The sequence below is a fragment of the Gossypium arboreum genome, chromosome 13 (assembly GCF_025698485.1).
Source record: "Gossypium arboreum isolate Shixiya-1 chromosome 13, ASM2569848v2, whole genome shotgun sequence".
Classification (NCBI taxonomy): domain Eukaryota; kingdom Viridiplantae; phylum Streptophyta; class Magnoliopsida; order Malvales; family Malvaceae; genus Gossypium; species Gossypium arboreum.
In genome coordinates, this window is record NC_069082.1 from 1,131,444 (window position 1) to 1,274,437 (window position 142,994).

At 32.3% G+C, this 142,994-nt stretch overlaps 15 protein-coding genes across 23 annotated transcripts in view; 8 read left to right on the forward strand and 7 right to left on the reverse strand.

The window, feature by feature from the left end:
* Window positions 1-15,568: 15,568 nt before the first annotated feature.
* Window positions 15,569-17,918, reverse strand: LOC108462422 (uncharacterized). The gene is made up of 2 exons (XM_017762368.2): window positions 16,803-17,918; window positions 15,569-16,061 (listed from the first exon to the last, which is right to left on the reverse strand). Exons 1-2 carry the CDS (start codon window positions 17,916-17,918, stop codon window positions 15,726-15,728), a joined length of 1,452 nt encoding a protein of 483 aa, XP_017617857.1. The 3' UTR covers window positions 15,569-15,725.
* A 3,564-nt stretch (window positions 17,919-21,482) lies between these two features.
* Window positions 21,483-27,098, reverse strand: LOC108464430 (diphosphomevalonate decarboxylase MVD2, peroxisomal). Of its 3 annotated transcripts, none has more exons than XM_053024195.1 (11): window positions 26,965-27,098; window positions 26,349-26,648; window positions 26,064-26,262; window positions 25,897-25,960; window positions 25,747-25,810; window positions 25,539-25,619; window positions 24,347-24,433; window positions 24,055-24,212; window positions 23,873-23,921; window positions 22,176-22,300; window positions 21,483-21,983 (listed from the first exon to the last, which is right to left on the reverse strand). In XM_053024195.1, exons 1-11 carry the CDS (start codon window positions 27,010-27,012, stop codon window positions 21,770-21,772), a joined length of 1,389 nt encoding a protein of 462 aa, XP_052880155.1. In that variant the 5' UTR covers window positions 27,013-27,098; the 3' UTR covers window positions 21,483-21,769. The 3 variants fall into 3 exon arrangements, with proteins under 3 accessions (XP_052880155.1, XP_052880156.1, XP_017620218.1); XM_053024196.1 differs by having other exon boundaries at window positions 26,349-26,651; XM_017764729.2 differs by having other exon boundaries at window positions 26,349-26,654; window positions 26,965-27,094.
* A 5,596-nt stretch (window positions 27,099-32,694) lies between these two features.
* Window positions 32,695-40,040, forward strand: LOC108461194 (probable aspartyl aminopeptidase). The gene is made up of 9 exons (XM_017760942.2): window positions 32,695-32,987; window positions 33,456-33,591; window positions 33,677-33,949; window positions 34,939-35,083; window positions 36,341-36,580; window positions 37,462-37,594; window positions 38,937-39,118; window positions 39,532-39,644; window positions 39,796-40,040. The coding sequence occupies exons 1-9, from the start codon at window positions 32,762-32,764 to the stop codon at window positions 39,899-39,901; spliced, it is 1,554 nt and encodes a 517-aa protein (XP_017616431.1). The 5' UTR covers window positions 32,695-32,761; the 3' UTR covers window positions 39,902-40,040.
* Window positions 40,041-41,528: 1,488 nt separating this feature from the next.
* On the forward strand, window positions 41,529-44,665 carry LOC108464086 (peptide chain release factor PrfB3, chloroplastic). Its single transcript, XM_017764176.2, has 6 exons — window positions 41,529-41,799; window positions 42,842-43,059; window positions 43,165-43,365; window positions 43,587-43,796; window positions 43,881-44,058; window positions 44,283-44,665. Exons 1-6 carry the CDS (start codon window positions 41,637-41,639, stop codon window positions 44,570-44,572), a joined length of 1,260 nt encoding a protein of 419 aa, XP_017619665.1. The 5' UTR covers window positions 41,529-41,636; the 3' UTR covers window positions 44,573-44,665.
* A 429-nt stretch (window positions 44,666-45,094) lies between these two features.
* Window positions 45,095-47,812, reverse strand: LOC108464087 (uncharacterized). The gene is made up of 2 exons (XM_017764179.2): window positions 47,365-47,812; window positions 45,095-46,252 (listed from the first exon to the last, which is right to left on the reverse strand). Exons 1-2 carry the CDS (start codon window positions 47,456-47,458, stop codon window positions 45,435-45,437), a joined length of 912 nt encoding a protein of 303 aa, XP_017619668.1. The 5' UTR covers window positions 47,459-47,812; the 3' UTR covers window positions 45,095-45,434.
* A 12,508-nt stretch (window positions 47,813-60,320) lies between these two features.
* LOC108462421 (uncharacterized) lies at window positions 60,321-61,915 on the reverse strand. Its single transcript, XM_053024714.1, has 2 exons — window positions 61,805-61,915; window positions 60,321-61,716 (listed from the first exon to the last, which is right to left on the reverse strand). The coding sequence occupies exon 2, from the start codon at window positions 61,668-61,670 to the stop codon at window positions 60,438-60,440; it is 1,233 nt and encodes a 410-aa protein (XP_052880674.1). The 5' UTR covers window positions 61,671-61,716; window positions 61,805-61,915; the 3' UTR covers window positions 60,321-60,437.
* Window positions 61,916-63,690: 1,775 nt separating this feature from the next.
* On the forward strand, window positions 63,691-66,202 carry LOC108461403 (cyclin-dependent kinase E-1-like). Of its 4 annotated transcripts, none has more exons than XM_053024768.1 (3): window positions 63,691-63,881; window positions 63,969-64,113; window positions 64,499-66,202. In XM_053024768.1, the coding sequence occupies exon 3, from the start codon at window positions 64,527-64,529 to the stop codon at window positions 65,952-65,954; it is 1,428 nt and encodes a 475-aa protein (XP_052880728.1). In that variant the 5' UTR covers window positions 63,691-63,881; window positions 63,969-64,113; window positions 64,499-64,526; the 3' UTR covers window positions 65,955-66,202. The 4 variants fall into 4 exon arrangements, with proteins under 4 accessions (XP_052880728.1, XP_052880729.1, XP_017616737.1 ...); XM_053024769.1 differs by having other exon boundaries at window positions 64,033-64,113; XM_017761247.2 differs by having other exon boundaries at window positions 63,692-63,881; window positions 63,951-64,113.
* Window positions 66,203-67,761: 1,559 nt separating this feature from the next.
* Window positions 67,762-70,883, forward strand: LOC108461720 (protein IQ-DOMAIN 12-like). Of its 2 annotated transcripts, XM_017761643.2 has the most exons (7): window positions 67,765-68,000; window positions 68,092-68,230; window positions 68,981-69,077; window positions 69,217-69,510; window positions 69,612-69,827; window positions 69,988-70,119; window positions 70,225-70,883. In XM_017761643.2, exons 3-7 carry the CDS (start codon window positions 69,003-69,005, stop codon window positions 70,663-70,665), a joined length of 1,158 nt encoding a protein of 385 aa, XP_017617132.1. In that variant the 5' UTR covers window positions 67,765-68,000; window positions 68,092-68,230; window positions 68,981-69,002; the 3' UTR covers window positions 70,666-70,883. The 2 variants fall into 2 exon arrangements, with proteins under 2 accessions (XP_017617133.1, XP_017617132.1); XM_017761644.2 differs by lacking the exon at window positions 68,981-69,077 and having other exon boundaries at window positions 67,762-68,000.
* An 854-nt stretch (window positions 70,884-71,737) lies between these two features.
* On the forward strand, window positions 71,738-75,218 carry LOC108461425 (uncharacterized RNA-binding protein C1827.05c). Of its 2 annotated transcripts, XR_008277488.1 has the most exons (10): window positions 71,738-71,919; window positions 72,015-72,126; window positions 72,458-72,513; window positions 72,829-72,876; window positions 72,958-73,055; window positions 73,658-73,727; window positions 73,824-73,934; window positions 74,607-74,734; window positions 74,834-74,895; window positions 74,989-75,218. XR_008277488.1 is itself a non-coding variant. In XM_017761268.2 (9 exons), the coding sequence occupies exons 1-8, from the start codon at window positions 71,821-71,823 to the stop codon at window positions 74,882-74,884; spliced, it is 645 nt and encodes a 214-aa protein (XP_017616757.1). In that variant the 5' UTR covers window positions 71,738-71,820; the 3' UTR covers window positions 74,885-74,895; window positions 74,989-75,218. The 2 variants fall into 2 exon arrangements, 1 of the variants encoding a protein (XP_017616757.1); XM_017761268.2 differs by lacking the exon at window positions 74,607-74,734.
* Window positions 75,219-77,375: 2,157 nt separating this feature from the next.
* LOC108462419 (trihelix transcription factor PTL-like) lies at window positions 77,376-79,284 on the forward strand. Its single transcript, XM_053023718.1, has 2 exons — window positions 77,376-77,850; window positions 78,370-79,284. The coding sequence occupies exons 1-2, from the start codon at window positions 77,435-77,437 to the stop codon at window positions 79,076-79,078; spliced, it is 1,125 nt and encodes a 374-aa protein (XP_052879678.1). The 5' UTR covers window positions 77,376-77,434; the 3' UTR covers window positions 79,079-79,284.
* A 2,304-nt stretch (window positions 79,285-81,588) lies between these two features.
* Window positions 81,589-94,612, forward strand: LOC108463054 (LEAF RUST 10 DISEASE-RESISTANCE LOCUS RECEPTOR-LIKE PROTEIN KINASE-like 2.1). Its single transcript, XM_017762991.2, has 6 exons — window positions 81,589-81,714; window positions 82,578-82,731; window positions 82,852-82,932; window positions 90,393-90,529; window positions 91,433-92,054; window positions 93,450-94,612. Exons 1-6 carry the CDS (start codon window positions 81,589-81,591, stop codon window positions 94,493-94,495), a joined length of 2,166 nt encoding a protein of 721 aa, XP_017618480.2. The 3' UTR covers window positions 94,496-94,612.
* Window positions 94,613-97,657: 3,045 nt separating this feature from the next.
* On the reverse strand, window positions 97,658-99,258 carry LOC108462418 (E3 ubiquitin-protein ligase PUB22-like). The gene has a single exon (XM_017762366.2). It carries the CDS (start codon window positions 99,141-99,143, stop codon window positions 97,923-97,925), a length of 1,221 nt encoding a protein of 406 aa, XP_017617855.1. The 5' UTR covers window positions 99,144-99,258; the 3' UTR covers window positions 97,658-97,922.
* A 3,896-nt stretch (window positions 99,259-103,154) lies between these two features.
* LOC108462417 (ent-kaurenoic acid oxidase 1-like) lies at window positions 103,155-106,656 on the reverse strand. Its single transcript, XM_017762365.2, has 8 exons — window positions 106,424-106,656; window positions 105,398-105,875; window positions 104,730-104,993; window positions 104,202-104,291; window positions 104,004-104,082; window positions 103,793-103,899; window positions 103,525-103,646; window positions 103,155-103,316 (listed from the first exon to the last, which is right to left on the reverse strand). Exons 1-8 carry the CDS (start codon window positions 106,654-106,656, stop codon window positions 103,202-103,204), a joined length of 1,488 nt encoding a protein of 495 aa, XP_017617854.1. The 3' UTR covers window positions 103,155-103,201.
* Window positions 106,657-109,864: 3,208 nt separating this feature from the next.
* Window positions 109,865-111,202, reverse strand: LOC108463120 (uncharacterized). Of its 2 annotated transcripts, none has more exons than XM_053024345.1 (2): window positions 111,046-111,202; window positions 109,865-110,295 (listed from the first exon to the last, which is right to left on the reverse strand). In XM_053024345.1, exon 2 carries the CDS (start codon window positions 110,244-110,246, stop codon window positions 109,986-109,988), a length of 261 nt encoding a protein of 86 aa, XP_052880305.1. In that variant the 5' UTR covers window positions 110,247-110,295; window positions 111,046-111,202; the 3' UTR covers window positions 109,865-109,985. The 2 variants fall into 2 exon arrangements, with proteins under 2 accessions (XP_052880305.1, XP_017618559.1); XM_017763070.2 differs by having other exon boundaries at window positions 109,865-110,267; window positions 111,046-111,198.
* A 29,735-nt stretch (window positions 111,203-140,937) lies between these two features.
* Window positions 140,938-142,994, forward strand: part of LOC108461336 (protein NRT1/ PTR FAMILY 7.2-like) — a 3,235-nt gene continuing 1,178 nt past the window's right edge. The window contains exons 1-4 of the mRNA XM_017761155.2: window positions 140,938-141,117; window positions 141,388-141,514; window positions 142,048-142,265; window positions 142,489-142,994. The exon at window positions 142,489-142,994 is cut by the window's right edge and continues 1,178 nt beyond it. Coding sequence (XP_017616644.1) covers window positions 141,088-141,117; window positions 141,388-141,514; window positions 142,048-142,265; window positions 142,489-142,994 — 881 coding nt within the window. The 5' untranslated portion in view covers window positions 140,938-141,087. The remainder of the gene's footprint in view (window positions 141,118-141,387; window positions 141,515-142,047; window positions 142,266-142,488) is intronic.

A 142,994-nucleotide genomic window follows, 5' to 3' on the forward strand; every position in this document is an offset into this window, starting at 1 on the left:
ATGCTTAGTCATAAAGCAATTCGCCACTTAAATACCTGGCTTATTAATGATCTTAGGAAAAGAGTAGGAAAAAATGGCTGAAATCATCAGTCAGAGATTGCCATTTGCCAATAAAGAAAAAAATCAAGTAGTTCCCTTTTTGCAAATACACTTGTCATAACCATTTTTTTTTGAAAAAAAAAAACGGGAATCGACTTAGATTTTAAAAATGAAAACAAAAAAAAAAAAAAAAAACTGGAGTCGCCACCAATCCTTTTTTGATGAGGTGTGATCGGATCACCCTTGATTAATCATTTTAATAAAAGTTAAGATTTACTAAAACGATAATTTTTGGTCTACGAAAATCAGAAAATGAATTCGGGAGTCGGTTACGCACGAGGAAGGATTAGCACCCTCGATACGCCCAAAATTGGTACTTAGTTGATTAATTAGTGTCTTAGTGTCGAAAATTTGAAAACTTGAAAGAATTTAAAATACGATCCCTCTTTGTAAAGAAAATGCTCAAATGTTAAGGACCTTCTCGTCTCACAATATAAAATGTCACATCCAGTAAGTTAGGATACGACATCTTAAATTTTCGAGAATTAGGATACGACATCTTAAATTTTCGAGAACGAGCTTGCCTTTTATATAAAAATTCGTGTATTTCAAAAGGACATTCGGTTAGTTAAGGTGAACGAGGAAAGTCGAAACCCAGTAAGTTAGGGCACGTTTCCTCGAATTACCAAACATTGAACATTGCCTTGCCTTAGAAAACACGAGTGAAATTCCAAAGGGATATTCGATTATTTTGAACAAACGGGAGATTTGCAACCCAGCACGATAGGGCACTTTTCCCTAAATTGCTAAATATCGAACATTTCCTTTGTTTTTATAAGTTTTTTTTTTAGAAAATATGAATGAAACTCTAAAGAGACATTCGATTAGTTTGAGCAAACGAGAAATTGCAACCCAGCACGTTAGGGCACGATTCCATGGATTACCAAATATCAAATATCTCTTTCATTTTAATGAATCTTTTTTAAAAAAAAGAGCCTAAATGAAAATTTATATATAAATATAATACACAGTAAAACTTTAAGATAAAATTTAAAATAAGTGATATGTATATAAAGTTCAAAGTAAATAACAATAAAAGAATTTAAAATCGTTAACATATAAAAGATATATACAAAAGTTTAAAAGAAATAACATATGTAAAGTATTTAAAGTTGATAATAATATAAAATATATGTTATGTCTAATAATAATAATAATAATAATAATAATAATAATAGTAATAGCAATAATAATGTAAATATATACAAAAAGAAAATATATAATGTGACAAAATCAATATGAAATTAATTAGTTTAATAATGTGATGATAGCAATAGTAATAATATAATAATAAAGTAAAAATAATAGTAATTCATTAATAAGAATAATAATAGTATATTAATAACAATAATAGAAAATAATGACGAGATAGTAATAATAATAATGAACTCAAGAGTACTAATAGTACTAACACTAATATAAATAATAATGAAAACAACAAGAGAAATAATAACAATAACATAATAAAAATAATGATAATAATAATAGCAGTAATAATAAAATTAATAAATAAATATAATTAATCAATTTCAATAATAAAATGGCAAATTAACTAAAAAGGATTAAATTGGATTGAAAACAAAAATTCGGGGCAAATCCGAAATAAAGGTAAAGAGGATAGGACCAAATCGAACACGCGAATAATAAGGAGGGACCAAAAGCGCAAAATTATCCAAACTCCTAAACGTAGCACCTGGGCGCGGGCCAAATTGGGAAAGTACGCAAGGGAGGGGGACTAGACGCGCAAATTATCCATTTAGAGAAATCATGCGCATGAACCAAGCAAAAAAGCTGTCTATTCCTTCCCCCAATGCCACTTCCTTTTATTAACTATTAAAACCCCTTATTTTGTGCCAAAAAAATGTTTTAACCTTTATTTTAAAAAAAAGAAACCCAAATCCTTTAAAAAAACATTTTTTCCTTAAAACATTCACCCTTTTTTAGAGAAAGAAGGAAAAAAAAAAACTAAAAATTTTTTTTGAGATGCTCTCTCAACTCATGCACTCATCTTCTCCATTTCGTCAAACACTGCCTCCGCCGAAGGTCTTACACGCCATGCCTGCCGACGACACGAGCACAACTCCGGTAAGACCTCTCGTCCTCTCTTATATTCCGTTTCTCTTGAAAACAAAGGAGAAAAGAAAGCCCCATATTTACAAACGGTTCCCCCAAAATACCATCGATCCCCCCTTTTCCCTTTGGAGTTCGAAATCAACGAGGGAGGGAGGAGTTTCGGCGACGTGAGTCGGTAAGTCCCTTTCCCCTCCCTTTTTATTTTTCGTATTTATGTAAAAAAAAATAAACTTAAAATTAAATAAATAATACGAAAATCACCTTAAAACTTTAAATCTTCTGCTTTTCTATTCCAAATTTTCAGAAGAAAAACCAGAGAGCCCCCTCTTACAATGAACATAGGGCTTTTATATAGCCCAAAATCCCAAGAAAAAAAATGCAAAGAATTTCATTTTTGGTGTTTTTCTTCTGTCCTTTTTGTCTTCTTTTGCGGTATAGAGTGGTGGAGGCAAGTGGGTGTCTTGGTGGCGGATAACCTGGTAGTGGCGGGCCAAAGTGGGGCGTGGCTAGGTTCTTCTCCTCCTTTTCTTTGAAAATTGTTTAGGTTTGAAATGGGCTTAGGGTTTTAGTCTGTTGGGCTAAATTGGGTTTGGTTCAATTTTGGGTTTGTTTTTATTGGGCCCCGTGCAAAATTTGGTTCTTACAATGCCCTCTTTGCTTGTTGTTGTGTAACAAGAACAGAGCAAAGACTATAAAGGACCAATTTTGCCGGGCTAGCCGAGTCTTGAGTTCTTAATCTGCTTCTTCAATCTGTTCCCCATAAACACAGGGATGCCATATCTGCTGTTTTCAACTTGTTCCCTATAAGTATAGGGATGTCATGCTGAAATCTTCGATCTGCTTCACTGTAAGCACAGAATGTCGATCCGCTATCTTGATCTATTCCTATAAGCAGTGGATGCCAAATCTACTGTTTTCAACTTGTTCCCTATAAGCACAGGGATGCCATGCTGAAATCTTCGATCTGCTTCACTGTAAGCACAGGAATGTCAGATCTGCTACCTTCGATCTGTTTTACTGTAAGCACAGGAATGTCAGACCTGCTATCTTCAGTCTGCTTCTCTGCAACTTTAGGGAGACAAGACTTGTTTTGATCTTCTTCCGCTGAAACTTTAAGGAAATCTGATGTAACTTTTAGTCGTTCCAACGCCATTTCAGGGAGAAGAGATCTACTGAAACTTCAAGGAGATCTGCTGTGGCTTTTAGCCGCTCCAACACCATTTCAGGAAGAAGAGGTTCGCTGAAACTTCAAGGAGATCTGCTGTGGGTTTTAACCGCTCCAACGCCATTTCAGGAAGAAGAGGTTCGCTGAAACTTCAAGGAGATCTGCTGTGGCTTTTAGCCGCTCCACTGCTGTTTAGGGTTTTAGGTTCTTCGTCTTCGATCTATTTCCCTACTGCTTAGGAGGTTAAGATCTGTAAATCTTCAGCCTGTTACCCTACTGCTTGGGGGGTTAAGGCTTGTAAATTTGGCTTGTTACCCTACTGCTTAGGGGGTTAAAGCCCATCATCTTCAATCTGTTTCCCTACTGCTTAGGGGGTTAAGATCTTCATCTTCGATCTCTTTCCCTACTGCTTAGGGAGATAAGATCTGCAATTCGATCTGTTACCCTCTTGATTAGGGGTTTAAGACCCTTCGTCTTCGATCTGCTTTCTCTCGCTTAAGGGGTTAAGATCAGTAAATCTTGACTGTTACCCTACCGCTTGGGGGTTAAGGCTTGTAAATTTGGCTTGTTACCCCACCGCTAGGGGTTAAAGCCCATCATCTTCGATCTGTTTCCCTCGCTTAGGGGTTAAGATCTTCATCTTCGATCTCTTTCCCTACCGCTAGGGAGATAAGATCGCAATTGATTCTGTTACCCTACCGATTAGGGGTTTAAGACCCTTCGTCTTCGATCTGTTTCCCTCTTGCTAGGGGTTAAGATCTGTAAATCTTCAGCCTGTTACCCTACTGCTTAGGGGGTTAAGGCTTGTAAATTTGGCTTGTTACCCTACTGCTTAGGGGGTTAAAGCCCATCATCTTTGATCTGTTTTCCTACTGCTTAGGGGGTTAAGATCTGTAAATCTTCAGCCTGTTACCCTACTGCTTAGAGGTTTAAGGCTTGTAAATTCGGCTTGTTACCCTACTACTTAGGGGGTTAAAGCCCATTATCTTCGATCTGTTTCCCTACTGCTTAGGGGGATAAGATCTGCAATTTGGTCTGTTACCCTACCGATTAGGGGTTTAAGACCCTTCGTCTTCGATCTGTTTCCCTACTGCTTAGAGAGATAAGATCTGCAATTCGATCTGTTACTCTACCGATTAGAGGTTTAAGACCCTTCGTCTTCGATCTATTTCCCTACTGCTTAGGGTGATGAGATATGTAGATCTTTAGCCTGTTTCCCTACTGCTTAGGGGGTTAAGGTCTGTAAATTTGGCTTGTTACCCTACTACTTAGGGGGTTAAAGCTCATCATATTCGATCTATTTCCCTACTGCTTAGGGTGATGAGATATGTAGATCTTCAGCCTGTTTCCCTACTGCTTAGGGAAATTCGGCTTGTTACCCTACTGCTTAGGGAAATTCGGCTTGTTACCCTACTGCTTAGGGGGTTGAAGCCCATTACTTTTGATCTGTTTCCCTACTGCTTAGGGGGTAAGATCTGTAATCTTCAGTCTGCTCCACTGCGACTTCAGGGAGACGAGACTTGTAACTTCGACCTGCTCTACTGCAACTTCAGAGAGATAAGATCTGTAATTTTAGCTTTAATCTGTTCCACTGCAACTTCAGGGAAATAAGATTTGCTATCTTCAGTCTACTCTATTGCAACTTCAGGGAGATAAGACTTGTAACTTCGACCTGCTCTATTGCAACTTCAGAGAGATAAGATCTGTAATTTAGCTTCAATCTGCTCCATCGTAACCCGTGGAAATAAGATTTGCTATCTTGACCGCTCCTCGCAACTTCGGGAGATAAGACTTGTAACTTCGACCGCTCTCTCGCAACTTCAGAGAGATAAGATCTGTAATTTTAGCTTTAATCTGTTCCACTGCAACTTCAGGGAAATAAGATTTGCTATCTTTAGTCTGCTCCACTGCAACTTCAGGGAGATAAGACTTGTAACTTCGACCTGCTCTACTACAACTTTAGAGAGATAAGATCTGTAATTTTCAATCTACTCCACTGAAACTTCAAGGAAATCTGCCATGGCTTTTAGCCGTTCCAACGCCATTTCAAGGAGAAGATATTTGATTTCCAGCCTGTTACCCTACTACTTAGGGGGTTAAGGCCCATCATCTTCGATCTGTTTCCCTACTGCTTAGGGAGATAAGATCTGCAATTCGGTCTGTTACCCTACCGATTAGGGGTTTAAGACCCTTCGTCTTCGATCTGTTTCCCTACTGCTTAGGGGGTTAAGATCTGTAAATCTTCAGTCTGCTTCACTGCAACTTCAGGAAGACAAGATTCGCGGGATTTGATTTGTTCCACTGCAACTTCAGGGAGACAAGATCTGTAATTTTCAGCCTATTACCCTACTGCCTAGGGGGTTAAGGCCCTTCGTCTTCGATCTACTCCACTACTGCTTAGGGAGACAAGATCTGTAAATTTAGCCTGTTACCCTACTGCTTAGGGAGATAAGGCTTTGAATTCACCGATTCTATTGCACTGTCCTCTGAGGAACATGATCTGCAAAATCAGTTTCATGTATCTATGTTTATACCAAATAATTAGGATGCTATGATTGAAATGGATCAAATGCTCCTAACTAAATGTGATGCTTATGTCAAATAATTAGGATGCTATGATTGAAATGGATCAAATGCTCCTAACTAGATGTGTAGAAATGTCATGATCTTTTTTTTTATTTTTTATTTTTAAGGTATCATCGCTCGTTGTTCATCAGGACATTATCACTGACGTATTACGCTACCATCTTGTTCGACTGGTATTCTTGACAGAAAAGTCAGAAAAATAATCACATTTTGTTCAGCAAGCTTGCCCTGCTGTAATTTCAGAGTCCCTTCCACTGTACCTTTTGGGACATAAAGTTTGTGCCTCCTACTACAATTTCGGAGGAATAACATTTGGTTTCTTCCATCCATTCCGCTGTAACTCAAAGGCATAGGATTTGTATCATCTTCAATCAGTTTGATCTGTTACACTATTCCCTGGGTGTAATGACCAGATGTATATGAATGCAAAGTATCATTTCTTTTCTCGAGAATGACCCTCTTTTACACTTAGGTTGGCATTACTCGTCATTTGTCGAGGTTATATCACTTACAAAATGTCTTGTCTTTTGGTTCAACCAATAAAGAGTCCAAAGAGATAATATTTCCAACCCTTAGGCTTGGTGAGTTCTAAACAATAGTCCTGTTTCAGGTTCTTGTATTATTTAGAAACTTCCAGAGTAATATGCAAAACTTCTTTTGTGAAAGTGTTATTGGTCCATTAATCGTTATTTCAATACAAAATGCTTGAAAAATATCAAAACGATGGACAAGAAGGAAATTGATTGGGAGCATAGCTCGAAATGAATAAATTAATCAAAGATTGCAAATGCAATAAGAAGGAAATTAACTCAAAATGAATAAGTTAATTAATGATAGCGATGCAATAAGAAGAAAATTTATTCGGACATATCTTGAAAAAAATCAAAGATAACAAATTCAAGATGGGCAAAATGGAAGCTAGATGCCCCAGATATCGCAGCTTGAGCTTCTCTGTACCAACTTCTTGAGGACCTTTCTGAGCTCAATATGTGCTTAGGGGATCCGGAGTACTTTGTCGATACCCCAAGATGTAGCATACTTCTTCATTGTTAATTCAGGCATGGCAAGACTGCCCCAATTTGATCCAAATTTGAGCCGCCCTTTTTGGGTTTTCAACTCAAATCCCCTTTGGTCTCAAGGCGCCATTTGCTGGCTTTCGCCTTGGCCTCTCCTTTTTCTTCTCTTTTTTTTTTTGGGAAAATTTTTTGACTGAACTTGAATTCATGAGATTAGGCAGGTTCTTGCCATCCATCTCAGTTAAAATTAACGCTTCTCGAGAAAAGGCCTTCTCTACCACATAAGGTCCCTCCCAATTCGGTATCCATTTTCCTCTGAAATCCTAGGATCTTTTTTTAACACTAGGTCTCCCTCGTGCAATTCTCTGGTATGAACCTTCTTGTTATAAGTTTGCATCATTCATTTTTGGTACATTAGACCGCAACAGATAGTTTCAACCTCTTCAAATTCAACTGATCCTATCGGAATTGGATCCATTCTGCCTTATCCAACTTCAGCTCTAATAAGACTTAAAGAAAAGAAATATTATCTTTAAAACTGTTTTATCCCATAGACTAATGAAATATGTTGCCCTGGCAAAGGTCTTGGCCAATGTTCGATGAGCATAGAGGGTAAATGATGACTTCTTACGCTAATCTTTACAAGTCTCAGTTATCTTTCCATGATCCCCTCTTTTTTTTCTTTTTTTTTCTTTTCTCTCTTTTTTGGGGATTGAATGATTGGCATATGAAGCGACTCTCACCCTCTTGGCAAAGTAATTGATGCCTGCTGGAAGCTTTCGACTAGATTAGCCCAATAACCTCCATGCCCCACATAGAGCAAATTGAAAGAATGAAGGGACCCATGAATTTTCTCTCCATACATTTGGCATTTACGGCATACTGGTGCAACCTCTTTCTATGGTGGACCAGCAGAACCCAAATCTCGTGATTAGCCTGGCCATCGTAAAACCATTAGCATATGTCATTCAAAACCCTACAACATCCTCGTGTCTTAGTAGCCAGGCGTATCTTGATACGATCGTGCAAAAAATCTTTAAATTCTTGGAAGTGACCCAATGACGTCTCGCTTTGCCTTTGTGGTGATCAGACTCGACGTTTGCCTCTTTCTCTTGTCCTAGGCTTCGTCCACCGACTTTTTGTAAGAGAAGATCTTTTTCATCTTACTCTACCATCCTTAACAAATCAGGGAGTAGTCTACATCTCTGTCATCTTCAAAGTGCTGAGATCCCTTTGGGCCCATATTTCGCTCCAAAGAAGACTCGGAGTCAGTGATAGAGTTACTCACATCATTGATATCTGGGGACCCGCTGAAGGCAGGTTCCAAAGAATAAATGATTCTAAGGATGATTATTTGTATGGTATGATCATGAATGAAGTATACATGAATATTTGAAAGAAAGTCTAAAGAACAAATGAATCTAAGAACGATTATTTGTACAGTATGAAATGAAATCAAAGAATATTTACTCAAAAAGATGTATTTTATTGAAATAAAGACTTAGGACACAAGCCTATTTCACAAAAGGAGTTTAATTGCTTCTAGGCTTAAAGCAACAAGCGTGTTCTGAATATTACTCTAGATTAGCTCTAAAAATAAAGGAATCTCTTCCACAGTCCCATTGTTCAAAACACTTCCAGGTAATGCAAGGGTTTGGAAACTTTCATTCCCTGATTTCTTTTTCGGATAAGTCATTCAGATTCCCCAATATTCTTTCTAAGCTCTGTTCAAGGCATTGCAACTCTCTTGCCCCCACTTTCAAATCGTATTTACTGCATTGTCAGAGCGATTTGGTTCTGAGGAATCGTCAAACTTTACAACTCCCATTTCAATGAACCTTTCGACCAACTTTTTAAATGTAGTGCAGTCTTCGATTGAGTGTCCTGTTATGCCCGCATGGTACTCGCATTGAGCATTCTCATTATACCATTTTGGGAACGGAGGTTGCACAGGTTCTGAGTAGACCGGAGACACCACATGTACATCAAAGAGATTCTGATACAACTCCTTATATGACATCGGGATGGGTGTAAACTCGAGCCTTTCTATATTTGGCCTCGAGTTGGATTCTTGCCTTGGCTGGCCTATGTTGACCAATTTGGGGTACCCTTTGCTCATATTATTCACTTCATTTTCGTTTCTATTTGGGGTTGACCTTTTGGCGCTTTCTCTTGCATCTATCTTCCCGCTTCTGATTGCGTTTTCGATCATCTCGCCGGACATTACTATATCTGAGAAACTCATGGTAGCGCTTCCCAACATATGGGTAATGAATGGGGCTTTCAGGGTGTTGACGAAAAGCATCGTAGTTTCTTTCTCTAGAAGAGGTGGTTGGACTTGAGTCGCTACCTCTCTCCATCTTTGGGCATATTGCCTGAAGTTCTCACCTTGCTTCTTTTCCATATTCTGTAATGTAATTCTGTCGGGTGTCATGTCTTTCACGTGGCCATATTGTTTCATGAAAGCCTGTGCCAAGTCCCTCCATGAATGAATTTTGGCACGGCTTAATTGGTTGTACCATTTGGCGGCTGACCCAATCAGACTATCTTGGAAGCAATGAATTAACAATTGATTGTTATCAACGTAACCTGTCATTTTTCGGCAGAACATCGTGATGTGAGCTTCAGGACAACTAGTCCCATTATATTTTTCAAATTCGAGTCTTGAATTTCAAGGGAGTACTAAATCGGGACTAAGTGAGATCTTTGGCGTCAACCCGCGATGGTAATCAAGCATTCTCCATCACTCTAAGTTTTTCTTCCAACCACTTGTATCGAACTTCGAGTTATCTTGCCAGTTCAACCTTTACTTTTTCTATTCCTGCCATTTCGTTTATATCAGGAACTTCATGATTGGTTGGACTGTTCCTTGGATTGGAACCTGAGCCCGTCGGGTAGTTCATGGGTGCCGAGATACCAGCCTGGTGTTGTTGTGATCTGATAGCAATAGGTACATCTTGCAGACATGTTTGATCGTCTATCGGGGTGAAACCCAGAGGGTACAGAGGCTCCTCATTGTTCTCCTCAGTATTGAGCATGGGGCTTTTTCCTTTTCCTAGCCCCTTAATCAGTAATTGGAATAACTGATTCATCATGCCCCTTTGGGACTCTAACATTTGGTCCCTCATGTCTTGCTGGATCTTCGCTAGTTGCTCTTGCATTTGCAGTTGTAACTGGTCTTGCATCTCTTTTTGAAGTTGTTCCAGTCTTTCCAATCTTTGATCCATATCTTTTATCCTTTTCCGTGTACTGTAAAGATGCCTAGTTGTTTGGCTTTTGTCGGTTCCCAGGTTAACTGAAATAATTGTACCTAATTAGGTTTTTTTAGGGAAAGTCTAATGCAAATGATGCAATGCAATGCAAATGCAAATGCATGGAATGAATGCAAAAGAAAGGAATGCGTTGATTCTGAATTCAATTTCATTAGAATAACTTTTCTAGAAAACATATTTCTTTACATGAAAATAGATTACATATGCGGTATTGCCCTTCATAGTCCAAGTAAACGCTGATATTTTCTTCATGGCCGAATCTTATAAATTCTCCAAGAGATGCCTTTACTAGTTTCTTGCTGCTTAATCTGAGCCTCGATCTCTTGCTCGTTTATCTCCATGATACTCATCAAAAAGTGTCGGCTCTTGGATAATCTTCGTCGACAATTAAATCAGGTCATGTATTCCTTCGTAGACTTCGGCTTTCTCGTCATGCTCTTGGATAACTTTTGTTGGCTTGAATCTCCGTAATTACATCATGCATTCCTCCTTGGACATCAACTTTCTCTCGTTGTGTTTATTTGGACTATATTCAGGCGATCGCACTATAATCTACTTTATCAAGAAATTCGTTTCCTTATGACAAACTATTCTATTTAGGAATTGAATTTCGGATCAACACATTCTTTTCTTTGATGTAATGTAATGCAAATGCATGAACGCAAAAAAAAAGGAAGGCATTGATTCTAAATTTAATTTCATTAGAACAACTTTTCTAGAAAGCAAATTCTTTTACATAAAACGGACTACATATACGGCTTTTCTCTCGTATTCCAAGTGAAGACACCTATCTTCCTCTTCATATCCGGATCTTGTGGTCGAGTCTGACGAATTCTCCAAGAGATGTCTATATTAACTCCTTTTTGCTCGATCCAGTGCGACTCGTTGCTCACTTATTACTTGTGATACTTGTCACTCCTTTAAGAAGGTCAAGATGTGACGGCTCTCGAATAATCTTTGTCGGTTTGTCTTGAGGCAATGAAGAGAAGTCTTGTATTTCTTCACGGGCTATCAGTCTTCTTTCATGTGTTCACTTGGATCATATTTAGACAACCGTATTATAATCCACTTTATCAAAAAATTCGTTTTCTTATGACAAACTGTTCTATTTAGCAATCAAATATGAATCAACACCTCCTTCCTAGGATGATGTAATGTAATGCAATTATAAACAAAACAAAAATAAAACACGTTAGTGCAGGATAAATAAATAACAAATAAAGCAATTCGGGTGACCACTAGGGGTTCAGAGTGGCTCTACCTAGGGTGGGCTCCTAGGTCTCTCTATATGTGGTTCGGTTCTAGAGTAAAGGTACCTGAACTGGCAGATTCCTCGATCTTCACCCATTATAGGCTCATACAGACCGAGTTCAATTCAGGGGAATACGTTTCCCTATGGCTATACGGAGATGAAAATCTCACGAAGACATAGGTACGGACGTATTCCGAAAGCGATCCACTATCCTGCACGGAGGTGAAAACCTCACGAAGGAGTAGTTTCTCACTCTCACTTAGAGGGGTGTGACCATAACGGTCATGCAATGCAATATGCAAAATTATTTAAAGACTCGAACCAACATAACAGGTATTATATTGCAAATAATAGATGAAACATGATGAAAGGATCATATTTCAAAACCAAATTTTCAATTTTCGATAAAAAGACAAAAGTTAATCAGCTTGTGGCTTGACTCTCTTATTTGCATCCCCAGTGGAGTCGCCAAACTGTCATAACCATTTTTTTTGAAAAAAAAAACGGGAATCGACTTAGATTTTGAAAATGAAAAAAAAAAAAAAAACTGGAGTCGCCACCAATCCTTTTTTGATGAGGTGTGATCGGATCACCCTTGATTAATCATTTTAATAAAAGTTAAGATTTACTAAAACGATAATTTTTGGTCTCGAAAATCGAAAATGAATTGAGTCGATACGCATACGAGGAAGGATTAGCACCCTCGTCGCCCAAAATTGGTACCTAGTTGATTAATTAGTGTCTTAGTGTCGAAAATTTGAAAACTTGAAAGAATTTAAAATACGATCCCTCTTTGTAAAGAAAATGCTCAAATGTTAAGGACCTTCTCGTCTCACAATATAAAATGTCACATCCAGTAAGTTAGGATACGACATCTTAAATTTTCGAGAACGAGCTTGCCTTTTATATAAAAATTCGTGTATTTCAAAAGGACATTCGGTTAGTTAAGGTGAACGAGGAAAGTCGAAACCCAGTAAGTTAGGGCACGTTTCCTCGAATTACCAAACATTGAACATTGCCTTGCCTTAGAAAACACGAGTGAAATTCTAAAGGGATATTCGATTATTTTGAACAAACGGGAGATTTGCAACCCAGCACGATAGGGCACTTTTCCCTAAATTGCTAAATATCGAACATTTCCTTTGTTTTTATAAGTTTTTTTTTTAGAAAATATGAATGAAACTCTAAAGAGACATTCGATTAGTTTGAGCAAACGAGAAATTGCAACCCAGCACGTTAGGGCACGATTCCATGGATTGCCAAATATCAAATATCTCTTTCATTTTAATGAATTTTTTAAAAAAAGAGCCTAAATGAAAATTTATATATAAATATAATACACAAGTAAAACTTTAAGATAAAATTTAAAATAAGTGATATGTATATAAAGTTCAAAGTAAATAACAATAAAAGAATTTAAAATCGTTAACATATAAAAGATATATACAAAAGTTTAAAAGAAATAACATATGTAAAGTATTTAAAGTTGATAATAATATAAAATATATGTTATGTCTAATAATAATAATAATAATAATAATAATAATAATAATAATAATAGTAATAGCAATAATAATGTAAATATATACAAAAAGAAAATATATAATGTGACAAAATCAATATGAAATTAATTAGTTTAATAATGTGATGATAGCAATAGTAATAATATAATAATAAAGTAAAAATAATAGTAATTCATTAATAAGAATAATAATAGTATATTAATAACAATAATAGAAAATAATGACGAGATAGTAATAATAATAATGAACTCAAGAGTACTAATAGTACTAACACTAATATAAATAATAATGAAAACAACAAGAGAAATAATAACAATAACATAATAAAAATAATGATAATAATAATAATAGCAGTAATAATAAAATTAATAAATAAATATAATTAATCAATTTCAATAATAAAATGGCAAATTAACTAAAAGGATTAAATTAGATTGAAAACAAAAATTGGGCAAATCCGAAATAAAGGTAAAGAGGATAGGACCAAATCGAACACGAATAATAAGGAGGGACCAAAAGCGCAAAATTATCCAAACTCCTAAACGTAGCACCTGGGCGCGGGCCAAATTGGGAAAGTACGCAAGGGAGGGGGACTAGACGCGCAAATTATCCATTTAGAGAAATCATGCGCATGAACCAAGCAAAAAAGCTATCTATTCCTTCCCCCAATGCCACTTCCTTTTATTAACTATTAAAACCCCTTATTTTGTGCCAAAAAAACGTTTTAACCTTTATTTTAAAAAAAAGAAACCCAAATCCTTTAAAAAAAACATTTTTTCCTTAAAACATTCACTCTTTTTTAGAGAAAGAAGGAAAAAAAAAAACTAAAAATTTTTTTTGAGATGCTCTCTCAACTTATGCACTCATCTTCTCCATTTCGTCAAACACTGCCTCCGCCGAAGGTCTTACACGCCATGCCCGCCGACGACACGAGCACAACTCCGGTAAGACCTCTCGTCCTCTCTTATATTCCGTTTCTCTTGAAAACAAAGGAGAAAAGAAAGCCCCCTATTTACAAACGGTTCCCCCAAAATACCATCGATTCCCCCTTTTCCCTTTGGAGTTCGAAATCAACGAGGGAGGGAGGAGTTTCGGCGACGTGAGTCGGTAAGTCCCTTTCCCCTCCCTTTTTATTTTTCGTATTTATGTAAAAAAAAATAAACTTAAAATTAAATAAATAATACGAAAATCACCTTAAAACTTTAAATCTTCTGCTTTTCTATTCCAAATTTTCAGAAGAAAAACCAGAGAGCCCCCTCTTACAATGAACATAGGGCTTTTATATAGCCCAAAATCCCAAGAAAAAAAATACAAAGAATTTCATTTTTGGTGTTTTTCTTTGCTGTCCTTTTTTGTCTTCTTTTGCAGGTATAGAGTGGTGGAGGCAAGTGGGTGTGCTGGTGGCAGACAACTGGTAGTGGCGGGCCAAGGTGGGGCGGCGGCTAGGGTTCTTCTCCTCCCTTTTTGCTGAAAATTGTTTAGGTTTGGGCTGGGCTTAGGGTTTTAGTCTGTTGGGCTAAATTGGGTTTGGTTCAATTTTTGGGTTTGTTTTTATTGGGCCCCGGGCAAAATTTGGTTCTTACAACACTAACTTCCTTAGCCCATGCCATATGTTATGCAAGCCTTGGAGAGAACTGTTCTCTCTAGGGAGGTTTTTGCTAAAGAGAGATAGAAGCAAGGGAAAGCGTTTGATTATGACCTTGAGTCACTTTGCTAGCACAAAGAAATTCTTTAACTTGGATAAGGTGGCAAGTGATTTTGTGGATCACCATTGGAGGTGAAAGACTTGGAAGGCTTAACCTCAATAACAAGTTTGGTGTTCAAAGGATACATGCATGGGTCTTTTAAACTTTAGATTACGATGTTTAAGACCTAAGGTATGATTGTTAATCATATGTTTGTTTGATATAAAATCTATTTGATATCATATTATTTATTTATCTATACTATAATAAAGTCTTTTGCTAAGTTTGATTTCACGAGTCAACTTGACACTAATTCAAATAGAAAAATGACTAAAAAAATCCTTCTATTCAAAAAGTAACAAATACTACTATAAAGGTATTCTTGTCTTTTATATTTAAAATCTATTAAAATAACAATTTAAACCCAAGATAAATTTACAAATTCCGAGATGTTATGTGCTAATTGTAAGGTATTGACTTTGATTCCACGTAAGAAAGTATGAGATTTCCTAAGACGTTTGTATGGATCTAGGCTCTTCATTCTCAATAACTGACTTTTGAGTTTAATAATACAAAAAATTCGTATCATGGGACTTGAACATAAGATACTAATATCTCAAAATCAAAATTCTACCATTTTAATCAAAATTTCTTTTTTTTTTTTTTTTTACATTTTCTTTTTTCACGCACATTCTACAGGTTCCATAATTTCTGTTAAAAAGTAATCACGAACTTTTGTAAAACAAATGTAAAAATATCTTAATTCAATTAAAAAATTACTACCATGAAATAGATATTAATCGACTCTGATCTTTCTACTAAATAAATTTATATAATAATAATAAATCCAAATGGCATTGCCTGTAGGTAATTAAAAGATCACAAGTTTTCAAAGGATTGTGAATAACGATTAGTTTTATTTTAAAATATTCATATATTTCACCTAATTTAATATGCTTAAAAGTATAATCAAATGTAGAATATTATTTTCATATTTATTTTTAAATTATTATTTTTACAAATAATTTTATTACAAATATTTTTTAATTTTTTCTTATCGTTCGATCCTCAAACCTTGATTCTTGGCATTATTGAACAAATCTCGCAATTGAGAATTATTTTCCACTAGTTTGATTAACCGTATTGAGCTACCTCCCACTAGGTTGCCTAGCATACCTTCTGTCCTCCTCATCTCCTTTTTCACACCATTCGATTCTTCTTCTAATTGCTTCATTTTTGTTTCTAATACCTGTAGTCCTTCGTGTAATCTGATGCGCTTTAGTAGGAGATTTTCCACCTGCCATTTTTGAATTTCTAGACAAACTTCAGTCATATCATCTTTCGATATTTCTTTTTCAAATGAATTGTCCTCAGAAAATAATGATAACACCTGGTTCACAAACAATTTAAACAATAAGATAATTTCATGTTTAGTTGTTTATACGTACTAATCTTTTTTTTCTTTGATTCATTAATCTTTACTAGGTTAGGCATAAAATTGTTACCCACTATCATGTATGTTTTTTTGGGTATTCAAGGATCAATATTATATATAAATATGTGTTTGCGGGAGAGAGATCCATTTACAGCAGTCTAAATCTTAAATGGTTTTCTTTTCTATAACTTTTATACTATTAATTTTTAACAATTCAACTATCATATATTCTCTATTCATGTTGATTATTTATGTCAAGTTTGGTATAAATTAAAATTTTCTTACTGTTCGTTTTATGTAAAAAAATAACTTTCAATCTTTAAATGTAAAAAATATAGACAATATTTTAGATAGATACGAGAGAGGTATCATATCCATTCAAAAATTTACATGCATGACAAGAACAAATATATGATAAGTTTAATGGTTAGATTGTTAAAATATTAATTATATAAAAGTTATAGAAGACTGTAAAACTATTTAAGTTTTATACCGGGTAAGTGGATTCCTCCCGTATATATATGTGTGTGTGAACAATACAAAGATATATGTGCCAAAAGCTCAAACGAACAAGTAGCTAACTCTTCGTTAGCACTTTTAATGTAAGCTTTTGTATGCAAATATTTTAAAAGATAAACATCTAATTAAAAATAATTCAATTAAATGTTTAAATTGAATGATAAAAGATATACTAACCGCAGAAAACACGCATTTGACTTCAGCAATAAATTTGCACTCGGCGCAATAATAAATCAATTCCTTTTGGTTTCTTTTTTGCTCGCAAACATCACAATAAAATTCTTCCTCTTCTTCATCCGAGTTCAACTCAAATTCAAAAAGAGATTTTGTAAGAGTTAAAGGATGGAGATGAGATTTGTGCTTTATTGTTTCAGGTGCTGAAGGATGACACTGGAAATGGATGTTAATGTCACATAGCACACATCGAAGGACGAAGTTATGGCAGTTTACACCACAAAGATGGCAAGTAACATCGGCTGTTTTCTCAAAGAGAGTGAGAAGGTGTTGATGGCCACTAAACGTAATAGAGGGCAGCAGTTTATAACAATCCAAGTGAAGGTTAAACTTACACTCAGATTTCCGACAGCTATATGCTAAGAGAGTTGAATCAATGCCTCGGAAACATGCATCACAAGTGCGGATATGATCATTGTATGGAAGGTATTTGATGGTGAGAGGGTGTTTGGAATGAAAAGGATGCTTAAAATTTACAGAGCTGTAAGGTAATTTAACATAGCATGATTTATGTAAAAAGAAGAGGTCGCATGATCTGCTACACCTGAAAGTTGGTGCGGGAGCTAAGCAAATCTGTGCACATGCTACACAACGAGGTTCGCTGCCATATTCTTCATCGTTTTGGACAAGAGCTAGTGTATGCGGGTGACAGAAGTGTTGGATCTCTTTGGCATCTTCAGAGTCTATGGTGGGAAATAGGGCACATTTGACATGGAGACCGAATTCACATGCTCCACAGCTGAACTTCATGCCGGGGACAATATGCTCGCCACAACAATCACATTCTTCTCTACCGTAAGGGTCTGTGATGAATATGAGAGTGCATGGATGGATGTGATGATTGATCAACTGTCGCGGAATGCTCTTCATGCAAGATTTATGAAGGAAAAAATTGCATCCCATGCAACCGTAGGTAGAAGAAGAAGAAGAAGAAGAAGAGCAAAGCTCTTCACAAATGGAGCAGATCACTCCATCTTTGTGGTTGAAATCAACAAGTTTTAAGGGATGAAAATGAGTGAAATGTGGAATGGTGTACTCCTCATCTAAATATTTTACCATTGGCATTAGGGCGCATTCCACATGCGCTCGAAACCTGCAACTTAACTTGCATTTATAGGAAAAGTCTGAAATACGTTTAAAACAAACAAAACAATAAGCATAAGATCCAGTGGAGATGGTAAGAGGGCATGGATGAAAGAAACTTTGAACCTCTGCTTCGTGCTCATCAAGACAAAATTTATGAATAAAATACCCACAAGGTGTGCAACCATAGGCCGGGCTAAATAAGCGCATCTGACATCCATGGCAGTATTGGTTTTCTCTGAACTTCTTCACTAATGACAAGGGGTGGTGATGGATGACATGTTGAATCTCCATTCTTTTTTAATGAAACAATAGAAATTACGTACATCATTGCAAACATGTTATTGCAATATATAACAATAGAATTATTTTCTCTTACTTTTCTTAATACCTAATTCACCTTTAATTTTATGCATAACCTAACATTACAAGCAAACAACACATTAAAGTAATTCCATCTTTAATTAATTAAATTAGTAAATTAATTATTAAAATTGATCATGATAAACAACTTTATCACACCAGGAAGAAAGGAATTATAATAGATAATATAAACAATTATTTTATTTACAATCTATTTTAACTTTTATAGCAACTTGTGTTAATTTATTTATCCTAGCTTCTTATCTATGTGATGTAAGGGTTAATCTATTTATTTTATATTATTAAATTAGTTTTATTTATTTAATAGATATACAAAAATTTTAGTTAATTAAAATATTTTAACTAAAATAAAAATATTATCTTATAATTTAATATTATTATTAATAAATTTTAATATAACAAAAGACATTATGAATATTATTAAATTTTAATTTAAATAAAAAATATTTAAAATATAACTTAAAATAAATAATCATACAAATATATGCACTTTATCTTTTGGCAATTGGCTTTTAAATGAGAACTATTTTATATATGCTTTAATTAAATTTTACAAACGAATAAATAAGGTGATACCTTTAAAATATATTTTAAAATAAAAATAAAAAAATAAAAGGTTGATACATTGGATCAAGCTGAGATGGGAACAAATACTTAGCTTTGTTAGAAAGGTTTACATTCGATCACCAAATTGGTTCCATAAAATCATTTTTTTTCTTGAGTCGAATTGTTTGAAAATCGTTCTTTTGCTTTTAGGGGAAAAAATTAATTAATTTAAACCGGTTGTACTTAACAATTTAATTACAATTTCGTTAATCTGGAGTTTCGAAAAATGGTTAAAGTTTGCAAGAAAAAACTTATCAAAACTTTAAGTATTTTATAAAATAGCAAAAATATTTAAAATAATAGTTTTCCCGAATAGCATGTAAATATCAGAGTAATAATTAAATGTCATGCTTAAAATAAATAAGCTAAACAATCTTAAATCTACGATATAAAAGCATAAATAATTATTACAATCCCGTAAATAAACTAATTAAGGGAAACTTTAAATAACACTTAAAAATAGAAATAATGAGAAAAAATCAGGTTGCTAATCCAAGGGTCCTTCGATGCTATTCCGAATCCTAATTTTCTACGTTACCTAAGAGATAATGAAAGGGAAAATGAGCTTACAACGGTTCAGTGTCAGACTAAATTCTAAATCATTACATATAATTGAAAAACAATAAAGCATATAATAAATAGCATAGTAGTGAAGTAAGCATTCTTCATGGAACATATAATAAATCAATGTATAATCAATTTTTATATGATGCAATGTAATTTATGGATTAAGTTCTCATCCGTCCATCCTATCCGTCCTCAAGCATTGTTCGACACTCCAAAACCCATATCAATAACTCACCATCCTAATTCACCAGTTATTTTATGCATAGCCTAACATTGCAAGCAAACAACAAGTTAAAGTAATTCCATCTTTAATTAATCAAATTAATAAATTAATTGTTGAAGTTCATCATAGTAAGCAACTATCGATTACTTACAATGAGAAGAATTTGGATCACAACCCTAATTCTATGCTAGCCTAACATTGCAAGCAACGAAGACATTAAAATAATTCCTTCTTTAATTAATCAATTTAATAAATTAATTGTTAAAGTTCATCGTAATAAGCAACTATCGTATCCCATCCAGAAGAAAGGAATTATAACAAATAATATAACAATTATTTTATTTTCAATCTATTTTAACTTTTATTTACAATTATTTTTGTAAAAGTATTTTTAAAGAATTTTTCTTAAAATACTTCTAATATCATTTTTAAAACATAAAATTTCTTCTCTCCGTGTATTTCAAGTATAAATTCATTATAATATCCTAAAAAATTAGATAAAAAATCTCAAATATATTTACTTTGATGCAATTATACATTGAATAAATAAAAATTTTAATCTTTTTGAAGTTAAATAAATATAATAGTTTTACATTTTATCTTTTGAGAGTTGGTATTTTAAAGATATTTATATTTTCAAATGAAAAGAAAAGTTGATAGATGGGGTCAAGCTGAGATGGCTATATTGGAAGAATAAATATTTAGCTTCGTCCTTTAATAGGAATTACGAAAGTATTCATTAAAATCAAATTTATGTATAATTTTAAAATTTTTCTTCCTTTTTCTTAAATAAAAAATTTATTAGATTACATCATAAAATGCATTAAATATAGTCAAGTTGTATACAACAACTACCGCTATAACAACATTTTGCTACAACGGTCAAGTTTTTAGTAGAATCAATTTTTTTGTGTTTTATTCTAACCCTCTATAACAACTTTTCACTTATAACAACAACATCCATAGTTCTCTATAACAACATATTAATTAAAATTTTAACTATTTTATATAAGCAAGCCTATTAACTATAATTTATTAAATAAAAATTATATTTATTAAAATATTATTTAATAAAATATTTAATTTCACGTGAGAAAATATATTAATAGTAAATAAAAATAATTTTAATGATTAAAATTAAATATATCAATTTAATAAACTATTAAATTTCTTAAAAAATATATCAACCAATTAACTATTAATAAATTATAACTTTTTGTCCCAATTAACTATTAATAAATTATAACTTTTTGTGTCTTAATGATTGACAAAGGGTGCTTATGGATTCACATGTTTAATCTCCATTCTTTTTAATAAAACAAATATACATTGTTGCACACATGTTATTGCAATATATAACAATTGAATCATTTTCTCTTACTTTTCTTAATGCCTAATTCACCATCGACTCTATGCATGACAACCCAGACATTAAAATAATTCCATCTTTAATTGATCAAATTAGTAAATTAATTGTTGAAGTTAATCGTAATAAACTTTATTGATTTCATTTATTTTGATGAATAATAAATAATTGAAAGGCATGCACTTTTATGTTTTGGGAATTGACATTTTAAATGAGAAACTGTTTTTTATATGCTTTAATTAAAATTTAGAAAGGAATAAGCAAGGTGATACTTTTAATATATTTTTTCAAATTAAAAAAAAAAAAAAAAGTTGATACATTGGGCCAAGCAAAGATAGGAATGGCTTACGTTGGAACCATCAACTCTTTCAAGAACAAAAGAATTATAACAATGTTTCAACATAATTCAAGTCTTTTGCATTACCAATTGGAAATTACAAGAGGAAATAGCAGAGGTTTAGAGGGTCAATAAAGCAACCAATTTATTCATTATTGTTTCAATCATGGTGAGGATTCAAACCTCAATTGGACATAAGGGCAAAAAAAGAAAACTACAAATACATAAATAAAACGAAAACAAGCTGAAGAAATAACCTATTTGACACTTTTGCAGCTCAGAGACATTCAACTCTCCTTGAAGATAAGTTTTACCAAAGTTGCTGAGAGAAAGTATGGCACTTCTTACTTGGGAAGTCCAGTTTCTGGGTCAAGAAGAGCCAGTTTGTCATTTGAAAGCAAAATAGGGCCTTTCCCAGGTCTTGTACAGATGAAGTAACTGACATCCCCAGGGTATTTCTGAGCTGAACCATTTTCAGGAGGTGGGGACAAAGCTTTCACATCCTCCAATCCCTCGAGTCCGGCATCTTTAAGTATCGTCTTATCACCGAGAAGGTAGCTGAATAAAACGGGGAAAATGAGAAGTAAATAAAGTCAATATCTGACAAATCTTTCATGTAGGAGAAAGTGGAGAGATTGCAGTGACAAATGAACCTATAAAATACATGAATGGATGTTTTTCTTATGATAATATGGTATGGGAATAATCCAATTTCGGTATCATGCTCTTAGCACCTGCATTTCCATTTACCTGTCCAGATCAGTATCACTCTTTGGAGGGAAGTAGAAAAGCAGCCGCTGAATTAATTGAGCAGCTGCCTTTCTATCTCGTGCAATTAAAACTGCATTCGGCCCAGCGTCAAATGTATATGCCACCTGTCAGTTTTTCATCATAAATTTCCAAGTAAAGTTGCAGCTAAAAAGAAGAAAAAGAAAAGCATATGTCCAAGAAGCCCAACACAATTACTAAGATATTCAATGATTCCTAACATTAAATGGATTGATCTAGTTCAGACACATGGCAAGAAAGGGTTCGAAGTAACAGAAACATCACATGTATACATACATATATATATATATCTATGTATGTATATGCAGTGTGGAGAAATATCTTTCTAAAGGAAGAACTTCGTCATTATCAACAGCACATTTTGAACGAAATTATCAACCGTTACAAAATAACGCTTAGTCATAAAGGAATTCGCCACTTAAATACCTGGCTTATTAATGATCTTATTTCAGAGTATTCTGTCTACAATTGGAGGAAACGATTAGGAAAAAATTACTGAAATCATCAGTCAGAGATTGCCATTTGCCAATAAAGAAAAAAAAAATCAAGTACTTCGCTTTTTGCAAATTCACTAACTTCCTTAGCCTATGCCATATGTCATGCAAGCCTACAGAGAACTGTTCTCTCTAGGGAGGTTTTTGCTATAGAGAGATAGAAGCAAGGGAAAGCGTTTGATTATGACCTTGAGTAACTTTGCTAGCTCGAAGAAATTCCTTAACTTTGGAGAAGGTTCCAAGTGATTTTGTGGATCACCATTGGAGGTGAAAGACTTGGATGGCTTAACCTCAATAACAAGCTTGGTGTTCAAAGGATACATGGGTCATTTAAACTCTAGATTACAATACTTAAGAGTTAAGTTCGGTGTCCATATTATTTTGCTAATCATATAAAGTCTTTTGCGAAGTTTGGTTTCACAAGTCAGCTTGACACCAACCCAAATAGGGAAATGACTAAAAAAATCCTTCAATTCAAAAAGTATCAAATATTATTATGGTGTTTTTATCTTTTTATATTTAAAAACTATAAAAAAAATTTAAACCCATAATAAATTCACAAATTGCAGGATGCTATGTGCTAATTGCAAGGTATGGGACTTGGATTCCTCATAGGAAAGTATGGGATTTCCTAGTGAGGTTTATATGGACCTGGGCTCTCCAACCTCAATAACTGACTTTTGGGATGTGGTTCTCCAAAGGTTCATATCACAGGACTTGACGGCACTTGAACCTAAGACAAAAATATCCCAAAGCCAGGATTTTACCATTTCAATCAAAACTTCCTTTGTTTTGTACATATTTTTTTCACCCACATCCTGGAGGTTCCATAATCTAGTATGTATTATGTTTTACTTTCCGTTGCATTAGGTTATCCATCAATTCACATAAGAGGCTTGAACAAACAAAATGATTCACAAATGAAGCAATCAACAGAATTATTGAGTGACAGAACATAACACAATCCAACTACCCCCCAGCGTATTGACTCATTAAAAAGACCCCAAGAAATAAAATGATTCACTGGTAGCTCTAAACTCCAGATTTTATCATCTTACAACCATCTTACTACCTTTCTTAACTTAATAAGGTTACTGATTAGACTGATAAATGTTCAAAATTAAAGTCATTTGCTGCAAAATAAAATGACAGAAATAAACGAACCTGAGGGGTTCCTTCAGAACGATTCCACTTCTCAACATAGCTGATTATCCTGAAAACCCAATACATGTATTATAAATTTTTACTGAATGTGACATGGGAAAATCGTCTTTTCATCAAAACTCAAGTCTAGAATTCAAAGGTCAACCCCTAAAAGGAACCAGCATATGTAAACGAGGACTTGCCTGTGAGATGTATCATTCATGTAGAATATGGGTGGCAACGTATCCAAGCAGACTGCATGGAATTGGTTACTATCAGCACAGGCTAATTTTGCAAAAGATGCAAAATCACGGTTTTGTATGGCTTCTTCCATCTGTATTGTGCGTTTTGGAACAACTTCCTAATTAAATTTCAAAATGGCAATGAATAGGCATGAGTCAGTACAACTTTAAACAACCTTAAATAGTTTTATGTATTACAAATCTACACAAGTGATGAAATTGCACTAGTTTAAAAAAGTAGACCAAAATGCACCTTTGCCCTATGCTGTAAAAGCGAACTTGTCTCAACACTCTCACGCATTCCAGAGGTGCTACTTGTTTCCTTCTGCCGTGAACTTACCTAGAGCCAGAAAAAGAAACATTAAAACCAAAATCCTGATGACAATTATTGGGAACATTCCAGAAACCTGTTTGACACAAGCAGATCAGGTGAATGCAAGATCCAATCCTATGCCAAGTAGCAAATTTTTTTCTAATAACAAAGATATATAAACACATTGTTTACATGTTCAGGACCTCAAAGATTGGTGAAAAGAGTTTGCAGTATTAAAGGACCTTAAACATAAGTAATTAGTGAACATCCATAAGTAAATATCCAGCGAATATATTCATAATTCACGTACTTATAATTGATGCTAGGGCCCAACACTCACAAGCAACATTGAAGAATATTGCATTTATATGGAGCTGGAAATCAATGGCTACTGTAAAAATTGTTAACAGTTGATCAAAAGAATTAGTTTAACATTGTAAAAAACTGTTCAACGCAACCATGTAAGCCTTACTCCCATAGTGGTGGGGGTTGACATGATGCAATCTGTCCTTAGGTCCGGAAGAATATTTTCCATGAATTAGAATAGAAAGGTAAAGCAAAAAATGAAGGCGAACACATTTGAAATGTATGTGCAACATGTAGATGATACAAAAACACAAAAACATTCATTTTATACACAAAAGATGGAAGTGCAAGTATGTGTGCATGTAGTATCTATAAATGTCTGATATGGATGAAAAGATGTATCTTTGTGTATCAAAATGGATATATGTGTGCATGCATCATATGGCACAATAAGACGCTTGGAAGGAATATGTGGAAACTAAACGCTTGGAAGGAATATGTGGAAACTAAGTGGAAAATAAATTGTAGATGCAAAGCATGGGAAGAAAGTGATCTGAGATTATGCATTCTCAAATGATCAAAATAATGCAGGTCAAACTATTGATTTTCATATGCTTCCTGCATTCTTTCAAGATCTAAAACACTTAACAATCAATAATACCAAACCACGAGAAAGGATGCAGATTAATTGAGACAGAATCGTGCAAAATCTAATTATAAGTATATTTCATGTTCTTGTGGGGAAAAAATTATCTCCCTGCAGAGTAGCAACTCTAAACCTATAGTTGGAAAAATGTAAAACATGAGGATTGGAGAAAATACTCACCACAGCAATAATGATGAAGAGATCTTCCCAGTGTTTTTCATCTACTAGTTGAACTGCAAGACTATCACTTCCATCATCCTCCTAGAGGTATTAAAAAAAGAAGAAAATATAAGAATTGGTTACTCAAACGTACTACCCTTCTTGATGAAAGATGAACTGTTAAATACATGCAGAAATGAACCGTTCAACACATACAGAAAGAACTTACTTTTCCCATAATCCACTTAACGAATCCACCAAACAAACTCCGACAAGCACTGCCTGAACCTTGCCTACAAAATATTTTTAAAAAATCAATAAAACATCAATTGAATTACAACTAAAATTCTTGCATCTCTATAAGTAAAAAAGGCCATACCTAGCAATAGCAGAAAGTTGACTCTCATCTTCACTGACATTCATAAGCTTTGCAAGTGCAAAAACTGCATCAAATCCAAAGCCATTAGTCCTATAAACTGTATTAAACATCAAAGTAAAAAAGAAAAAGAAGATTAAAGGGTATGTATGTTTTCATCTAAACAGTACCAAGACAAGCAAAACCAGCAGCAGAGGAAGCCAATCCTGCAGCTGTAGGGAAATTGTTATAAGATGCAATATGAAGATGCAGTTTCTCCCAATCTTTCTTCTCTATCTTTATTCCCCTCTCTTTATCCTCAACTTCCCTAGCCCGTTTTCTGATTTCCCTCAAACAGTTCTGGTACCTTCCTCCGGAAAGGGACATTTCCTATAGTAAAATAAAACCCAAACCCATCATTCAAATGAACATTTATAACATTTTTTTTCTTCGAATTATATATAGAGAGAATTCACCTTGCCATTGAGCCACATACGATCTTGTTGGAAAGCAGGGCTAACAGCGACAGTGGTTGTGGTGCAGAGATGAGCAGGATCAAGAGTAACGCTGATGCTATCGTTAACGGGCAAAATAAGGGTCTCATCCCTCTTCCCCCAATACTTAATCACTGCAATGTTGGTAGGGGTCTGAGCCGTTTTCATCAACACCCATTTCTCCCCCATTTGCAGCAGATCAGATCGGATCCCTTTTCTTTCAGAATTTGCGATGATAGAGGAAGTAAACTGATAGTTTGACTCAAAAAACGAAAACCCAAACTACTTCTTATAGAAATAGCAGGATTGAGACGAACAAGCAAGAGCGCAGCCAATTAAGACAACAATACGAATAATAAAATACTGAATTTTCAACTACGGAGGCTGCCTAAATAAATATTGAATATTTTAACGATATTTTCAATAACTTATTCGACTCTCAACAACTACGTTTCTTTGATGCAGACTTGACCTGAGATTTGGATTTATTGAAGTTTTCACGTTTTAGAATCTCATGCAATTGGCATTAACACTCACCAAGTTTTGTTCTTCTATGTGTCCTTACTACAATACATATATTTTATATATTTCTTCTTACCTTTCGTTTTCGTTCCCTATGGCTTAGGTACTTCAATTTTGCAGCCATTCTTTTGATAGCGGGGACGTAAGGGGATTTCACAATAGCGGCTACATGGTAAATGGTGGGGCTTGAACGAAATGTTGGTTTATTTCATTTTAATCCTTTTTTTGTGCTTAATTTATGTATGTTAGTCAAAAAGTCACTACTTGAGTAACATTGATTTAATGGTTTGACTGATATGCCCGACATGTGAGGGAGTCTTTTTTTTACTTAAATACTTTTTTGTCCTAAATTGAAAATAGTTTTGTTGAGAAGAGATGGCCCCAAAACACTGACCTTGTGGTTGACTTGTAGATGGATGGGTTGATGTGGTTTGAGGATAAATTCCTGAATATGTTTGGAGTTGAAAAGGAGAAAACTTCGATGATGGGAGATGAAGGTATGGTTGGTGGAGCAAAGGGTCCATCTTTTAATGGGCTAGGATGGTCATCATCAAACTTCTGAAGAGAAGGATTGGGTTTAATGCACTTCTTAACAAGGCTTATGCTTTATGAAAGTCATCATAATCGTTTCAATTAATGAATCTTGAGATTGAATACTACATGGTGAAGTTCTAGTTAATGGAAGATTATACCAAAGTCTTGGCAAAAGGTCCATGCTTGGTTTATGGGCAATATCATATTTGGATAGTGTCATCGTTTGGATGAGTTTATCGTGTCTTCTAGGGGATATGTATAAAAAACTATTTTAAGAGCTACTGGTGATGTTATTAGAAAAAGTGATAAAGATCTATTATGCTACAAATTTAAGAACAAGGGTACATTCGCTAGAATGGTTGTTTTTGACGACTTGAATCAACCTCTAACCTCTAAAATCAAGATTAATGAGGAAATACAAGAGTAGAATATGAATCTCTCTTGACAATTTTTTTTAATTGTGGGAGGTATGGCCATCCAAAAGAAGGTTGCCCAGCATTAGTAAATATAAAAGATCAATCAAAAAAGGTAGGGCTAGAGATTCCTATGAAGCCTACAGTTAACCACCAAGTTGGTATGAAGAGTTTTGGCCTGTGGATGACTGTTGAATGGAAATCACAATGGTTGAATAAGAAAGTTAATGATGTTACGACATGATCTTTAGGGAAAAATCCAACAGGATCAATGTTCGAATCTCTAATCAATTTGGTGGAAGATAATGCCAAAATTGATGAGGATAGGATTAATGTTGTTGCTCAATCACCTATTATTTTGGAGAAGAAGAAGGGGATTTCCAAAGTGGGTTCGTTAACAAAGTATTGGCAACTCAAAGTCAACACTTGAAAGTGGGGTTTGGATCAAAGCTTGGGGAGAATTTGGTGCATGGTAAAAACAAAGACTGGAATAAGGTTGTAGTGGTTGACCAAGATAATGAAATTGTCTACATTGGACCCTAAAAGAATATTATGGCCACAATTAAAGTGAACATTCATCCTAATTTTCTGAACACTTTCATACGGAACAACTCAATGGCTAGGAAACAAGGCAAAGATGAACACTTTTGCTACATTGCCAATTAGAAAAGTGGTGGAGGCAATCGTTAAGAGTATTCAAGATCAGTCTATACATGGTGAGAATGAGACAGATATTGGGGTTGAGGATGAAGATCAGAGACCATTGTTTGTCACTTACAGAGATTAAAGTCTAATCATTGGCCACTATTGATTAAGTAAGAATAGAAGCAAGGACTGAGACATATGACCTTTTAGATTCTTTTATAGATGGCTTGCACATACTTCCTTGAATGAGTTTATACAAAGCTCATGGGAGCTGCAAGTTAGGCTGCCAGAATAGAAAGGTCTATAGTAGTATAACAACTCAAAAGAGAAAGCTCATGAGAATACTTGAGGGTGTAGAATTAGTAATGGAACTAAAGAGAACTACTGGTTAAATTGGAGGTAAATTTGAAAACAAAACTGGAAAATATTTTTTACCAAGAAGAGTTACTGTTGAGGTAGAAATCGAGGAGTGAGTGGTTAGCTAATGGAGATCAAAATACAAGATACTTTCGTATTCACACACTAGCTCGACATCAACAAAATTGAATTTTAGTGCTTAAGATCCATGAGCAGGGTTGGTGTAATGAGGAGCATTTAAAGAAGGTTGTAATTAATTTCTTCCATTGAGGGTCTTACGCTGGGAGTTTTTCCAAGTCGTGGGAGATTTTTGGTTATTGAAGGTTCAAATTATAGAATGCTAGAGACTATGATATTGAGTGACGAAAAAAAGGTTGCCCTCTTTGATGTAGCTTCTTTGAGAGCTCAAAACTATGATTGCTTCAAGCTCAGTTCTACCAAAATCAACTCCATGTGGTTGGGGGTCAATTTGTGATATGGTTAGGGGGGATATTCCAAGGTTAGAAGATGGAGGTAGAGTTTACCGTTTTCTAAAATTCGAAAGAAATTCAATTTAGCCAATCGCATATTGTTCCAAAATGAAGCACATTTTGAAGTTACAAAATGCAATAATATTTTGCATTGGTTCATTTTTCCTTCCAATATAAAATATTTGTCTAGAAGGTGAAATGTATACTTTTATTTGTGTTCTATTTATGGCTTCAATACAATCCTATAAAAATATAAATATCGTAGCTAAAATTATTTATAAATTTTATTAAAAATATATAAATTATGTGAAGTTTACCATAAGTGAGGACAATATCTTATATCATGTCAAATTATGATTTGGTACTTCCTTCAATTGACTTTAGGTAAGTTTAATTGTGTCTATTCTTATTTGAGCAAATATATGCAACAATATTTGTTGAGGCAATGTTTTGAAGTTGCTGGCTAAGTGTCATACAAATGTGGCCACTCCTATTATCACTACGACAGACTGTTACTTTAATTTAAAGTTGACAATTTATTGAAACAAAATCTTTGGCTTTGAATGGTGATGATATTGTGGATATATGAAAGCCCGACTTTGAAGGCCAATCCATTTGTGACAACTTATTTTAAAGATTGGATTGGATTGGATCAAGCAATACTGGATCCTTTGGATTGTGGAGAATGGATTGAGATAGCATTGAAGAACGAATCTTCAATAGTCCACTTTACATTAGTCTTTATTAGAGCTGATCATGGGTCGGGCGGCCCGGCTCGGCCCGAAGGCCTGCCCGAAAAGTGGGAGGGTTTGGGTAAAAATATAGGCCCGAAAAATGGGCTTGGGCAAAAAAACGAGGCCCGTTTAGAAAACGAGTCGGGCCACGGGTAAGAGTTTTTTGGCCCGGGCCCGGCCCAAATTATATATTAATATATTTTTTATTTTATTTTTAATCATTTTAAATTTTTAATATAACCATTTTTTTATTATATTGTTAATTTGTGTATTGTTTTAAGAATTGTTTTAGTATTATTTTTATTTGTTTTAATATTTGTTTTATGTTTTTAAATATATTTGATTTATTATATTTTAAATTTTTTTAATGAAATAAGAAAAATTTTAATATGGGTAGAGCTAGGCCTGCCTTGCTTAGCAATTTTATTTCGGATCAAGCTTGGACAAATTTTTAGGCCCATATTTCGGGCCAGTCTGGGCCCAACCCGAACCCGACCTAGTCGGCCCGGTCCATGATCACCTCTAGTCTTTATCAATATATTTTATTTTTCTATTTTATAGTTGTTATTATTAAGGGGTTGGTTGTAATTGATCTTTAGTATGTTAGCAAGTCTTGAACTTCTATACATTTGAAAGATGTATTTAAAGTACTTGTATAGTTTTTATCTATCGAGTGAAAAGAGACCAATATATTCATTGTGGAACGTTTATTGAGTGCATTTAAGAAAGTACTCAAAAGAGTTTAATACAAAACTTAGAGGTAAGTGATCTACGTCTTTAGATGCAAAAGTGAGGTTGCTATACCGAAAGTGTGATAGAACTTGGATCATTTGTTATTTTAGGATTAAAGATAGTAGATTTACTCATTTAGCTAAGCTTAGTAGACATAAACAATTCTTTAAGTCATTTGTATACTCTCTCTTCTTCTTTTTTTCATCACAATGGCAACCAAAATTAGCCGAGCAACCTAGTACTTCCAATGAACTCTCCGGTTTCTAAGCAATTGGCAAATGTTTGATTCAACAATGTCAATAAAAATTCGACTAACAATTTTACTAAATTGTTAAAATTACTTGTGTTCCAATTTGACTCTCTATTATTAGGAATGTACAATATTAATGTTAACTTCTCTATTGCAAATACATTCTCATGCTTTAAGCCATAATTTTTTTTTTAAGTTAGGCAACAAGAAATGAAATATCCTTTTGGAAATCCTAAAACTATTCATATAACAACTATCATGCTTATTTAATACTTTATCTATCGCCAATTAAGTCTTACCTCCATTGGCATGTGTATTGTTGCCAATGTAGGAGGACGTGAGTTCAAGTACACTGAAGCGCATTATTCTCCTATTTATGAGTTAAGGAAGAGTTATGTGTAGTTTTAAGTATTATGTCAAAAATAGCAGATATGCTCAAAATCTATAATAAAATTGTTCCGAAAAAAAAAGTACTTCATCCACCCATATTTTACTTGTATAATTTGAACTCATACAAGGTTATTTAATGAAACAAGTTTCATGATGTACCAATAAGCTACTCACTATATTCTCTTTTATTGCATCATAATTATTTTGCTAACTTGTCTAACAATTGTCACAATTTTTTGTTGATATTCTTCATTGAATTCAACATTATCGTAACTCATATCAAAACTTTATACACATTGTTGAAGTCATCATAGCCAGAAAAATAAACAAATAAAAAAATTCATATTTTATGGCATTTATTCAATATAAACACACTTTAATGAATGTCTCACGTATCCAAAACTTAATTTCGCAATCGATTGAAACAAAAACTAATCTCAATAATACATAGTTTTGCTACTATCGGAACAACATACTTTAGGTTCTATTTTGGTATAATTTTCAATTGGTGTCGACAATATCAATATATACCAGTTGATTTCGGTCACTTCCAGTTAGTATATAGTATATTCATCGATAAAATAATGAATTTTAAAATATAATTTTAAAGCTAAAATTAATTTTTATTATTTGTTTTAGATTTCTTGAATGATAAATTGTTATATGCATAATATGAAATAATTTTATCGTTTATGATTTTTTATGTTTATTTTGAATTTGTTTAATGATAAATTATATTTGTGAAACTTATTGAAGAGTGTTTTGTATAATTGATGAGTATTTTGTATTTGAAATTTATTTAATTTAACTGTTTGATATTTGTATATATTTTTATATGCATTATGAAATGTTTTTAAAAATAGTAATAAATCCTAAGCAGTAAGCGAAACAAATCGGTATTGGTGCATACTAATACTAATAAATTTTTATTTTAAATTCTAAAAATATAGAAAATAAAAAACTTGAATCATATTATAACTTCTAATTATTTAATACAAAATAATTATCTAATGCGAAAGAATGCTGAAAAAATTCCATAAATAATAAGATTTTTAATAGCTATATAAAAAAATACATATTAATATCGCCAAACATAATAACTTTTTTTAAAGTTGCATTCACGGTGTAATGATGAGGGTTGGTGCCGTCGGTCAGGTTGGCGACACCGATGTTTCATGGTAGAAAACATGTCATTTTCATACAAATTTTTTTATCTTTTTACCTGGGTCATTTTTATAATTAATCGATTTTTTGGGTTACTTTTGAAAAAAAGCCTTAGTTTTACTTAAAACAAAACAACAATATTTTGGACATATCACAGAGGGTAGGCCTGTAAGGAGTGAAACCAATGGCAACGATAAGCCGAGCGCAACTGCTGCACCATCCATCAGCCTACTTCTCCAGACTACCCCATTCCCACTCCTCCTTCTCCATCAATTTCCGCCGCCGCAAATTCTCCGTCACTCCTCCTCTCCTCTGCTCCTCCTCTTCCTCCTCAGCATCCACGAATCCGTCCATCGTCGGAGATCTTTTGAATTATCTCAACGAATCCTGGACTCAGTTTCACGCTACAGGTTTGCCAAATATTGGTTCCCTCCATCCGTTTCTTTCAGCTTTTGTTTTAGTATTTGAACATATTACTATTTCTTTGCAACTCCAATCTGTAATTAAATTTATTAGTAATTCTTTGCAAAATATTATTTTTTGTTTTTTATTTTTGCTAATTTAGTGATGAAATCTCTAAATTTTAGCATTAGTTTTTCTTTATGTACAAATAGAAAGTACAATATTATGAGCATAAAGATGTTTTCACATAATAATTATCACATCTAGTAGATGAAATGAAACTAATATACAAACTAATCTAGATATAGCCTGCAAAAATTTAATATGAAGTCGAATTAAATTAGTGCATTAAAGGAATCGAACGTGATATATAGGTTCTAAGGCCTACTCTTTGTCATTGAGTGGCAATGCCTCGTTGAGAGAAAATAACTAATTATTTGCCTTGGACCAAACTTGTTAAATTTTCTTGTACACAGCTGAAGCAAAACGACAGCTAATTGCTGCTGGTTTTCATTTATTAAATGAGAATGATGAGTGGGACCTTAGGCCTGGTGGACGATACTTCTTCACTAGGAACATGTCTTGTTTGGTGGCTTTTGCCGTAGGAGAAAAGTGAGTGGAATATACCTTGAAAATTTTTAATTTAAAACTTTTGGAATTAAAGAAATTTCAAGGGAATTCTGTGTTAGTTTTGCAGGTACATTGTTGGTAATGGATTTCATGTTATTGCTGCACATACAGACAGTCCTTGTCTCAAACTTAAACCGAAGTCTGCGTCATCTAAGTCCAATTATCTCATGCTCAATGTACAAACTTATGGAGGTGGTTTATGGCACACTTGGTTCGACAGAGACCTAAGTGTTGCTGGAAGAGTCATTGTTAGGGCTAGTGATGGTTCATTTCTTCACAAGCTTGTGAAAGTAAAGAGACCTCTTCTACGAGTACCCACATTGGCAATTCATCTTAACCGGTTATCTACTTATTCCTTGAATAACCATTTTAAAATAATGTTTTTTTATGTTTGAATATTGAAAATACTTTTAGGATTTTTTTAAATAATTAATAATGCCTTTATTGGGATTGGCTAGTGATGATCCTGGTATTTTGTTGTTGAGGTCAACCCTACTTTTACTTTTTACTACCTATTGAAGCAGATAAATTGGATGAGGAGATCATTTTTATGCTAAAGTTCTTTTTCTTTCTCATCTATAGGTCATATCATTGTTTATTTTTTCTTCCACTGATATCTGTCAATAGTTTCTATTATTTGTATTATTAGAAGACTTTTAATTGGCAGATATCATAGGAACTTAACAAATGCCATCCATTTTGACTAGGGTAATGCGATTAATTGTTAATTTCATCCTTATGTTTTCCTCTAGAAATGAATTTCTATTGGCTAAGCTATAGAAACATTTATAGCACACCCTAAATAGGATAAAATTTTGGTAATATCATTACCATATACTTTAGCCAGTTCATCCTTTTCTTTCTTTAACTAAAACCTGTTAACATATATTCCTGATTATCCCATAATGTTGCCTGAATGCTTAAAATTTCAATTTGCCTTTTTCTTTTCCTTTCTTGAAAGTAATCACTTGCGTCAAAACTGCCTGCAAGATCATTAATGTGCTAACTTTTTGTATAACTTCGAGATTTCATATGCTTAAGTGGTAAACTTTCAAGATATACAGTTGCAAAACATATTGATATATATAAAGCAGTTAGTAAATATTCGTAGGATCAGTCATTTTCAATATTATATTTCCTTATCCATCTTGAAAAGAAGGTGGACAATAAAAAAGTGCCGTTAGGTTCTCAATGGCAGTTCTTTTAAATTTAAATTTGTTTTGATCAAATCTCTCCTCTTTCATATGTGGACGATGTTTGTTTTTGTTGGACCAATTGTCAATGCATCCTTCTCATTCTCTGTCTACATTGTTTCCTTTAATTTTTTAGCACAGTAAACACTGATGGATTCAAACCAAATCTAGAGACTCACCTTGTTCCCCTGCTTGCTACAAAACCAGAAGAAGCATTTCCAGAATCAAAAGAGAAAAGTTCTTCATCTCCCAAGGCTGCTCATCATCCAGTACTTATGCAGGTATTTGCTTTTGTATTATGCTCGTTTGGAGCTGTTCAAGCAGTTAATTTTAATGATATTGCACTTGCTATGATTAAGGATAAGCTTTCCCTCTATCTGAATCTGTTTGAAAGAAGCTCTAACAAGAAGAGAAAAGGCTTGTCGATGGTGATAATATTGTAATTGCAATATTAGCTCAAATGTGGATGAGCAATCTAGTGAGGAGGGACTGAATTGAATTGAATCAAAATTTCCAAGTTTAAAGTTAAATAAATATAAATGTGAAAATAACAATATAAAAAGTATACATGAAAATTAAAGCACTAGTGAATTTGATATTAGATAACGTAGAAGGGATAGAGAAACTAAACAGAATGGTTTATAGAAGTTCTTTCCCTTAGCTCCCCTTGCTAAAGGGTCTAGTTTCTTTAAGCTTTAAAAATATCTTTCGAAGGCTAAGGTATAACTTTTACACTATTATCTTTCATTTCTAAGGTATGACTTTAACTACCTACCTTCCAAAGCTGAGGTAGAGATCTCTAAACCCCAAAGTGCGTTTTCTACTTAAAATACACAAAAAAATATCAAGGAAATTTAGTTTGGAAAACTCACTTGAAGTTTCTTTTTTCATTTGACATTAACGACATATTTAAGTCTAACTATGTCAATACTTAAGCATTTTCTTTGTAGAATAAAAAAAGAAAGAAGATTTTATTGTTATGGTATAACATAGGGTAGGCTCACAAGGTTGCTTGTGCAAAAAGAAAATGAATCTTTTGCATCCTTGAACTGGGATAATAGATCATTGTTTAATTGTAATAGAGCAGTGTCCGGCTAAAGTGCTGGGCATATATTCAACTAGGACTCTAGGAGTGACTTCATATGGAAAAACCTTTATATGGTTCTTTGGTATAAAAAAATTTGGACAGATTCTGTTTTTCTAGTATTATGGATAAACCTCTTTTAAGATGTCTATTTTATGTAATTTGCCATCTTTAAAAGGAAAAGAAAAAGAATACTGCATGATTAGACCTGAGAAATGGTTAGCCTGTCCATTTTATAGTTGCTGCCTTGCAACACCCATTGCTACCCATTTTTAGATTTGTTTCACTATTTATTCCTAACTCCTATGATTTTGCAATGATTAATTCTCTTATCTGTGTAAGATGTGATCATTAATTCCCTTATTTACATGAGATAGGTGTCCACCATCCTGATCTAGGTAATTCATAGTGTAGATAGAACATGTGTTAAATCTTTTTCTTAATTTGCTTGCAGATTTTGTCAGATGAGCTGTGTTGTGATGTTGATGACATTGTCAATATTGAGTTGAACATTTGTGATACCCAACCTAGCTGTCTTGGAGGCGCAAACAATGAATTTATATTCTCTGGAAGGTTAGATAATCTTGCTTCAAGTTATTGTGCTTTGAGAGCTCTGGTTGATTCATGTGGATCTCCCGGTGATTTATCAAGTGAACATGCTATACGGATGATTGCTTTATTTGATAACGAGGAGGTAAACTTTTCCAGAGTTATATCTATTTATGCATGCTTATAAAAGGAGCTTGAGCCTATTTGAATGACTAGATGGCTTTGGAGTGGTAACTTTGAACATGATGTAATAATATGGCTTGAACACCCAGGATTATTGACAGAAGCCTAATTTCATGGTATGAACCCATCTAACCTGAGAATGAAATGAGCATTGGACCAAACTAAAAAAGCAGAGGTATAAGCACAAACGTTACACAATTATTGTTACAAACATCAACTGCAACCTGCTATTGGTTTTCTGTTTGCATGTGCTTTCCTCCTGCAAAATGTGCTACTTAGCATGCCTTTGCAATCTGAGTTATTCTAGCTAAAAAATGGTACATAGGGAAATATATGATGGAATAAATCTTTTGCTGGGATTATTTCTTGAGAAGCATGAAATCAACACAAAAAGAACCTGTTTGATAGAACCTGATAGAACATGGCACATTCTCATAGTGAATTCATAATTTAAAACTTAGTTCATCTAAACAAAATCAAATTGTAACAATTATTGACACAGACATAACTTGTGAACTGGATTGCTTTGGAATAGGCTGTACATGTTCCTGGATCATGCAAAATTTGTTTGTTATATGTTAGCATGTGCATGTAATATAGTTGCCCTAGGCACAAAAATGTGCCATATACAAGATTGTAGCATGGAACGAATCCTTACCTCAGAAAATTTCTAGTCAAATACCGTAGAAGATAATTTTATCTGGGAGAAGTATATAAAAGTTTTAATTACTTTCAGACCTTCAGGAAGTAAACTGCCGTTTTAAAGTGAATTGCTATGTTAAGATATTTTCGGTTGTCCTCCCAGAATTACATAGTCACAGAATTTTTACTTTTCTTGACCAGGTAGGTTCAGATTCATATCAAGGTGCAGGGGCACCAACTATGTTTCAGGCAATGAGACGTATTGCTGGTTCTTTAGCCAACAGTTATGCTGGTGAGAGTGCCTTTGACCGTGCAATTCGCCAATCATTCCTTGGTATGCATCAACTGGAAGCCTTTAATTGTAGATTGCATTCTTTGTAATTTCATTATTGCTTTTTGTTACTTATTAAGAATACTTTTTCATCATCCTAAAAAAAAAAGAAAAAAGAGCATACCTTTTCAGCAGGTAGAACCTTTTTATTCTCTTTTGAGATGGATGATTGAAAAGTCTTCACCTTTTTATATCTCCATCTCACACTTCATAATTTCTCCTTATGACTCATGTTTGACACCTAAAATTTGGAATGGAGATTTTTATTTTTTTTTTGGGGGGGGGTGTTATGGCTCCTCTAATAGGAGCGAAAGATGTGGAAAAAACGGAGTGGCCATTTGTAAAACAAATACTTGTGAACACAGTTCCTTTAGGGTTGCCCTCAACCAAAGACAGGATGGGTAAGAGGCAAGAATTGAGTAACTGAGTCTAACAGATTAACAGAGGATCAAGGCTTTCACACCCGAGTCTAGGCTGCATAACAACACATGAATTTGAGCTCTAGCAGTTTGAGAAATTCCAAAAGTAAAAGCATGGGACAAATTAGGCATATCAACTGAGCTCAAGCAAAACTTGAGCTTATCAAAGGGGATCAGTCTCGTTAACATGACAGTTACTGTTTTTGATTCAAAGACACCTGATCACAGCTTATAGATTGACACTGTTTTGGAAACTGGACCAGGTTAGCTGGCCAAACTGATTTGAATTGGGAAATCCTGACCTTTTAAAGTGGAATTGTTTGTTAAACCAGTCTAGACCGAATTTAACTAGTTTCAGGTCATTCAATTTTACATTTTTGTCTTCCAACATATCTTTTGCAAGAGGAGATAAGAATTTTTTCCCTTTAATTATTAATTAGTAGTCAAATTACATATTCTTTTTCATCTTTCACCTATGTTTCATGTATATTTTTATAACAAATTATATTAACTTATAATATTTCTGCATCCAGTTGAACCTCATTTAACTCATTGGATTAGGGTCCACCAATTAATGGCTTTCTAACCTCTGAATGTTGAGCTACTTGTAGATCAGACATTGCTTTGTGCATAACCCACATAGTATCCTGAGTGAGAGAATGCCAAAACCCATGCTTATATGGAGTATTTAAGAGGGAAATTTAAAGGACTCACATGTAATCTGAGATTCATTAGTAAATGTAAATAAGGAAAATATGTAATCTTAGCACACGGGCATGGATTGAACTGTTGCTTGGCAGAATACAAACTGTCAAAACTTTGGTTGTATTTCCATTTAGTTGGTGTATTTTACATATGTTGCATTTACAATCTATGTCTGACCATACTCTTTAACTCCTTTCTCTTATCCTGTCTTGTCTATGTAGTATCTGCTGATATGGCACATGGAGTTCATCCAAATTTCATGGATAAGCATGAAGAACACCATCGACCAGAAATGCATAAAGGTCTTGTGATCAAGCACAATGCAAATCAGCGGTATGCTACCAGTGGAGTAACAGCTTTTCTCTTCAAAGAAGTTGCAAAGATGCATAACCTTCCTACTCAGGTAACTCCATTGCCATATTACAGTAGAAGAGGTGATAGTTGGAGAAGGTAGGATCTCACTGATTAGTAAATGGATTTTAGTAACTATATAATGTGCTTTTGTAAGACAAATGGGGCTACTTGATGAGGAGTTGCTGGTTGTGACATGTTTAACGTGTAGACCTACTTGCCTGAATTGCTACAATTGGACCGAACATTAACAATAAGTGGATATAATGTCTAGTCATATGGTAATTTTCCACACACCTTGTGTCTTGAAAACACGAGTTATGGTGATGGATAACGATGGGACATTTGACAAATGAATATAAAGAAAAGAAAAAAAAAAAAGAGAGTAGAAAGTTAGATGTTCACATTCTTCTAGTTATATAATATGCATGTATATATCCTCTTTGAGTTATGATTTCCTTGTAGGAATTTGTGGTAAGAAATGATATGGGATGTGGATCCACCATTGGTCCCATACTTGCTTCAGGAGTTGGTATTCGTACTGTTGATTGTGGCATTGCCCAGCTCTCTATGCACAGGTACCGAATCCATGCATGATAAACTTTCAACAAATAGGATTTATATATTGTTGCATTTTGCTCTCTTTATAAAATGCGATTCCAGAAATACACCTATTGGTATCGTGTAGATCTTAATTATTTTTCTACTTTTGATTCACACTTTTTGCAGTGTGAGAGAAGTATGTGGGAAGGAAGATATAGACATTGCTTACAAACATTTCAAGGCATTTTACCAAACTTTCTCCAGCATAGATAGGAAGCTTATTGTTGACTAACTGGTAAAGTTAAAATTATTCATGTCATTCATATTTTGTAGCTCAAAACTTATTTTTCAAATAAATTATTTCTTGCTTCATCCTTGAATCTAGAAATTACATAAATAACAGCAAAAAAGGTGATGTCTTTAAACTTAAATGCTTCAGTTGTCGTCTTTCCCATTCGTGTAAAGTTTCTTTTTCTTCGGTTCAGACTATAAAGTTTGTTCATCTTTGCTTCGGAACAAAACAATTAGAATAGAATTAGGCTCGGTCAACTGGAATGTGTATTATCCATATATTATCCATATAGGGGATCCTCCAGTTGAGAAGATCCATCGACCGGAGACGAAGAGAAAGGTCTATCTATTTTATTTAGTTATTCAGTTAAACCAATGATTCGTTATTGGAGCAGATAGCAACAACCATTTCATCCGACATGTGTATTTTTGATTTTCCAATGGTTTACTTTCTTTCTTTCTTTCTTTCAATTAGACAAATTAACCTGCAACTTCTCTTCAAAGCTTGAGCTAAAACTGATAAAAGACACGAGAACACTAAAGCCAAAAACTGGTACTATTTTTTTAGCAAAGAGTAAAGTCAATCAGAGTTAGTGCCGTCAACCTAACCATTTTATTGGGTTTATAAATTTGTTAATTTTGAGCTTCTTTCTGACTTTTAAGTTGACATTTAAGACTTTTAATTAGACATTTGAGATGAATAATGTAGCAAAAAAAAAAAAGAGACTAATTCAAAAGAAATTGAATAAAGAAATAGCTTTAATTTTCGGGGAGTTTCACATGTTTGATTGATTAGAAAATGAGAATGGTTGAAAAGAAAAAAAATAAATATATGTTATTAAAATTTTAAAGGTAAATATAAAAATATTTTTAAGATTTAAAATTTTTTTATCATTTTTGAATTATTATTAGACCAATAAAATAAAGTCAACATTAGACCTTTGTAATTAAGGCAATGAAAAGAATAATTAAAATATATAATTTCGAAAAATTAATAACTAAATCGAAAAAGTCAATAATTAATAATTAGATTTTAAAGTTGTTTATTAATTTTATTCGAACCCAGCAAGTAAGTATTTTTCAAATTATAAGGGAAGTATTCTTCACCTTAAAATTTAAATGAATTATGATTTTTTAAAATTATTAAATCAATAGATTCATCGATGGAGGGGTGTTCGTGCCTTAGATTTTCAAATTATCAAATTTTATATATATAATTTATTATATTCTTGATCCACCCTCGCTTCTTAACAATTCGCCCCTTACTTAAAGATTATATATCATTTGCTAGAAATGTAATTTTTTAATTCCTAAATTCAAAATGTTAATATTAAAAAATAAAAAAATTGTTAAGAAAATTCTAAAAATATCAAAAATATTTTTTTAACTATAGCTCAAAGACTAAATTAGCTATTAATCTTTTGAATTAAGGTCCGATGTTATTTTATTAACGAAATACAATTTTTGAAAGTTAAGTGATTGAAATGTAATTTCAAAAAACATTTAGGGACAATTGGTGAAATATACCCTATAAAAAAATTAAGACAAAATTAATTACTTACTTTTAATTTAAAAAAAAAAGGAAAAAGGTGAAAAAACAAAGGGGCTGACGTGGCATCTTATGTAACTCTAAAATGATAAGGCACATATGAGAGTGCGGTGTTGGGGTTTTCCAACCAGACACAGTGTCTCAGTTATTTTAGCCTAATCTCTGCTTCTGTTTTTGCTTACCAAAAATGGCGGCAGAAGCTATGTATCGAAGAAGCCCATCTGCTTCAACTCCATGGAAATCTCCTTCTTCAACATATAAAAGGTCTAAAACTAATCACCTTTTACACTTCACTATTCGAGCTTCTTCTCATTCCATTGATGATAAGAACAAAGCTTACAAGCAACTTGGTCAGTTCCTTTTTTTTCTTTTTCTTTTCTATTTCATTTGCAGAATTTAACTTATTGGCGTTATAATTCGAAATGGGTGTTGGAGTTCATCACTGAATCCTATAATAATTCTGGTTTTTTTTTTTTACCTTCCTTTTCCTGTATATATGCTTTTAGAATCTGATTTTAGAAGGTGAAAGTACTTTTATTATACTCACTTATTCAAATTAGTCCTTCAAGTTAGTCTTTTATGCTCTTAAAAGGAAACAAATAAGACTAGAATTGAACACATGTATCGATTAATGAAAATTATTATTATTTGCTGTTCAACTCTACACCAAGAAGAGATTTCATACAGTAAATTTTATCTAATATTAAAATTTGGCTTTGATTAGTTACAAGTCTTGTACTCTTCTTACATTTAGAATTTTGTCCCTTTAGTCCCTCTACTTTCTAATTTAAAATTTTAAGTTTCTCTTAAATTCACTAATTTGATATTTTGAAAAAAATACGTAGTTATGTAAAAAAATGTTGTAATAGATAGAAGAATTTTAATGGTAGTAACAATTGGACTTGTATTTTTTAATCCCAAAAGTAGTGGATTAAATTCCTAGAAATAGAATTAGACGGACTAAATTTCAAACATACGAAGAGTAAAGCAGCTTTGAGCATATTTTAATCTTTTGTTAAGTAGTACATAGATTAAATTGATCTATTTAATGATATAGAGACTAATTTGAAGTAGTTCCTATAATAGAGGACTTGTTAGGTACTTTTACCGATTTTAGAATTTTGCTGAAAAATTGTGAATTAGATACTTCCATTGATGTTCTTCTGACTTTAACTGCAACTTTTCGATCTCTTGAGAGATCTTCAGCACTATTGATTTTTCAGTGACCAAATTGATGCATTACTGTATTTTCAGAATACCAGAATGGTAGCATGTTGCTTCCTTTGATATTAGAATATCAAATATTAGGACTGCTTTAAGTACTTCTAATGTGCATGTTTAAGTAATTATCCATTTTCTGAGTTGACATCTTTTTATCACTACTTACATTAGGTCTATTTTCATTGAAGAAGAAGATTGAAGATGTCATTCTCCGAGCTGAGATGTTTGCACCGAGTGCCTTGGAACTTGAAGAAGCAAGGAGAATAAAGCAAGAAGAGATGATACGTGATTATGATCTATGGAACGACCCGGTTAAATCCAGTGAAATTCTCGTGAAGTTGGCCGATAGTGTCAAAGTGGTTGATGCTCTCAAAGATCTTAAATACAAAGTGATGTGCACTACATACTAGGAGTTCTATGTGAAAATCATTAGATAGGGCTTCGTCCAATTTTGTTAGCTTTTGCTCTATATCAATTTTTACTTGTTTCTGCAGGCTGAAGAAGCGAAGTTGATTGCACAGTTGGCTGAGACGGATGCCGTAAATTACAGCCTTTTTGAGCAAGCATATGATGCATCTTTGGCTATTAGTGATTTGTTAGATAAATATGAGGTATCTAGGCTCCTTAGGGGGGCATATGAAATGGAGGGGGCATGTGTCATTATTAAAGCCAACTCTGAAGGCAACAAATCCAAGGTTTGACTTCCACTCTTCCTTTTCTTCTCTCTTGAGTTTAACTTTGGCTACTGATCTCCGATAAGGTGGATGTCATCGTTTTTAAAACGTTCGTGCGAGAAGCATGGAACACAAGACATATGGCTAGAATGATGCTCCATTTCAAATTTTGTTGCTTGTGTTCAGCAAAATGTATCCTGTTGTATTCTAACATGATCTTAATAAATAATCTTTATCATCAGGTGTGGGCTGAACAACTTCTTAGTATGTATATGAAATGGGCGAAAAAGCAAGGGTATAGGGGTAGAGTTGTTGAGAAGAACCTTTCTACTAACGGTGGTATCAAGTCAGCAACTATTGAGTTTGAATTTGAGTACGCTTACGGTTTTCTTTCGGGAGAGAGAGGTGTCCATCGCATGATAAGGCCTCAAAACGGTTCTGTTCACAATGAGGTAAATTTATTAGTACCTTTTAGCTCAATAGGCATCAATGTTGTTCTTTCTTACCAAACCTTGTTATTCCATGGGATCTTGCAGGTTAGTTCAGTAGGCATCGATGTTGTTCCTCTATTCCTTGGAACAACTCCGGACCTCCAAATTAGTGATGATGATTTGATTCTTTCTTCTGTTTTGTCACTCGGAGAGAAACAAAGCCGAACTGGATATACAGTCTGTGTGCAGCATATCCCTACCGCCTTAACTTTCCAATCTTCAGGTACTTAATTTCCTATCAGAACTGGAAAGTCATTGTCCATGCTTTGTTTCGATTCAATTCCCATCTTACATTTCGATTAACCATGCTTTTTTTTGGTTCAACCTCCACCTTCTGCTTCCCGTTCCCAAGAAAGAGCTTGATATGGATAGCTTCCAGCTTTGTTTACTGTAAACTTTTATGTTTTGCTTTGGCATTGTTCCTCAAAATCCTTCTTTTATGTGCAGGTGAGAGGAGCTACTTTGCTAATCAAATCAAAGCTCTCAATCGGTTAAAGGCCAAACTTCTTGTGGTAGCAAACGAGCAAGGAGTCTCCGATGTAAGTAGCATCAACACAGCCGCCATGATGGACATGTGGCAAAAGGAGACTCGAAGGTACATGTTTCATCCCAGCAAGTTAGTACGGGATGTAAAAACTGGCCTCGAATTACCCGACCTAAATTCCGTTCTAGATGGAAACATTGAAGCCCTTATTGTAGCTCATATCAACACTAGACAATCTAATTTTACAATCTAAAATTCCACATTGCTTGCTTGTACTCCCTACAATCCAAACATTGTACACAAACATATATGCTTTTGAAAAAATAAACCTCATTTTTTCGGTTTATGAACAGTGACTCAAGAACATGCCAAGGCTTTTTCGGACATCGATTGATGTCTATTTGCTTGCTTACATTAAGAGCTCATGTACTAAGCTTTTAAATGCAGTTTTTTAAAGACGCTACTGCTAGACTGCTGCATTTAGTTGCCATTTACTATCCAAAACCGACCCTAAGCGCAGCTCTTCAAAGCATGTGAATGAGTCACTAATAGTTTACTACAAGCTATCTTATTACAGCAGGTGACAGGTTTTGTTCATTTATTAAAGTCCCCCAACAATTAATTTGTGTTTGGTTTTTGAACTTACCATTAAAATGCCATCAATGGCGGTTGAAGTGAGAGAAAGCTATAATTTAAAGCCCTTTTCGAACCCACAGTTTAACTGGATTCGAATCTTAATGTGTGCAACCATTTCCTCTATTCGGGTCAGGACAAATACTCGAAAATGCCGATGATATATATATGAATCAATAAGTTTGAATGATCAACAAACACATCAAGCAACAATCACTCTCAAAAAGACTAGAAATATAATATTCAAAACTTACGACAGAAACCTTATAAAAAACCAAACTACAAAACTGTAGACATAAACAGAACACAATAGGGCCCTTTGCCAAGCTGCTGTGATCCTAATTTTTTTGTACTATCCACTCCAACACAGAACAAATAAAATAATATTGAGCCCTAAAATCTACAAAGCATTATATACTACACTCTATATATATGCTAATAACTTTGTACTTACAAAACTTGCCTCCAAATTCATCATATGGTTAAATGGCCCAACCACAATAATCCACGGTATTCAACTGTCTCGGCTCCACAGGTGGTCGTTCATATGCAAAATTTGACCTCTGTCTACCCCTCGCGTTTCTCCATCCCCGATTGTTCTGCCAGTTATCACCATGATACCTTGTTGTTTTATACCTCGACATGTACTGATCAGCACCTTCTTTTTTCTTTCTAGGAGCAACCCATGTTCCCCAATCTCCAGTTCTTCTATAATCCACGTAGCTCGATTGGTTATTGTCCCAATCGTTATAGTTGTTCTCTCTTTGGTTCCATTCCCAAGAGTCGTTCCAACAGTTCCCGTATCCAGTATCTTTTGTGTTGCCATTGTTGTGCTCCCAAGAATTTTCATAGTCTTTGTTTTTCCAATTCGAAGACAAGTTATTCTCCTTTGCTACACTGTCTTCAGCATCCCCCCAACCACCACAGACGAATGATTGATTCAAAAGAAGGGAATTACCGAGAATCACAACATTCTCACTTTCATCCTTCTTGTCGGGGACCTTGGGCTCTCTCTCCAAGTCCAGAAGCAGTTCAGGATCAATTTCAGAGTCCCAATCGATTTTATCGATATAACTATCAGGATCAGGAAGTCTTATGTCACAAGGAAGGCCATTAATCTTGGCCCAAAATCGGTTCTTAGCATTATGAAACGCCTCTTCACCAGCTGAGTCATTCCACTGGACTACGTTGTCATAAAGATACATAAGTCTCTTGGTTTCGAGAAGTTTACGCCACGGTACAGCGCCTACCAGAGTGCAAAACTTCTTCTCCCATGAAGGAACAGTCGGCTGCCACGTAGCTGAGATACATGATCAAGAAATACCGGGTTAATCATTAATGCAGGAATCCTTACAGATGTAAAATCAGATGATTATCGATGGGAGTAACCGCTCTCAACGAAAAAAAGGCAATAATTTCCAGAAAAGGAAACACGCAAGAAATCGGATAGCACAAAGTCCAGAAAATACAGAAAAAAAAAAAACTATCAACAGAAAAGCCTAGTAAACGACAACCGAAAAAGTATAACAAGCAAAAGAGCTAAGCAAATCTTGGACTCAATGCCATGTGCACACTAGTTAGAAGACATAACCAAGCATTATATTGAGTGCTTCATATGGGATAATTCCACATACTCTTTCAAGCAATGCATTGTTCATTTGGAAAATTTTCTCATGCCATGATCTCAAAATAACAATATCGCTTCATACATTGCTCATTCAAACAGTGCTCTTGACAGGCTTTCAGCCGATGTCCGATGGTAGCAGGAGCCGGAAAAAGTGTTGGCAAATGACTATTAAGTGCCTAGTTCCTATTAGTGGATTATGTTGAAGTTGTTTTTGTGGAATGGATGAAGTTTAGTGCCTAGTTTTCTTGCATATATATACACACATACATAAATATATATATATATATAGACACACATACATTTTCAGACATAAAAAACAAAACTATTCCATCAATTGTTGCTTCAATTTAATCACCCTCCCCCAAATCCTCTAAATAAATCCCTTAAAAATACATATTTGATTAAATAAAAATAGCAGAAAAATGCAGGATAATTACAGAACAAACCCCCCACCCCCATACCTTATCCAGCAAAGAGTTAAAAAGAAGAAAAAGAACACCCAGAGAACATATATTACAATATGTACTAAACCAACAGAAACATCTTAAAATCTTTAAAAGCTCTGCTCTTAACTTAAAAGCAACCATACATAATTTTGAACTTGCATGAAGGCTAAAGGGTCAAGGCTTTTTCTTTTTTCATTTATTTTAAATTTCCACCGTATTAAAAAGAAAATTCCCAGAATATAAAACACAAACAAGATGCCAACACATGAAGAGATACCCTTCTCTTAAAAAAAATAAAAAAAAATTGAAGAGAAAGACAAAGAAAAAGAAAGAAAATACCAAGAGATGGCTTTCGGGTATATGATCTTGTCCCCTGCATTCCTTGATGATGATGATGAACTTCACCTTTTTGTCTTCTCCAGTTATTATTCATAATCACAACCAGAATCTCCCAAGGGAACAAAAAGAAAGTTAAAAAAATAGCAGAAATAATAAAAATCAACTTGAAAAACAAGTAATCAACAGTGACAAACAAACAAAAAAAAGACCGACTTCCTTTTTGAGCACCAAAAACCAAAAAAGAAAAAGAAAATTCTGGGTTATGTGAGAATTGCGTCAAAGTTATGATCTGAAACAAAGGATTTTTGATTGGTTGAAAAGTTGCGGGAATTTGAAGGATATGTTGTTGTATGGGAATAGGGAGATAGTGATCATAACTAGGAAAGGTTTTTCTTTTTCTTTTGTTTTTTTAATTCTTTATTATCAAGTCTATAGAGAAACGGCTTTAAAGGAGATTTTAAGGAAACAACATACAGACTTTTATACCCCTTGCTTTTTGTTGAATTTACAGAATTGGACTTAATTAGCACTTTGCTATACGGGGTGATAAGGACCGAGTCATCGGCACTTACTGTTGTCGGATTGCCACGCGTGCTATAGCGTTTGCATTTCACATTCTTCTTCACTTCTCACTCTATACATAAAATTTTGATTTTTTATTATTTTACGCATTAATTTTTCATTTTATTTAATTATCAAAATTTATTATTAATATTATCAAATTAGTATAATATTATTTAACTAAAAAATAATAGTAATAATAATTAAACTTAAATTTAAAATTTTAAAAATTAAATTAAATTTTGAAAATAAAAAATACAGATGTGGGCTTTGATGAAAACGGTGGTAGATATTTTTTTATTTTTTTTACTGTAACAGGAAGGGGAAGAGGGTAAGAGAGAAGGAGAAAGAAGACACGAATCAAATCTAAAAATCCCTAAACATTGAGGGTATTTTTTGGAATTATGCCAATATATTTTGACTCGGACCTAATGCTTCAACCTTCTATTGACCAAAACCAATAAACAATTTATGGTCATAATATGGAGTAGCTCAAAATCCAAAAAGAAAAAAACTGTAGAAAACAGTGAATTTTTGCACATAAAGCAGAAAAAGAAACCCTCCAAGCTTGACTACTTTTATGACCATATGTGCACATGCTTTAGATCATTTTCCATCAATCCCGCCTTGGCGTGGCCTTAAATCAGACTGTTTACATTCCAATTTCTCATAGTTAGTCAAAAAGACAAGATATTTAGAATCATCAGGAAGAACCTCTGCAATCACACCTTCCACCACCCGCCTTTGTACAAAGCTTCAACGTGCAAGCTCTCCATCTCTTTCTCTAAGAAACCAGTATCATCTTCGGTTCTCAAGGTCTCAAACCGAATGAGGTACCTATTATTCCCCACTGGTTTAACAATAGTTGCAGCAAACCAAGCTTGGTTAATTAAAACCATCTCCGTCAATATTGGTCACCTCAACACGTGCTCCCTCACTAAACTCTTCTTTTTCTTTTGTTTTCTGATCGGACTCCTACAATATGTTACCAGTCCCTGCTTTGCTTGCTTCTGCATTGTCAGTCTCTGTTGAATCTTCTTCCTCCACAGCTAGCTCAGATTCATCCAATGGTGGTAACCAATTCCTATTCAACCAAGTTCTATGAAGCCTCAATTGTTTCACTCCAAACAGTAAGAACATTGATGACATCCGAAAAATATACTTGTCATCATCCAACACTTGATCAATCTTGCCTTCGTACCAGCCGTCGTCGAAATAACCCTCCACTATGCCACCCGCCTTAAACTTTCTTGGTGGTTGTGGAGGGGGCAGAGGGAGTATATCGACGCTGTTGTACTCCTTGGAGAGTTTTGTCCCGCTATTTTTGTATTGGTATAGATTGGTGAATTGGACCACGTACCTCTTGTCGTTTGTTGAAGAAGCGCCCTCCATGATTATAGCGGTGTACCACGCACGCGGGCAAACATCGTCTTCGTGGTTGACCTCAACCTTGGAACCTGGTTGCAGGTCCATTGGATCTGCGGTGGCGGGGGCGTTGATGGCCTTGCCTTTTTGTGACATATTCTTCTTTTCGCGGAATTCTGATCAGACTGAGTTTCATTTGTTTAAATATTTAAAATTAAATTAAGGTTAAATTACACCAACATTCACTCAACTTTAGGGTAGCTAACAAAATAGTCATTTAAGTTTTATTTCAGTCACTCAATTTTTAAAAAATAACAAAACAGTCACTAACGCTATAAAAAAGTGACAAAACTGTCAATAACTAACAGTTTCCGTGTCTTAACAGAATCGCTGATGTGACAAGTTAACTAGCTGATGTAGCCAATTAACTTGCCACGTCGGATGAAGAAATTGAAAAAAAACCCAAGAAAACCCATTTAACAGAGAAGAAGAATAAGAAGCAGCAGCAGAAAAAGAATCAAGCTGAGAACCTCCAGCTGCATGGAAACTTTTTAGTTTCTGAGAACCTCTTAGTGACCTAGTCTTAAGTCACCCATTTGAGCCCTGAACTTTACATATCAAGAATCAAGCATGGAAATTTCCATCAATGTTATGCCAGTAAAAGGCACTTACATTATAAGCATCAGAATGGGAGCATTGATTCTTATATTTTAAATAGGGGTAATGGTGTAGTTACAGAAATGTATTCCTAACCTTTGCAGAAAGTGGAGCAACATACAGAATTATTGAAGAATTGCAACATGGGTTTAGAAACTGAAATAAGTAGCAGTGAAAACATCAAATACAATGCTTGAAGAAAAGGCGCCTCAATGCACTTGAAAGTATCCGATGAAGAAGCTTCGAGGGAAATGGTGCTCCCAACTTTGATAATGGTGCTCTTGAAAACTCTCCTCCATTGATCGACTCTACCACTAATAATAATCATAAGCTATAAAGAGGAGAAATAAACATATAATTAGTGTGTTAATTCGATTACGAGATGATGTTGTATAGTATTCTGGTGGTTCTGGTTATCGTACTGTTATCCACTGAAGCCGCCATTGTGCATGATGAAGGTAAGGGTAACAGTGGGAATGGCAACAACAATGGTAACGGATATGGCAACAACAATGGTAAGGCCAAGGGCGTCAACGACGAGGACAAACGCAAAAACAAGGGCAATGGAGATAAGAAGAAGAATAAGAAAGACGATGATGAAGTGAATTATAACATGTCGCCATCAAAGACCGGGCAAGAAAGAGCCTACTGCAAACGGAAAAGTGCTTGTAACCTGAAGACCCTTGTTTATCCATCTGAATGCCCTCAAAGGAAGCCTACTAAGAAGAAAAAGCAAAAGGCTTGCCATATTAACTGCTGCAGCAAGTGCGAAGAAGAATGTTTGAAAACCCACATTAACGACGGTTAGATGTAGAGAATGGAGGGGAATGGTGTTCCCAACTTTGATAATGGAGATTCATTGCAGGAAAAGCATAAGATGGAGGTATCTCACTAGGTACAGATGGACCATTCCAGTGACCGTTGAAGCTAGAACTATCTGAAATACTTCCACTGGAATTTGAGGAAGAGGGATGAGTAGCAGAAGAAGAATGTTTAGCAAAGATAGGGCTGGTAGGGCTGTCAAATTGAGAGTAACCGGTTGGCTGGACAATTTTTTAACACCAAATACCCCGTCACATGCCACGTCACTTTTTCGTGACGTCTGTGACGGAAAACGGTAAAAATGATTATTTTGTGACTTTTCGAAAGTTAAGTGACTGAAATGAAACTTAGGTGACTGTTTTGTCAGTTACTTTAAAGTTGAGTGACTGTTGGTATAATTTATCCTTAAATTAAAATCAAAGATTTAACATATAAATCATAATTTTAAATTTCATGGATAAAATTTTGAAATTTTAGATCAAAGTTCATCTCTATTTTAAAATTTTGAATACATATAAATTTGATATTCATCTCTATTTTTATTTTTACTAGTTTTTGAATTTTTATTTTTATTTTTATTTTTTTGCTTGCTAAAATAGCTTTTAAATGAAAATTAGATATAAAACATTTTTATATTTTTAAATTGATAAGTGTAATTTCTTTCGAAAACTGATAAAAGTGTAATTGAGTTAAGTGTTTTCATATGAGATCGCTTAGCAGTTCCTCTATTCAATCATTTTCCTTTTTGTTGTTGGATATCTCGTTTGTACACATCTTCTCTTTGTTTCCCGAGCCTATAATGAGTTATAGACAAAATTCGAAATGGTCAAATATTTGATGATTCCATCATACATGATTGAGTTGCGAAAATTTATGGATAGATATTCTATATCTGAACTAAATTCTTTCTAGTTAAAGAATCTATTTCTAGTTGCTCTGAAAAAATTAGGAGATTCTCTAAAAGAAATAAGGGTTTTGCTTTTGGCGGCAATATGCTATGGGGTAGTGGTTCCGCTTATAAAAAGTTCAAAATATGTCATAAGTCATTGTATTCTTCATGAATTTAAATTTTAAATTCTATATTTTATGTTTATAAATTTAGCAATTTTATTTTCAAATTTTAAAAAATTAATAATGTTAACAATTGAACTTGAATTTTGAAATTTAAAAATAAAACTAAATTTCTAAAAATAAAAATACAGTGACTAAAATATGAAATCTAAACATTAAAATTATACAATTGAATGCAATTTATAATTTTTTTGTTTTTATGATTTTACACATAAAATTTTGATTGATTTAATTTTCAGATATTATTAACAATGTTATCGAATTAACATTATATTGCATATAAAAATAATTATATTATTTCAATATGAAGATAAATATATGTATCTGTTTCTTTAAATATTTACAATTGAATTAAAATCAAAGATTCATGAATACATATAAACCATAATTTAAATTTCATGTATAAAATTTTAAAATTTTAGACCAAAATTTATGTATAAATTTGATATATATAAAACATTTTATTTTTTAATTGATAAGTGTAATTTTTTGAAAATTGATAAAAGTGCAATTGAGTTAAATGTTTTCAAAAAGTAATATATAAAAGATTAAAATATGATATAAATCGTAATCTCTTCCGTGGAGAGAGAATTTCACTAAGAGTAAGTTGAACTCAAAATATTATAATTTTTGATATTTTAATTTTACCATTTCAATCAAAATTATTTTTATAACATTTTTTAAAATTTGTTGGTACATTTTTCATCTACATTTTTTAGGTGATGGATGCCTTTTATTATGTATAATGGATGTGGCTGGCGGTAGGGGCGAAGCCAGAATTTTTTTAGGGGGCGGAAATGAAATTTTAATTTTTAATAGTCTATATTTTTATAATTTTTAAATGATTAAATTAAATTTTTATAAGTTTAGAGGGGCAAAGTGTAATTTTACATTTATTAACTTAAAATTTTAAAATTTTCTAAATGGCCAAAATAACAATTTTCCATTTTAGGGGGCCGAGGCCCCTGCCAGCCCTCCCAGATTCACTTCTGGCTAGCGGTTTGGTTTTATTGGATAATGATGCTATATGAGTGAATGAAAGGTTAATATCAGTAAATTTGTATGGGAAACCCTGAGCCAACTTTGAAAGATGTAAAAAATACATGTGGTTGATAATACAATTTATCATGTGATCTATAAAATATATAGAGAGAATTCCACTAAGAGTAATTTGAACTCAAAATATTATAATCTTTGATATTTTACTATTACCATTTCAATAAAAAAAATTATAACATCTTTTTTAAAATTTGTTGGTACATTTTTCATCTACATTTTTTAGCTGATGGATGACTATTATTTCGTCTAATAGATGTGGATGGCTGCAGGGGTAAAGCTAGAAAGTTTTTTAGGATGGACCGAAATGAAATTTTAATTTTTAATAGTCTATATTTTTATAATTTTTAAATGATTAAATTAATTTTTCATAATTTAAAAGGGTAAAAGTGTAATTTTACCTTTATCAATTTTAAATTTTAAAATTTTCTAAAAGGTCAAAACAACAATGTTCCATCTTAGAAAGACTATGGCCCCTGTCAGCCCCATTGGATTTGCCTCTGGCTGGCAGTTTGGTTTTATTAGATAATGATGCTATATGAGTAAATGAAAGGTTAATATCAATCTATTTGTATGGTAAACTCTTAGCCAACTTTAAAAGATGTAACAAAGACATGTGGTTGATAATGCAATTTACCACGTCCGTAAAAATATATTTAGAGAAAGAGTTGCAAGGTTTTTACCATGGTAAAATAACCTTTCAAATTCTTTTCAATTTCGATATTAATTTAATTGGTCCCTTACGAAAAGAATAATTTTAATTTCTGTTAATTTTAAAAGTAAGCAACTAAAAAAAATTAATCAACTTACATCAATTGTATATAATTTTAATTAGTATGCTAAAAAATTTAACCCTTAATATTTACATATTTTGTCAATTTAATCTTTAATGTAGGGAGCATGAAAAGTTTTTAGGGATTGGCAGGGATGATGGTTGTAGGGTTATAATCGAAGTGCTAGGATGTGCTCAGTGATGCAGTCGGAGCTTTGGAGCACCCTTAATGGCCTAAGCTTGGCATGGAATCGTGGTTAACTTGTCAATTGGTATTATTCTTCTCGAAATGAAACACACACAAAAAAAAATAAGAGCAAAAATTTAGTCAAAAAATTAACCAGAAAAACTCCTAAAAGAGACTGGAAGAGAGAAAAAGGAGAACTTATGTTTACTTGTGTAAAATGAGAAGAATAACTTATTATTTATATTGTTTTCGAAAGGATAAAATGATAAAATAGTAATATTAATTTCTAAAAATAGCATAAAATTTTCTTTAACCGAAAATATTCTAAAAATATTTTTTGTATTATCAACATGTTCAATGTTGGAATAGGTATGGATTTGTCTTTTGGACATATTTCATGTTATATTTTTTAATGAAGCAAAGGTTTCCAAATATTGGTGTGATAAAGATTTGTGAAATTGCCTTTGCCCCATCAATTAAAAAGACATGGCATACAATGATAAAGATTGCTATGTTCTTTTTAGCCAAAAATACAAGAAACATGAAAAGTACATAAAAATCTTGAAAAAAAGCTAAAATTGAAGTGTTTTGCTTTTTTTATTTATTTAAAATTTTAATCCAATAATTAATATTGTTAATATTTTTCGTCAAAATTTATCAAGATGCCTCCTTAATTATTATGTGACATATGATTGGTAGGAAATAAGCATGTTAAGTTAATAAATTTTGAGAAAAATTACAGGCAATGATGATGGTTAGATTAGAATTTTTAAATTAAAAATAGGATAATTAAATTTTAACTTTTAAAATACAAAGGTTAAAACTCAAATTCTATAAAAGTACATGGACTAATAGCATATTTTAACTTATATTAAAATTTTTAAAATATAAAATATGAATATAGTAAACTATATTTAAAGTTAAAATATGTCAAATATAAAAATGAAATATATGGTAAAAGTACCATGAAGTCTCATCAGTATTAAGAGTTAGATTATATTTTGTCCTCCACTTAAAAATGAGTAAATTAGTTTCTATCGTTAAGATCAAAGAACAAATTGAACATTTTATTAAAAATCTAGCGTTGCTAATAGAATAACTAAACAATTACACGTGACGTGCTATGCGTATCTCATTTTGATGTTCATGGACCAAATTTTAATAGTAAAATTTAATAAAATTTTTAATAAAAAAATTAATTTATTCTTTGATTTAATGAGTAGAGATTAATTTACTTATTTTTTGAATAAAAATGATAAAATATAATCCAACCCAGTACAAGAACTTCTATATTTTTTTTCCCAAATATATATACAAATCATATCTAAAGCTTTTAGCTCATCGCCACGTTGATTTTTAAGGAACCATCTAGAAATTCACGCGTTTACTTGCTAGCCCACAGCAAAGCAGATTTCGCTGTCCTAACGCCGACACCTATGTTATATGCATTTATATTAATACCCCTAACCTTTCAAATTGGTAAGGCGATGGTCTTCGTAATTTTGTTAAGAGATTGAGGGTTTAATTGGTCCATTCATATTGATTTTCGCATTATTCCATTTGAAAACGTGCTGAAATGAAACGAGTAGTTTACTTTCAAACAAGGCTTCGCCGCCCTTTCGGAAATGCCAGCCCACGCCATTTCTCTTTACATATATTTTTAATTTCATTGCGGCACGTAAAATTTTTAATGACCGAATTAATTATAATAAATATATATAAAAACTAAATAATATTTTAATTAAAATATGAAATTGAGGGAGTAAATATTATAGTGTTTTGAGTTTAAATATCATTATATATAGATTGAGTTTTATTTCGATTGATATTAGTATTATTCTTAATCTGAGGAGGACGTAGATTTGAACACATTGAAGTACATTATCCTCTAATTTATGAATTGGGGGTTTTGAGTAATTCTAAACATTACGTTAAAAATAATAAATACGATCAGAACATTTCAAAACAATATCGTTATTTTGTAAAAATAATAATTTTTTTATAATTTCAAAACTCAATTAAACTCTTGATATACGGTAAGTATAGTGTTAGAGTTGTAACCTAAATTCTTATTAAAATAAAATATAAGTAGGAAGATAGGGGAATCCACTGTATAAGAAGAATTCGTATAGAAGTTTATTTTCTCTGTTTAATATTCATTTGAGAAAGGTGTTTTAACTTTACTACCTTATTTTTATTAGATGTAATTAATTAGAATAAGGTTTTCTAAACCTATAAAAAGACGCAGTTTATATTCCTTGTAATCATTCGAATTCGACATAGTAAATTTTTTTCTCTTTTGCCCATGATTTTTTTCCCAAAAAGGGTTTCACGTAAAATATGTGTGTTCTATTTTTCTCTCTTTTCTTACTATTATCGATATTCTATTTTTTACATATAGATATTAATTATAAAAATATTGAATTATTTAAATTTACATAGTGAGTCTTTTCTCATATATATATATATATATACACACATAAATATATTCAGAGCAGAAAATATATATAAAAGGTAAATGTTTAAGACATACAGAAGCAGACATGTCTGTCTAAGTTGTCTGATGGGTGGAGTATAGGAGATTAAAAGTCAGCACTTAATGCATGGCCTATCGGATGGTGGTTGTTAGCTGAATCATGATTTCCTTCTTCATTTCTCAATCTCACAACAAAATGATAACGATATGATAACGTGGAATGTATTTTTGTCGTTAAAATTAGTTTATATACATCAATATAAGATATATGTAGTATGCTATGTGTAATTATCTAGTTATTCTATTAGTTATATCCAATTTTAATAGTAGAAATAGATGAAATTTTTAATAAAAAAGGATCAATTTACACTTTGATCAAATATATAGGGACTAAATTGCATATTTTTCGAGTAAATAAGATAAAATGCAATCTAACTCTTAATATAAAGACTTTCATAATACTTTTACTTTGCTCAAGTTTGATCCGACTTGAGATATGATATTAATTTTAACTTGTTCATATTTATAACCAGTTAATCCAAACCTATTTAAGTTCATATGTAATATTTTTAAAATATATTTATTTTTATTTAATATTTGACAATTATATTTACTTTTACTAATAATATATTTTTTCCTTTTATTAAAATTCTAAACATAAAAACCTTGATATATTTTTAATAATTATATTACAATATAATATAATCAATTTACACATGATATAAATTACATAATATAAAAAAATATCATATCATAAACTTGAAATAAGTTGAATTAGAATGGGCTCGGGCTTTGTACACTAAACCTTAAACTCAATTATTTTTTTTTATACAATGCTCAAAACTATTCATAATCCATTCTCAACTCTTAAATACGAGAATAATGCATTTCAGCGCACTTAAACTTACCTCTTCCTGCATTAAAAACAATATTGATACCAATCGAGTTTTGTCATATAAAATATTTTATATATTACACCCCAAAACAAGAAAAGCAATTAACCACAAAATGATGCATATATATTAGTCCAAAAGGCTTGACCCAAAGGCCAAAGTCCTTTAATCAGAAATCCATTAGAAAATTCATTAGAAAAAGAAATAAAGTGGTGCAATGTGAACATGCTATGATTTTACTTCTATTAATTCACTAAGTTGCAACCTTTATTTTTCTATACTTCAAATTAGATTAGTCACTCATTAAGATTTTTCTCGTGAAAGTTTAGATGAAAACTGATTGATTCAATCCAGTTTACTTACAAAACTTATACTCAAAATAATTCCTAATTGACCACATCTCTCCAATTCATACTATTAATCTAAACAAGTTATTCAATATAAATACAAAATAGGCTTGTTGAAATACAATAAGTTACAATCACTAATTCCTATATAGTCACTTAAAAAAGTCTCCAAGTAATTAGCGTACTTACAGCGATCCTTTTAATATCAAACTCTCTTGAAGATCTGACTTTTTTAAGGGAATTTTGATTAAATTGAAAGTCTAGATCCGGTCCTTATTTAATTTGATTCTTTTGCATAAAATTTTCACTAATATGGTGCTAACATTCTTCAAAAATCAACAATTAACCATCCAAGCAAACTTGATCAAAATATGTCAATCAAATAAGACAAATTATAATGTTGTACCAACTTTCTTTAAATTGCAACTTGCGATGTGGCCGACAGTTATAACTCACACCAACACTTTGTACTTGTGGTATTACTTAGAGAGTAAATTTGTTTTTAAAAGAATTTTCAACATTTGTCTCTTGATAAAACCTTTAATATAGTACTGTGAAATTTAGATAACCTATTCAATGACATAACCACTCTTTCATAAGGATCTAATAGATCATGTCCACCTTTGATTTTATAAAAATTATCTCTAGCTATTTGAGTTTGATTCGAGAAAAACAAAATTTAAATTTAATTTTCTCTCAAGCTCGAGTAGATTAAGCTATGGAGAGAGTCAAACTCAAATATTTTAATTGTTAATTGTGTAGCTAGCAAGTTTAATCACTCTTTTTTATTTATAATATGCTGATGGGTTTCGAATCCAACAAAAAATAAATTTCTACTAAAAAATAAACTTGTAGATAGCTATGAGTGGGATCGAACCACAAAATTGTGATAATATTTTTAAAAATAAAAACAAGTAAAATAAAAAAAATTAGAGGGGTTTTAAAATTAAAAATTAAAATTAAAACCATATAAAAGGAGATCCAAAATAAAATATAAGAAATTCAATATAACGGGAATCTAGTCAAAGACAAAATCTCAGTTATGATTCATCGGTTTGATCATCGATGATGTAAAGACAAATTTGTTATTCTATGATAAATTGATTATAGTTGTCAACGAATGCCTAGCAAGTGATCTCTCCTTACCTTCTCGATAACCAAGATGAACACTGTCAATTACTTCCCTTTATTAGTAAATAGTCTTATAACGAATGCCTACGATTTAATTTATTAATAGCATTAAGAATAAAATAAACCTGTTTCTAGCCAACAAACACACAAATAGGGTTTATTTGAACTAGATCACCTTTGGTGTGGTAAGGAGAAAGCATTCAGATACATGGTTCTGGGAAGGAGTATACTCAAATGACGAGATGCAAATCTGGAAGGGAAACTCATATGGGTGTGATCATGAGCAATGGTTGGAGAATCATTAGATTAAATAAAAACTTCAACATTGGATTCCTAATTTGTGTCCTTATGGGGAATAATGGTAAATCGTGGGATGAAAAGTAGATTAGGGAAGTCTTGGGAGATAGCATGGCCTTGTGTAGTAATAGAACGGACATTTGGGGGGATGCCAGAACTCAAAGTGGATGATAGCTAGGAGATTTCTTGGAGCTTGTCACTAGCAATTAGAAATGGAAGAAGAGTTGACATCTTCCCGGGGGGAAGTGCAACGATAGCTTTGGATGTCTTTCTTTTTCATTGTACTTTAGGGTTTTCTTTCATGTGCATGCATGCTCTTTCAGCTATGGGTCCCTTTCACATTGTTATGATGTTTACATGTTATCTTAAATCAAATTTTTATAAGCTTGGTCGAAGCTTTTTCTTCTTGGTATGATTGCCAAAGGGCAACCCCATTTTTCAAGACAAATCCAGAGACGAAAGTAATACTTAATTATAAGACCTTCATTATTTCTTTTTATAAAATTTTTCTAAATAAGCAATCAAGGGAAGACACTCATTGATGTTAGCAAATGGGTTTTATGATATTGTTGAATCATCATTCTTTGAAAAAAAAATGAAATAGAAAATGATGGCAAAAGATGATTGATTGATCCATGTTCATGGCAGCATGATGAGAATTTAGGACAGATCGTTCTCATCATTTCCTTTTCTATTTGAGTGTTTTCAATTCAAAAATAGACATCAATTAATCATTACATTTCACTATTAATAAATCCAGTTTCGTTTTTAATATTTTGGGTATTAGGCGAAATAATAAATTTAAGCGAATAAGATATTTTCTAATAAAATTTTAAAAAAAATTATTTAATCAACTTCTATGTTATCAATTACAGAAAATCATAAAAAAAAATGAGTTCTACAAGCATTCCAAGATGCAAAATTATTAATTATAACATCAACATCAATGTTTTTCAAAAAATCATTCTTGATTGATAAAATTATCAGACCATTCAACCGTTCTCAATTGATAAAAAACGGCCCCCTTTTATTTATTTATTTTCTTTTTTTTCCCGCTTGCAATGAAGTGTGATAAAAAAATCTAAAAGTTGAAGAAAAAAAAAAATTTTAGACCCCTTCCAGCCTTGGGGCTTAGGCAACCGTACTTCCAAACTACCTTAGGGTCAGGCTTGAATAAATCATTGCTCTCGAGAATAAGTTAAATCTTGAGACTAATCGAAAGGATCCATTTTCGTCCCACCCAGTCCCATTCTACTTATTTGTTATTTATTTTTAATATTTTTTTAAAAGTGATTTAAATATAATTTTTCAAAAAAAAATATTTAAACAAAATATTTCCCTTTTAACCTATCCAAAAATATTATTTTATGAATTTGTAAAAATCTATACATTCTAAATTAATTTGATTCAAAATTGAAAGATACAAAGCTACAAGAAGTTACCACCACTGATGAACAAGGACTCCACTTTTCCTGAGAGAAGTAAACAGCTCTAAGCAATGGCGGTAATGCTTTTTATATTTTGTACTCCTTTGACCAGGGCAACATCTCTGCCACCTATTGTAATGGCATTCAAGAAAAATCTCATCAATCAGACAGATTGCTCCCGTTTCAAATAACTTTGGAATCAAGTCGAATTCAGTTCCTTCAACATCCATCTTTATCACCACGAAATCTCTCTTTGTAAAAGTGTTCTTCAACCATTCTGCAAAATCAAACCCTTGAATCTCATTCACCTCAGTGTTAAGTTCACCTCTACTTGATTTCACAGGTTGAATTCTGCCCATCCCTCTGCCTTTATTCTTAGTCTTGTTCACTTTTTCTTGCGCAGGGCCGTCGTTAATCTCAAAAGACAATGTCTCATTCCTGACCCAAGCTGCATATGGTAATAGCGTAACCGCCTTCTTCTTCGATGCATATTGTTTATGAAAAGCTTTGTCAGCCTCAATAGCATAGACATGAAAGCTTTTATTCTGTTTGGGATATTGTTTGATGAACCAACTTCCAATGCTAGAACCGTAATTCCTAGCCCCAACATCAATATAAACATACCTATTCTTGAAACTTATATCAACCATGGATGAAAAATACTTTACGTTCTTGATATTCCTTTTCAAGGTAACCCATGGCTTCAAGGGCTCTTCCTCAATCAATGGCTCCGCCTTCTGGACTAGTTCTTGCTTATGAGCTTGAAAGGAGCAGTTCTTAGAATCATCACCAGGTATCTTTCTATACCCATGATTCTCTTTTTTCAATACAATTTCTCTGATATATGGCATTGATGGATTGAAACCATCAATGTCAAGCACTTTGATTAATTTGCAAGAATGGAACAAATCAAGAAAAGAATTCAGACTATATGAATCATTCGCCTTGACGTGGAACACTGCAAACCCTTGAGGTTTTAAGGCCCGAACGATTTCTGATGCAAAATCAAAGGGTCGAGCTGACATTTCGACACGAGCTCCACCAGAGAATATGAAGTCAAATGTATTATCATCGAATGGTATTCGATCACCCTCCCCTCTAATAACCAAAGGTTTAGCCGCTTTCCTGAAAATCCCAATGGAGTCCTCCACTCCAATCTTCTTCAAAGCGAAAACTTCATGTCCATTAGGAGCCTCAACGCAGAGAGACTTGGAATTAGGCGAGAGATAACCCTTGGAAATCATATCTTGGAAAATTGAAGAATAGAAATGGACAGCCTTATCCCATTCTCTGCTAGCATAGAGATGGTTGTGAGGATTAGATTGGGGAGCTACATTGTTTTTGAAGAAGCAAAAGTTGTAGAGATTACAGGACTCACCGATGGTGGTGACAACGTAGGCAAATCTGATCACCGTCACCAATATACCAAAGAAAAGAACATAGGCCACAATATTCCTCAAAAGGCTCAACTTTTGTTCCATGGCTGGAGACAGTTTTTTTTTTTTTTGAAAACAACTACAACGATGGTCATAAATAGTGCATTATGGAACAAAAAAAAAAACAAAAATTTGCTATTACTTTTTCCTGTTTCTAATTATTTAGTTACTAAAATTTAATTTAGGAAAAGTAATAAAAAAGGAAAAAAATACTATTATTCAATTTTAAATAATTTATTTTAGGCCTTATTTTATTTTTAAAATTTTAATTAATCCATACTCATTAAAATATATTTAAAAGTAAAAACAATTTAATAAATAAAACTATATTAAAAAGTTTTAACAACAAAAGATTTTAATAATTTTTTACTTTTGGATTTTTTAAAGAAAAATTGAAAGCAAATTTTCAATGGAACAGAAAGTAAGAAATTAGGGTTATTAAGATTAAACACTTTGAGTATTGGTATTTACTTTTATTTCTTAAAGAATTGTAGAGAATTTCACTTTAAAATTTTGGATATTTAGTTTCCGGAATTTGTTTAATGCTTTTCATCAATCAAGAAAAAAAATTCTAAAAACAGAAAGAAAAGCAAATATTAAATACCCAAATTGTTTAATCTTTATAACCCCAATCTCTTACTTTCAATCTCATGTAAATTTGCTTCTATTTCTTTGCATTAGCGGCCACCGTAAATAGGATGGGTTAAGCTTAACACAGATGGAGCAATGTCACCTAATAGCAATAATGCTTTGGTTGGAGGGTTCTTAAGAATTTGGAAGTAAGATGGTTGTGTGGTTTCTCAATGATGGTTGCCAAGGACACGGCTTTCCAAGTTGAAGCATGTGCTGTGTTGGAAGGTTTGTGTATAGCATGGGATAGGGGTCATCAGCAATTAGAGATTGAAAACGATAATTATCTGCTTGTTGAGTGTTTATAAGTGGGATGCATTGTCAATAGTAGCTTAGTTGAGCTACGTTTAATACATAGCTTCAATAGAGATTGAAACATACGAATTCATCACATTTCGAGAAGTCAAAATGCCGATGCTAATAGAATGGTCAAATATGAGTCTAATAGTCCATTAAATTTGATTTTATTTGAAGAACCCCCTTCATCAGTTTAAGAGGCTTTGTTGTCGGATAATGCTCTCTCTGTATGAATTTGATTATTTTGATGTACTCGCTTAATGATGTTATTTTCTACCAAAAAAACAATTTGATTTTATTTGAAGAACCCCCCTCGTCAGTTAGGGAGAGCAATTTTCGATTTCAATAAAAAAAATTAACTCACTTGGTTATTTTGGTTTCAGTTTAGTCGGTTGGGGTAGTGTAATCGATTTTAACCTCATTTTAATCGGTTAATTCAATTGATTATTGTTTTTTGAATCCTGAAATTAAACCAATTGAAAAAATCAATTTATTTTATATTATTTTTAAATTAGTTAAAATATATTTATAATTTATAATATATATAATAGATAAATAACTATATAAGCCTACTCAATAACAATCAGTCAAACTGACCGAATCAAAGTTAGTTTGATTTGATCGATTTTTTCAACTAAAGTCGATTGATCGATTTTTTCATGTTGAAGTTGATTAAAATAAAACTCCGATTAAACAGACCAATTAAACTGATTCCTCTTTCAATATGGATGAAACTGGGATACTCCAATCCAAAACTTAAATCATCATTACCAATGTGCCAACGAATGGTTCACATTATTAGCCCAAAATCTTGAAATAAATGCAGGACTAAATTTTAAATATAAAAAGAGAACAGGGACTATGAGAAAATTTTACCCTTTGATTTTTGAGGAAATAAAGTTTCCTTTTTCTTTTTTTTTTTCCAAATAGAATTGCCTAATTAAAACCCCCCACTTTCCCTGCTGTTCCAGGTGACCGCCATTCAGGCAAGAATCAGGGTCATGCAAAACATTAATTAAAATTCTCTTTTCAGTTTTATTTTGAATTTTTTTTGAAGTAATTCGAGGAACCCTAGTTTACCCTACTTGAAAGGTAATAACGCGACGGTTTTATTTCAATAATCTGATTTCCTTTTTTGCTAATTTCTGTAATTTGATTCAGATATTTTCATGCAAGAAGGTCAAATTTCTTTTGCTACGAAACTTAAATGAAAATTTCAAGCTTGTGAACAATTGATTTCCAGTAAGGAGATTTTGGATTGAATTTGTGGCGAGTGAAACTCGTGGGACGACGCCGTTGTTGTTCTTGGTCAACAAATTTTGTGGTATTTTTCTTAGATTTTTTATCTGTTTGTTGAATAATTGTGAAAAAAAATCGGATTTGTTCTAGGTTTTGTGAAGATATTTTCGGTGTTTGTTGTGCTTAGGTAAAATGCAATAGGAAATCTCAAATTGATGAAATTATAGAAGCTAACTATGATTTGAGTTGTAGTAGTTGATCAAGTTTCTTAACCATGATTGAACTTATTTAGCTTTGTTTGATGTTAAAAGAATCTGATTACCCTTTTTCTAAGAGATCCCTATTTATATGGTTAATGGTAAAAGTCAATTATTTAGCTATTTGATGAGTTCTTGAATTAGTACATTTACGAGTTGCAATAACACGGTAATGGCGTTATGAGCTTATCGTCTTTTTCTTTCTGTACTTAGGTGCCTAATGTTGTAAAGCACAGAAACCATGGGAGATGGCAATAACACCTCAGGCAGAGGCATTGGAGCGAATAATACTTCATCCAGCAACAGTGAGAAGCCAGAGTGGTTGCAACAATACAATCTGCTTGGCAAAATTGGTGAAGGTACTTATGGTCTCGTGTTTCTTGCAAGAATCAAGTCACCGACAAATCGTGGAAAATGCATTGCTATAAAGAAGTTCAAACAGTCTAAGGATGGGGATGGTGTCTCCCCTACTGCTATCCGAGAAATCATGTTGCTTCGGGAGATTTCTCATGAGAATGTCGTGAAGCTTGTTAATGTGCACATTAATCACGCGGATATGTCGTTGTACTTGGCTTTCGATTATGCTGAATATGACCTCTATGAAATCATTAAGCACCATAGGGACAAAGTTAATCATACCATGAACCAATACACTGTTAAGTCATTGCTTTGGCAGCTGCTTAATGGATTGAACTATCTTCATAGCAACTGGATCATACATCGAGATCTAAAGCCATCAAATATATTGGTTATGGGTGATGGTGATGAACACGGGGTTGTCAAAATTGCTGATTTTGGACTTGCTAGGATTTATCAAGCTCCTTTAAAGCCATTATTTGAAAATGGTGTGGTTGTAACTATTTGGTACCGTGCACCTGAATTGCTTCTTGGTGCCAAGCACTATACCAGTGCGGTTGATATGTGGGCTGTTGGATGTATTTTTGCCGAGCTTTTGACTTTGAAACCACTTTTTCAAGGTGCGGAAGCTAAATCTACACCAAATCCTTTTCAACTCGATCAGCTGGACAAGATATTTAAGATCTTAGGCCATCCCACCTTGGAAAAGTGGCCTACACTTGCAAGTCTTCCACATTGGCAATCAGATGTACAACACATTCAAACACACAAGTACGAAAATGCTGGACTTCATAGTGTTGTTCATCTTTCTCCGAAGAGTCCTGCATTTGACTTGTTATCTAAGATGCTTGAATATGATCCTCGTAAGCGTATAACAGCTGCACAGGCTTTAGAGCATGAGTACTTCAAAATCGAGCCCTTACCAGGTCGCAATGCACTGGTACCGAGCCAACCAGGAGAGAAAATAATCAATTATCCTACTCGTCCGGTGGATCAGAACACTGATTTTGAAGGGACAACTAGCATTCAGCAACCCCCACAATCCGTGTCATCTGGGAATGTAGCTGGAGGCATGGGGAGAAATGGATCCGTTAATCGGCCCATGCCACCTCCTATGCAAAGAATGCCTCAAGGCATTATGGCGTATAATTTCCCATCTCAGGCTGGAGTGAGTGGTGGAATAAACCCAGGAGGCATGCCAATGCAACGGAACCTCACTGCCCAAGCTCATCAACAACAACAGTTGAGAAGGAAAGATCCGGGAATGGGCATGACCGGATACCCACCGCAGCAAAAATCGAGACGCATGTAAGAAAATTTTTAACGTCTGATATGTCAATTATCTGGAATGTAATCGAGTTCCGCGTTGTATTCTTTGGATTTCAGTATATTATTAAACTTGGGAGATCTATAATCTATTAATGTGAGCTCTCTGCATATTCAATCTTCCTCTAGGTTTGAAATGTCTTGCTGGTTTTACTTTATGAACATTTTCCATGCTGCAGCTATTTATGGATTTAGTTGAAACTATGAGGGTATCAGAGGAATTTTGAGCTTAAACGCATTGAAACTCATGTCTTCTTCTTTTTTGCTGTAATAATGTCTTGTACTAATGTAGTAAGGATTATTATTCTCTATACTATCAAAAGAAGTTTTAAATTTTAGGTTTAAATGAAAGATATTCCAATATTTTTAAATATTACTAAGGATGAAACGGTTTTCTGCATGCAATTTTTTTTTAAACAATCTTATTATAAGTTTTGATAATATATGCTCTTTTTGACATTATATTTAGAACTATTCGTAGCCTTTTTTTAATTTATGTCAATCGAGCTAAGATTAAATTGACGCTTGTAAATTCTTTTTGAACTATATTGATCCTGAAATGTGAAACAAACGAAGGTTTAATTTAGATGGTTGGTGAGATTGGTTTTGACAAAAGTTGAAAACAATGGTAGTGGTGAAATTAGTAATTGTAGTGATAAAATCAGATATTATAGGGTAAAAGTATCATGAAGGCTCCTGTATTAGAAGTTAAATTGTATTTTTTATCATCTTTATTTAAAAGATGGGTAAATTAGTCTCTATACATTAGATCAAAGAGCAAATTAATCTTTCTGTTAAAAGCTTTATCTATTAAAATTCATCAACCACACAGCTTTTAATAGTACAAATAGATGAAATTTTTAATAAAAAGATTAATTTGCTCTTTAATCTAACCACACCATTTTAATAGTACAAAATGGATGAAATTTTTAATAAAAAAGATCAATTTGCTCTTTAATCTAATGTACGGAATAAATTTATTTATTTTTAGTAGAGAGTAAAATACAATCGATTCCTAATAAAAGGTTTCTATAGTACTTTTATTAAGATTATAGTATTGAATTTAATTGGAATATCGTAAGATAAGCGTAATAAAAAGTTCAAATTTATTAAATTAATTATTTAAAACGATAATGTTCATTAATTATTATGCTAAATAGTATTTAGAAATTAAAATAATAAATTTATTTTAAATAGCATATCATGAATTAAAATAATAATTATGAATTATTAAAATTATATGTTAAAAATATTTTTATTTATTTTAATTTATGAAATATATTAAAAGATAATATAATATAATTAATAAAAATGTGGAGGGATAAAAGGGGAAACTCACCTACTTCTAGTGATCCCAATTGAGTGTTCTAAAAATATCAAGATTTTCATTTCACCATAGCATGAATGGAATTTAAAATATCAAAGTATAGTTATTTTAATCGGACTGAATTAATTAAAATTTTAATGACGGGTTTTAGTTTGAAAAGAAATATTAAAGTAATTAAATTGATCTTTTCATAAAATTTTTAAATATTTATTTAATTAAAATAGATGAACCGATTACTTAACCGATTTTCGACGGAAAAACTTAGTATGAAAGTAAAATGGAGAGTTGGAAAGGATGACATAGCCCATGGGGTCATGTTTATCATTATCATAAAGGCAAAAAAAGGTGATGGGCCAATGTGCTGAATTTCAATGAAGAAAGTAACACCATGTGAGCTGAGGACCTGTCTGTAAATTCCATTTAAAATAAGAAAAGCAAACATTTGAAGACATGGGGCTGTTATGATAGCGACAGATGGGGGATTAGAAACCAACACTCACTCGCTTGTGCTCTTTAAAAGATCATGACTCACTCTTCATCAAAGTGCCTGCATTTGCCACATCATTGTAAATGATTTCAATGTGGTTCAAACATACACCATTGACCAACTTAGATTTTTCATCAATATATATACGTTTGATTGTTGTCCTTGTGGTTTTTATTCATCCATATGTCATTGTTATGATACAAAGGATTTGAAACCAGGTCTGTTTTTTTGCTTCTTTAATCTTCATATTTTTGTTTTTCATTTTTCTCTGGTTTTTCAGATTCTTTAAACATATGATTTTTGATGCAGTTTATAGCTTGTACTGGTAACTTTCGAGCTGCTTTCCTGTTTTTATGAAACTTACCATGTTTGACAAAATAGCTAGCTGGTATTGTTGATGTAAACGGATTCGGGGTGAAATCATGTCAAAACGAAGAGTTTGTGTATGGTAAGACTCGACTCAATGATATATGCCATACAAAGTTTTAAGAGTTTGTGCATGGTTAGACTCGAAGTAATCACCTATAATGTATATAGGGCTCTCGGTTGAGTTGAGATAATATAAATGACTCTGGGTTGGATTTGGATGTGAGGATGGTTATAGGTTACTTGCAAGATGTTGTAGATTTCATTCGTAGGCAAGATGTTTTTTTTTTTTCATTGGATTATTATTATTTGTACAATATTAGGGTAGGGATGGTTAACATAATTCATACCCGTGTCAAATAGGTGTTTAGGAGTTTTAACCACTTCTCCTTTGGAATATGTTGTAGATATCATTTATATAGATATCAGGGGAGGTTTAAAAACTTTTTAGTTAGTATAATGGTAAATTTGTACTTTAGTCGCAAAAATTTATGATTCATCTCTGGTTTTTTAAAGTAATTTTCTAGCTTTTCCCTTGATAAATATGTAAACTTTTTATGTATATTTATTGATGTGTACACAAGTCAGGTCTTGGTCGAGGTTTTGTCTTTCAACAGATTCACAGAATAGGCTTGAATAGGTGGAACTATGGTTGTTCATGGTTAGACTCGACTCAATCACTTATGGCACATAAGGCTCTCGGTGGAGTCGAGACACTACCAACAATTCTGGGTTGGATTTGGATGTGTAGATTGCATTCATAGATATATCTAACTTTTCCCAGTTTCTTCAAATTTCCTATATTGTTAAAATCTTGTTTCTTTTTAATTAGAATGCTTCAATGAATTCTGTCAATGGGAAAGAAAAGGAGCTGGTTTAGTTGGGTGAAAAAGATTTTTGCTTCTAATGCACAACCAAAAACACAGAAGGTTCATTTTCAGTACTTGTTACTTTTCAACTTTTGCTTCTTTCTTTTTATTTTTTTTTTGAATAATTAATAGCTTTTTGATTCATCTTTTTGGTTCTTTTTTCCTTTTTGTTTGTAATAATTTCGGTTCTACTTTTCAGAAATCAAGGAGGTGGAGATGGATTTTCGGAAAACTAAAGCTCAAGCAATGTCGCCCTGCATTGCCGGCGATACCCCAGCAGAAATCGTTATGTCAAGCAACCGAGGATCAAAGAAAGCATGCTTTGAATCTTGCCATTGCGACAGCTGCTGCAGCTGAAGTTGCGGTTGCTGCAGCACAAGCAGCAGCCCAGGTCGTTCGTCTGGCTAATGCCTCTAACCACTTCAGTAATTTCACAACAAGGGATAGGAACCGAGCTGCTATTAAGATCCAAACCGCTTTCAGGGCACATCTGGTGAGCTTACCTTTGAATATATAACTCGAGGATATCAAGCATCATTCCTTTAGATGTTCTTCAATTTGGACTGGTATGGTACTCATGTTGCTGCTGAACAGGCAAGGAAAGCCCTACGGGCACTAAAGGGACTGGTGTTACTCCAAGCCATTATCCGTGGCCAAGTCACGAGACGTCGAGCAATGAAAAATATGAAATGCTTGCAATCTGGTACGGACATGTACCCAGAGATCAAGGAGAAAGTTATCTGTCAAGACACCAGGAGAAATCAGAGCCTCGTACATAAAGATCAGTTGCAAGGCAAGGACATTATTAAAGTATGTTTCGTAATTCAAGTCGAACTATTCTTTTAACTGTTCTTTTACTCTTCAATACATACACAATATGATCTTTCAAATATATGCAAATAACTCGGAACCCGACACATAAATCGGGAATGTAGCTTTTACTATCCTCGTAACATTTTGTCATGGCCAGCATGAATACTATAGCCGAAGGAACTGGAATGATAGTGTGTTCTCTAAAGAAGACGCTGAAGCCGTATGGTTAAGAAGGCAAGAGGCAATGGCCAAACGAGAGCGTATGAAGAAATACTCGTATTCTCATCGGGTAATTTTTCATATCATATCGATGTTTGCTACTCGATTTTATTCTGCTGTTGAGAAAATACCATATACTTTGCAGATCGTTTATTTATCCTTTCATTTCCTATAGGAGAGAGTGAATTCGTATATGCTCGATGAATCCGTGCACGTCAAAGAAACCGGAAGGAACAGCTTCGTGGAAGCAGAAGCAAATAGTGAGGGAACTAGAAGGGAAAGAATGATGATTTTAAAACACAATGTAGCTTCGAATTCGAGCAGATGGGAAGTACATGGTCTGCACGGATTGAATTCACCGTATTTGTTTCCAAGGAGATCGTTTTGTCGTGTGCAGAACCAGAATCCCGCTGGGAACGAGAGTTCTGTCCCAAGCTCTCCGGTTTTTCCTACCTACATGGCTGCAACTGAATCAGCAAAAGCAAAGGTAAGGTCAATGAGCACACCGAGGCAACGGCTCGGATTACCCGATACATGCTTCGATCATAACATGCCATACAAGGGTGGACTTTCTCTCTGGTCTACATATAATGGTGAAACATTTGAGTATCAATGAGAAGCAGAGTCTCCCTATGAACAAACTCTCTCTTTGACTGTATATGCAAGAAATAGAATATAGCTTCATATTACAAGGAAGACCCTTTGAGTGTTGTGTATGTGATGAGTGATACATATTGTTTTTTTTTTTTTTTTTTGTGTGTGCGTGTGTAAAAACAGAATTTGGAAAGATTTTTGTGCCAAGTAATGAGCAATGGAAGATTTGACTTTGTATTATTTGAAAGATAAATATTTTAAAATTAAATTATAGGGACTAAATTTTAAATTTTAAATTTTAAAAGAGTATAGGGACCTTGGTATATTAAATAAAAATAATACGACTTATTTTGTAAAAAGAGAGAGTAATTTTTATAATTAATTTTAATTAAGTTGGTATCCGATTAGTCTACTTATGAACTTTAATTTAATGTTCAATATTATATATGAATTTTAATTTTGTATAATTTTATACTTAAAATATTAATCTAATTCAATTTTCACGAACTACTAACTCAATTATCAATATAACACCATTTCAAGCGTACATATTGCAATTCAAGTAAATATATATCTAATATAAAAATAAATTAATGTAATTATTCTTTTAAATTTGTAGAATTGAAACAAAATTAAAGTTTCATGTATACATTTAAATCATAATCAAAATTTCATATGTATACTTGCATCAAGTCAAAGTTTATATATTAAATTACACATCAAATCAAAGCTCGTGTAGATTTGAGATTTATCCCAAGTATTATTATAGATCTTAGGGTTAATATATCATTTGGTACATGCATTTGACTTTAATGTTTAATTTGGTACTTGAGTTTAACTTTAATTTTAAATTCGGTACCGAAAAAGCCAAATTGAATTATGATACAAACAAAACTCAAGTACCTAACTGAACATTAAAGTTAAACTTAGAAACTAAATTGAAAAAAAAAAACTTAAGTACTAAATTAAATATAAAACTGAGCTTTGGTATTAAATAATATATTTATTGGTGGAATTTCCTTTAGGTCAAATTTGGGTTGAAATTAAGGCCCAATAATTAGTCTCAGCCCATATAAAGCTTAGCCCTCACTTATAAGTTCACATTTTTTTCTCTTGAAGATTTAATCAGCCACCGGTTTGTCAAATACAGCCGCCGAAAAAAACACACATCGAAACGATGGGGGCGAAGGCGAGGAAAGCGTCGAAGAAAGCAATAAAGAAGGCTTCTTCTCAATTTCCTAACTCTGATTCCAAGACTGCTTCAGCTGATTTCCTGGTATCTTCTTTTTTTTTTTTGTTTGAATTTAATTTTTTTCTGTTTTTGGTTTTTTTTTTAACCCTGAATTGATTTTGAATGCTATGAATGTGAAGCCGTTGGAAGGTGGTCCGCGTGAAATTCCAGAGACCAAACCCCTTCAAAAAAATGCTACTGTCCTGTATGTTGGTCGAATCCCACATGGGTTTTATGAGATAGAGATGGAAGGTAAAAAGAATTTTTGTTTAGCAGGGGGTGATATTTGTTCTTTGAAATAGGGGTGTGAATGAAATATTGATGCTCTTAAGCTACTCGTCCGACTCGATAAAAACTAAAACTTGATTTGGTAATTATCAAGCCGAGCTCGAGTAGTTCATAAGCTTGAGTATGAAAATTGATAATCGAACTTGAGTAACTCAAGTATCACCCGAGCTTAAAAAAATAGATGTTCAATCTAGCTCAAGCTTGCTAGTATTCGAGTTTAACGTGGTTGGATTACAACCATACTTTGAAATTCTTCCTAACTGAGGTTTTTTTTTTTTTCTTTTTCCTTTTGCAGCTTATTTTCAGCAGTTTGGTGCCATTAAGAGATTAAGGATTGCAAGAAATAAAAAGGTTTTAAGCAGTTGCATCAGTTTTGCTATTATGCGCATTTGTTTATATTTCTGCTTTTGCTAGCATATTTTCATTTATGAACTATAGGGGGTGTTTTATTTGAATTTCTTTTTAAAAAAAGGTAGTAATATTGGTGTTTTTTTTTTTTTTGAAGAACTAGCATTCTAGTCTTATTTGGTTGAATGTGATATCTGCTGGTTATGTTGTTGCCATTTCATGCCTTTTTTTTTTCCGTTGTTGTTCACTTACATTTTGACTAAAATAAATTCCGAGTATTCACCTTCTTCTGCAATATTTATCATTGGTGCTTAACAGACAGGAAGATCAAAGCACTTTGGCTTCATCGAATTTGAGAATCCACAGGTTGGAGACGGTTTTTGTTTTGTCTAATGAAATAGCAATCATGATTCTGGTTGTTTTGATAACAATTCTTGTTGGTTGTAGGTGGCTGAAGTTGTAGCTGATTGTATGCATAATTATCTTTTGTTCGAGCATCTTTTGCAAGTCCATCTTATTCCTCCGGAGCATGTTCATCCAAAATTGTAAGCAATGAGTTGTTTTTCATTAAGTTTCTAATTTATGCATGATTTTTCAGGAAATTTCTAGTGGGTTTTTAATGATGCACTTGTTATGTTTTATTACTGTGTGATAGACCCAAATTTATAACACGAGAAGACCTAGTGTGCCACGGTACAGACATGAATTTGGGGAAATGATGACTTTTAACCGTTGTTTGTCTTTGCTTGAAATTGGAGTGATAGGAAAGATATTTTAAGAGGAGGAGGAGTCCAAGTCGTGCATAATTAGCTAATGTTTCTGTGAAGAAAAAATTGGGATAAAAGAATATTTAAGAAAATTCTGAGCATAGATACCCTTGCGAATTTTGAGCATCCTCAAAGGACAATTCTGTGGATTCCTAATGTTATGCATGTATTAGCCTGGTGAACGGTTGCTAATGTCTATATTTTCTTTATTTATATATATTGTCCTAACAAACAAATTAGTGAATAGGAAGGGAACTTATTTGTGCGGACGAGGTGATATGTGAAAAGCACTGCAGTAGTTGGTTAAAATACTATGAGAAGATGTAGGCTCATTTCCCGCTCATTTCTCTGATTGATTACTTATGTTCTTTGATATGTAGATGGAGAGGTTTCAATTATAAATTCAAGCCAGTGGACTATGTGCAAATTGAACGAAAGCAGCATAATAAGGTTCTCAACAGACATAGAAAAGTTAGCTGCCATATTTAAGGGTGAATGAGTTGATTCAGAAATTTTATTTAATTTGTTCTGTTTTTTGTTATTCAGGTGAGAACATTGGAAGAGCACAAAAAGTTGGTGGAGAAGATCATAAAACGAGACACAAAGCGTAGAAAGAGGATAGAGGCTGCTGGCATTGATTATGAATGCCCAGAAATTGTAAGAGTTCAACCTTCTACTTGCTTGAATTTGTATCACTGAAAATAGATAAATCATTAGGAGGACATTGGTTGAAGGTCAATGAACATTTAGTACTACAACACTTGTGCATGAAGAACTTAAACATTGCTTTAAATCACACTGTGATTGGTTTTCAATTAGAAGAACGAACATAGGGACTTCAATTTGTGCAATAAAAGTTCCATGGTGTCTGTTAAATTCTTAATATGGCGCACCACTTTCATTCTCACTTTAAGCATCTGGATTGTTGATCCTCCTTGGATTTGATATGGAAGATATTGATCCTTATAAATTATTTTAAGGATGATTTGCTTATGAACAGTAAGTACCATTGAGGCCCTTGTACTAGGGAGTCGAATTGTATTTTTTCCCCTCTACTTAGAAAAATAGCAAATTTGTCCCTGTACGCTAGATCAAAAGTAGTCCTGTTAAAACTTCCATCTAAACCGGTCCTTGTACCTCAGCATGAGGCACACGAGACTAGCCATGTGTAGTTGTTTGTTATTCCATCAATCATGGATAAAATTTTTAACAAAAAGGATCAATTTGCTTTTTGTTCTAATGTATAGGGAATACTTTATCATTTTTAGTAAAGGGGGGCATAATGCAACCTGACATCTAATGCAAGGTCTTCCATGGTACTTTTTCCAGAGAAATCCAATATGGAAAGCGATACTTTTCATCAAAGATGTGTTTTAGTTGAAGGGGCTTTGTAACCTGGTCCTTCCTCTTTTTCACCTGTGACAACCATCAATATGGGTGTAATTCGACTGAAAATCGTAATACGGTCTTGTAGTTTGTTAAGATATTGCATCTCTTATCTCTAATTAACGAGATTTTCCGTAAATAATCACTTGTGCTTACCAATATTTTCGCAGGTGGGTAGCGGTCAGTCTGCTCCAAAGAAGATAAAGTTCGACGAAGATTAGGCACCATTAAGGTAATTATGCTGTATCCCTTGCTGCATCCATGACATTGTTTTTAGTGATTTGTGACCATATGGGTCTCTAATTACTAAATTTCCTGCAAACAGTTTTACTACCAAATGCTGACTATGAAGGTAATGGCTTACACAATATAGTCCTCCTGAGATGCTAAAAAATTGCAAGTTTAATGTGTAGTTGAGCTGGTGACAAGCTGTATTGCCTTTGGCTCTGCAACAAGTAGGAAGTTTTATATTTATAATGTTGGATCCTGTTAAGACCAGACCTCCTGTTGGAATCAAATTTTGTTATATGTAATTTCAATCAATGTTGTTTTTTATATGCTCTGAGTGTTGGCGTATATAATATAATCAAAAAATTCAATTGCTACTTATACCTCTGATTCAATCAGTTTTTGGTTAAAATGTCTTTCTTACTTCAATTTAATATAATAATTTCCAGATTTTAAATTTTAAATTTAAGAATCAGAAGATTAATATTTAGAAGTCAAAAGTTACTGATTAAATTAATATTTGAATTTTATAACTAAATTATCAGCTAATAAATGTATTTATTTTATTATTTTTATTATTTTGTTATTATAAATTGAAAAATATTTTTTAAAATGTATATATTGTCGATGTACTAAATCTTTATAATATTATTAAAATTTGATATTAAAGGAAGTGAATTTCTAAATACAAAAATCTAGAATAATGATAATATAGTAAAAATTGCTTGTAAAAATAATGTAATTTTATATTTTACTCGTAATCTTATTTTTGAAACGTAATTTAAGATTTTGTGAACTAAATATTTAATTATTAACTTATGTATATTATAATAATTTTTATTAGGAAAACCATGAAACTAGTTTGAATGAAATACAATAATTCAAGTCATTGAACACAATGAAATGAAAAGAGAGAGAAGGGGGAGGGGGGTCATCCCAACTCATAGTTTTAATGTTTGGTCAAAAGACAAATAGGAAGCACTGCAACAGAGTCGTTTCATCAGTTTTGGGGACTGTCCTATTATCAATGTAACCCTTCCATATTTTTCAACATTTCATTGGCTCTCTCATTTTACATTACTTTTTTTATTCCATTTCCACGACAGAGAGAAAAGCTGAAGCGATGAAAGAGTGATGAAAGTTGCGGTAGACTCGGATCCTGTCTCCTCTGAATATGCAAAAGACAAAACTCTTTTCTAACCTAGTCAAATATAATTGGGTTATTTCACTTTTTGGGTTTCAATTAAGTAGTTTTTCTCGCATTGAGACTTTAACTTCTTTTTATTTAAGTTAGGTCCTGATTTTGGTACTTGTTGGACATAAGCTTTTTCTTGTCCAAGTTATACGTAAACTTGACATTGATTCGAATAATTGTCTAGTTTAGACCCCAAATAAACAACTAAGACACATTTTATAGGAGTAAATAAATATACACTAACCACACACATTATGATTCAAACTTATGAAGTGAGTTGTGGAGTAAACACTCGCTAAACATTGAGGTTCTAAATTTGAATTTTTATCCATTTATTTATGCTATTATTAAGAATTTATTGAAATGATATCACTAATTAATCAAGTTTTAATATAGCTGTGAAATTACAAAAAAAATTCATATCTTTTATAAAGCAATGAGTATTATTTTGAAGTATTTATATATTTTATATTATGACAAATATAAAAAAATACATCTTAATTTTATTATCTCAACTTTATTATTTTAACTAAAGAGACATTTGTGTTTATATCAATTGTTCTAATAAATTTATTACACCCACATTGTATGTATATCATAATCTAGTACTACTTGATTTTGATATCTGTTCTATTATAATGTCTTTCGTTGAGTTGGTAACACCCATAAACCGAATCTCAACATCGGGAGAAACCAGAACAAATTTTTAGAGGGGGCCGAATGAAATTTTAATTTTTTATAGTCTATATCTTTATAATTTTTAAAGGATTAAATCGAATTTTTATAATTTTAAGGGAGCCAAAGTATAATTTTACTTTTACTAATTAAATTTTTTAAAAATTTCAAAGGCCTAAATAGAAATTTTCCATTTTAGGGGGGCCAGGGCCCTTGCCAGCCCCCCGCCTATCCGACTCTAATCTCAACTCAAACACGGAAAATCAATAGAAAAGGATCATTTTTTTACAAAGTAATTATATTATTATGAGAGTATTTTTTTCTTTTATATTTTTTATAAATTAATAAAAATTTTCCTATAATGAATAAAAAGCATCATGCATATCGTTTTAACCAAAGTATTATTTAATATTTATATGATTTTTATCTTTACTAACTATTCATTAACTGTGTCTTAACTTAATTAAAAATTATAAAAAATATTTTTAATATTTTCATCACTAAAAATTATCTATAATAATATACGAACTAAAAATACTAATATCAAACCTTTAATTTTATCACGTTTCGTATAAATCTAGTTTTATTTACGTAACATCAAATTTCTTAAGACAAATATTTGGACTCCCTCTTACTTCATTTTCTCTTTTCCTTCACTCTTTAAGGAAACCAAATGGAAATGGTTGATCAGAACGGCCTGCCTCATCTCCGGCGTTCTCTACCAATGAGAACCCATTTTCCGGTACCCCATCCTGAACCCACTGAACCATACTTTGCTAACATAAACATGGCTTCACCTTCACCAGTTCCATACCATGAACCCTTCATAGCACCATTGCCTAGCCGTTTGGTTAGGTTTAGCCATAATCATTACCCAAGTGCTTCACTCACCACTGGTGTTGCTGCTTCAGCTTCTATTCCTAGTGCAACTACACTGTTTGGAGGTAGCCGATGGGGAAACATCAACAATGGCGGAAACAGTCGATGGCCTAGACAAGAGACTCTCACTTTGCTTGAGATCAGAATCAGACTTGATCCTAAGTTCAAAGAAGCCAATCAAAAAGGTCCATTGTGGGATGAACTCTCTAGGTAAACACATTTTCTTTTAAGAACCCTATTTGTTTATCAAAATAGGATTCGTTTTAGGGCTCCTAATTCGTTACTTCCCTAGTCATTTTCGAATTGGAATGCAGGTTATATTTCGAATTAATTTATTTTTATATTATTTGAAAAATTTCATTTTTTAAAATATTTCTAAAAAACAATAATTATTTAAGAACTTTGTAACTGTAATTTTTAAAATTGTATTAAATAAATTATCTAAACAATTCAGTTTGGGTGGATTTTCGATTTTTCAATTTTTCTTAATTAGCCTTAGAATGCATGTTCTAAATAATATTGTTTTAGGGTTAAGATTTTAGTTCGTTTTAAGGGTTTTTTATATAATGTTTAAAACTATTTATACCCTTTGTAGGAAATAATTATGTTTTAGTACATTTACATTCTCCTACATTAATAATAATTCTGATACAAATTGAGTCACTAAGTAGAATTATAAGTTTATTTTCTATCCTTTTGTGCTTGATTTTTGGTTAACTTGATTTGTAGAATAATGGCGGAGGAATATGGGTACCAAAGAAGTGGGAAGAAATGTAGAGAAAAATTTGAGAATCTCTACAAGTACTACAAGAAAACCAAACAACGTAAAACTGGGAGACAAGATGGCAAAAACTACAGGTTTTTCCGACAACTCGAACTCCTTTACGGTGAAACAACGAATCAATGTCCGACTGTTCTTTATCAGACATCAAACAACCCAATGAACCAAAGGAACCACCATGAAGAAGAAAAGAAACCAGGCGATCAGAGCCTTAGCGTTTCCAATTCATCTGAATTCGAGACTTCATCGTCCGAAAACAATACCGACGACGAAGTTTCGGCTTTTACGAAGGTGAAGGACTTTATGGAATCACAAATGAATAAACTGATTGATTCACAAGATGTTTGGATGGAAAGAATGTTGAAAGCCATTGAAGATAAAGACCAAGAGAGATTATTTAAAGAAGAAGAATGGAGGAGACAAGAGACAGCTTTGTTGGATAAAGAACATGAATTTTGGGTTAAGGAAAGAGCTTGGGTTGAAGCTCGTGATGTTGCTTTAATGGAAGTTATTAAGAATTTTACAAGGAAAAGAACACTAGAAGTTTCATCATCATCATCTTCAGCTGAAAGGCCTGTGGGTTACACTCAACAAGGAATCTCAAGCTTGATACACAGTTTAGGACAAGCTTGGAACCAAGATTCCAGGAACATCTGAATCAAGTTTAGTTCTTTTTCCTTTCTTTTGTCTCTCTAATATATTGTAGTAATATTGTACTGAAAGAGCTTTAAACTATTGGTTATGGCCGATGGTAGGTTTTTATATGTATATCTGTGCATGGAATCAGCATTGTGTATGGAAGGTTGACTAATTTTTGTATGAAATCAACTGATTAGTAAAAGGATTTCTCTAGCTACTCCCAATTGTAGATGATTTTAGATTTTAGTCTTCAAAATTTATACATTATGTCAACTTAATCTTAATTTAACAAATTTATTTCACAACATTTGTGTAAATATGTAAATATTGAAGTTGAATTTGTTAAATTTTTAAAATTAAGTAAAAATGACAAAATACGTAAACATCGAAAGTTAAATTTATTACTATACAAATTCAAAATTATGTACAATTGATGAAATACATTAACGCCTTTGTTTAATTATCCTTAGTTGTTCATTTTTGAAAGTGATAATGATTAATTACTCTAATTTTCTTTTAAAATGAATTAATTTACTTAATTTCAAAATTAAAAATAAGTATTTTTATAAAAAATAATTTTATAGACCATTAGCTTAAGATTTTTACCTGTGGGTTTTTTTTTTAACTTTTAATTTTGATCTATTGTTTTCGTCTTCCTGCAAGTAGATTAGATAACTTTTTTTTTTTAATCAGAATTCTACTGTTTGTTTTTCATGAATAGACATGGTATTTTGTATTTCTTTTGCATTCATTTGTAAATATAACAGTAGTGGCACTGGGAACTATTGTTTAGTCTCAATATACTGTTCTTTTTTCTGCTGATAATTTTTTCAATTAAAAGAAAATAAAAGTTCAGTATTGGTTCGGAATGATAATTCGAATTGTAGGTTTAAATATTCATGTATATTTAATCTATTTTTGAATTCGAATAATATTTAAATTTACTTTTAAAATTAATATTTTTTACATATTTAAAGCCAATATTGATAAATATCCGAATATTCATTATTTAAAATTGCATTATTTATTCAAATAACGGATACAAAATTAATTATTGGAATCTATTTATACAAAATGATTATAATTTTGATTATATATATATATAGAGAGAGAGAATTTTAATGGTTTGGTTTTTGCATATTTAACTATTCAAAAGGTTCTGGAAATTTGAAATTAGTTTTATTTTGGATTCAAATATTTGGTGGATAATAGTTTTTAATTTGGATAATATAACTCGGATAATTTGAGTTAATAAATGAATTTAAATTTTAGGTAGATCTTGTTTTATAAACTAAAAATTAAGTACTGAATCTAGGTGAGAGTGTGTTTAATAAATTAAAAATTAAATGCTAAATATTTTTAGTATTGAATTTTATAAGCACTAAATTTATATTATAAAATTTTTGATGTATTAGTAAAAAATAAGAAATTGAGTATAATTATTTTGTTTGATAATGGTAAATCTTGATTTTTTAAAAAAATTCATTATTTTATAATTTTAATCTTACTAATATGATATTATTTGTTTTATTTTAAATAAATTTGGATAAAATTTAAAGATAAAATTTTAATAATTGAATTCAAAGTGAGAAAAAATTAATTAGTCAACATAGTTTTGCTGAATAGGACAATTAAATTGATTTACTTATAGATTCTAATATAGTAAAATCATCTCGATTTTGATGGTATTAAAATTGGATTGAGAAAATAATGTAATTAAAATAATTAAATTTTAAATATTTAAATAAATTATATTTTAGAAATAAAAATTAATTATTGGTTGGATAATTATATGTGTTTGTTTTAATTAAAATTAATATACACATATAATTGTACATAATACATAAAAGACCTAATGAGTTCATTTGATATAAAGGTAGGCGCACATTGAGAATCGTGCCACCCACCACACCGAGTCCAAAGAGATTTTGGGGTTTTATTAAAAAATTATTTTCTCTCTTCCTATTCAAATAGAACTCTTATGATTTTTCCTACATAAAAAGGCCATGGGGTAGCTTTAATATATATGCAGTTGATACATGAATACTCTATCGAAATTTAGAGAAATTTACTTAGATACAAAATGCATTCTATTTTTCACGAGTACCCATGATAGTGAATTTCGATTTCCACACTGGAAAGTTATATAATTTTCATTTTATGCCCGGTTTGCGATAACAACCCATATGCACTTAGCAACTGAAAATTCGAGAATAAAAGAGAATATCATTTCATGGAAGGCCATAACTAAGTAAGTCTGATTGATTCAAAAATACAGGTGTTGAATTTAATAAAATTTATTGTCATAAATAACATAACAAAGGATCAGATTTTATGAAAATTTTTTAAAATTCAGCTGTGCTTCATAAACAATATTTTCAATATATCCTTAAGAATTGCACTCTAGTGGAAGAAGAGGTTACCTTCCCTAATACCATGAGTTGTAGTGAGGCAATTTAGGTGTAGGATGCGATTTTGAAAATTATAAAATTGTAATTATTGGTTTAACGGGGGATGACTTAAAGAAAATGTGTGTTAGCCGTTACCTAGATTGCGTACATTATGGGAGTGATGATGAATTATGGGCTACATTGAACTTTGTGGTTGGCGGAGCTGCTGTGATTGGGGAAACGTGTCCGGGTCATGCGCTAAAGGTTGGTGGCGCAATGGAGATAGGGAATTTCTCCTTCATTTCTTCCCTTTATTGTTACATTTATCATTTTTTTTATTTCCACCTCATGCAATAGTTGTTTTCAATGAAATGCAATCTTAATTTTAAATTTCATTCTTACAGTTTAGCTCATCAATTTTAATTTAAACTTCAAATTTTGATTTAATTACCTTGATTTAAATTAAATTTGATTTTATTATAAAAATTAATAATTTGATTTCATTTAACACGAATCTAAATTAGTTTGATAAAATAAGTACATTTTAATAAAATTAATAGAACTTAAATTATTATGTTTGACTTCTAAATCATTAAAATTTGACATTTTATATTAATTTTCAATTAGGTGGGTTTGTTTTATAAAAAATATTTTCATATTTTCTTGTGTTTGTTTAATAAAAATAATTTAATTAACGAAAAATAATTTACTGATTTAAAAAAAAAGCCATTTGTTATTTGAAAATCGTCTTTCCTTTTCAAAAAAGTAAAACATCACTTGATTTTTAAATAAAACTTACTTGAATTGGGTTAAATAATATTATATTAAGAGTAGTTTTAAATTTTAAATTTTAATCTCAAATATTATAATTTACAATATTATTAAACATACATACTTATATTTAATAATATAATAAATTATTAATATAATTAAAATAATTAATTATTTTAATGAAATTATTGAATATTACAATATTATTTTCTTAATAAAATTTAACATTAATAATTATAAAATGGAAGAGGTCTAAGCCCTCTCGCTTTCGTTGTCTTCCGAAGTTGGAGGAAATTCACGATGGGGCCAACACTGATGAAATTCTCCATCATAATGGTCATTTGGTTGTTCTTTAGGACATCTTTGTTCAAGGAGTATTTCGTTATTGCCTCCGTGACAAAGGGGCAATGGGGTATGTACCCGCAGACCTATTAGATGGCATGAGGAATGCTAAGTGCCGGAACAACATGAGCACTCATGGACCTTTGACTCTAGGGATGTTGTTGCCAAGTATCTTCGAGGACTACAGTTGGAGCCATGGAACTTTTTTAACAAGTATGTGAGGCTTTCGGATCGTAGGTAGCAAATTCCTCTCGGGGCTCCACACATGGTGCCCATGTTGAAAACCAGACCTAAAAGAGCCAGTTTCTTCTCTTGGTGTCAGCATATCTTCAGGCGGGTATGATGCAATTCTTGCTAGGTCCCCATCAGGTATGTAGTGCTCAACCACTTGTCTAGTAACTTATGTGATTGCATGCTAATTTTTCATTTCTTGACTTTGTGTAGCGACCCAAAAGTCAGTGGTATTAGAAAATGTGATTTCGGGACTTTGTTTCCCTAAACAAAACCCATAGTGTCCTACAAGGGAAAAATGCAAAAAGTCCACCAAGAACTCAGATGAAGTATATAGGCCTATGCGTCCGATCATGAAAGGCCACGTAGTTGGAAGAAGAGTAAGGAAAGCATAGGTATGGAAAGCGAGTCTGAAGGAATCCGCTAAAAGAATAAGTGGAAAGTTAATAAGACATGGACAAAGACCTAATAAGGTTTAGAAGAAAATAGGACAGGTGAGAGCTGACCTTTCCATGGAAATGAGAAAGGAAATATCTGAGGATCGCAAGTAAGAATTTGAAATGAAGAGCCTCCATTATTCCTTATAATATAGGGACTTCTCAAGCACTTTAACCTTTTTGATAAATGTTCTTAAAAATCACAATCCAATATTTGCAAGTAAGGAACTTAATAATGCTTTATTGTAGGTACGTCGCCACAATGAATGTCGTAAAGAAGAAACAAGCAAGCAAGCTAGTAGGCTCGTATTGCCCTAAGACGATGAGTCAGGTGATCCTCACATGGGACAAGTAAGGTCTTAGGTTAGCCTTGTACATAAGGTGGATTACTAGAAGTAATCCTGTTAACATTATGATTAATGGTAGACAATTTTAATGGCAAACAATCCAAGTGGTGCAAGTTTAGCACCCTAAAGTTGACTTTGAAAAAGTGGCATGGGATAATTTTTTTTTGGTCCTTGAGATAATGGGCTATTTATTGTTTGGTCCTTGAACCTCAACTATAAATAGGCCTTCTCATTTCTCATTTCAATTCATCCCAACCAATCTTTCTCTCTTAGATTTCTCTCTTCTCCCATTTGAGAATTCTTAAGGAATTCTATTTGTTTGTAATATTTTGGAGATAGTAAAGTTATCATCTGGTGTTAGTACCCGAGGACGTAGGTATAATTTATCGAACCTCGTTAAAACTCTTGTGTTCTTTTTTTGTCCTATTTTTCTTTCAATATTTGAGGGTATAATAGTAGTATTTAATTGTGCTATTAAATTACTATAAAAGGGATATTCTGACTAAGGAAAGACCTGGTATTTAAGAGATCCTTGTGATACACCTCTTCCCGGGAATTGAACTTTGTGTGATTTTTAGTACAATAATTTACACGCTTCCTACCCTATTGGAACAACAAGTGGTATCGAGCCAAGGTTAATCGTAGTATGCTCTGTGGTTGCGCTTAAACCGATCTTCCACATCAGAAAAGATTTCCTTAGGTATATTGAAAGATTATGGAAAAAACGGTCGGTTTAGGAGCTTCAACATCGTCCATGTGGACAAGACCGACAATTGCAAATGCAAGATTGGCCGTGGAGATCTTTGATGGCACGGGCCATTTTGGTATGTGGCAAAGTGAGGTTCTAGATGCCCTTTTTCAACAGGGTCTAGACATTGCCATTGATGAAGAGAAACCAGATGATGTACAGGAGAAAGATTGGAAGGCGATCAATCGGTTGGCATGTGGCACAATTCGATCATGCCTTTCTCGAGAGCAGAGGTATGCTTTTTCAAAGGAGACTTCTGCAAATAAGTTGTGGGTGGCACTTGAAGAAAAATTTTTGAAGAAAAACAGTCAAAATAAGCTCCACTTGAAGAAAAGACTGTTTCGCTTCACTTATGTCCCAGGTACCACAATGAATGATCACATCACCAAATTTAATCAGTTAGTCACTGATTTGCTAAATATGGATGAGACATTCAAAGATGAAGATTTGGCTTTGATGCTGTTGGGGTCACTTCCTGAGGAGTTTGAGTTCCTAGAAACTACTCTACTTCATGGCAGGAGTGATATATCTCTGAGCGAAGTCATGTGGCCTTATACGCTTATGAACAGAGAAAGAAGGACAAATGAAAAACTCAATCAGAGATACGAAGCTTTAGTAGTTCGAGGTCGTTCATACACTCTAAGAAAACTCGTAAGAGGAGATCAAAGTCAAAGTCCGGACTCGGAAAGATGAATGTGCCTTTTGTCATGAGAAAGGCCACCTGGAAGAAAAATTGTCCAAAGTCAAGAATAAGGAAAAGTCATTGTAGATGCTTGTGTTGCAAAGCATGATACTAGTGACTCGAACTATCATCGGTTGCATCATCATCGTCATTCCATTCGGATGAGTGGATTTTGGATTCGGGTTGTACCTATCATATGTCCCCTAACCGGAGTGGTTCTCGATTTAGTAGAACTAAATAGAGGAGTTGTTTATATGGGCAATGATAATGCTCAGAAACTGCTGGGATAGGTTCAATCCAATTAAAGAATCAAGATGGATCAACCGAGTTCGATCGATGTTCGGTATGTGCCAGTTTGAAGAAAAATCTCATCTCATTGGGAGCCTTGGAATCCAATGGTTCGCTTGTTACTATGAGAGATGGGGTTTTGAAAGTGACATCTGGCGACTTGTGATATTGAAGGGCATCAGAAAAATAACTTGTATTACTACCAAGGTAGTACAGTTATTGGAACAATACCGCAGCCTTCCTAAGTAATAAAGACTTGGACTCAATGCGCTTGTGGCATATGAAGTTGGGACATGCGTGAAAAATCCTTGCAAATTCTCGCAAAGCAAGGATTGTTGAAAGGTGCAAAGGCTTGCAAATTAAAATTTTGCGAGCATTGTGTTCGGGAAAGCAAAAGAGAGTGAAGTTCTAAGATCGCTATCCATAATACAAAAGGTATTTTGGAATATATTCACTCAGATGTGTGGGGGCCTTCCAAAACACCTTCGTTGGGAGGAAAACACTACTTTGTTACTTTTGTTGATGACTTTTCCAGAAGAGTTTTGGTGTATACCATGAAAACTAAGGATGAAGTGCTTGGAGTTTTTCTTAAATGGAAAACTATGATCGAAAACCGATCGAAAGAAAATCAAGCGGCTTAGAACGGACAATGGAGGCGAATATAGAAGTGATCCGTTCTTCGATGTGTGCCAAGAGTATGGTATTGTTCGACACTTCACACTTAGGGATACACCATGCAGAATGGAGTGGCAGAGCGTATGAATCGAACATTGCTGGAGAAAGTTCGATGTATGTTGTCCAATGTTGGGTTGGGCAAGCAATTTTGGTCGAGGTCGTGACATACCGCCATCTTGTTAATCGCTTGCCATCATCTCGCATTAGAAAGAAAAACTCCTATGGAGGTATGGTCCGGAAAACCGCCACATGATTATGATTCCTTACATGTGTTTGGATCCACTGCATATTACCATGTGAATGAGTCAAAGTTAGATCCGAGGGCAAAGAAAGCTCTCTTTATGGGAATCACTTCCGGAGTAAAGGGATTTCGTCTTTGATGCTTAAGCACAAAGAAAATGATATGTAGCAGAGATGTTACCTTTGATGAATCTGCCACATTGAAAAAGGTAGCAGATAAAGATATTCAGACGAGCGATACTCCACAGCAGGTGGAGTGTACTCCAAAACAGGTGGAGTTTGAGCAGATGGGGATTTGCCCAGTTAATAAGTCTAATTCTCCCGCCACAATGGAGGAATTAGAGGTTGAAGAGGTTCTGACCCAAGAACCGTTAAGTACACCAGAACCAGTTGTAGTTGCAAGGCCATGGAGAGAAATTCGTAGACCTGCTCGATTTACTGATATGGTGGCCTACGCCCTTCCCGTTGTTGATGATGATATTCCTATCACTTATCAAGAAGCAATGCAAAGCTTAGAAAGTGATAAATGGAAAAGCGCTATGGATGAAGAAATGCAGTCTCTCCGGAAGAACAATACTTGGGAGTTGGCGCAATTACCGAAAGGTAGGGCAATCGGATGCAAGTGGGTATTCGCAAAAAAAGATGGATCTCCTAGCAAGAAGGATATTCGCTACAAGGCAAGATTGGTAGCTAAAGGCTACGCCGTAAGGAGGAATTGACTACAATGATGTATTTTCCTGTTAGAAGCATTCCTCCATTAGAATTTTGTTGGCCTTGGTAGCACAGTTGAATTTGGAGCTAGCTCAACTTGATGTTAAGACGGCTTTCTTGCATGGTGAGTTAGAAGAGAGATCTATATGACTCAAATTCAAGGATACATGAGATGCTGGTGGTAGAAATTAGGTTCGTAAGTTGAACAAATCGCTATATGGATTGAAGCAATCCCGAGGCAATGGTACAAGCGATTTGATAGCTTTATGAGAAGGCGTATACACAAGAAGTCAATATGACAATTGTGTGTATTTGCGAAGAAAATGCATGATGGATCTTTCATTTATCTACTCTTGTATGTTGATGATATGTTAATCGCTCAAGAGCCAAAAAGAGATAGATAAGCTGAAGGCTCAGTTGAATCAAGAGTTCGAGATGAAAGATCTAGGTGAGACCAAGAAGATTCTCGGTATGGAGATAAGTAGAGATAGACAGAGAGGCAAGCTTTGTTTGAATCAGAAGCAATATTTGAAAAAGGTATTACAATGTTTTGGTGTAAATGAAAACACAAAACATGTAAGTACCCCACTTGCTTCTCATTTGAAACTTAGTGCTCAATTATCTCCGAAGACTAAAGAAGAAAGAGAATATATGGCAAAAGTCCCATATGCTAATGCAGTTGGGAGTTTGATGTATGCGATGGTGTCTACGCGGCCTGACATTTCACAAGCTGTTGGAGTTGTGAGCAGGTATATGCATGATCCTGGAAAAGGACATTGGCAAGCTGTGAAATGGATTCTACGGTATCTTCGAAAAACCGTAGATGTTGGTTTAGTTTTTGAGCAGGATGAAGCACTTGGTCGGGTTTGTAGTTGGATATGTTGATTCCGACTTTTTGGTGATTTAGATAAACGTCGCTCAACTACGGGTATCTGCTTACTCTTGCTAAAGCCCCAGTGAGTTGGAAGTCTACTCATGATACTGATGAGTGTGTCTACTACAGAGGCGAATATATGGCGATTTACGTAAGTCGTTAAGGAGGCTATTTGGCTTAATGGATTGTTGAAAGACTTGGGAGTTGTTCAAAGTCACATTAGTCTATATTGTGACAAATGAGCGCTATTCATTTAGCGAAAAATCAAGTCTATCATTCAAGAACCAAGTATATCGACGTAAGATATCACTTTAAAGTGAAGTCTTTGAAAAGGAAAATTCTACTTGTAAGATTTCGACACAGATAATCCCGCAGATATGATGACCAAGGTGGTAACAACAATCAAGTTTAATCATTGTTTGAACTTGATTAACATCCCGAGAATTTGAGCACCTTCAGTGTATGGCGCCGAGAGCGCATTTGGAGGCACTATAAAAGATAGCTTTATCGAATTTGGGGAGTTGAAGGAAGTGTGTGAAGATGTGATTATCCTAATCAAATCTTCAAGGTGGAGATTGTTAACATTATGATTAATGGTAGACAATTTTAATGGCAAACAATCCAAGTGGTGCAAGTTTAGCACCCTAAAGTTGACTTTGAAAAAGTGGCATGGGATAATTTTTTTTTGGTCCTTGAGATAATGGGCTATTTATTGTTTGGTCCTTGAACCTCAACTATAAATAGGCCTTCTCATTTCTCATTTCAATTCATCCCAACCAATCTTTTCTCTTAGATTTTCTCTTCTCCTATTTGAGAATTCTTAAGGAATTCTATTTGTTTGTAATATTTTGGAGATAGTAAAGTTATCATCTGGTGTTAGTACCCGAGGACGTAGGTATAATTTACCGAACCTCGTTAAAACTCTTGTGTTCTTTTTTTGTCCTATTTTTCTTTCAATATTTGAGGGTATAATAGTAGTATTTAATTGTGCTATTAAATTACTATAAAAGGGATATTCTGACTAAGGAAAGACCTAGTATTTAAGAGATCCTTGTGATACACCTCTCTTCCCTGGGAATTGAACTTTGTGTGATTTTTTAGTACAATAATTTACACGCTTCCTACCCTATTGGAACAACAAATCCCACATTGCAAACAATAAGGCAAAATGAGAAAGGGTTCACCAAAGAGGCAAGTTATGTTGGAGGTCAGCAAATCCGGAAATGTCAACGAGTCATTCAGGACTAAGGTATGGAAAGAAAGAGTCTGCCAAGGAAGGTATGTCCTAAGGACCCTTGGTCGAATAGACGAGGAAAGGAATACAAAGGTGTAATATAGGAGGGTCAGACATATAGCCAAGTAAGCCAAAGAGCAATGAACATTCTGTAGGTAGAGTGTACGAAAGAGAGGAAAAATAAGAAGTAAGGATAGGACTCGTTGAAATGGAAAGGTGTCCATGACATGGTCCAGTGGAGAGTTCGTCCAGAGGAAGGTCAAGTAGTGAGCAGAGTAGCTCGAAGGCTCGGTAGAGTCCACCACCCCGAGGTAGAATGCTCGTGTTAAGCGAACAAGGAGTATTATTTTATTTTACATTCATTACCCCTATGTGGTAGGGTTAATTACAGATAGTATAAGAACTCATTAAATTTGCTTGAACTTACGAATTTGGCTGATGTTCGTAGAGTTTGTGAGATTAATTGAGGACTTCAAAGAGGGACCAAGCTAGAAAGAGTGGAGAGCAGGGATCGCCGATGGATCAAGTCATGCATATAGGAAATGGGGTACCACTGGAAGCTTCGCCTTAGGAATTATGATATTGTGGTCTGAAAGCGCCTTTAGAATTTGGGTAATTGAAATAATTATCTTCGCTAAGAGTTGTAAGGGGCAGATTAAGGGTATAAATTTAAGAGGTTAAATATTCGATGGCTTAAGACCTTAGTTGTAAGAATTTGTATTTTAAACTTCATTATCATGTGGTTATGCTCTTAGACTGATTATAGCAACTAAGTTAGCCAAATTTAAGTATAGGTCTATTGTGACGCTCCATACTCAGATCAGGTGAACAGGTCAGGCATGAGGTGTTACAAAGTGCGAGAAACCTTACCCCGTGAGGTATTTGTTGTGGTTCTTCCAGATGTAAAATCTCTTGAGGATGGGTTAAATTCAATACTACCTTCTTGGGAGGGTCTCGTTCAAAGTAAATAACTTTTCTAGGCATCAACATCATTGGTTAATCCAATTTTCAAATCTGACTAAACTGCTTGATTGAAACATGTATTGAGCTAGCGGTTGTCCCCTTTCGTAAGGTTGATCAGACTACTGGGACCTCTTATGCTCTTTCTGATGCCTTTCTAAAAAATGAACGACTAGTTTAAAAAGGTATGACTAGTATGATAGAGCAATACAAATAAATGAGGGAGTTTCTACGGAAGGTCTAAAAGGAAATTTCTTTTATAAAAGGGAAAATTCACAATTGAAGGGGGAGAATGCAAAGCTTTGCTTGCACGCCAAGCTATTTGAGAAAGTAGAGGCAAATTTGTTGAAGACAAGCGAAAACTTTTGGAAGATTCTATTGGAGCGTGATATTGAAGTTCAGGATTTGAGCCTTCAACTTCAACATGTGTGTGCAACTTAGGTGAAAGACTAGAAAATGCTCAAAGATGTCCAAGTGACTATCTCGACTATCATCGTGGATGGGGTCATGTTGGCTATATAAGTGGCCTTTGGCCTCATGTACACACATAGGATGGACTTTAGGCCATTCTTTGATTTAATCAAGTGGGGTCGCCACTTGGATTTAAATGTTAATTGCTCTTTCAAAGATGGCTAGTGTTATTTCATTAGGGGATGTGACCTTTCATTTTTCGATGAATCTTCAAAAAGTAACTCCATTAAAGATGAGACTTAGAGGTCAAGATCTTACCTGAAGGAGTTAAAAGAGGATGGGAGATGCATAGAGCCAACAAGTGGGGAGTCAAGCTCGTCGGGTGCTCAACAGGAGGGTACCTCAGCTAGGGATTGGGGGGGGGTTGGAGAGAAGAGTTGTTTGCAATTACAAATGTAATATTGCTAAAGTTCTGTAATTGTAAGCTTATGATTATCACTAAATAAAACGTTTTCTTGTTGCATCCTTGCTTTATGCTTTCTGGCTATGAACAATTTCCCTCTTTGACATTTTACACCAGACAATCAAGTTGGGCATTGAATATTTGCATCCAATGTGTTTGAATATTGAATATTGCATTCAATACCTTTTAATTGTAATTGGTTGCTTTTTCCTCTTTAGCAGGATATGTATCTTCTTCTTTGAATATTGAATATTGCATTCAATACCTTTCACTGTCATTATGCATTTATTTCTTTAATGACTTGACTTGGGTCAATTTAACAACATCCATACATTTATATCCATCCTCTTCGCCACCATCACTCTCTTCCAAAAACTTCAAAGATTCCCAAATGAACCAAATTCATTTCTTCAACCTTACATCAACCTTCTTTCCAGTGCTATACTTGGTTTTCTTCACTTTCTTTTTCCAAGCAAGAAAACTAATAGCCGTGGACGAAAACTTCACGATATGCAGCGTGCCTAGATATTGCGGTAAGATGAACATAAAGTTCCCATTCTTCATCCAGGGTCGAGACGAACCTAGATGTGGCTATCCGGGTTTCGAAATCCACTGCAGAAATAACTCATTGCCATCGATTAGCTTTGGTGATGGTGACTACATCATCAATGACATCTATTATCATAACCAATCATGTCACTTGTCTAGAGCTGTTAGTTTTGATAAATATGCCATTTGCAGTCATTCGATCCGTAATATATCCATTCCATCCGACCGGTTTTTACTCCCTTCGCTCCAAAATAAAACGTTTTTGTTCTTCAATTGCAACCTGTCGTCCTCGCGCGAACTTCCACGGTACAATATTCATTGTGCTGCTAAAAATGAAAGTAATGCGACGTTGGCACTGTTTAGTAACGATCCTATGTTGAATTTCGCTTCTGAATATTGTGATACAAGGGTGGTGGTGCCTGTGGCTTTTACCAGCGGAGAGGGAAGTCTTGAAGGCATACTGAATAGAGGGTTTATGGTGGAATGGATAGCAAGCAACTGTAGCATTTGTGAGGCGAGTGGTGGCAAGTGTGGATTTGATTATACTACCTACCATTTCAAGTGCTTCTGCAGAGATAGGCCTCATGCTTGGTACTGTACTCCCAAGAACGAATCGAGGTTCAACCTGGGCCTGGGACTTGGTAAGCCTACACCCTATCTTTCTATATTCTCAAAAGTATTGATAAAAGGGAATCAAAATATATACCGATGAAAATATTCTTTATTTTTATTATATTATTGAAATTATTTTTAAAATGAAAAATTAAAATAAAATAAAATTTTAATAATTACATATTTTAAAATAACTATAATTTAATAAAAATTATGATAATGATTACACATTTAAAAATATTATAATTTAATTTACAATTATTAGTTAAATAAATATTGTGGTAATTTTAAAATAGAGTTATCATTTGAATAGAATGCTAAGTATAAAATGTAAGAAAGAAGTTGTGATAATTATAACTTAAATTACAATTATTAGTAAAAAATTGTGCTAATATAAAGTTATTATTTAATTAATATATTAGGGTTAACCATATATTATTTTCAATAATGTTATTTTGCATTAATTATATAAAGTGAAACCATATTGTATGTTGAATATGTTAAAATGCTTTAATTATGATTTGTGAATTTTATGTGATGATATTTGAATTGATAATTTAATATATTTTAATTATATTCAATAATTCAAATAATAAATATTATTTTACATTAATTGTTGCGATTAAAAATAAAATATTTAAAAAAATTAAACGCGTAAACTCACATGGAATGCATATGACATTGGAAGCTAGTGTTATAAAAATTATATACAAATATTAACAAAGAAAGAATTAAAGAAATTTTCAAAATTATTAAATCTTTTAGTATAATCACAAATTCTAATTGATGCGACATATAAGACAAATGATGCTATATTAGCATGATGTGCATATTGACTGTCATTCAAGTTTCCACGCTATCAATGTTAAAAATTAATGTATTCGTCATCATTTTCGTGAAAAAAATAATTTAACTCGTTTTTTAAAGGTTAAGGGTTAAATTTATCCAACTTTTACCTATTCAGTTTTATTTGTTTTAATATAATGCAGTACCTTGGGTGTCATATATCATTCATTGTATCATCATCTTTCAATGATGGAATCCAATGCCAGGATCCTATTACTATAAGAATGTAGCTTTTAGTTGATACACTTAATATTTTAAAAAAACTATTATGCAAAGTATGTATTATTAAATACGATTGAGTTTTAGATTGATTAGCATGAGTATTATTGTCAATACAGAAGAATGTGGGTTTGAGTGCATTAAAACGCATTATCTTCCTATTTGTAGGTTGAGGAGGGACTATGTGTATATAATGAATAAATAAAGAGTATTTTGACAAATAAAAAATTTGAAAACAATTTGTGCTTATATATATATATATATAAAATTATATTAGCAAGGATAAAATAGTTACTTTAGTATACAGTTTCCCATTTATATTTGACACACAACATTAATATCTACCCCTCTGAATGCAGCAGCTTCTTCAATTGTTGGAATACTATTGGTGATTCTTGCCTTCTACTATTGTATAAGAAAATTCACATCAGATAATATAGATGAGAACATTGAAGCCTTTTTAAAGGATCATGAATGTCTAGCTCCTAGAAGGTATAGATACTCAGACATTAAAAAGGTAACCAACTCATTCCAAGACAAATTAGGTAAAGGAGGCTATGGGGATGTTTACAAAGGTGAGCTACTTGATGGAAGACATGTAGCAGTGAAGATTTTAAATAATTCACAAAGTAATGGGGAAGAATTCATGAATGAGGTTGCAAGCATTAGTAGAACTTCTCATGTCAACATAGTCACTCTTTTGGGCTTCTGTTTTGAGAGAAATTGTAGGGCTCTCATTTATGAGTTTATGCCTAACGGATCACTTGAGAAGTTCATATTTCAAGAGAGGAAAGATCGTCGATTAAAGTGGGATAAATTGTACCAAATTGCAATTGGCATAGCTAGAGGGTTAGAATATTTGCATCGAGGTTGTAGCACGCGTATTCTGCATTTCGACATCAAGCCTCACAACATCCTTTTAGATGATGAGTTTATTCCAAAGATATCTGATTTTGGTCTTGCAAAATTGTGTCTCGAAAAGGAAAGTGCCATATCCATGACAGGTGCAAGAGGAACTGCTGGGTATATTGCTCCTGAAGTATTCTCAAGAAACTTCGGGAGAGTGTCTCACAAGTCTGATGTTTATAGTTATGGAATGATGGTTTTAGAGATGGTCGGGGGAAGAAAAAACATTAGTGTTGAAGTTGATCGAACAAGTGAAATATATTTTCCATACTGGATCTATAATCGTATAGAGTTGGATGAAGAACTAGGATTGGAAGATATTGAGAGTGAAGATGATCAAGAGAGAGCAAGAAAGATGATAATCGTGAGCTTGTGGTGCATACAAATTGACCCATCAAATCGCCCAACAATGAGTAGAGTGGTAGAAATGTTGGAAGGGTTCACCAATTCGCTCACTATCCCACCTAAGCCTTTCGTATCATCGCCTCCAAGATCATAGGCTGCAAACTCCTAAAGTATTTGGTATGCTGACATTGTTGCATTTGTATTTGTTCACAATTTTGGCAATATTTATTATTGATGCTGGTGAAAATATATACGTAACAAATTTATAAAATTGATACCTACAAGTGTTAGGTACAATGGTTATATTCTCAAGAGGATACACATGTTTGAACTTTGGAGATAACATTTTTAAGAGGAGCAGCCACGAATGTCGAACATAGATCATAAAACAGACATAAAAAACCTTGTTACAATTGAGCACAGATTATATCGTGCTACTCAGCAGACAACTTAGTTCTGGTGTTAAAAGTAAATTTTTTTTAGAGAAAGTATAAATTTTTATACTTGTAATTAAAGATATTAAACCATTTCTGTCCCCATTGTAGAATACAATTTTGGCCACCATTATAAAATTTTGGCAATAAAATTATTTAAAGGAACTGGGGGAAAACGTTTTGATGATTTAAATCAATATCAATCCCTCTTAATATTATATATTTTTATGCTAACAAATATTGATTTTGAAAATATATATTATAATAAAAGTAAACTTAAAATAATAATTTTAAATTTTATATTGAGATTTTTATAATATAATACCCGTTTTTACCTATAACTTCCAAACCCTTAAAAGGATGGAAAACGTGTTTAAGCATGTTCAAACTCATATTCTCTTTATTGTTGTAATAATAATGATGTCAACTGTTTTGTAAAAAAAAAATTATGTCAATCGAACGAAAGCTCAATGAACAAAATTCATATTGAGATTTAAATATTTTAAATTATGTAGATAATTACATCTATGAATAAATAAAAAATATAAATTACATCTATAGGTGCTCATGGGTCGGGTCGGGCCTAAGCATGATATTAACATACTTTATATTTGTCCAAGCTGGCTTAGTTCGAAATGGTCTTAAAATTTTGCTCAAACTCGCCCATATTTACAAAAGACTAACGCAAGTCCATTTTAGGCTCACCTTTATTATCTTTTTTAAAAATATTTTATTTTATTTTAATATTTAATAATTTTATATATTTTGTATTTATTAAAAATTTTATATAGTCATCTTAACATTATTTTAATATTTACAATAGAGTATTATTATATATTTAGTATAGTTTTTTTAACGTTTTCTAAATAACATAATATAAAATATTATGAACTTAAAATGAGTCAAGCCCGACCCATATTTTAAACAGGTATTTTTTTTTTCTTAGGCACATTTTTGGAGTTTAGTATTTTTATTCAAACCCTCCCAAATTTCAAGTAGACCTTCAAGCCTAGATGGATAGCTCAACCCATGAACATGTCTAATTACATCTAACTTAAATAAACTTAAATCCGATTCGATCTAACCCAAACTCAAACTCAAAAAATTTGAATTCAAAAAACTCAAACACAAAATATCTAAAGCCGGAAAAACTTAAACTCGAAATATTTAAATCCAACCAAACCGAATGTGACCTTTAAATATATATATTGAAAGAATAATATATATTTATTTAGACACGTTAATTTTAATTAATAAATTTTATAAATATTTTTCTCTCAAACCTAAAAAGTCAAGTCAACTAAAACACAATGCTTCCAATTTGTCTTCCTTTACCTATTTATAACTAATTTTATTCATTTAAATTGTGGTAAACTTAACTCTTTTGCAACAAAGCTTTACCAATTTAATTTTGACTATTCAAAGCAGATGCCAACCAAAACTAAACCAATGGGGTTTGACTTTAAACCGTCACCATCACATTACAGCAAGTAGATGTTGACCTCTTTTCTATCGGTGTTTATGATTTCTTGACAAACCTCATTCTTCCGTATGCAGTTTTGAAAAAAAAGGGTCGGTGGATTTATCTATTACAAATATATCATACATTGCTCTATTCTTTACAAATTTGCAATTTAGTCCATATATTTTTATTTTTAACATTTTAATCTTTTTACTTTTTAGACTTTGAAATTTATGTCCAATTGTTAACACTAATAAATTCATTGGTACGGTATATTGAAAAAAAAATACTCACTTGATAGTAATATAACAATAAAATAGATGTTGTAATGAACGTTGAAATTAATAAGTAGATGACTAAATTTCATATTTATGAAGAGCACATGGGTTTATGGCATATTTTAACATTTTTCTTTCCTTTTGGTAAACCTTCATGAGGTGCCACTAGGAGTGTCATTGAGCCAAATCAAGTTCAAATACTGGTAAGCTCGAATTTGGTTCGGAACTCGAAATTTGATATCTGGCTTGAGCTTGACAATAGTTTCGAGTTTGAGCTAGACTAAATTTATTTATCGATTTTTGTACTTAAACTTGAACTCAAGTTTGATTAAGTTGTATGAGCTCAACTCGATCATTAAGCTGATGATCAATAATATATATATTGAAGGCAATAATATAATTTAATAATATAAAAATATAAAAATATGAATTAAAATATATCACAATAAATAAAATATATTAAAACTATTTTATTAAATAATAATTTAAAGGTTATATATATTTTAAAAAACTCTTAAATCGTAATAACTTATTTAAATAATTCTTTATAGTAATTTTACTTAAATAAGCCCTTAGTCTCTAATACACCTCATTATAGGTTCTTATCATATCTTTTTTTTTTACACAATACTTAAAATTACCCATAGCCTCTTTTCCACCCATAAATAGAAGAATAATGCGCTTCAGCGTACTCGAACCTACATTTGCAACAATGTCCATATAGATCGAGTTAAGACTCAATTAACTAAAATAAACTTATTTTTAATTAAAACAATGAAAGACGTAAATGGTTAGTAGTATAATTTTAAATGATTTAAATAATATTTGTTAATAGTTTATTTTTCAGTACCTTATCTTATCAAGTTTGTAAATAAAACGTTGGTGCTCGCAAGTTACTTTCAGTTCGACTCGAAAAAAATTCGAATTCAATTCAGTAATTATCAAGCTGAGATCGAGATATCGATCAAATCAAATTTGAGGTTAGTAATACTTGACGAACGGCTCACAAGTCTAATTGAGCTTTTCATATTTTTATATTATTAAATTACGTTATTGTCCTTAACATATATTATTAACTCAAAATTTAATTATTGAGTTGATTTAAACACCGATTCAATCTTAATCTAAATGGTTCAAAATCATTCTCCAAATTAATACTTAAATTGATTTTCAGTTCAAAAGATCCAACCAACCAATCTGATCCGATTCAAAAATCTTCAAATAAAACTAAATAAACACACAAAATTACATGATTAATAAAACTCAAAGCATTTCATATATTTCATTTCAAATACAATACTTATAGAATTCAAAGAATAAAAAATACTATCAATCAAAACAAACTGTATTAGAAAAAAAACGATTCAACAAGGAAGTATACCAAACATTTCTCAATGTTTTTTTTTCCTATTTTACCCCCAAATAATCCTTCAAATCACAAGGGAAACATTGGTGTCGCCTCCATGAATTACAATGCATCTTCAACATCTCCAACACCTTTTTTTTAGTCGACGATAATCGTCCCTCTAAATGCAACAATGTCACCATCTTCTTCACAGCTCCATACATCAACATTTCCTCCAATACCCTTTCCGTTGGGTGAAAATTACATACCTGCCACAGGATCTTAACCCCAAGTTTAGTGGCTAAATTTGAGACTTGCAATAGGGTTTTTGAAATTACAGGTATCCCTAAACTATGATCCACTATAGCCATCCTGCCTTCTGGTGACTCGCATAATAGCTTTATTAAAAGCAGCATTTTCTCGGATTTGGATCGGTTCGAATCGGGTAAAAGCTCGATGAGGATGCAAATGGCGCCGGCTTCGATGGCTTTTAATCGGCTTTTCTTGGATGATGATAGGATTTCGAAAAGGATTTCGAGTGCGTATGAACTTGCTTTGTTGCATATCCCATCGTAGACTAGTTCTAGTAAGGATTTGAATAAGTCGATACCTTGATCTTCAAGTAAAGGGTTCCAGTTAAAGCCGGTTTTGGCTATTTTTCGGAAGATGGTGATGGCGTAAAATCGAGCTTCGGCGCTACCTCGTTGAAGGATGATCGCTATTGATCTCATTGGATCTGGTTTTGATATCAACTGAAATGATTTTTCGTCTTGTTTCGATAATGGGAGTAAATGTAAGATACCTAAAGCTTCCTCGCATGCTTGAAAGCTAACGAAATCAGAATTGTCGAACTGATTGATTAGCATTCCAACAACAGCCTCCACCCCGCCGGATCGAATGAAATCGGACTTTGTTTCGTCACCTAACTCGACTATTGCTCGGATTTTCTTCATGGAACTTACTTTAAAAGGAGATGATTCGAGGGCGGTGAAGAGGGAAACCATCTCGTCGTGCTTGATCAACGGTTGTGGCATAGACGATGAAGTGGACGGACGGGCTAAGAGTGTTTCTTTCCAGGCAAGAATGAGACGTTTGAGGGTGTGATTCGGGGTCATATCGAAGCTCTCGACGCATTGCATGGTGGTCGGACATGTCTTCTTGTTGTAGACGAAGAACCATTTCTCGATGTTCTTCCGCTCGTAAGAGACTCCGGTGACGATGGTGACCGGATCCTTCATGATTTCCATGGAAATGGGGCATCTGAAATCTGGTGGACAATTCATTTTCTCCACAGCAATTAACTACCAATAATAAGTGCTTTGATTAAAAACAAAACAAAACATCAAGCAAATGCCATTAATATATATATATACTTAATATATATATATATATACTTACATGCATACATATATATATACATACATACATACATATATACATATATATATATATATAAAAAGAAAAGTGATGGTGAAGATGTATGGTGTAATAATGTTGTCCAATTCTACTCTAAACTAAAAGATATGATCAAAAGTCAAAGGTATTGAATATGGAATTGCAAGCAACATGGGAAATTGAGAAATGTGAACCCATAAGTCAGCTAATTTGCTAATTTTCCGTTTGAATATTTCGATTTTGGATTTAAATTAAATATTAATTCTGGTTTAATTGTATTCTTGGCCCTATACTCTTTATACCTTTACAATTTAATCTTTATACTTTGAATATTTTTCCAGAAATATTTTCATTTTCTATTTTCGAAAATTGAAAAACATGTTTTGTAAATAGAGAAAAAATTTATTTTCTATAATGAAAACATGAAAAACATGTTTTGATAACTATGTACCTACCCAACATTCTAATATTTTCCTACATTTATACGTGTTTGAGCCAAAGTTAAATCATTTTTGGCGAAAAAAAAAAAACCAAGGTCAAATCATTTAAATTTAAAACATTTTTTTCAATTTTTTCAATTTTACAAAACATTTATAGTGAAAACAACTGAAAATCCTTTTATTTTTTAATTCTCACATTTTTATTTTACAAAATTAAATTTAATATTTTAACGAAACACATTTTTCATAATGTTTTTCATTTTCGTTGAAAATGAAAATGATTTCTGTTTTTAAAAACCAAACGGAACTTTCTTTACTCTTATGATTCGAAGAACCTTACAATTCCAGGTTTAGAATCGAAAACATTAAGATTTTAGATTCAATATTTTTATAATTTTGGTTTTGGACGGTTTAGCAAAATTAAATTTCAAATGCGTGATGATTGCAAGGATTGAAAGCAAAATTAAACCTTAAATTTTGTTGTTCTTTATAAATTAAATACAATCCATATACCCTTCATTCACGCCTTACATAAATATTATTAATATGTATCTGGTAAACCTTTAATTTTTGAACTTTAAATAAGGCAGATGACCAAACAAAAATTAAATAAAGCAAGCTTAGATTTGATTTTGGTCAAAAAAATTATTAGATTTGACATTATTGAAAATAATTTTAAAAGAAAATGTTGTAAATGTCAAATCTTTTAAAATTTTAAATATACTTATATAAATTAATTGAATTTAATTTTTAAAATTGATTATAAATTTTGTTATTATTTTATTGAATTAGGGTTATGCATTTTTATGCTATATCTACTCTTTTCGACATTTCTTCATCGTTTTCTAAATTATGTGTAGAATAGTTAATTATTAATAAATTTATAGTTGTTGTTTATTTTGCAAATTTCCACATTTTCAGCTTTAGAGAGAGTTAATTTGATATTTGAGTTTAGTTTTAATGTTCAATTTAGTATTTGGGTTTTTTTGTTTCAATTTAATACCAAAATCAAAAGATATCATGTGACCCAATGAATGTTAGATACATGTCCTCAAATAACAAAAAAAAAATAAGTGCTTAATTGGAACAAAAAAAATTAGGTATTGAATTGAACATTGAAACCAAACTCAGGTCCTTAATTGACATTAAGAAAAACTCAAGTATCAAATTTTAATTGGGACAAAAAAACTTAGATACAAAATTGAATACTCAAGTTAAATTAAGGTACCAAATAGTATATTAAGTCATTACAAAAACAATTCTAAAAGTAAAAAGGGTAAAACTACACCCAATGTCACTAAACTATAGTAAGTTAACGTTTCGATCACTCAACTTAAAAAAATTACAAAATGGTCATTGAACTATTCAAAAGTTTTTATATAAGTCATTGAACTATTCGAAAGTTTTCGTTTAAATTATTAGACTGTTAAGGTTTTTTTTTTTTTTAAGAAGTCCAACAAGCAAGCACTAAGCAACGATTCAACTATCGAAACGATGAATCAATACCTATCAATAAGTAGAAGAACATACCTTAAATCCAAGTCAACCTGACGATCAGTGTTGAAGATAGGAGAAAAAATATAGTTAAATTTTGGTTCGCAGATTTGTAACTTTCAAAACTATTTCATAAAAAAAAATCTGAATTATAAAAGAGAAAGGGAATGAGAGCTTTTCAATTGGTATAGGCGGCGCAAACAATTGAGTGACTAATTTGTAATTTTTTAAAATTAACTGTCCAAAATATAAATTTATAAATAGTTTAGTGATCTTGAATAAAATTTCTCAAAACAAATGGCTGACGAAAATGACATGAGTTGGATTACCCATAGGTTGACTAATGGAACAATAAGACTTACTCCAATTTATTCCACTTCCCAAAAATATTAAAAAAAAATTGTTTTACTTTTTCCGTTTACAGATTTAAAGGCATCGTGGTTTAGAAATTAAAAAATAAAAAATAATTATAAAATTCAAAATTTGAATTATAACCCATTGAATTTCATCTCTAAAAGCTTACTTTGAGCTGGAAACCAGTGGAGTACTATCATATCTGGTGTTGAAATTGATAACATCTACTTATGTGTGCCAAAGTCGCTTTTGGACAGGTATTTTTTATTTCACATTATAGTATTTAATTTTATCATCGTTGTATTTATATTAATTGTAAGTAAACGTATCGCTCATTCGAAGAGACCCTGAATTAATTTTTGTTTAGACTATTATAACAATTCGTATAATACTGAATAAACTATAGTTAAAAAACAATAATTATTTACAATTCAATTAAGAATTATCGTAGATTTAATGTGACATGCTTTTAATGAATTATCTTAAATTCTTTATCTTCTTCTACTAAATGATAAAAATTATTAATAACAATTATATCTGAATTTCTTGACAAACATGACCATCTCCTCCTCCTCTTCATGATCATGATCATCATCACTTTTCTCATGAATGGAGGATTTTATAGCAACACCCACGTTCTTTGGTTTCTCTTATCCATGCTCCAAATCCTTTGATTCCACAATAGTCATTACTTTGGCTTCCCAAGGGCTATTGATTAATTTTTTTTTCACAATCTCTTTGTTGGTGGTATCATTTATCTTACTATTACTCGTCTAGACATTGTCTATGCAGTTCATTAGGTCAACCAGGTCATGACAACTACTCAAAGTACTCATTATATTGTTAATCTTCACTTCTTACACTATGTCAAAGGCAATTTGTCTCATGGTCTTCATCTTTCAATAAATTCTTCTCTTGAACTATAAACTTATTCTAATATTAACTAGAGCGGTGATCCTACAGATCTAAGTTCCACTACTAGTTATTGCATATTCCTCGGTGATTCTCTTACTTCTTAACAGAGTAAAACATAGATGTTAGCCTACTACTCGAGCATTGAGAATGAATACCATGCCCCTGTTGATACTATTGTTGAATTACATTGGCTTCATTGGTTGCTTGCATATTTGAATGTTCCTCAGACAATTGCTATGTCTATGCACTATGACTCTCAGTGCCAGGCAAATGCTCACAATGTCTTCCATGAGCGAACAAAACATATAGAGATAGATTGTCATTTCACTCGTACCATACATCATCTTTTCATTGGTTATCTAACTAGCCAGCTGATTTTTTCACGAAGCAACATTTTCCCGGCCTCTGTCATACTTCAGTGAACAAAACCAGGCTAGTTTTGACTATACCATCTTAAGTTCAGGGAAGAATGCCAAGAAAATTTAGGAGATACTGCATATTAGTGATTGATTACAATTAAGATTTGTTTGTAATTTGATTTCCATAAGAATAATTGCGTTGATCTAGTATCCCTTTTATGTCTTAACACTATGTGTATATATACATAAATAGCAATGTACAAACAATACATTTGTATCGGGCTAACAAAGTTATTAATGCATTCATAATCTTCTCTCTTCCGCTTCGCTCCTTCTGATTCTAGCATGTTGCTTCTGACACAAGGAAACATTATCAATTTCCAATTATCTTTCTTGGGTGGAGAAGGTGTTATGTCTCTTGATTCTTGCCAAGCAATTATCTGCAGGTCTTGTATGTGGTAGGTACCGAACCCGACTTTCGGGATTGACCCGATCCAACCTGAAAAACACCACACAAGAAAAGCATACATTATCAATCTCATGGAACCCAAAGGATGTTTTCCCACCAAAACAATGAATTCTTTTTGCACTTTTGGGGTATAACAAAGGATGAACTCATCCATTTTACGATTTAAGACTAATCCTGTTGAGGTTCGAGTAGTATTCAAATAAAGTCTTTCCAACAAAATCAGCACAAAATAACGTACTCGTAGTTAAGGAGAAAGTGATGAAGAAAAATGGCTATTTCAAGCTTGGCAAGATCATTTCCGGGGCACAATCTACTTCCTGCTCCAAAGGGAAGGAAAGTACTTGCTTTGGCTGTATAATCCTACACCACATTTTTAAATTAGTTTTTAATTAAATAGATTATTTTTATATGCTTTATGGTTGATGAATATATACATATATAGAAAAAAATAAACATTGGTTAATTTAATATAAAAAATATGAAAAAGCTTAATTTATGAAATTTACATCCCATCGAGAAGGATTAAATTCTTTCGGCTTTGGATAAATTTGAGGATTCAAGTGAATGCTTCTGAACCACACTAGGATTTTCCATCCTTTGGGTATCACATAACCTGAAAAATTGAGAAATTTATTCATGATGCCACGCTATTAAAAAATTGTCAAATTCAAAGACTAAATATTACTTTATCCCTAAAAAGGATTACAATATACTTACCGTTTATACTAACATCTGTTAGTGCCTCACGGAATACCGTCAACGAAAATGTTACCAAGCGAAGTGTCTCATCAATCACCTTCAAATATCAAATTAATGGACTGAAATGAAAGGTTCTAAACTATACTCCCCATATCATAAAAAAAAAATCACTCATGTAAAATTCACTGAAATAACAACACAAAGAGGTATAGGTACCTTAGAAAGATATTTCATTTCCCTAATTTCCAGTAGGGTTAAACCCTTTTTGGTTGTTGATCTTTCTTTCACTATCCTTTCTTGCTCTGCCTGTACAACATTATCTTTACTGTCAAGTCCTAGCTCTAAAAATGTCCAAAGTCTTAATTACTTTAAAAGGTTAATATAACCTTTTGTCCTTAAATTTGATAATTAGATCCACTTTGGTATTAGTATTTTTTTTATCTATTTTAATACTTAAACTTGGATTCCATCAAAATTCAATGATGTAACCGAGATTGTACCACATCATCACCTAAAAATTTTCAAGTGATGGTGTGGCACAATCTCGAAATATCATATCATCAAACTTCTACATTTACCAAGCTTTGGGATCAAAATAGACTTAATTACCAAGCTCAAGATCAAAGTGGACCGAAAAAAAACATAAGTGCCAAAATGGACCTAATTGTCAAGTCCAAGGACTGAAAATTATATTAACGGTTATTTTAAAAATAAAAAGGTGACAACATGTAAAATGATATATACCTTTGCTTTTTGAAGGAAATGAGGGTGTTGTTGGAGGAAAATAGTGGCCCACATTGTGGTATGGGCGGAAGATTCATGGCCTGCATTCAGATACATTAACATAATGTCAATGATTTCTTCATCCTCCAATGTTTCACCTTTCTCGTCTTTCACTTCCATCAATGCATCCAACATGTCTTCCTTCTTTAACCACTTCTTTGTTTTCCTCTCATTTCTTCTCTCATTCACCACCGATTGGAATACTGCCACTAGCTTTTTCCGAGCCTGAATTGGCCCAAACAAACAAAATCCCATTACTATATATACATGTAGCTTATGATAATTAATTGTTGAGAATTTGTAAGAAGAAATATAATCAACATGAGATAAATTAAAATAATAACATTTAAGGTGGTTCAATTCCTCTACTTTACATTATTCATTATGGTCTTAGCTGCAAACCTTTCTCGTAAAAAGAAAAGTTTTTAAGGGATTGCATGATTGCCATTCATGCTCAGCTAAAAACCTATTCTCTTTTTTAATCTATTACTTGATGATCAAGAAATCTTATTGACTAAAAATTTCTACCTATTAAAAATATATATTTATAAGCAACTTGCTAGAATTAATAATCTTCACATGCATGCAATTGAAATATAAGAAAGTACTTAAAAGAAATCATGCATCACCTTGAGGGCTTTATAGTAAGCAAATCCGGGGACATTGATAGTCATGGATCTAACTCCATGGTTGAGATCGGTATATTCCTTCTCTAATGCTGCCATTACCTCTTCACTTTCCGAGCTAAGAAAAATGAACATTATGATCCTAAAAGTGAGCATTCGGAGATGAGTCAAGAACTCCATTTCTCCCATTTCGGACCATTTTTCCAAGGTAGATACCACGTTTTCTTCGATGTACGGGATGTAAACGGACAACGCTTCGTGTCCATTAATGGAAGCCGCTGTCAAGTGGCGGAGACGCTTGTGTTCGTCGTAAGAAATGCCGATGAACGATTTCTTGCCAATGAGTTCCACGGTGGAAGTAGGCCATCCCGGCTTGAATGCATCATCGTCGTTTAATACCCTTTTGCATGTTTCGGGCATGGTAACGATTACACTTGGGTTCCCAAACATGAAGGCCTTGTAGATTCCAGTGTGTCCGAATCTGCATTAATTGTTTTATTTTATTTCTATCAAAAAATTAAAAATATATATACGAAAAAATCCTTAAACTATTACACTTTCTTTAAATAAGCCCTAACTTATAATTTTTGCCGATAAAGCTAAAGCCATGAATAAAAACAACGTATTACTATAAAACTTAAGTGACGACAAAAGTGACTTAAGAAGGCCAGCCTCTATCTTTCAATCGAATTAAGAAGTAAATAAAAAAATCTATATCAAAATAATAGAGGTGTGATTGAGTCTAATTGAGCTCAAATACCGATTAGTTTAAGCTTCACTTGATATATGAAGCTTAATATTATGTTTAAACTTGACGGAATATTTATTTTTAAATTCGAACTAAATATAATTAAATTACTCGAGCTTAAATTTAATTAAATTTATTTATCAATTTTCATACTCGAATTAAGATTTATGAGCTGTTTGAGTTATTACTAAGCTAGAACATGACACGATGATTACTAAATCATGTTTGATTTTTTTTACCAGTTAAACTTACGAATACATGTATCTTATTTACACCCTCACCTAGAAACGAAGGAACCAATGAAAGAATCGGGATCGTTGGACCTGAAAGCTCGGAGAAAAGACCACATGTTGCCGATAAAAGGCCACCCCAAATCTCCGGGCGGCAAAGCGTGCCGTTTATCGCCCAACTGGGTTTCGTAAACCCACCAATTTACTCTCCTAAGGACCCATTTTAAACCACCTAATATCGCTAAGACTGCGATCATCATCCACATCGGACCCATCATGTCCATTGCTGGTCTGAGTACTTTTACTGCTGCACACTCACTTCTCTCAATGAAATGAAATGGGTCTCGCTACTTAAAAAAGCTCTCAAATCGCTTTTAAAGCCACTATGTATATATATATATATATATATATCTAAGCAATAGAAAGATGAAGCACTTGGGGAACGTAAGGACAGTGACGTGGAGAAAAGAAAGCAGTTGGTAAATAAATAAAATTTTACTTTTACTGCAAGATTTATATAAATATATATATATAACCACTATAGTTGAAATGAACTTTTAGTTTACATCATGTTACAATTAGAAGTTTGATCTTTAGATGTTATTTGCCTCTTTCCTTAATTAAAAAACATAAAAATTAATATAATTAAATATTTGTATTTAATCACGGGAGTTAGGTGAGATGTTAAGGGTTTCTCCTACCTTCATCAATGATCGAGGGTACGATCCTCTCTGGGTATAGAGCAATTTTAAAACTCAAAACCAACGTCTACCTTTTAATGGGCCTATAGAATGCCGAGGATTAATCACTCGGCTTCTTCCAATTGATACATTGGGAAAAAATATTTATATTTGTATTTTTTTGTGGATAAACTACACCCAAGGTCACTAAACTATTAATAAGTTTTTGTTTTGGTCACTCAAATTTAAAATGTTACGAAATGGTCAAACTATTCAAAAATTTCCATTTAAGTCACTAGGCTATTAAAAATGTTGTTGTATGCCGTTCTCTATACGCATTGTCTGCATCAATTAGAAGCTCTCTTTCTCCTTCTTTTCTGTAGTTCAATTTTTTCATGAAAGAACTTTGAACGTCACAAATTTGCGAACCAAAATCAAAACAGCTTTCTTTTTCGATTTTCAACATTGACCGTCAAATGAACTTGGCTCTAAGATATGTTCTTCTACTCATCGTTGAATACTGATCCATCGTACCAATCGTCGAATTACTGCTTGAAGCTCACCAATTAGATTTTCAAAAAAAGAAAACTTAATAGCCTAGTGACTTAAATAAAAACTTTCAAATAGTTCAATGACCATTTTGTAACTTTTTATAAGTTAAGTGACCAAAACATATACTTGATAATTTAGTCACAAATATAACTCACCCTTACCATTATTACATATTTGTATTTGTTTATTTGAATAAATAAATTATCTATTGATTATGGGAGAACAATGCCTAAAACTAATCATAGTCTCTCCCTAATCCACAAATAAGAGAATAATGCGTTTCAGGGCACTTAAACCCACACCCTCTTACATTAACACCAATACCCATACCAATCGAGCTAACACTCAATCAACAGAATTGATAATAATTGTTAATTTAATTGAATAAACAAATATAATGGAGAAGATTTTTCTAGAACAAACAGGGTGAGCTTGCCGTCTATGTTGGCACTTTTGTTGTTTATTTGAGGTTTTTGTCTTTACAATCAACACCAAACCTGCAAACCATATACAATATCTTTTCTTTTGTCTCATCTCTTAACATGTACGGTTTCAAGGTTAATGCATTGATTATCACAAATCAAATTATTAATGGTTTAATTTGTGTATAAACCCCTTTTTTTTAAATGTTTAAATTCCTATACATGTAGGAAGATTTCATAGCTCATACGATATTATGTTGTTTGTCGTTTATGTTAATTGGAATTGTGGCATCATCCATCACAACACCCTCTTAGCATATAACACCTACCCTCACTTCTGTATTTTTGCAAAGTGAAGAGTGATATAATTTATTTCAACTTTATATTTTATGTATTTATAACATAGAAACACATCATACTTGGATTTATTTTTAAATTTTGTGAACATGACATATATATATATATATAATAAGTACTAATTTGAATTTTATTATTTTTATGAAATGTTAGTCTAAATTAAAAATGATTTAACACGATTAAGAGTTTTGGGTTTTAATTATTAAATAAGATATGAGTAAAATATGTGTAGAAACATAATAAATAAATTTGAATCGTGGTTAACTAATTATAAATTAAGATTAATATGCGAAGTTATATATTATGATTATTGTCCTCCAAACTACATATACGTCAACTTTTCTATCATATCACCAGATTTACGTATGCTTCTACATCTAGTTTTATTCTTAATTATCTTATCATATTTCCTCTTTTTAACACAATGCCTAAAACTACTCATAACCTCTTCCCAACCCATAAATAAGAGGATAAAGACTTCAATGCACTCGAACCCACGTCTTATGATATTGACAATAATATCCATGCCAGTCGAGGTAAGACTCAATTGGCAATTCGATGATTTAATTATATTGTAATTAGGTTCAATGATTTGGGAAAAAAGGATTATACCTTTATGTTTAAGAATTCATGTTTGAAGAAAAATAGGATCGAAGTCGTTATAATTGTTAGTACCTTTTTTGGATTTGGGTTGATATGGAGGGGCTAGAAGAAGATAAGACCCACAAGAAGTATTAGGGTGAACTATGGGGACTTGAAATTTGATATATAATAAGTTTTGTTTTGGGTTCTAACTCATTTGGGTTTGGGCTTGGAAGATATATTTGGGTTTGGGTTTGAGAATAAATATTAGGTAAACTGTATTAGTACTCATTCAATTATTAATTTATTTATGTTCTGGTCACATAACTATAAAAATTTTCAATTTAATCATTGATGCAATGATAAATGACTTGAATAACTTAAGTTCCGAATTCAAATTTGGACAAGTCCTTACCCTACCCTAAGTGAACAACAACAAAAACAAACACTTGTTTATTGCATACAAGAAATCTTCTTCACAACTTGTGTCCCTATCAATTAGCTAGTGTTAGATGCAATGTAAGACACATAACATTCAGGTTTTCAAAACAAAAATTGATGGTCAAACTGTTCAAACCAACGTTTCCCAGTTTAACAAGTTTAATCGGTTCAATTGAATAAATTATTAAAATAAATTAAAATAAATAAATTTAGTTTAATCGGTTCAACCGATTCGCGAGTCAACCAATTCAATTCCTTTTTCCAGACAGATGTCCTGATTGATTAGCTGTCCAACCAGTTTTATCGGCTGATTCGATCCAATTCTAAAAACAGTGCATGGGACTCCCACTAATTAGTCTTCATAAACCGAATAAAAAAAAAATTCTCCCTATCATAGAATTTGATTGGCGATACTACACAGAATCCATTGTGCATGAAAGAAATTTGCAAAGCATGCATTGATTGAAAACTTCATGTAAGGTCCTATATAGCAAATTAATCAACTTCAACTGAGAAATTGGCAGTTTGACCAAATCCAAAATGTACAACTTACAACAAACACAGTGAACAACAGCACTTCTAATGCTTAGGTCCATTCAACGTAGACGGCGAGCCCTTACCTTCGGGTGACTGGGAATATGATATTGAGATCAATTCGGACCTGTATTTTTCGTCCCCATCGGAACCTTTTCTTTCGAACAGCTTTTCACGGTTTGAATTATCGGACGAGAGTTTGGAGGCAGCAACAACTTTGTCCGGTAACGAGTAAGAGATAGCAATGAGTGACTCCCGTGTCACTTCGTCGGCAGTTCCGTCATTGCCAGGTTTCTTATTATCCATAAAATGAAGATCTTGTAGCCTCTGGTTGAAGCAAAAAAAATAGACTCAACTTCAATGGCAAAAATAGAAGAAAGATGAATTAGATAGGACCAAAATTGAAAGGACTTGTATTTATAAATGCACTGAATAGTTGGATGACCAAAAAACAAATTTACCAATAATTAGGCGATTATTTTATAATTTTTTATAGTTAAGTGATAAAAAACTACTAATTTCCCCAACACTTTTACAATTGCATGATTAAACTTTGAAAAACTAATAAAAAAGTTATAAATATGTCAATCAGCCCCTGTATATTAAAAAAGTTTGAGATTTAATCCTTCATTAATTCCCTTGCATGTTGATTAAGTTGCATTGACAAAAAAAAGTCAATTTAATAAAATTCAACATAAAATAATATCAGTGTTAATGATTTGATTGAAATTTTAATTTTCTTTTGAAAAATCTAAATATTCATATTAAAACTCAAAGTTTGTCGAGATATTTTAACTTTAAAAAACCAGATATTTCATGGTAATATTTAAAATAATCCCTTTTTTTTCTTTTTTTGGTTTGCTTTGTCTGCATGTAGCAGCTAGCTTATGACAGAAAAAAGAAAAAGAAAAAAAGGAACCCTCAAAACCCCATAGATAGATCTGGTAATTGAACTCCATAGAAGCCTAAAAACCCAATTTCTGTTTAAAACCATTCGAATACTATAATCCTTAGAACAGAAATGAAATCCTAAACAAAGCAAAAATGGAAGAAATGGAAATAAGAGTAGCAAAGAAGTAAAACAAAAATGGAAGAAAGAAAGTACCAATTGATAGACCGGACGGCGGTGGACTTGGAAGAAGCGAAGATGAAGAGTTTTTTTTTTTTTTTTTTCCTCAATGGAATCGAAGGCTTTTTCTATTTGTTCTTGTATTTTATTCCTTCTGGCTTTCTGTAATTATTTTATCATTATTGTGTGTTTTTAGCGTGTAAAATTTTGTAATTTTTATACGTAATAATACAAATATTTTAATAAATTCAATGTTTAATTGTACAAAAATTATAAAAAAACCATAAAAATCACTTTAAATGTTACATCAATGTAGTTGAATTTGGATCGGGTCTAAGTATTATATTAATATATTTTCTGAAATATGGTTTAAAATTTTATCCAAATTCACTCATATTTGTAAAAGATTAACTCAAGTTCATTTTAGATTCGCCATATTATTTTTTAAAATTTATTTATTTTATTCTATTTTAATATTTAATAATTTTATATATTTTTATTTATTGAAATTTTTATATAGTCATCTAAACATTAGGACAGTATTATATATTTAGTATAAATTTATTTTTTAATATGTTCTAAATTATATAATATATATAAAAATAACATAATATAAAGTATTATAAAATTAAAAATAGGTCAAGTCAGGCTAAACTTAGGCTTTGAATGTTCAAGTTTAGACCCAACCATATTTTAATTGAGCCTAATTTTTTATTCAAACCTATTTTTCAGGCCTAACATTTTTAACTAAACTTTCTCGGGTAATTTGACTCATAAAAAAGTCTAATGTAAATGTATGGTCCACTCTTTTTTCTATAAATATATATTATTTTGGATAAGTTTTATCTTCTTATTACGTTTAACGATTTTTTCTGCTTTTTACGATAATTCAATAAAAGAAAAAAAAAGAAAGTCAGTTTCTTATCCAAACTTATCAATCTGTTATTTTCTAGCAGACTAAAAGTCCAAATTTTTCCACCATGAGAAGGTGGAGATTTTCAAAGTTAGAGATTTAGAATACATGGTTGAATCAGTTAGTTATTCAATTTTTTATTTTACTGATAGTTTGATTTAGTTAAATAAATTATTAAAAATAAAAATATTTAAAAATAAAAAATTATTTCAATCAATTTAATCGTTCGATTCAATTAATTCACGAATCAATTGATCCAATTCTTTATTCTGCATTCTTATCTTAGATTATTTCTATCGGTTTTCAAAAGCAATGGTTTGAGTTTGAATTAATTTATATGTTAAAATTAAAATTTATAATTTTTAACAATAATTTGATTTCTTTATTCTATATTATAATTTTGTTGATCCAAATTTCACAAGTATTTTTATTAATGTGTTATTATTTTTAATTATTTTTATTCTTTATGCTTCAATATAAATATATATTGAGGGTGTTTAGTAAACAGAAATTTGAGCCTTTTTTTAATTGAATTGAGCACAAATAGAGGATTGTGTAATCAAACCCTCTGATTGTAGTTTTTAGTGAATGAAGTTTACAAGAGTTTGTTGAGCTAAAACTTTCAAAACCAAAAACGATGAGATGAACAACTTTTTTCAACAGTTGATTGAGAATGAGATAAGTGGAATGACATATCTGACCATGTTTATTAAAAAATTACTCCTTTCGCCACATGCTCTCAAACCTTAAAGGGGTGCCAAGATATGAATAGTCTCCATTCTCCCATTTTCACTTACACTTTCATCTACAGAAAGCAAAATTGCCGTGAGAAATTTTCAATCGATCCCATTCATCCTTGAATATTTAAGTACTCTTAATTTATTTTCAATTTACTTATGTAAAATGATTTCTTATGTAACTTTATATTAATTGAAATATACTACTTGACAAAATTATTTAGAGTGTGGCATAATTATCACTAATTTACATACTAAGAACATGACATAATTATATTGATACACTATTAATATTTATCAATTCCAAGAAGGTTAATATTTGTAAATAAAGAACTTAAGAAATTTGTTTATTTAAATTTTTAAAAAATCACATCGATAATGGATGTTTTAATTCTTTGACAATAATGTTTTATTTCAATAATTTCACCCAATAAAATTAAAGTATTATAAACAAATAAATACTTAATAATAAAATTTGTCCTGCCCTTATTTGTCATTTTACACATATCAACTTTTAACTATCAACTAAGTTTTACCAAACACTTTTAAATAAATAATTAATAGAACCAATTGATCAAATCAGCCACTACAATCAGCAATCAACTATCACCAATTGCCAAACAGGTCATAAATTGTTTTATACTGAATGCGTGTACACAAGTCTTGTAATATCATTTATTAAGTTTTGAATATTTTATTTGTCAATTATTATATTTTAATTTTTATCATATTATATGCATAATGTATAAAATAAATAAAATTTAATAAGAAATAAATTACTATATTATTATAGTGATAAAAAATTATTTTATAAATTATAAAATAAAATACTTATCTCCAAACCTTTAAGCATTTAAAGTCTAAACCAATGGCGAAGTTAGAAATTTTTTTAAGGGTGGTCGACATGAAATTTTAATTTTTAATAGTTTATATCTTGTAAGTTTTAAAGGATTAAAATAAATTTTCATAATTTTAAAGGATTAAAGTATAATTTTACTGTTACTAATTTAAAAATTTAAAATTATCTAAAGGGTCAAAATAATAATTTTCTATTTTAGGGGCCTTGCCAGCCCATAATTCCAAACCCATTTAAAAACCTAAACTCATCATTCACTAAAAAGCCCCATTCAATATTACCAGCCTTTCACATTTTTTTTCTCTTTTGCTTTGGCCTCTCTTGAAATCACAGTCTACCAAAATTATAAGTTAAAAAAAAAATAATACATGTCTAAATGTTAACACTGTTAAAACTATCTTATTAAATTTAAATTTATTATAACGTCATTCTTTTGGTACATGACTATCATGTGCGTATTTTGTTATTTCAAAATAATACATCAACAATTTAAAAAAATGTTAATAATGTTAACAATAAAACTTAAAATTTAAAAAAGAATTAAATTTTAAAATAAAAATAAAAAGATTAAATTTTAAATGTATAAAGAATACAAGGATTTAAACTAGTGATGGTAACGGGATGGGGTGGGTTGGATTTTTTCCCACCCCGGTACTCTACAACCATCCCTAATTTGAAGAGAGGCAGATGGTAGTGAGAGCATAACTTTTGAAAACAAAAAAATAGACCCTTAGTGATGGCGAAGGCTAAGAAACCTAAGGGGCTATAGCCTCCTAAGTTCTAAAATTTTTCAATTTCCCCCTTTATATACATACTATAACCTCACAAATATAAAAGTAGGCATTTTCAATATTTTTATAATATTAAAAATTAATTTTGATAAAAATAAAGAAAAATATTTTTAAAGAAGTTAAATTTAAAATATGAAAAGAGTCGTCTCCACTTTTAGCACTCACATTACTTTCTTCATCTCTTCTCTTTGTGAAAATTGGAATAAATTTTTTTTTTACGTAACATATCTAATTTTAACTCGACTCTCCCAAAATTACCTTTAAAATTAAAAAAAAAATTGTTAACTCCCCTAAAAATTGGAATTACTTATTAAACTTTTTAAATTTTTTACAAAACATAATTATATTTTCAAACATTATCATCAAATCCTTCAAAAAAAATTTTAAAGGAATTAGTTAAATCCGAAATTGGAGCTTATTTTAGCTTCTCAATCGATCACCCTAACTTTGTAATTATAACTTACCGACAAACCATGCTAGCCTTGTGTGGACGATTCTGATTCATCAACTTCAAGGTTTTTTTTCTTATTAAGAAGTACAAATCGTATTAGATTGTCACTAATAACCAATATTATTGGGCCTAAAAACTTAGCTGAAGGAAAAAAGAAGAAGACGAAGGGTAGGGCTATCAACCAATGTTAGTATCTCAGATTGGTCCAAATCATAAAATTTCTCATACCACAAAATAAAATACATAGAGATCTTATATCAGATTTGCTTTTGACTAAGTGATCACTTGCTCTTTAGGCTGACGTAATTCTAAAAATGTGATCACCAAACATTGGGATGCGTGCTTAGTCACGTTTACCACATTCTTTTACTTCAAGCCCAAGCATTAAGCATTCATAAGCATCACCCATCTATGAAAATATCTCTATGCATGAAGTTAGTCACTTTTAGAATCCGATTTCATTGCTTAATTTATCCATCAATTCGAAATAAGGCAAAAAATTCATTAATTCGCAAATTGATATGAGATCAATTAATTTGAGTTAAAAATTAATTAAACTGGTAATTAAACTGGATGAATCAAATTTTATACTTTTTTTATTTGAACCGATTGGGTTAAAAATCGATGACCAAATTAGTTCGATTATTGATCCGATTCCAAAAACATTGAATTTACTTCATGTGCTTTTCAAATTTTGAAATATTAGTCCCAACCCGAATAGTTGTAATTAAGCCTGTTAGGTCAAATTATGCTAGTGATCTTCTAAGTTGTGGATTTAGTCCTTGTTTTCTAATTTGATCATTTATAATCCTGTATTTTTCGAATTTTGAAAATTTAGTTCTAGCTCAAATGATAGTCATTAGATCTATTAACTAAAATAACATAACTTTTCTATGAATATTATATGAAAATAGCAAGTTAACACGATATTACAAATGTGATAATACATTTCTCACATAAAATTTTAGAAGTAATAGCTATTATTCGGCAAAAACTAAAATTTCAAAATTATGGAGATTATAATTGCCCAAAAGTATAAGGACTAAATTAGCATCTTATGCATAGTATAAGGACTAAAAATATAATTTGACTTACTCATCATCTTCTACTATACTCACCATTCTAATCTATTTGATTGAGTTGGTATTATCCATTAACTGGATCTCAATTTAGTTGTAAAATTATCAAAAACTCATTTCTTTTCAAAGTAACAAATATTATTTTGAATGTATTTATGTTTTTTTAAACCGAATCAGTAGTTAGACCAATCAAGTCATCGGTTCAATTAAAAAATCATTAAAAATTTAAAAAAAAAATCCAATTCAACCAATTTTTTAGTCGGTTCTTGGTTTAACTAGTTCAAAGCTATTCTCCATATTAGTATCATAATCGATTCTTAATCCAACCAATCCAATCCAATTCAGACATCCTGAAATGAAAATCATGAATTCTATACTCAAAACATCGTAATATTTATCATCTAAATTTTACTATTTTAACTAAAACCACATATAAAATTGGATGAAAATAATAAGTCGTGACGCAATTGAATACATGGTGTTGATTTTCAGGTACAAATATCCTATCCTCAGCTTGCAAATGTTAAATTCATCTGCCATTGCTTGCCTACGCTGGATTTAACCCAAAAGTCTAAACAAATCCTATTTTGAGATTTTATTATTTGTTGCCCAATAAGCTGAAGGCACTCTGTTTAGGCAAATGATGTTGACTCGACTTTAAGTGATTCGTCATTAATTAATTAGTTATTACAGTAATTTTTATTACTTATAATAATTGATTTTGTTATAAATTGTGACATTGTTTTATATTAAAAAAATTAAAATGTACCACAAGTTTTCTATTTTTAAAATTGAGAATTTAGTCTTTATTTTTATTTCATGGAATTTAGAGTTTTTATTTTTCATATTTTAAAAATTAGGTTTGATTATTAATACTGTTGAATTTTTTTAAATTTAAGTTAAATACAAAGTTATTTTTAATTATATGGTTATTAAATTTGTATTTTTTATTTCAAAAATATCACATCAACAAATTTTAATAAAAATTTAATAGCATTAACAACAGACTCATTCTTAATATTTTTGGAGCTCTAAGCGAAACAATAAATTGGGCCCCTTTTAAAAGAAATTATAAAGTATAATACAATAAAAATTGAAAATTTTTTAAGGTCATAAGAGATAAAGCATTTATGGTGAAAAATTGAAAGCTCTAAACATTTAATTAATTTATTTTTGTCTGAATTTTTTTCCACATTAAAAGTTGAAAAAAAAATTAGGCCTTTTCCAATCTTGGGCCTTGAACAGCTGCACTTTCAAATAATCCCCAAAATTGGACCTAATTGACAGTTGTTCTTAAAATTTGAAATCTAAAAAATAAAATGACTAAATTCCATCCCAAAAACTTTATATTAAGCTAATAAAATCTTATATTCCATCCCCAAAAACCTCTTCTCTTATAATAATAATAATAATAATAATAATAATAAACAACTAAGTAATTAACTTAAATACCACTAATTACATTTAGATGAAGATGACATCATGGGTTTATATTTAATAGTATATATTAACTAGCTATGTAAAGGTCAAATTTATCACTTAAAGGATAAGTAAGTTTTTATAGGTACAATTTTAACTTAAAATTCAGAAAACATGTTTATTTTTATTGCTATTCATTGAACGAGAAAGACATAGGATACAAGTTAAGCTAAATTAAGTAACTCAATATATAAGAAGAAAGATCATGTGCTGTTTTATTATTATCAAACTCCATATTAGTTTTACAGTTCATGAAATTTAATTTTTCAAAGTTTATTGTATCTCTTTCAGTAATGCTATCTTTAAAATTTAAATATGAGTTCTTTATTTGATAGTGTAATCTGTTTTACTATCGTACTTAATATTTGTTGGTATGATATAATTGAATTGATTATCTATATGAATTCCTTCAAGTCTTATTTGTCCATAAATTAAGCTTCCCAAATAGGGATAACAATGGACTGGGACGAGGGTGGATTTTGCTAAATTCATCACTGCTCCATAATTGGCATGTTCTATTCTACCATCCATCCCACTTTATTATAGATGTATAATCTTAAAAATCACTACTACCTCCATGGATGTTCGATGCATCCATCCCCGTCCCACTCCATGTTGATTTGTTTCAATTGAATTTTTTAGGCTTATCTTTAATATTTTCAATATTTTTGTAGTTAATATTTAATCATAATTTTTCAAAAAATATTTAAACATAAAATATATTAATTTTTTATAATACATTATTACATTTTTCACATTTTAATAATTATTTATATATACAAGAATAAAATGATAATTTTATATAAACGAAGTGAGTCGGGACAAGTAATTACTATAACCGTTTCATACTACTGTCCAAAAGAAAAATTTCCATCCCACTCCATATCTACTTTTCAAAAAAAAAAATTCCACTTCATTTGAAGCAAATCAATTTGAAATCCATAGAGAGTTCGGGTTTCCTAAGACCATATCCCTTAATATAGTTTATGCAGTTCAACAAGCAACAACATGTTAGTGAACAAAATTTAATTTCCAGAAGCAAACTCTATATGCCTTAAAATATGCATAAACCATATTTATTTGTTGTACTCCATAGTTATGAATAAGCTAGGTGACAATATTCCATATGGATAAGCCAAATTTGATTTGTCTCTGCTAAGTACATCAATCTCGCTACTAATCTTTGGTACCTTGCCTTATCAGCTGGAACTTGGTGGATTCACACTCTAACTTACTTTCCTCATAAGTGCATCAATTGGTTGACAATATTAATTTCTTGTTGTAAATCTAGGGTTTTCTTTGAGACAAAAGATTCTTTTATTAGACGTGTTGATGTTTGGTTAAAGTTCCTATGGATGCAAGGAAAGGATTAGAGGGCATTGGAGACATGTCTTTAAGGTGTGTTTCGATACTTAAGTCGATATTGATAAGTAAGAGATTGAAAAAAATTAGGCAATTTAAAGGTAAGAGGTAGAAATTTTTTATCATTGGTCACTCTTTGAGAGACCATTTATATTCGTTTGGTTGGAGGTCGATGCTTGTAAGGTAATGGTAATGGGTGATCTCGATTCGAGGGTTAAAGTCTCATGTAGCTTTTAATGTGCCAAATAGAGCTAATTTATAGGAACCTTATATAGGTTTTGACATGTTAGATGAAACCACCTCTACGAAAAGTAATCTCAGATGTTAAGTTTAGTGAACTCAAACTGTAAATTTATTGATTCATATGAGTTTATTCATGCCCGATACCGTAGTTTAATCTGTAGATTCACCTATGTAATAATTTATTGTGTGAGTTTAAAATTATATCGTATAAAAAAGGGAAAAAGATGTTAAGCTCAATAGGTTGAGCTTGGAATATGGATTTCAAAGTCTAATAGATTCAAAAATAAGTAAATATTTCCATTCCTAAACATTAATTCAAAGGACTAAATTAGGTATTTAATATCAAGTCTTTTTGTAAGTATTTCCGTAAAGATTTCTTTCTTAAGGTCATTAGGGCATGAGTAAAATGATCTTATCTTTCTATTTGTTTAGAAATGGGTTAATTTAATTTTTAGTTCTTGAATTTAGCAGCTATATTCATTTTAGCTCTAAAATTGGAAATTTTAAAAGTGTGGTGACGTGATACTTTGAGGTTATGTTATATTATCAAATTTTGACAAAATCCAAATTGAAGGACCAAAATATGAACATAATTGTCAAATTCAAGTATCAAAATGGACAAAGAAAAATACAAGTATCAAATCAAATCCAATGGTCAATGGGACAAATTTAAACATTAAAAGATCATGCTAAGATATTTGCATATTTAATTAATGCTATCTACGTAAGGGAAATGATAAGAACTAGGAAATTAATTGCTAAAGATATAGCTCTAAAATCCCCTTCGATTCCATATTGCAAGAGACAAAATGTCAACGATTAGAATAATCATTTTAATGCAATTTGATAACCTTATACAGATACCAAATGATATTTTTGACCTTTAGCAAATGTATTTACACAAAGATATAGTATAAGATGGATTGGCCACTTGCGGGGTAGGCTGCTGTAAATATTTTAAACTGTGATAAGCAGCTTTTGGAGATATTTGGTGTTCTTATTCATGTATATCACATTCTTTTAGTATTATACAACTAGGTTTTCTTGAAGGGCAATTATAAAATATCACAAATGTAACTACTACTTAAGAATATTTTAAATGTAAATCAAATGTTATGTGTTCAATTGGTCACTACACTAAAAAAAATATGAGTAAACTACATTATTAGTCACTCAATTATTAGCATATTTTTGTTTTGATTACCATACTACAAAAACTTTTAATTCTGTCCTACACACTCACCACGTAGCAACCTCACACCTATAGTTTGATCTAGATCACTCTCCCCCAAATCTTTCCCGTTTAGGTGCAAACCAAGTGACTCACTTATGTTTACTTACAATTTTTGCACTCAAAATGATAAGAACGAACAAAATAAAGTGCTCCTTCAATTCATTTTACCTGATACAAGCCAAGCATATATACTAGTTTATTAGACTTGATAAGTTACAAACAATTACAATCGCTCCCTCATAAGTAGACATTTAAAAATGTCTTCAATTATTTTCGTTAAGGCTAAGGTAAGACTAAGATCTTCAAGATATTTATAAGTCAATATGATCTGATCCCTTCAAAGAAGAGAATTTGAATTGCATTGGAAGACTTTAATTTTATCCTTGTTGAGTTGATTTTACCGTTTTAAACATTATAGATGGGTCATAACCAATTTTCAGTGATCACAAACAAAAGCTCATATCATTTTGACCAATTTTTAGCTAAACCTCAATTTACAATTGCAATTGTTTCTAACAATTTGACATATCAAACGAGAAGATCTATGGTGCCGAAAGGCGATCACATAACCTTTTGAAAAGCATTAATCCTAGTTATTAAGCTCAATAGGTTGGGATTGGCATAAGAATTCAAAAGCCTAATAGATCCAACAAGATGTAGACACTTGAATCCCTAAAATGCAATTTAAAGGACTTAATTATACATAGTTGATAGAAGACCTAATTACATATTTAATATCAACTTCACTAGACATATTTAATATTTTATTATAGGTTCTGATCATATTTACTCTTTTTGAGACAATGCCTAAAACTACCCATAGCTCCTCCAAACCTATAAATAGAAAGATAATGCACTTCAGTACACTCGAACTCGCATCTTCCTACATTAAAGACGATACTCATACCAATCGAGTCAAAACTCAATCTACTCTATTTATTTAAAAATGAAATGCTTTTGATGGTAGCTAAAGCATATCATTTAACATATTGAACCTTAGAAATCGTGCTTAAATATATACAATTTTTAATTGTTATTGGCACAAGGAAAATGATATTCCACATCAAAAGAGACAAAAATGTCAATTAAAATCATCATTTTAATGCAACTTGATAACATCAAATGATAATCTTGAGAATAGATAAAGATGGTATAAAATGGACTTAAAAAAAGTGGCCACTTGCAAAGTGGGGCTGCTGTAAAAATAATTAAAATGTGATAAGTAGCTTTTGGAGATATTTGAGTGTGCTTATTCATATACATCACATTCCTCTTTAGTATGATAATATAAACTTAGGGTTTTATCGAAAACCAGTTGTAAATATTATTATTGTAAAGACGTGCTGCAATTGAATACGTGCACTTCCTTTTCATGCCTAGAAATAGTAATTATAAAAAAAACCCCTATTTTTGCTAATGTAATTCAGCTGTCATCCTATTGATTCAAAACCCAAAATGGAACCGAAAGTCTAAACCTACCCTTTTGGAGGTTTTCCCATCTTGCCTTGAAAAAGTTAGACCATTACGTTAACATTGATGTTGAGTCATTATCGTGATTAGCCTGTAAAATAAAGTAGGATATAAAGTGATTAAATTATTGGGAATTTTATGTTTTAGTTTTTTAACTTTAAAAAATTATAAAATAGTTATTAAACTATTTAAAAGTTTTTATTTAAGTCGTTGGGTTGTTAAAATTACCACTGCATATCATTCTCCTTTCACATCACTGACATCAATCAAAAGCTCTCTTTTTTCTTTCTTTTCTTCTGTTTAATTTTTTATTTTCATAAAACAAATTTGAATGCCGTGAAACTGTGAACCAAAATCTGAATAGCTTTCTTATCCGAACTCCAACATTGACCATTAGATCAATTTAGACAATGGCATATTTAAGGGGGAAGGCACCCTCATGAATAATGAAATTATAAATTAATATATGGTAAAATTATACTTTGACCCCTTCTAAAATGAAAAAAAATCTTTTTAGTCCCTTAAAAATCATGAAATTATAAATCAATAAATGATAAAATATGTTTTGACCTCTCAAAAATTTATAATTTATTTTCAGCCCCTTCTAAAACAATTTCTAGATTCACCCCTGAACTTAGATCCATGGTATGTTCTTCTACCATCAATAGGTATTGTTAATGTCATTTGTTGAATCGTCGGTCGGACTTTTTTTCTTTTGAATCCCCTTAATAGTCAAGTGACTTAAATAAAAACTTTCAATTAGTTCAACGATTATTTTTTAAATCTTTAAAGTTGAATGATCAAAATGTAAACTTACTAATAGTTTAGTCACCTTGAGTGCAGTTTACCCTTGATGATCAAAACATATTTTTTTAAAGTGTTAAAAAAATTCAATTAATTTATCTTCCAATTAGAACATTTTTATGTTAAATTATACAACTAGCAGTCCTTTTCCAACTCATATAAATTTTGTTTTTATTATTGGCAATTGTTGTCAATCAATTTCAAGCTTTTGTTATTATTAGTTTTTCTACTTTGACTCTTTGAATTCATGTATCTTTAAATCACATATGAATTGATGTTTGTTTGGTAGGAAGTCAAGATTAGTGGTGGAAGAAGGTCAAAATTGGATTTTGAGTAACTCAACTTTCCCATTTCAATAATATTTTTTAATTGGATTGTATTGGATGGTGGCATTTGTGGCAGACAAAAGAAAAGTTCATCTTCACATTTTCCTTAAAACGAATGTTGAATTATTCTTTGAAAAAAGGCCCTTATATTTTATATTTTTTTACACTTTTGTTTTTTATTTAGAGAAAATTGATTTATATTATTAGTGGGTAAAAATAGGTTTAATATATCATTTGATACTGAAGTTTAGTTTCAATATTCAATTAGGTATCTAAGTTTTCTTTTGACCCAATTAAATACTTAATTTTAGCTTCAATGTTCAATTTGGAACATAGACCAAACAACCCAATGAGTATTTGACATGTGTACTTTAGTATAAAAAAATATAGGTACTTAATTGGAAAAACAAAAGTTTTAGGTACCAAATTAAACATTGAAGCCAAACTCAAATACCAAATAGTATATTATCCCTTTAAAATAAGTTTATTCATGTATAAATAAAAATCAGGGCGAAGTTAAAATTTTTTTTAGGGAGGCGAAATTAAATTATAATTTTATGATAGTAAAAATATAATTACATCATTTTAATAGCCTATATATTTATATTTTTAAAAGATTAAATCAAATTTTATTATTTTAGGAGTTCAAAGTATAATTTTATTTTTATTAATTTAAAATTTAAAAACCTTGAAAAACTTAAATAATGTTTATTTTTTCATTTTAGAGGTACCGACGACATGATTCACATGAAAGCCGACAAACTTCTATCTTTTACTTTAGTATTTACATTTCTAAGTAAAAAGTTGAATTATGTTAAATCAAATTCAAGCTTTTCTAAAATTATTTGCAATTGTTGTCAATCAATTTCTAGCTTTTGTCAATTTCAGAATCTATTATTTGCAATTGTTGTCAATCAATCTCAAAATTTATTCGTCTAAAAATTAAAATTTATTTAATAATATATATATTTTTTAAATTTTAAAACCATCGCATTGTATCCATAGATACCTTCTCCATTTTTAACTGCAGAACCCTCTTTGCCAAAAGGGGAAAAGAAAAATACCTTTTTTTGTAAATATCGTGCATTTGGTCTCTTTTTACCTAAATATTATAAAAAAATAAATTATTTATTTAAATAATATGTGTCTAGAATGATTTATCACAATAATATAAGTTGTTCACTGCTCCAGGTGTAACCTAAATTGAGTCACGCTAGTATTGGTTATTCGGACTTTACCTTATTGTAATTAAAAAAAAAAAAAGGTACATACCTGTTTTCATATTAATTTAACCATTATAAAATGTGTGGCTGAAATTGTTTTTATAATTTTTTTGAAGTTATTTATTTTAAATTTATTTATGTGATATTTAAGTATTAGAAATATAGATTCTAAATTAAAGATTTTGATTTTGACTACATAACTGATGAAAGGGAAGGAATTTATAAAAAGACATCAACGTATTTGAATCTATATCCTCTTGTATTAATAATAATATCCATGTCAATCAAATTAAAATTCAATTCACAGTTCAAGTAAATTTATATATATATATATATAACTAAAAACTAAGACATTATAAAAGGAATAATTTTGTGAATAAAATCTTGTAGCTAGTTATTCTTGTATAAATTGGGTAGTGTAAGGTATTTTCTGTAAACATAGGGTTAACAAAATAAATATTTGAATTAAATAAAAATGAATTTTAGAATTTAAGTTTTTTTAATGTTATAATGGGATTATTTGTATTAAATGAAATAAAATTAAGAGGAATTTTGAAAGAAAAAAATACCTCTTTAGGTGGGATTTGAAAAGTAAATTGAGTTACTAAAATCCCTTGTTGAAACTACTCACAAATTTTCAAATTCTCCAATATTTTTATCTAAATAAATAAATAAATAATTTTTTTATAGAATTTTGAAAACCCTAATACAAATGAATTACTCCTCCAAATCTCTTAGACACGCTCTCACTCTTCAAAAAAATAAAATAAATTTTTAATAAATAATAATTAAAATAGAATCACTTGAATTTGTAAATCTTTTATTCCAAAGAACTACATAGTTTAATTCTTTGATAGGTCTAGTGAGATTTTTTATTTTTATTTTTTTGTGAAAAGAAACAAAATAGTTGAATTACATTATATTAAACTGAGCAAAAACATCACTTGTTTTATTAGAGTAAAGGATTGTTAGCATCTCCCTAGGAATATCCTCGAACACTTATAGGCCCTCTTTCTCATCCGAGACCATTTTAGTTATACAGTCAACATCTTGGTTATCCTCCCTTAAGACGTTTCCCAAACGTCATGCCCAACATGCATCAAAAGTTGTTGGATACACCTGATCAAAGCAGAACTCGATGCTGCCAATGGAGTGCCTTGGAGAACTTTGACCACCTCCAAGCAATCACTTTGAATCGCCACCCTTTGATACCCATGACTTTGAAGAAGAACAAGACCATCCATAATACCCCATAATTCGGCATCAAAGATTGAACACCGTCCTAAATAATAATTGTACCCTAGAATCCAATCTCCATTTCTGTCACATAAAACTCCCCCAGCTGATGCAATTCCTGAGTCTATCTTAACGACATCATCAATGCTTAATAATACTCTTTAAGAGCTTTGAAACTTCCAAGCAACTTTCTAAGTCACATCTTTTTTATTCCAAGATCTCTCCCAAAGCATCCAATACGCACTTTTAATGGAAAAGGAACCCGTTGAGGTATAAAGCTAGGCAATCCTATCAGGTCCAACTATAGGATGAAAATGGGGAATGCCAACAATTCTCTTTACAATATCTTCAGATAATCAAACACGAAATTAATTGACATTCCAAGAGTCATCTTCTGTCACCATTTCATTACGTAAACAATCCGAGATAAGATTAGCATGAGAGGGAATTTCCTACCGACTAGGCTAAATTATCTCGGAGTAGGGGCGAAACCTTAGAGAAGGCCCTCTAAAGAAATGAACATTGGGCTCGTGTAATATTTTCAGGCATATCCTCTTTCATACAATACTTCGAGCGTAAGACACGAACTCATAAGGCATTGGACTTTGAGGCTATATTATAGCCAAGTTTCAACATAAAAGAGGTGCTTTCATCCCTTAATTGCCTAAAACTAAGACCACCATATGAGCGGAGTTGAAAAATAGATTCTCAACTGAGTAAGGCCATCTTCCTTCTACCATTCGAGGAACCCCAAACAAATTGTTGAACCATACACTTTATCTCCTCACAGAGTCCCTTAGGGATCATCATGGATTGCATGCAATAACTAGGTATAGTCAAAAGGATTTATTGCGCTAAGGTAACTCAACCGGCTAGCGATAATTTCCTGGCATCCCAACTTTACAACTTGCTACGAACCTTTTTCACCATAAATCACAAAGTGTTGTTCGTGATATTTTCATGAAAAAGAGGCGCTCCTAGGTAAGTCCCAAGATTCTACACTATTTGAAATTCGAGAAGAGCACTAATCAAATCTCCTAAAACATCATCAACACTACTAGATAAGAAAATATTAGTCTTCAAAGCATAAACTCGATGGCCAAAAAAAGCACAAAAATGCTCTAATATTTCTTTTAAGTAGACAAGCATGTTGCATGTCTGTTTTAAAGAAAATGACCAAATCATCTGCAAAGAAGAAGTGTGATACACTTCCTGCGTTATAAGGATATTACCAGTAATATTTCTTCCAGCAATAAATCAAGCTTGCTCCTGTGCAATAATCTTAGGAAAGATCATTTTAAACGGTTAACAATAATTTCCATAATCAACTTGTATAAAACAAAGCACAGACTGATAGGGAAAAACTGAAAGAAACTTTCAAGACTCGAGACCTTGGGAATAAGTACTAGCAACGTATTATTAAACTCCAGATCAATAGTTCCTCCAACAAATATATTTTTAAACTATTCACAAATTGCGCCACCAGCTATTCCATACTGTTTATGAAAAAAGAGGGTGTGAAAACCATCACTGTTAGGGGGCCTTCAATGGAGTCATGTCAAATAGCACCTTCTTAATTTCCTCATCAATAACCTCCTTACCCAAAAACTCAACATCACAGGAGTCAATGTGTGGAAATGAGCTAGGAGTTAGTCCCCTCATAGGTTTCAAGATATCACCATACAACTTTTGGAAGAAACTAACTACCTTAGATTGAAGGATATCTGCATTATAAATCAAACACCTTTGTTATTTCACAGAGTAGTGATTCAGACTGAAGGATATTCACTATGATGCTGGAAGGTAACATTGGTATTGGGGCTTCATTCAAGGAAAAGCTTTTGCGTACATCTCATATTCAATCTGGACCATAGGGAGATAAAAGTTCAAACTATAAGAGGGTGATGTGATAACGGAATTAATAGATGGCATTCCTTCAATTCATTTTCCTAACAGAGCCTATTGCTCGACTGAGAAGAGCATGGCCCATACAGTGATCATTAATTTATTGGGAAGAGCTGGTTTAGAATATTCCAAGCAAGCGAAAGCCCAATTCCATAATGAACTCTCTTAGGACATGATCCTCGAAATACTTATCATAAGTTGATAAGTATTTCATTGTACTTCTAATTATTACTTGCTCGGTGTACGCTTGCATCGTTAACAACTCAATCCAAAACTTTAAAGTTAATTTTTTTTATATACAAATCGAGTGAGCTAGGAAGTAACCCATTTGTGTAATGCCCCAAATTTTGGGCCTAGAAGCTTTGGGTTTTGAGTGTAGGGATAGTGGGGAGGCTGCATACATAAGCTAAGTTGTGCAGTTTAGTGACAAGAATAGGCTTGCTGGTCTAGTGGTTAAGGTGTGTGCTAGTGTGTTGGAGGTCTGGAGTTCAAGTTACTGTGTAGGCATTGTAGAAAATGTTTTAGTTATTTCTGTTTTAAGTTTAAGTTTAACTAATTGTTTTATTAATTGTGATTAGGGATATTATCAATTATTTTGGTTATTATTCTATTTTATTTTATTTTATTCTCTTTGATTTTCTGTTACTTTGTACGTTAGTTTCTTTTCTTTTCTTTTTCCTATTGGCTCTTATTTTTTTCTCCTCGTTTTTAGATCGGTAGTGTTGTGAGGTTGAAGGGCTTCAATTTTTCTGCTCCTCTGTCATATCTTCTTCGCCGTCAAATAGGTGTGGGATTTGAACTATGACTACTTTCCCTTTTATTTTACGTAATTGTTTTCACTTTTCTTGTTGGTATGTTAAACTGTTGTTTTTGGGATGTTAGTCGATGGAAGTGGTGGGAAATCGTCACTTTCTGATGTATTGTTGATAGAGAAAAGCTTAAGGATCGTTTTGGTAGCTTAAGCGGTGGTTTTGAGGCTATTTTAGGGTGGTTTTGTGACTGCCCCAACGGCCACAAGGGTGTGTGTCGAGGCACACTGTCGTGTGAATTTGGGGATTAAGGTTTCAGGCTAGTTATGGGTGCCACAAGGCCTGGCCACACGAGAGTGTAGCCGATTTGAGGATTTTTTTTAGAAACCACACGGGCGTGTCCTCTAGGGCACACAGGCATGTGAGTTTAGATGTTAGGGAGTTGAGATTTGGAGTCACACGGCCTTACCGTACGGTCGTGTAACTGATTTGAGAATTTTAAAGTTCTCACACGGGTGTGTGTTTCAGGACACACGGCTGTGTAGCCAATTTGAGGCTTAAGGATTCCATACAGGCGTGTGTTGTGAGACACACGGCTGTATCTGATTGCCACACGAGCATGTGACACCTTCACACGGCCGTGTCTACTATGCACTTGAATTTAGCAAATTTGGACAATGTCTTACATGGCCTGATCGCACGGCCGTACATCTGCACCACATATGCATGTGCCTCTACCACACGACCGTATACTACTCCTTCTACGGGCGTATGGATCCTCACATGGCCTAGATTGCTCCACACGACCAGAGCACATGGGCGTGTGGCCCTATCTCGCCAAGTTTGATTTTAGGTTGATTTAAGTGTATTCGTGATCTCTGTTTGTTCTAACCTTTCGACTAAGAATTCTGAGGGTGATTATAACTCTGTTCTCACCTCGATTTATGTACTGTTTGTGATTAAAATGTGACATGTTAGGTATCAAATCTGACTACACAAGTGTGTATGTTTCTGTAATTGATTGACTGATTGCAAGTGAATGTTTCTGAATGTCTGTCCAAGATTGTGTTATGGATTGATGCATCGATATTCATACCATCGCATACACTTATCTGCATAAACCTTTTTTTGGGTGAGATGTTGAAGAGAAGGGAGATGTAAGATCTGGCAGTTGATCTGCATTCTGAATGCCTTAATAATACCCAGAGGGTCATAGACGGTCCTAATACCCTGAGGGCCGTAGACATTTCCGTTAACAGTATAGCGGTTTACCACCTTGCACTGTACCGCATGTACGTTAGCTACGCTACGTACTATTATCTGATCCGGCAGTTTATCTTGCATATCTATACCTGGTTTACCGCATAACACAGTACAGTATTCGCTAGCTTTGCTGCATAACGTATCTGATCTGGTAGTTATACTGCATGTCTGTACCGCGGTCTTCCGCATGGCACTGTACAGGTTTCTGATAGTCCCAATTCCCTGAGGGTCGTGGACAATGTATTGGGGATATAAGGTTGGATGGGCTTTTCGGGGTCCTATTTGGAGTGATTGATTGGATGAGCTTACAGCTCTATTGAGGTTTGATGGGGGACGAAGATGGTGTTGATTGGATGGATAGGTTATTTTATTACTCATTTGCACTCATATGCATCTGTGTGATTCTATGACTGCAGTATCTGTTTGACTATTTGACTGAAATATTTGACAGTCTGATTGATTGAGAAGTCTGATTCTATTATTTGACTGGAAGTCACTTGTGTCTAAAGGAACCTTGTGTAATGGGTTAAGGCCTATCCGATTCTGATTCTTAAAGAGGGGCTTAGGCCCAGTTTGTGACTACTGAGAATTACCGTTATTGAGTCTAATAGAGTCATATGACTATAAAGTTACATATGGTCTGTTTTGTTATAGTCGCTCTGTAAGTATGGTCCGCTGCTGAACTATTTTCAAGTTTACTATACCTGTTTCTGCTTCGGCAGCTAGTTGGTTTAGTCTCACACTAAGCTCGTATAGCTTACCCCCTCTTCTGTTTCCCCTTTCAGTTACACTTTAAAATTTTGGATGCTGGGCTCAGTATGCGAAGGACTCAGGCTGTTCAAACCATTAGATTGTGATTTCGAATTCTTATTTTGTTACTCAGTTGAAATGTAAAGTTTTAATTCTAGGGTACTATTTTGGCTTTAAGAACCTAATTGCTTTTTTTATTTCGGTTTTAAATACTTGATATTAATGTTTTTAGAAATTAAATTAAAAGTGATTGGTTTTTGTAAAATTTTCTCGTGATCACTTTGATGATTAATGTAGTATCCTGGATTTGGTCTGAATTTTTAGGCTGAGTTTAAAGTGTTACATTTAGTGGTATCAGAGCCAGCTTTACAAAAACTCGGCCTGTGCTCCTACGTTTTTGTGTGCGTACGTGTTAGTTTTAAAAAGAAATTTTTGAAAAACTTTAGAAATTTTTGAAAAACTTTACCACTGTAAGCTGAAATGATTGTGTTTTGGAAATATTTATGAAAATGACCTGTCTGAGACTCCGATGCTGGTACAGGTAAAATTCGAAACTGTACAATTAGAAATATAGACTCTGTTATTACAACTGTTTCTGTGTTCTGACATTATAGGGTTTTAAGTTAGCCCTACTCTAAATATGACTTCCAAAGTGAGCGTGATAGCGATGAGTCATCTGTTCCTCCGGAACGTTGACTATTTGAGAGTTGGAGGACAGTGTGAGTCCGCCGACTTTGGGTGGCGATAACCAGAGCTTGGTACTGAGGTACTAACCCGATTAGTAAGGGAAGAGCTAGAAGGAGTGTTTGAGGCTAGGATAGGAGGAATCAGTGAGACGCTTCAGACTAGATACGTGGATTGTGGGAAGAAGAGAGATCGCAGTTCTATGGGGTTAGAGTCTCGTTCTGTAAAGCGTGTTAAAACGCCTCCAAACTTTTCGTCTTGCGAGCACAAGAGGCGTCATCTGGGAGACTGCTGGAGGAAGGCAAGAGCATGTCTCAGGTGTAGATCTAAGGATTATCAGGTTTGAGATTGTCCTCAGCGATTCTGATTCGAGTATGTTAGATGTATTAGTTCGAATATAGAACTTGTGTATGTAGTATGCGTATCTGCTTCAATGGTTGAATGTTTTGAGTGTGTGTGAGATTGTTCAAGTTCAAGTTTGGTATGGTAGTGTTTTGGGATTAGAGTGATCAACGGGAGCGTAGTGGTGTAATTCGTGTTATACTATTGTTCTGTTAATTGGAAATTTCGAGGACAGAATTTCTTTAAGGAGGGGTGAGTTGTAACCCGCCGAATTTTGGGCCTAGAAGCTTTGGGTTTAGAGTATAGGGATAGTAGGGAGGCTGTACATATAAGCTATGTCGTGCAGTTTAGTGACAAGAATGGGGCTGCTGGTCTAGTGGTTAAGGTGTGTGCTAGTGTGTTTGAGGTCTAGAGTTCGAGTTACTGTGTGGGCATTTTAGAAAATGTTTTAGTTATTTCTATTTTAAGTTTAAGTTTAAGTAATTGTTTTATTAATTGTGATTAGGGATATTATCAATTATTTTGGTTATTATTCTATTTTATTTTATTTTATTCTCTTTGATTTTCTGTTACTTTGTATGTTAGTTTCTATTCTTTTCTTTTTGGTATTGGCTCTTATTTTCTTCTCCTTGTTTTTGGATCGGTAGTGTTGTGGGGTTGAAGGGCTTTGATTTTTCTGCTCCTCTGTCGTGTCTTCTTCGCCGTCAAACAGGTGTGGGATTCAAACAATGACTACTTTCCCTTTTATTTTACGTAATTATTTTGGCTTTTCTTGTCGGTATAGAAGTGGTGGGAAATCGCCACTTTCTGATGTACTATTGATAGGGAAAAGCTTAGGGATCGTTTCGGGGCTGTTTTGGAGTGGTTTCGTGACTGTCCCGACGGCCACAAGGGCATGTGCCGAGGCACGCGGCCGTGTGGATTTAGGGATTAGGGTTTCAGGCTATGGATGTCACACGGCCTGGCCAGACGGGCGTGTAGCCGATTTGGGGATTTTTTTCAAAAACCACATGGGCGTATCCTCTAGGGCACACAAGCGTTTGAGTTTGGGAATTAGGAATTTGAGATTTGGGGTCACATGGTCTGGCCGTATGTCCGTGTGACTGATTTTGGAATTTTAGGGTTTTCACACGGTCATGTGTTTCGAGACATATGGTCGTGTAGCCAATTTGGGGCTTAAGGATTCCACACCAGCGTGTGTTGTTGGACATATGGCTGTGTCTGATTGCCACACAGGCGTGTGACTCCTTTACACGGCCGTGTCTACTCTGCACTTAAATTTAGCGAAATTAGACAGTGTCTTACACGGCCTGATCGCACAGCCGTACCTCTACACCACATAGGCGTATGCCTCTGCCATACGGCCCTGTGCTACTCCTTACACGAGGTATGAATCCCCACATGGCCTAGATTGCTCCACACAACCAGAGCAAACGGACGTATGGCCTTATCTCGTCAAGTTTGATTTTAGGTTAATTTAAGTGTATTTGTGATCTCTGTTTGTTCCAACCTTTCGACTAAGAATTTTGAGGGTGATTATGACTTTGTTCTTACCTTGATTTATGTACTATTTGTGATTGAAGTATGACATGTTAGGTATCGAATCTAAATGCACAAGTGTGCATTTTTCTGTAATTGATTGACTGATTGCAAGTGAATATTTCTGAATGTCTGTCTAAGATTGTGTTGTGGATTGATGCATCGATATTCATACCATTGCATACACTCATCTGCATAAACAGTTTTTTAGGTGGGATGTTGAAGAAAAAGGGGATGTACGATCTGGCAGTTGATCTGCATTCTGAATGCCTTAATAATACCCAGAGGGTCATAGGCGGTCCCAATACCCTGAGGGTCGTGGACATTTCCGTTAACAGTATAGCGATTTACCACCTTGCACTGTACCGCATGTATGTTAGCTACGCTATATATTATTATCTGATCTGGCAGTTTATATTGCATATTTGTACGTGGTTCACCACATAACACAGTACAGTATTCGCTAGCTTTGCTGCATAACGTATCTGATTTGGCAGTTATACTACATGTCTGTACCGCGATCTTCCTCATGGCACTGTACAACTTTCTGATAGTCCCAATTCCCTGAGGGTCGTGGACAATGTATAGGGGATATAAGGTTGGATGGCCTTTTCGGGGTCCTATTTGGAGTGATTGGTTGGATGAGCTTACAGCTCTATTGAGGTTTGATGGGGGACGAAGATGGTGTTGATTGGATGGGTAGGTTATTTTATTACTCATTTGCACTCATATGCATCTGTGTGATTCTATGACTGCAGTATCTGTTTGACTATTTGATTGAAATATTTGACAGTCTGATTGATTGAGAAGTCTGATTGTATTATTTGACTAAAAGACACTCGTGTCTAAAAGAACCTTGTGTAATGGGCTAAGGCCCAACTGATTCTGATTCTTGAAGAGGGGCTTAGGCCCAGTTTGTGACTATTGAGAATTACCGTTATTGGGTCTAATAGAGCTATATGACTATAAAGTTACATATGGTCTGTTTTGTTATAGTCGCTCTGTAAGTATGGTCCGCTGCTGAACTGTTTTCAAGTTTACTGTACCTGTTTCTGCTTCGGTAGCTAGTTGGTTTAGTCTCACACTAAGCTCGTATAGCTTACCCCCTCTTCTGTTTTCCCTTTCAGTTACAGTTCAAAATTTTGGATGCTGGGTTCGGTATGCGGAGGACTCAGACAGTTCAAACCATTAGATTGTGATTTCGAATTCTTATTTTGTTACTCAGTTGAAATGTAAAGTTTTAATTCTGGGGTACTATTTTGGCTTTAAGAATCTAATTGCTTTTTTTATTTCAGTTTTAAATACTTGATATTAATATTTTTAGAAATTAAATTAAAAGTGATTGGTTTTTGTAAAATTTTCTCGTGATCACTTCGGTGATCAATGTAGCATTCTGGATTCGGTCTGGACTTCTAGGCAGGGTTTGGGTTGTTACAATTTGACTGAAGGAATGAGGAATCCTAGCAGACCTTTTTGCTCTCTATGGTGGTGGTGTTGAACGCCTTACAACATCAACTTTTCCACCTCTAGTACACACCATTTTTTGAAAATATTTCGAAAGGATTTTATTACTTGGATGGAAATAGCAACAACAAACAACACAAAAGCCTTTTAACTAGATCTTTATAGTTGAGTAAAATTAGGAAACTTCAAAACCATGGTAACAAAAGCCAAAATTTTTAGTATTTAAAGAAAGTTATGAATATCCGTCAAGATTAGGAATTTGCAAGTTTTTGTTTTCTATAAAAAATTTATTCTAACAATTAATTAAGTCTTAACTTAAATGATAACATTACTAATGTATAACTAAAATACCTTAGTTTAAGTATGCATAAATATGATTTTCTTTAATTTAAATGTTAAAAAGTTATGGAAAAGAAAAATCTAAGACAACAATGTCGGATTCAACCAAATCAGAAATGAAGTGTAATTGGTGCATGCATGCAATACCGGATTCTAAAATACATAATATATTCTAAAAAGAAATTGTAATATGCATGATTTCAGTGGGGATTCCACTTCAATGAGCAACTCCACACCATTGTCAATAAATGATTGAACCCCGCCGACTAATGGTACAAAATATCGTCCAATTATTGGCAAAAATTTTCTTTGAATATACCCTCCCAATTTATGCATGCACCACCGACAACCCATTGGAAGGCCATTAGGAGACTTGTTCACTATTTGAAGCTCACACATTCATACCAACACTTAAAACATGTCACACCAATCCATCATAAATTCATGTATACTCTAATAGAATTCTAAATAGCAGTAACGGTAAGATTAGTTATCATAATGATATGATTAATATCAACGTTTGAATATATGTTTGGATTCAAGCAAAGACGAAAGGAGGGGCGAGCAGAGGCCCTAACCCCATTAAAATAAAAAAATTATAATTTTAATCTCTCAAAATTTAAAATCTTAAATTTAGATACGATAAAATCATAATTTGACCCCAAAAATATTAAAATTTTGATTTAATCTTTCTGAAAACCATAAAGATATAAGTCAATATGATAATAAAATTGTATTTTAGCTCTCATAAAAATGTATAATTTAATTTCTACTCTCGAAAAGAATTACTATATGACACACGTCTTTCTATATTAACAATAATACCAATACCAATCAAGCTTATACTCAATCGACTGATTTGATTATCTTCAATATATAATTTAATTTCCATTTGGGTTTTTTAAAAATTATAATATTGCAGGATAATCATGATTTTTTCCCCCAAAATCATTCTGAACGAAACTAGTATCAAAGTGCAATTGCTGAGTCACTAGTCTCCTCAAAAGAGTTGCACATCCCATTGCAAAAGAACAAATTTTCACATATATTTTGTGACAACCTAGAAAGCACCAACTTGTGCCAAAATCCAGTGTTTCATAGCTTAATGAAAACACATATACAGCTAATGACTTTGGTTTCGTATGTGACCAAATTAAGAAACAGAAAAAAAAAAGAAAAAAAGGATAAACGTCACATACATTGATGCTACAGAGCAGCTGGCAGCCACACTTGCACAAGCCTCTCTCAATCCAAGCTTTCCACTGTAATCTCCATGTCGACTAAGAATCGCAATCCCTAGCTATCTCATTTTCAGTAATTATGAAAACTTTTGTATTAAAAATAGATTATATTTTTATTTTATTTTTTAAAATAAATAAATTATTTATTGTACAATAAATTAATTTTTGCATATAAAATTTTATTTATTTTATGTTAAAAATCAGTATAACTGATGAAATAACTATATAATTACATGAGGTATGCCATGTGTATCTTATGTTAACATGCAAAGACTAGTTTTAACAATAGATGATAGAATTTTTAACCTAAATACCAATTTGCTTTTTGATTTAACGTTCAATGATTTTAAAATTTAGTCTTTGTACTTTTATTTTCAAGAATTTAGTCTTATACTTTTCAGATTTTAAAATTCAAGGTATAATTATTAACATTGTTAAATTTTTAAAAAATTGTTGATATTACATGATGAAATAAATAAAAAACTCATTTAGTAGTCATGTATGTAAAAAATAAAATTCTAATAAATCTAAATTTAACAAAAAATTTAATAATTTTAACATTTCGCCTTGTATTTTTAAATTCGAAAAAATGAAAGACTAAATTTATAGAAATAAAAACAAGAGATTAAATTCTAAATGCACAAGTAGTACAAAAGCTTAGAGCATATATATTAAATGTTGTAAAATAGACATGAAAGTTGTTTATCCTTTATTTTATTTATTAAACATGTAGGGTTAAAATGTGTTGTTACACCCATGGTACATTATCCGTACGGTCGGAGCGTACCGTTCTAATCCTAAATTGGTGCCAAATAGTCTATGTTTCGTTTCAATTAAAATTTTACATTTTTCCACTATTTTGGTGTGTTTCAATTAGTTTTTGTCAATACGTATTAATGTGTACTGACCTGTACCAATTGGTACAAAATTTTAATATTTTAAACAAACTTTTACTTTTTTTATTTTAACCATTTTTATCCTTTCTATAATTACATTTAAAATTAATAGTTGTTACATTTCCTATGTGATGAAAGAATATTTTCATATTAAAATTATATTTGGAAAAACTTAATTGATGATTGAATTATAGGTAAAAGGAAAAATGTGATAAAAGTATTATAGAGGTTCTTATATTAGGGGTTGGGTCGCATTTTATCTCTTCTACTCAAAATATGGATAAATTAGTACTTGCACGTTAGATTAGATTAAATAGTTAATCGGTCCTTCTATTAAAAATTCATCCATTTTTACAGTTAATAATTGATCTTTATAAAAAAAAAGTAAATGACGAAAACACCATTATATTAATATTCAATCCTTTATTAAAAAAGAACTTTTAAGTAATTTCATATACCAAGTTGTTTCGTTCATATATAGGTAAAAGTATCATAGAGGCCTTTATAGTAGGAGTCGAATTGCATTTTTCCTCTTTTACTTAAAAAATGGGCAAATTAATCTATGTACGTCAGATTAAAAAACAAATGGGCCTTCCTATTAAAAATCCCATCTATTTTTACTATTACAAATTAGTAATTATACATAACATGAGGTACACATGACACACTACGTATCACTCTTTAATTATTCCATCAATCATATCAATTTTTATAGTACAAATAGATGATATTTTTAATAAAAAAATTAATTTACTCTTTAATTAAATTTACATACACTAATTAATTTAACTATTTTTTAATAGATTTTCTACATGCTTCATCTCTACAGCCAAAAACTAGATGCGTCCAAATGCGGTACGGACTGCACCAGAAACTAAACAGCATAGTTTCCAATTTACTTATATATGATATACAGCGTCCACATACATTTCATCCATATTACATATACAGATAATTCTATCTGAGTAAATTAATTTATGTATATTAAATTAAATAATAAATTAATTATTCTGTTAAAAATTTTATTTATTTTTATTGTTAAAATTGATTATTGTATGTCAGAATGAGGGAAACATGGCACGTCACATGTAACTTTTTAGTTATTTTGTTAGTTATTTAACAGTAGAAATAAATGTAATTTTTAACAGAAAGAATAAGTTTGCTCTTTAATATGATGTACTAGCACTAATTTTTTTATTTTTTGAGTAAAAGAAACAAAATACAATTAACTCCTAGTATAAAGAACTTCGTGGTATTTTTACCAATTGAATCTGCTATGAACAATAGCCCATTTGTGTCTTTAGGACACCTAGTTTTCTTGCAAATTTCTAGCAAAAAATCGAGGAAGCAAAATCATTAACACAGCTAGTATTAGCGTATGGTTATTATTCATTTGTTCAACGTACACAAACTCCAGGAAATATGGCCAAAGAGTTGTTCAAGAAACGTCCTTTTACTACATTTTTATAAATACGTTAAAAGATATTAATACTTGTAGGTCCAAATTACCAAATAATAAATAGCTTTGGCCATACTCAAAAATTCCCTGTTAATGAGGACAGAAATGGTAAAAATATCATGGAGATCCTTATACTAGAAGTTAGATTGCATTTTGTTCTATTTACTCGAAACTATCCAAATTAGTTTATGTATATTAAATCAAAAACCATTTTGCTTGAATTATAGCTTCTCCATGTCAGCACGAGGTATACATGTACGCAAATGTCATTGTCTGGTTGCTCCATCAACCACATCAATACTTAACAGTAAAAACGGATAGAATTTTTAATAAAATAACTAATTTACTATTTGATAACGTATAAAGACTAATTTCTCTGTTTTTTAAAGTAGAGAGAATAAAATACAATCCAACTCTTAATGTAAGGACCTTCATGATATATTTACCAAGCAAAAACTTATAAAAGGCCGCTAAAAAATAGGTCAATTTTTTCTAGGAGAAAAAGAAAAGAAAAGAAGTTGAAGTAATATTTTGTTGGGTGGATTGACTTGAACGATGATGAGGAGGATAATGATGAATGTGCAATGTTAGAAAGCATAGTAGAGTGTCCCTACAAGCAAGTAAATAGTTTCATATATTCATGGGATGTGCAGAAACGCCATTTTTGTGGCATTATGTCAATATCATGACAGCTAAGACCCAGCCTTCTTTTTGGTCATTGTTGGATGCTGAAGGTGATGAAAGCTGGTCGCCATCTCTTCCCACTGTATCCAACAATATCACAATTCACACCTCTTTTGACTATTATACACTCTCACTTTTATCCTCTGCTCCCAAACTCTATTAGCCAAGCAAAATTTACTGGTGAAACTATAATGGAAGTGTCTATGTTAGGAGTATTGTATTTTCTTTTGGGTAAACTATAAAAATAGTCATTTTTGTTTATCTCAAATTACACTTTAGTCACTTATGTTTGAAATGTTACATTTTAGTCAATTACGTTATTGTTTTGTCACAAAGTAGTCACTCTACCATTAAGCTCCGTTACCTCCTTAATGACAATCTTACATGGCAGTCCAAATGAGTTTTAAATGCCAACTTGAATGTCTAACTGGGATGAAAATAGTTTATTCAGTCAAAATGGAAAAGAAAACTAAAAGAAAAAGGAGACGAACTGTTTTTCTTTTTCAGTTCAAAGTGTAATTAATTTAAAATTTTTAATTAATATAATTTATTTAATTAAAAATCTATTGTCGTCGCTGTTGGACATCCAAATTGGCATTTAAAACTCATTTGGACTGTCACGTAATATTGCTATTAGGGAGGTAACGGAGCTTAACAACAAAGTTACCGTTTTTATAGTTTACCCTTTTCTTTTCTTTACTTTAAAAAAAAAGCAAATTAGTCTCTGAAAGTTGGATGAAAGAGCAAACAGATTCATCAATTTCTACTGTTAAAAACTATTTTACTGACAAAATAACTAGATATTTACATGTATCGTGCCATGTGTACCTCATGTTGATGTACAAGGGCTAGTTTTAATAGTAAAAATAGATGAAAATTTTAACAAAACCCATTTGCCCTTTAATCTAAAGACTAATTTGCTCATTTTTCAAGTAGAATGGGCAAAATGCAATTGGACTCCTAATACAAGGATTTTCATAGTAATTTCATCAAAATTTCGGTAGCTAATTTATTTTTGGTCAAAAGTAATACCTAAACAATTATTTTTGTCTTATTTACTTTTCCCCTAAAAGTACGATACCAGCTAATATTTACTTTTCCCCTAAAAGTACGATACCAGCTAATAAGAATATGACACATGACAAGTTTTTATTGAATATTGTACATTTTGGGAGTAAAATGAGATGGAATTAATAATTTTAGTGTCATTTTTTATTAAGAAAACTTCAGGTATATAAATGAAAAATTGTATAGTATAGGGGTCAATTTTATAGTTAAACCCTTTTTTAAAAAATATTTTGATTCTCAACTAATCATACCTATAGTGACAAATGACTTGTGTGGAAGTAGATATGAAGTTCAAATCCAAACCTTTTCTCTTTACCCATAAGAAAAAAAATATTTTGATTTATATTGTTTTATTTATAGTTTCTATATTTTAAATGTGGAATTTCTAAAACATGGTTCAAATCTTGTGGCTAAATTTAAGGGAAATAAATATATTAATAATTATAATTTCTTTTTCTAAATGATATTAAAACTTTCAGATATGGAGAGATTTGGCTAAAATATGTCACAACTCCTTGCATTTTTATAAATTTAGAATTTAATTTTTAATTTTTTTATTTTAGTAACTTGTCTAAACTTATGACATATTTTAATCGAGAGATTATTTTTGAATGAAAAATTAATAGTAAACCATAATTTTAAATTTAAATTGCATAAATAGGCAATTAATAATTTTTAAAATGTATTAAGACATTACATAGATGATTCTTTTTAGAAAAAAAAGTATCACTAACGCATTCAAGGTAAAAGTATCGTAGAGGTTTTTATACTAAGAATAGAATAGTATTTTGTTCCCTCTACTTAAAAAAATGGGTAAATGAATCCTTTTACATTATTTGAAAGAACATTCTGATCTTTCAATTGAAAATTTCATCTATTTCTACTTTTAAAAACTGGTTATTGTACGTTAGAATGAGGTACACATGGCATGCCACGTGTAACTGTCTAGTTATTTTGTCAGTCACGCTAGTTTTTAATAATAGAATTGAATGAAATTTTTAATAGAAAAAGAACCATTTTTATCTTTATCTAACGTTTAGGGATTAATTTAACTATTTCTTGAATAAAAAGAATAAAATGTAATTTAACTCATAATAGAGGACCTTCATGGTAGTTTTACCCATATTCAATTTTTTTTCTTTTTTCACACTTGATATATGATCTTACATTTTATCAACTTATCAAGTCCTTGTTGCTTCCCAACACTTTAGGCTTTCCTTTTCATTACCCAACTTTTTCCCCCTTGTACACGTGGGCCATCCTTGTTGATCACCTCATGAAATTTCAGCCGTCCATTGAATGCTGCCATCTTCTATATATACCCTATCAACCATGTCTCAAATAACCCATTGCTTCAAACTGTTCTTTCTTCTTAACTATTCAAAGCTTTTCCTCTTCTTCTCTTCATTTCCATCATCATTTTGATCTAGAGATAGCATCCAATAACATACTATCAGTAGTTTTCTTTTCTGTGAGGTTGCAACCATATCGATGGCTTGTCTAAATAATATTTGCAAAGAGGTTGGTCATTTTTCTTCTTTTCTTTTGAAGAAAATTCATCATCGTCAACCTGGTGTGATGATTGAGCTTTAGCATCAAGCAAGCAAGCATTTCATGAGAGAAAGCTTCTGCTGATAATAGCTTCCTTTTTACATCATTTGATATAGCTATAAACTGTGTAGAAGCTGTTTAATTGTTAAATGTAATAGCTAAATAATATCAACTAAGGACATAATATAGTAAATATTTAAAGTTTATATTTTTCATAAAGGACTATATATGATGAAACAGGTGAGTGATGAAAAAATGATGACAAAGGAAGAAGAGGATTACACCTTAGATGGAACTGTGGACCGACATGGTCAACCTGCTATTCGATCCAAAACTGGAACTTGGGTTTCTGGGATTTTACTACTTGGTAAATTATTCTCCATGCTTTTATCTCTTTTTCAATTTAATCCCCTTAACATTGTTTTGTGTTTTCTAAAGTACACGTAAATTTAGTTGCAGAAATGACATGACATCACATATCTATCTATTAAAATTAAACCCTTTACGAATTAATTTTTTATAAAAATATTTATTACATAATTTTATTTTTCATCGGCATGGTATAATCGAATGAAATATAAACCCGTAATAATTTACAATTTTATTTATTTTAATCTAAAATAGACAAAATAATTATAATAATAAATGAATTTTAAACTTGTTAAAGTTCACTTTCTTTTTGAAGATAACCCGTGTTGTAACACATGCAAAACATTTTCTCATTTTTAACAGAAGACAAAGTGAACTTGAACACGTTATTTGCACCTCTTAATTGTTTTCTTTAATATATATATATATATACACACACAAAATTAAAGTAACTTTCTTTTCTTTTATTTCCCTTCTATAAAATTCCTTCAATTGATTAATTAAAAAGTATGTATGTATGTATTTGATCAGTGAATCAAGGGCTGGCAACGTTGGCATTCTTTGGGGTAGGTGTCAACTTAGTGTTATTCTTGACCAGAGTGCTCGGCCAAGACAACGCCGAGGCCGCAAACAACGTCAGCAAATGGACTGGAACCGTCTACATTTTCTCTTTACTCGGTGCCTTCCTTAGTGATTCTTACTGGGGAAGGTACAAAACTTGTGCCATTTTCCAAGCCATCTTTGTTGTTGTAAGTTGCAAACTGATTTTCTTTTGAATAATAGTATCATGAAAGTCTCATCTCACTACTAAAAGTTAAATTGTATTTTACTTCTTTGATATAACATATAAAAACTAATTTATCTATTTTTGAGTTATTGTGTAGGGACTTTCATGATACTTTAATTATTCTTTTTCTCATTAAAACTTTCATTTCTTTCTCCTCAATTGATCCAACTTTGTTGTTAATACAGGGTTTGGTGTTGCTATCAATTTCGAGCTCGGCATTTTTGCTCTATCCCAAAGGTTGTGGTGATGAAGAAACACCATGTGGAACTCACTCCACTTTCCACATTGTGTTCTTTTATTTAGCCATATATATGGTAGCCCTTGGAAATGGTGGTTACCAGCCTACCATTGCTACATTTGGGGCTGATCAATTTGATGAGGAAGATCCTAAAGAAGGGCACTCAAAAATTGCCTTCTTTAGCTTCTTTTATTTGGCTTTGAACCTTGGGTCACTCTTTTCCAATACTGTATTGGGTTATTTTGAGGATCAAGGAATGTGGACGCTTGGATTTTGGGCATCAGCTGGCTCTGCTTTTGTGGCATTGGTCTTATTTTTGATTGGGACACCAAGGTACAGGCATTTCAAGCCTCAGGGCAACCCTCTTTCGAGGTTTTGTCAAGTGTTGGTTGCTGCGATAAGAAAATGGAAGGTTGGGATAATGCCAGGAGATGACCATTTGTTCGAAACAGA

Bases quoted from the DNA above. Each gene is read 5' to 3' on its own strand.
- LOC108462422 (XM_017762368.2), bottom strand. From the start codon at position 17,918: ATGGTAAAATATTTAGATGAGGAGTACACCATTCCACATTTCACTCAT. The intron at 16,062-16,802 runs GTTAGTATATCT...TTTGTGAACCAG, and splicing joins TCAAATGCGTGTTTTCTGCG to GTGTTATCATTATTTTCTGA.
- LOC108463120 (XM_053024345.1), bottom strand. From the start codon at position 110,246: ATGGATAATAAGAAACCTGGCAATGACGGAACTGCCGACGAAGTGACA.
- LOC108461425 (XM_017761268.2), top strand. From the start codon at position 71,821: ATGGGGGCGAAGGCGAGGAAAGCGTCGAAGAAAGCAATAAAGAAGGCT. The intron at 71,920-72,014 runs GTATCTTCTTTT...ATGAATGTGAAG, and splicing joins CTGCTTCAGCTGATTTCCTG to CCGTTGGAAGGTGGTCCGCG. The intron at 73,056-73,657 runs GTAAGCAATGAG...TTTGATATGTAG, and splicing joins GAGCATGTTCATCCAAAATT to ATGGAGAGGTTTCAATTATA.
- LOC108461403 (XM_053024768.1), top strand. From the start codon at position 64,527: ATGGGAGATGGCAATAACACCTCAGGCAGAGGCATTGGAGCGAATAAT.
- LOC108461194 (XM_017760942.2), top strand. From the start codon at position 32,762: ATGGCAACGATAAGCCGAGCGCAACTGCTGCACCATCCATCAGCCTAC. The intron at 37,595-38,936 runs GTATGCATCAAC...TTGTCTATGTAG, and splicing joins AATTCGCCAATCATTCCTTG to TATCTGCTGATATGGCACAT. The intron at 39,645-39,795 runs GTACCGAATCCA...CACTTTTTGCAG, and splicing joins GCCCAGCTCTCTATGCACAG to TGTGAGAGAAGTATGTGGGA.
- LOC108462421 (XM_053024714.1), bottom strand. From the start codon at position 61,670: ATGATTTCCAAGGGTTATCTCTCGCCTAATTCCAAGTCTCTCTGCGTT.
- LOC108464430 (XM_053024195.1), bottom strand. From the start codon at position 27,012: ATGGCTGCAAAATTGAAGTACCTAAGCCATAGGGAACGAAAACGAAAG. The intron at 25,961-26,063 runs GTACTGTTTAGA...GATTTGATGCAG, and splicing joins TGCTGGTTTTGCTTGTCTTG to TTTTTGCACTTGCAAAGCTT. The intron at 25,811-25,896 runs GTATGGCCTTTT...AATATTTTGTAG, and splicing joins CAACTTTCTGCTATTGCTAG to GCAAGGTTCAGGCAGTGCTT.
- LOC108462418 (XM_017762366.2), bottom strand. From the start codon at position 99,143: ATGAATTGTCCACCAGATTTCAGATGCCCCATTTCCATGGAAATCATG.
- LOC108464086 (XM_017764176.2), top strand. From the start codon at position 41,637: ATGGCGGCAGAAGCTATGTATCGAAGAAGCCCATCTGCTTCAACTCCA. The intron at 43,366-43,586 runs GTTTGACTTCCA...CTTTATCATCAG, and splicing joins CTGAAGGCAACAAATCCAAG to GTGTGGGCTGAACAACTTCT. The intron at 44,059-44,282 runs GTACTTAATTTC...TTTTATGTGCAG, and splicing joins CTTAACTTTCCAATCTTCAG to GTGAGAGGAGCTACTTTGCT.
- LOC108463054 (XM_017762991.2), top strand. From the start codon at position 81,589: ATGTGTGTTAGCCGTTACCTAGATTGCGTACATTATGGGAGTGATGAT. The intron at 82,732-82,851 runs GTATCTTCGAGG...GTTGAAAACCAG, and splicing joins TCTAGGGATGTTGTTGCCAA to ACCTAAAAGAGCCAGTTTCT. The intron at 82,933-90,392 runs GTATGTAGTGCT...ATTGAAGTTCAG, and splicing joins TCTTGCTAGGTCCCCATCAG to GATTTGAGCCTTCAACTTCA.
- LOC108461720 (XM_017761643.2), top strand. From the start codon at position 69,003: ATGGGAAAGAAAAGGAGCTGGTTTAGTTGGGTGAAAAAGATTTTTGCT. The intron at 69,078-69,216 runs GTTCATTTTCAG...TCTACTTTTCAG, and splicing joins CACAACCAAAAACACAGAAG to AAATCAAGGAGGTGGAGATG. The intron at 70,120-70,224 runs GTAATTTTTCAT...CATTTCCTATAG, and splicing joins AATACTCGTATTCTCATCGG to GAGAGAGTGAATTCGTATAT.
- LOC108464087 (XM_017764179.2), bottom strand. From the start codon at position 47,458: ATGAATAATAACTGGAGAAGACAAAAAGGTGAAGTTCATCATCATCAT. The intron at 46,253-47,364 runs GTATTTTCTTTC...CATGTATCTCAG, and splicing joins TACCCGAAAGCCATCTCTTG to CTACGTGGCAGCCGACTGTT.
- LOC108462417 (XM_017762365.2), bottom strand. From the start codon at position 106,656: ATGGACATGATGGGTCCGATGTGGATGATGATCGCAGTCTTAGCGATA. The intron at 104,994-105,397 runs GTGATGCATGAT...GGGCCAATTCAG, and splicing joins CTTACTATAAAGCCCTCAAG to GCTCGGAAAAAGCTAGTGGC. The intron at 103,647-103,792 runs GTAAATTTCATA...AATGTGGTGTAG, and splicing joins TTAATCCTTCTCGATGGGAT to GATTATACAGCCAAAGCAAG.
- LOC108462419 (XM_053023718.1), top strand. From the start codon at position 77,435: ATGGAAATGGTTGATCAGAACGGCCTGCCTCATCTCCGGCGTTCTCTA. The intron at 77,851-78,369 runs GTAAACACATTT...CTTGATTTGTAG, and splicing joins TTGTGGGATGAACTCTCTAG to AATAATGGCGGAGGAATATG.